Below are 144,179 nucleotides of genomic sequence, written 5' to 3' on the forward strand. Positions count from 1 at the left end.
CAAGATGCCATACCACAAAAAATGGCTAACCTTATTGTTGTAATGTTGTCTTAAAAATTTACAAGAAAATCATTGAATAAAGTACCTAAAGACAAGGAGTTTGATGCTTATCCTAATGACTAATTTTTCTCCCTAAATATAAAATTTTCAGCCTTTAATATCCCCTTGTATTTCTCATTTCTTAGTATAGTAATTATTCACAAGAGGAGCATTTAAAATTCTGCATGAACAAAGATCAAATGTTTTTTCATCTCAAATCATAGTTTCAAAAGTACAGAATGTAAAATAGGCAGAGTTACAGGCAATACCAGGGGAGCCAGGTTTTGCTCCAATTCTACCCTTTGCATTCAAGGCCGAAAAAAAAATCCAGAAGTAGTGCAGCACCGCCCACCATGCGCACCCACCAAAAAATTAATATTGATATTAATAAGGGTTGACTAAAAAAAAAACCCCTCAACTTTCAGGGTTTTGCAAATACACCCCCGGTGATGCAACTAACCCCCTCAACTATTGAAAGTTTCAACTTATCCCCAACCTGTAAAAGTGCCGTCATACATCTAACCATTTTGCCCCTCAAGAAGAAAAAAAATTAAAAGTTGTACATTGGTTGTAAAATGACAAAAGTACACTTAATGACACAAAATTAGGGCTATATTACGGGTCGATTTATGGATCTAAAAATTATCCAAGGTCATTTTGATCAATAAAAAAGGGTATTATAGAGATTTCAGGTCCAAAAATGTCAATTTACAGTCACTATTGTAAACGGCACGGGAATATCTGCATATTTTAAAAATAGTATAAGGTTTTTTTTTTTTTTTACTAAATCATGAAAAGTTTTTTCCAGTTTACCCTAACAATAATAATAATTCAGGGGAAAAATATAACACCTACACTCCAACCTTATAGACACTTCTTGCTTCGTCTTCCAAACATATATAGCTGCATAAAGCGGCTGAACAACAATGCTGTTACTATTCAAATATTCATAAATCAATTTATTTTACTTCCCAGTTTGGTTTGTAGCCTTGTAGGTCAATTTCCCCAAGAGAATTTTATGGATATAAGATGCACTATTATTTTAATGTGCACATTCAACATCTACATATTATACATAAATGTATACATATGTAACAATTGCTTTCTGCATACTAACAAAACATGAGTTTAAGCTACAGTCACCCCCCCACCCCAAATGGAAATCGCCATTGGTGAGCCTCTATATAAGCTTCTTAAAGTGAACCACACCTTGCCTTACACTGCCTGAGGGCAGGACTCAATTTCCAACAGCTGATTCAGTGTTAAGCTTGACATCATAAATACAGGCCTGCCCAGCCTCACTAGCTCACCTATACAATTAACTCAGTCATGCCTTCTCCACATGATATCCATTCAAGTTATTCTTTAAGTTTTGTTTTGTATTATTCCAATTTTATAAAATGTCACTGAATAAAATTACTTTTTGCACTAGATTGAATTCTCCCCATATAGTTGGGAAATTTCTATCAAGGATAGTGTTACGCCTCAGTGAAACTTATAATTAGTCAAAGATAAGCTCGGGCCAATCTTTACCAACATGATCCAAGGCTGCAAAATTTTAGAATCAATAAGGGACTAAACAATCATAGACTAAACAATCATAGTACTTGGGAAAGGGAGAAAGTCACAACATTGATACCATATCATATTGCTGACATGGTGTAATCAACCAATTCAATCATGTCATATAAGCATGTGGAGTCCACACAATACAACTAATTGATTACATGGCAGTTAATGGAGTCACATGTATGCATATATTTGGTGAGCCCCATAACTGCATGTCAATACTTAATTCATTAGTAATACTAATACCATGTCATCGAAATGACATGGTATCACTGTTCTATGGAAGTTTTTATTTTTATTTGAGAGAGAGAGAGAGAGAGAGAGAGAGAGAGAGAGAGAGCCTCCATGTACATATATTCCTCTTTTACCAATTCAAGAATATTCCTGACACTACTATAAAATTTCCACAAATCCTTTGCACAATCCATTTGCACTTCCATAATTCAATGATTTATTTGCTTCCTCCCCAAACTTAAGCTTTCACTTGGAAAACATTTCTGCAGAGGAAAATACCATAGACATGCTTCCAAAATCCAAATAGAAGAGAACTTAATTTTCTTTTTTCCTGGTGTACTTTCAATGTGGCAAAAAACAGAATACGTGTCTAATCATATTCTTAAAAGCTTCAGCTTTTAGCCATATCTTTGGTGGGGAAAACAAATATTGGGTCTCTAAAGGAAGTTTAGAACTCAGGTTCCAGTTCCACAAGCTCACATGGCATTTTAAACACAAGAAAAACAAAATTTGCAGGGCTTTCAAATTAGCATATTCAGCTCTTTCAGGGGGAGAAAAAAAAAAATATATATATATATATATATATATATATATATATATATATATCTACAACTCAATCCCAATGAGACCTCAATGTCACAAACCACCAAGGGATTCCTACTGTTTAGCTAATAAACTGTTTAATACATTTTTTCTTTTGTATATTTTTATTTCATTTCCTTTCTTTTATATGCTAAAATAAATCTCTTTTTCTTTTTCTTTTTCTTTTTTTATAGAAAACTAAACTTTAATACTATACGATAGGAGCATTCAAAAGGAGAACAAGGGCTGATACATACGTGATAACATTGCCTTCTTGATTTCTAAGATGCCCTTTATATGTTGGCATGATTACCTATCAAATAGCCACCAAGCTGAATTTAGGTACATCAACTGAAAACAGGTACCAATAGGTAATGTAGTTGATTTCAAATCCTAATCCAGCAATAGAGATACCTTTGAACTTTTAACTGGAAGTAGCACAGAGGGAAGACATGAGTGCACTTCATCCCAGACTTCTTCCAAAGAGGTATAAGTGTCTTATGAATTTCAAGCATTTCTTTCCAACCATGAATTCCAGAAAACAAGCAAGAAATGGATGAAATCATCAATAAGTTGATATCGACAAGTGAGGGGCAATGGATTAATAAATGATACAGCATCTCAGCCCTAGATTTGCAAAGCACTCAATATCTATTGAAGGGTTCGGAGTCTGCCCCTTTAGAGCATCTCATTAGTATGTTATCCTAAAAATCACTTCCTCCTCTATTCGCGCTTTGTTTCCTTTCTTGCTTTTCGTTTTGAATTGTCTTTTTCCTTCTTCTCTTGTATTCTACATCCTATAGGAAATCTCTTCCACTCCTATTGAGTTCTTCTCTTTCTTCGTTTCTTTAATAAAAATTTCCAACTCCCATCAAAAATCAAAAAAGAAAAGTGAAAAACAAAAAACATATATATATTGCATCTAAACAAATAAATATGCACAAATCTTTTGAAAATCTCCACCATAGAGATCATTCAGAGAAATTGAGAAATACTACTTTGTTTGCAGTCAACTGTATAAGAGAAAATTAAAATTTAATCCTGCGGAAACCTAGGCAAAAAGAGAAAAATTTGTGCATAAAAGAAAAGGACAAAAAAAAAAAATCATGGATAAATTTATATGAAAATAAAACTTCTATGAATGAGCCCTTAAACATCAAATGCCTCCAACTTCCACTAAAACTAGCCCTCTAGAAATCCTCTATTACATTCTTTCAGAACACATAAATAAACAAGCATATAGAGCTTTCAAGGAGAAACAGAATTCATTCCAGATGTTACACAGGATGTACCACGCCTCAACAGCATCGAGAGCAAGACTTGTCATTAGTTTGTCATTGTTCCCAGGCTCCCAGCTTAAATTAGCATATCCCAATTTATTCGTTTAACTACAAGTTAAAGGCTTTTAAGACTGATAAAATTTTATCATAAAGAAATTGGATCCATCATATATTATCATAAACTATTGAAGTTATATACATGCATTGCACAGTAATTTTCAGATATGAAATCAGAGAATGATTCTTTATTACTTAATCGCTCACAAATGCCAAACCATGTTTCCATATAGCACTATTGTGTAGCATCTCAATAACAGGAAAGTAAAAGAAAAAGTAGGAACTGTTTTTCCTCACTAATTTGAGTGTTTGGCTATCAAGAAAAAGAGTGGGCCTCACGAATAACTTTTTTCTCCTTCAAAAACAAATTGCCACACCAATTATTTTACACATAGCAGCCACTTTGCGCAAAATAATAGCACAATCTACGTCTGTATATGTGCCCCACTTATATTGGACTTATACCAAGTACTGCATTTTTTATCCTTTCCTACATTTTATACAGAATTATGCATTGTGGAAATGTTAAAATCTTACTTTCCACAAACTTTCCTTTAAACGAAATAGTTGTAGAGAAAAGCAGCTCTTTTTATCCTTTCCTTAACTTACTTTTCTCAACAACCAAAAGGATTCTACAAGTATACGCACACACACACACACACACACACACACACACATATATATACGACTGTTCACCTGCTCATTGGTGTGCAAGGAATTTATACACGAATTAAATCATCACCGTTGGATATAAAAACGTAAACTACCTTTTTAACTGCCAAATAGAATCTGACGGTTACTACTTCAAGTGTGCATGCATTTTCTTGCGAACAATTCTGTATATATATATATATATATATATATATATATATATATATATATTTTATCCTTAAGTAAAATATGTTTAACTACCTAGATGGAGATTAAATTTCATATAAAATGAGTAATAGCTCTCTATCAATGGCCAGTTCTCCAATATCATTAATAGAAATGTCATTTGACATCCAAGGAAAAACCAAATCAAGCCTAAATAATGGAAAATTCAACGAAAAATGCTAAATGTTAGTTCTTATTAAAAACCCCAGATTTTTCAACCACCTCAATGACCCAATTTCTCATCAGCGTTATTTCAGCAAGCTGTAAAATATATCATTTAACTTATTAATATTGTGTATTGTTTTGGAAAAATAATGGATAATGTTGAACATTGGAATAGCATTCATGAGTTCCATTGACGCCAACTTTGATTTACTTACGGAAACAATGCAATGATTATACTCTCAAGTCCCATGTCTAACCTAGCTTAAATTATGAAGTAACAAGTAGACAAAATACTAGAAGAAACTTCTTGCAGCGGCCACTTCTCTACTTCCAATTGACCGAAAGTTTCATATAACAAACAGTTTTAAATGTTCTATACAACTTTTGATAAAATGTTCAGATTTTTCGTACAAATTACTCCAAAATTTATTCCTCCAAATGTACCAACAACTTTCTTATGGTCAAAAAGGTCAATCACTCATAATAAATAATGCAGCATTGCAGCCTTTTTGTGCAATATAAGATATCTTTCCACCTTCATAGCCAACCTCCTCAAGTTAACTTCAATTCTGCATGACTCTAATGTTCAACAGGTAACATGGTATACAAATGACACTTAATGTGCAGTCCGTTGCATTCTTCCAAATTCTTGTAATACAACATTGCTTTTTATCTTGCTATCTCAAGAAGGTTTGATACAATCTCCACTCTAGAACTTCAAGTTTAACCCAATAATGTGTCAACGCACAATGTTGCTTTTGGGGAAGGATATTCCAATATAATTGCATCAGCTACTATTGAAGGCACTTGGTAAAACCTCCATGCATTAACCCCATGAATGTACTGCAGAAAAATTATATCTGAATATTAGCGTCTAAACGTACTTATATAGAGATACATGGAACTAAAGCACAACAATGGAACTCTTTACCCTATACCAAGCCTCTATATATAGCAATTAACCTAGGGAAATTTAATAAAGCCTAAAGAAAGAAACTAATATTTTCGCGTAACATGATTATATATTTGATGTCTAGTTTCTGTAAAGATTGTAGGTCTGCCAAATTGAAGGTTATAAATAGCGAAGAAATATAATACGTCGCCATAAAATATTGTATTGTGCACTTGACATCCCATGCAATGACATGCACTGAAGATAAGAATTAGTTTAACTTCTATCACATATCAGAATGTTACTACCACACGTAAAAGTGAAATCAAGTATGATCAGTAAAGCTAACAGGAAAATCAATATCGCTCATTAAATCATCAATAATAAACATATTTAGCATGATTCCCCTAACCTTCACATTCCACACTCAACATTACCCTATGTTCATCAAAGTACGTTGACCTCTCCAACATGTAACTACTCAAAAAGGCATTGAAGCAAGTGCCCTTTACATCACCAAACAACGATATTTCTTAATTAAATACTTAACATCTACAGATATCCAGAATCTGAATATAGCTAAACTACTTCTGAAAACCAACAAATATGATGAACTTCTCCTTGTGTACTTTTAACCAATACAAATTTCTCATATACATCCTTGACATTGGTCATGACTCATAGCAGGTGTATCTAGCTAGTAGCAGGTGTATCTAGCTAGTAGTCAGAAGTGAGAAACATAAATGTTCGAAATCTTCCTTATCTCATAGCAGATTGTACCACCAGTCACCACATTCAGATTTTAAAGTAAATCAGTTGAACCTTAAACTTGAAAGGGTTAAAATAAAAGATTGCTCATTATGAAGTCAAAACACTTAAAGAAGTCATAGCGAATGTACCAGGCAATGTATGGGAAATTCAACTGCCTACTGGATTGATTCAGCACTTGCACAACTCTATTGACCAAGAATGTGGAAAGCTGAAAAGACAAGAAGGATGGTCCGCAAGGAAGATTGCATCCTAGAGTTAGTTAGCATGTTCAAATTCTACACGGCAATTTAAGGTTCTACTAGTTTTTTTTTTTTTTTTTTTTCCTTAGTTGGTACTCTCACACACATGCCTCTACTGAGGCTTGAACCCCTGACCTTCCTTTGGGAAGTAGGAGCCTAATACCACTAGGCTACTGACCCATTGGTTCTACTAGTTTCTAACAGAGTTGTTTATTTTGCTTTCACTACATTGATGTTACATTTTCTCCCGCATGTAAATTTTCCTAATTGCACAATATTAACATAGGTGTACAATTGCAGACAGTAACAAACACTACACCTTGCAACAACTAGACTATCTATAGCAATATGAAGACCCAAGTTATTGTTTTTCAGAAAATAGCCAGATAAGAAAGTTAACCCTTCAACAAGATTGCAATTGGCATTACTGCAGTAAAGGACACCTTACCAGCATAATTAGCAGCAAATTCATTTTCCAGTAGCCTTATAGTCAGCCATATATAAAGAGTGAGCTACTTCAAAACCCATAAAATTGTTAATTACCACTAAGGGAAAAAAAAAAAAAAAAAAAAAAAAATGGACGAAGTGACACATAAAAATTAGGGCTTTCTTAAGAGGAAGCTCAAGTCGCACGCATCCACTGAAAGGAACCCAAGGAACGTAAAATCTATGAATCGTATAGATTCTTTGAATCTAGATAACCAATGAAACCCTAAAAGCCCCTATTTTGAAGTTCAGCAACAGCATTACCGTTTCGGTTTAGCAAAGGGTAAAAAAAAAACAAAGAGACCCCAAGTATTGAAACCCTAGAACCTTTAATTATAAAGACACATACATGTGTGTATTACAAGCAGCAAATATTATACAGAATCGAGTAAGAGAAAATCGAAAGATAACTCACGCGGAATCAAAGAGAAGTTGCCATGCAGTGTCAAAGAGAGAAACCCTAGAGTCTGGCTTCAACATGAGAACGAGTTAAGGAGTCCGCCATTGAGAGCCCTGGTCTGTTGAGAGAGAGAGAGAGAGGGAGAGAGAATAGATTCTTGCTTCGGTTGCATTCTGTCGATAAATTATCTATATACACGGAGTATTTTGGTAGAAACACTTTAGAAATCCTTTTTTCGTTAATTTATTTATTTATTTATTTTTGCATAATCAGGACAAAAATTATAAAAATTATAAAAAAGTTCAAAGAAATTACCACGTAGTAGCATTTACTAATTTAAAATTATATAATTTTAAAAGAGAAAATAAACCAAAATTCATGTGTTTTTCATAGGAATTGGACTTTTTTAAGAGCCTTTTCTTTTTTCATACCGTCTCTTTTTTCATATTGTGCTGTGTGGTGTGTTGAATAGTAATAGAAAACATTAATATCTATTTGTTGCAAAAAATTTAAAAACACAAAATATGTGTTAGTAAAAATAAAGAAAATAAACCAACAATATTTGTTTCGAAAACATGTAAAATATTAAATTGATGTTTGAATAAAATACTAAATTGGTGTTTCGACTTTTAATCACTATTCACTAAACCTTGTAAATAAAACAAAATATTTTTTATCAAACCCCACGAAATCTCAAGGACGTAACCTTGCCATTTTCAGTTTTTAAATTTTTTTTTCTAAAGCAGCAAAAAAATGTGTTTGATAAAAAAATAAAATAAAATATTATTTTATTATTTTTAATTATACTCAAATAAAAAATAAAATTAAAAAATATATTTTATTGTACACTAATAGTAAAATTAAAAATGTCATTTTATTATTTTATTAATTTTCAATTATATCCAAATAGTAAATAATATATTATTTCATTATTTTATTAATTTTTAATTATAATCCAATAGTAAATAAAATATTATTTTATTATTTTTCAATTATACTCATACAGTAAATAAAATTTTTTAAATATTTTATTACAGTGAATAGTAAAATTTAAAATGTTATTTTATTAATTTTTAATTATACTCAAATAGTAAATATATTATTTATTATTTTTAATTACACTTAATAATAAATTATATATATATATATATATGTATGTATTATTATACTCAAATAGTAAAATTAAAAGTGTTATTTTATTATTTTTCAATTATACTTGTAAATAAAAGAGTCAATTTAAAAAATAATAATAAAAATAAATAAATAAATATTACCAAACATATTTTCTCTTTTCTTTTTTCTCTTTCAAAAAATTCAACAGTAAATGTATGTTATCAAATATATTTAATTTTGACAAAAATGACTCCACAACTTTTCAAAACTTATCATTTTCACGTAAATGAAATCACAGCCAAAAATAAAAACAAGAACTTTACCAGAGAGGCGCATTTTGCATTTTACCTAAATTTTGTAAGATTATGACTTTTGCTTTTGAAAATCATTCTACAACTCTTGATGCCAGACTAATAAATTAAAAAAAAAAAGACATTAGAAATCATATATTCTGTTCCAACATTTTAATTTATCACTGAACTAGTGATTTACTTTGTAGGCTCTAAGTTAAAAATTAAATAAATAATAAGACGAATGAAATTTAAAAACAAAAGAATAAGTAGCATGTTTGAAAATTTATGATCATCTTTGTAATGATATCATATGTTGTACAAGTTGTTTCAAATGCGTTATATTCTTAGTATATTGACACTTAATGCTGAATTTGTAACGACTCAAAATTAGGACTATTACAAAATATGATTTGAAAATCTTTTGAATAAAATAATAAAAAAATCATTCAAAATGCAAATCGACAATCCATTCATGCTAGAAGAAAATCAGCCTAGTGGTTACCAAAAACATTTGTAGAAAATTCATTTCGATTTGCTCCCACTTATTTATTTATTTTTATTTTTAGTATTATATAGTAGTGATCCTCTTTTTTTATTTATTTATAGACCTATGAAATTTTAATATTCTACCCCCTCCCAAATTATAAAGAAAATTCCTTATTGCCCCCCTTACACAATTTTCCAAGTCCGTTCCGGATCATATGAATGAAGTTAGTCAAATATATATATTTTTTCTACAAGCTATCTTAACTCTTATATTTAATTTTTAAAATTATTTTTAATAACTTTATCTCATATTAATTTTGTTTGCCTTATTTTTCCCTTAATTTTTATTGAATCAATTATAATTTTCTTGTTGGTGCATCAGTGCACAGAACCCCTAAAGAGGAGGGGATCAGGATTCACATTCCTATACCTTTATTTATATGTTCATGCTATGTAAGTTTATTCGGTATGAATTGATTCTCCATTTCAATAATATATAATTTTATCTTATTTTATTTTATTGTCGATGTTCACCTATTGCTAACTCTTAGGAAAATAATTATTCTTCATGATGTCCATGAAAGAAGCAAAATAAATAAATAATTAATTAACTAATTCGGATCTTTCTAGTACAATTTTTTTTCCCAATACCTTGTTCTGTATTTACATTATTATACTTTGTTGTGCGTTTGCATTGAGGACATCACACCATTAAATAGAAAATACTTTTTTGTTATTGAATCTCTATATATTTTGTTGCATTGTTGTTATTGTCTCGAGTTCTCGATTTGAAAATGCACGATCACACTAGAGAGATCCATTATTAATCCTTTTAATTTTAGGCACCCAATTGTTATTACACATGAAGGAAAAAAAAAAACAAGAAAAAAAAAAACGAAAAGAAAAAGAAAAAGAAATTGTTATTACATTTTCTCTGCCCAATGGAACATTGAATTCCATGCAAAACTGCTCTGTTTTTTTCATAGATCTCATTTGATGATTTTATGCATATTAGTGTCTGAACCTCCCTCCCCTCCTCTTTGAGATGGAAAAAACCCAAAAATTATACTTTTGGTATGGTAAGTTTAAACTGCTGAAACTGCTGAAATTGTAATGGTAAGTTTAATTACTATAAAGTTTATGAGGTCATAAATAGTTACTCAGATCCAGGGAATGAAAAAAATAGTTACTGAGAATTATCAGCTTATTATATATATATATATATATATATGTAAAATAACTTAAAAATTTTATCGCTGCAAATCATTTCAGGCTCTTCTGCGGAAGAGAATAAAAAGAGGAGAGACACGCGGCCATAAGCTAAAAATAGGAGGTGGAGCGCTAAAAGCAAATTTGCGGAGTGCTACTAGCAACTCTGGCTCTCTCGATGTAATATGCCGACACATCAAAACAAATTTCCATTAAAAAGGACTTGTTGCAGATCTCTATTGGCTGCTTCCAAATACCAATTGAATATTTGTTGTGAGTCACGTGACCAAAGTACAACACTCCATAATGGATGAATCTGACCTATATCTAATTAAATGTCTGCAGATATACACACTAATACACATACTATAGATATACACGTATATATAATTCAGCATGGGAAGAGCTCCATTGTGTTTCCACCCCCAAAGGGCGCCCCCCTCTACACTGCAATTCCTCTTCGTGACAATGGGTAATTATCTTTCCTCTCTCTCCATGTTCTCTCTCTTCATATTTTTATCTCTCTCCTCCGCAGCCCACCTCCACCAACCCCGTCATCCCCAACGCCTCCACCAACCCCGTCATCCCCAACGTTTGTACCAACCCCGACATCCCGGCCGCCCCCACCACCAACGCCGCCCATCCCCAGCGCAACCCTCTGATATCTCAGCCAAACAAGCGATTAGCCTTGCATGCAAGGCCACACGAAACCCAGAAAAATGCGAGGCCCCATTGGTCAACTCCAACAACGTCCCTCCAAACCCGACTCCGATCCAAATCATCGAATTGGCGGTGCGGGTCGCATCCGAAAAAGTCAAAGCCGCCGAGTTAATGCTCCAGCCTATTGTGGACTCGTATGCAGGCGATCCCATCCGCCTGATCGCAGCCAAGAACTGTCTGGAGATCCACCGTCTCACCGAGTACCGTCTCTCACGGACGGCTGAGGTATTGCCACGTGGCGATATCAAGAACGCTCGGGCTTGGATGAGCGCTGTCGTGACGTACGCATATGATTGTTGGTCTGCATGGAAGAACGTGAGCGATAGTCAAACGGTCGCGTTCCTTGAGTCGTTGATCGAGTTGACAACCAACGCTCTGAGCATGATTGTGTCGTATGATAGGTTTGGGAATGAAATCGGGAAGTGGAAACCGCCCGGGACGGAGCGGGTCGGGGATTGGGAGGTTGTGGGTGGACCGGGTCCTGGGTTGGGGTATAAAGGTGGGTTTCCGTCTGGTTTGAAGCCGGACGTGACAGTGTGCAAAGGCGGTAGCGGATGTAACTTCGGGACAGTGCAGGAGGCCGTGAACGCCGCACCGAACAACCTCGAGGGGGTGCGGAGGTTTGTGATCCGGATTAAGGAGGGAGTGTTTGAGGAGACGGTTCGGGTCCCAATGGAAAAGAGGAATGTAGTGTTTTGGGGGGAGGGTATGGGCAAAACTGTCATTACAGGGTCCTTGAATGTGGGCCAGCCTGGGATGAATACCTACAATACAGCTACAGTAGGTAGGTGGATGGTTAAAACTTCAGTAAAATTTTGGTCATTGATTTGGTACCCGTGTTTTAAAAGATGCACTGCATTTGAACTCTCCTAAGGATGATGTCTCTTTATTTAAATTGATTCTTATATGAACAAATTAAAATTTTGAAAATGTGCAATCATGGAACAGAGTTTTTTTTTTTTTAATTAAATTATTTAAAGATGGTTCCATGAATTATATGTATTTATTGTGCTCCATTTAAGGCCATACTCACAGCACAAATTTGATTGTACTGACACAGGAGTGCTTGGTGATGGATTCATGGCACGTGGTCTAACTATCAAGAACACGGCAGGCTCAGCTGCCCAACAAGCAGTAGCTTTCCGATCAGATAGCGATCTATCAGTTATCGAGAACTGTGAATTCATTGGCAACCAAGACACTATATACTCTCACTCCCTTCGCCAATTCTACAAATCATGCCGAATCCAAGGCAATGTGGACTTCATAATGGGAAATTCAGCTGCAATCTTTCAAGACTGCCTCATCTTAATCAGCTCCCGAACCGGTGACAACAATGCCAATGCCGTGACAGCAGTCGCAGCACATGGCAGAATTGACCCTGCCCTATCAACCGGCTTTGTTTTTCAAAATTGCGTGGTCACTGGTACGGACGAGTACAATGCACTACGTCAAAGTAAGCCTAATGTACACCAGAATTTCTTGGGGAGGCCTTGGAAGGAGTTTTCGAGGACAGTTTTCATAAATTGTAAGCTGGAGGCTCTTATTACACCAGAAGGGTGGATGCCTTGGAGTGGTGATTTTGCATTGAAGACACTTTACTATGGCGAATTCGGCAATTCCGGTCCCGGAGCTGATTTGTCCAAAAGAGTACCGTGGAGTAGCCAAATTCCGGCTGACCGTATTAACATGTATTCAGTGCAGAATTTCATTCAAGGTGATAAATGGATTCCATCATCTTAATTATTGGGTTACAATGATTGTTGTAATGGGGTCTGCTTTTCCAAAATTTGGTGTATGTTTGAGTTACTCTGTAAGTGTAATATATTGCTGGTAAAGTTGCATGGATTAATTTTCTTTTTTATTGTGAGTACCATGTCTCAAGCCGATCGCTGGATTTGTGAAAAAAAAAAAATAATAATTCAATTAACTTAATGTACGAGACGCTCGTCATTGTATTAGCGGACTTCGGAAAAAATTTGAACCATCAATGTGGTAGAAACGAAGGAAGTTGTTATAGCAAATGGAACAATTTTACCAATTGTTGCTACGCACGAAGGATACGAGAAAAGTGGTTGCACTCTCCTCAAGTAAAAATAATTTTTGTATATATCCTCGGTTTTTATTTTTATTTTTGCATAATTGGTATGTATTGAAAATGAGAAGAGAAAGCTTATGTATATGTACTATAAGAAATATTGCCTTTACCGGCGCTTTTAAAGTGTCTACCGTTGTTACTTACCCAATACCGAAAGTGCCACTGTTAAGTAATTTTACTGGCGGTCTGTAATAAACCGCCGTTAAATATTTTGTTTTTACGGCGATTTTTATCAAACTGTCATAAAATATTGGTTTTCCGGCGGTTGATATTAAACCGCAGGAATATATTAAGGTAGTTATGGCGGTAATTTTAGGTTTTCCCAGAAGTCAATATTTAGTGCCGTTGAAATTACTTTCTCCAGCGTTGTTTCCCACCGCCAGTCATGAACTGTGATATATATATATATATATTATTTTCTCCCTTCTGGCTCTTTAGTTTAAACTACCAAAAATATTACGTCATATATTAGCTTTAAGTTTAGATTTTCAATAATTAATTAAATAAACGATATAGTTTTGGGCTTAGGTTTTTCTTACCTTTTCAAAACGTGTTTGGGGTTAGGTATTATTCAGAAGACAAAGGCCTCCATTTTTCAAAGACCTATCTTCCACATATATACTCATGTTTTCATGATAACAGTGGTACTGGTGTGATTAGTGGTGCGTTTGGTGGTGGGGGACGCTGATCTCGGTAAAGGCGGTGGTGGTCAAGGTGGGCGGCAAATATCTGAGTTGTGGTGAGCTCTCTTTTTACGATTCATGTTGCCATGGTGTTGAAGCAAATGTATGTAGGGCAATTTGAAGCAAGACGAGAGGTGAAGTTGAACCATTAATTGTCAAGACCTTCGCATAGTCTCACTCATATTCTCAATGAAATGTTGATGTTTTATTTTGAATGATTTCCTTTTGAAGCTTTATTAGATTTTGGTGTTTTCTTTTGAACCTTTTATTAGCACTTGACATTTTGAAACAAAACTTATATTTTATGGATGTTATTGAATTTTAATGCAACTTTGTTATATGTAATATATCAAATTTAAGTTGTTGGATGTTTTGTGATTGGTAAATTATCTTTGATTTCATTGAATAGGGAACAAAATAAAATATTTACTAATATGTAAATTAAACTAGAAAATAATATATATATATATATATTTTTAAAAAATTAACACATTATCGGCGGTTTTAAACACCCCTAAAAGTAAAAAAGTAAACATTACCAGCGCTTCAAAGTGCAGGAGTATACTGGTAAATGACAGTTTACTTACAATACACCGGCAGTTTCAAACGCCCCTAAAAATAAAAAGTCTACATTACCGGCGCTTCAAAGTGCCGCTACTTAATCTTTCACCGGCGGCCATAACCGCTGCTATTTAATCTATCATCGGCGGTTGTATGCATCCGTCGGTACTTATTTCAAACCCGGCGGGTACATAAAAACCGCCGGTGAAACCTAGCGGCGGTGTCTATACCGGCGGTTTTACAAAACCGCCGATAAAGGTTTTTCCGGCGTTTTTGATCCCTTACAGCGGCGGTTTAGACCGCCGCTGAAACCCTTATTTGTTGTAGTACAGTTCACAAAAGGGTACAACTAAAGATCAAAAAATTATACATTGTGGACATCCAAAACTTCAAATGGCATTTTCCTAGCAAAATCAGCAGGAGATTGACAAAGAGATCCATGAAGTCTAGAGTTCATCTCTTCCCAAATTCCCCACAAACCAGCAACAAACCATTCTGGGTTTTAATTACTTACTGGTTGCTCTTGCATATGTGTCCAACCTTGAATAGTTTGATTTTGTTAGGCATGATCAGTTATATTTATTTAGTAAAATTATGAACTATGAAAACTTCATTATCATAAAAGGATAGAAGGTATAGACTTTGTACAAGTTGGATGGAAAAACATGTGAGATTGGGCTAAATTATCAGCATTTAACATATCAAGAAAATGTGTTTATGGGGTTTGTAGCTAGATTATATACATTTGGGTGTTTGGAAAGCGAAGTTAATTTTTAGTAGCGTGCGGTAACGCATTTGGAAAGACAACTCAATTTTTCATAAAGCAAGATGGACGAGGATAATTGTAGGATTGCATGCAGGGGTGAGATAGGATTGCAAAATGGATTGGGCTAAAAAGAAGAGTAGGATTGTATATGAACCGGACTAAGATAAAGAGTAGTATTGTATATGAACAGGGTTGTGAACTAATGCACAATAATATCAAATTTTTTTTGGACCTGGGTTATAGCCCCAAGTTAGCTCTTTAATAGCTTCGCCCCTGATTGCATGAGGATTTCTGGGTCGAGGCCAGAAGAATTTGAAGAAACATGGTTTGTTCATCATTAGTATTTATGTGTCGACTTGTTTACGATCCAAACTTATTTAAAGTCAGCTCAAACTTACTTATCTTGTGCCGAATCATATTAGTGGATCGTGTTGAACTTTGCTGCGCCTAATTTGGGACAAATTATTCGTAGCAACAATAACTTGGTGCAACAAAATGGGAAAGACTCTAGTAAAGACTTTGATCCAATGGTATGAGTTTAATCTCTCCTTTGGTCTCACCAGTGACATATTGTGAATAATGAGTGTATATTATTCAATGTACATTTACTGTAACTTAAAAAGGACAAAAGAAAAAGTCACAATGTATAGTGATCGATGAGGTCTATTTGCTGAATGACAGGAGGTAACATGTGACATACGTACCACTACATGCTGATGAATAATCAAAACACGGGAGTGGAGCTAGAATTGCAAAAATCACCAATGAAGACAGCAGTTATGGTGTGAGATATCTATCAGATAAGAGTGACAAAAGTACAAGTAATGGCCTTACTGGATTGCATCAGGATGGGAGAAATGTGCTCACCAAAGGACATGATTTTAAAGATACGGTTTCTTTTCCTTGGGAGGTCGGTAATGGAGGGATACGACCTTCCACTAATAAGTAGAAATGATTAAAGATAACCGGATAAAACTATATTGGAAGGAAATGAATTTTTATATTCGAACAAGTCTTAGTTGTTGAAATTTAAAAAATAAAAAATAAAGTATGAATTGCGATTGGGTTGGCAATCAAGTGATAGTTAATCAGAAAAATGATTTTGAGTAGAATGAATCTAAAAAGATTATTGTGTGACGGTAATTATAAAGATTTTGGGTAATTATAGAATTGAATAAAGACTCCCGTTATTATTTAAATAAAATGAGTAATTTTTTTTTTTCTTTTTGAATATTTATCTCAACCATTGATTATCATATTAGTTACAAATCCGGATGCTCAAGGTTTTTATTTTTATCAAACGGATCCTGAAATTTATTATTTTCCTTTTACTCAATGTATAGAGTATAGAGAGAAAATGTAAGTGCTTTGAAGCGACGCAAGTAGAGTATGGCACCTAAAAAGTAAAAACCAAAAACTGAACAAGACATGTGAGCCCTAACAGCTGTGGGCCCGCACCCCCTTGGGTTGTGTTTTGTCATCTCCGGAGAGCAAATTATCACTCTAATGTCACTGTAGTGCAGAAGAATTATACAAAAAGATACCCTAAGCCTCTCTATGTTTGATGGTTGGTTAATTGATAAGTTAATATTCTGGGTATTAGGGACCCATACCTTTAGCATCTCGGCAACATCGTTACAATATTAGTAAAGATGAATTTTACAATATAAAAGTGCTTATGCCATACCCTTATTTATTTAAATTTTTATTTTTATAGCAATTGTGACATGCCTATTGGCTACTTCAATATACTAATACCATTTAATGGAGAAAAACTTAAAACCAACCCACCAAATGTATCTGCAGATTCTGCACAATACCAAATAGTGCCTTCTCTCGTCTTCTCACTCTTGTTAGTGGCCACGCCCGTTACATTTGATAACAACAACCAGATCAGCAATCACACACCCGTGACTCCAAACTACTATTCCCAAATCAATCCTTCTCGCAATCAGACATATCACTACATTCCAAATCTTTTCCGATTAACCCCATCATCATCATCGTCTACACACACATATATATATATATACACAAACATGTATACAATGCAGCATAAAAAGTCTGTGAAACTCCCTCTATTGTCCTTCCACCCCAAACCCTCCACTTTGAAATTTCTCACAATTTCAATGGCTTCCGTCTTCATTCTCGCTCTACTCTCTCTCCTCATCTTTTTCTCTCTCTCCTCCGCAACCCACCACCAGCACCCTACATCCCCGCCGCGCTTCACCAGACCCAGATCAAAGCCACCCTCTCCCAAGCCCTCTGTGGTGGGCTCAATCCCGCCTGAGATCCACCTCGCATGCAAGGCCACGCGATACCCACAAACGTGTGAGGCTTCATTGGCCAATTCCAATCACGTCCCTCCAATCCCTAACCCGATTCAAATCATCCAATCAGCTATGCGGGTCTCCGCCCAAAACCTCAATACCGCCCAGTCCATGGTCCAGGCTATCCTGGACTCGTCCGCCCACAATATCAACCGCTCCTCCGCCGCGAAGAACTGTTTAGAGGTGCTCCGTGACTCCGAGTACCGTACCTCACAGACGGCTGACGCTCTGCCACGTGGCAGAATCAAGAATGCTCGGGCTTGGATGAGCGCGGGCCTATTGTACCAGTATGATTGTTGGTCCGCATTGAAGTATGCGAACGATAGTCAACTGGTCAACGAAACCATGGCGTTCTTAGATTCGTTGATCGGTTTGACCAGTAACGCTTTGAGTATGATGGTGTCGTATGATAGGTTTGGGAATGAGACCGCGAGGTGGGAACCGCCCATGACGGAGCGGGACGGGTTCTGGGAAGGTGTGGGTGGACCGGGTGATGGGTTCGGGTATAAGGGTGGGTTTCCGTCTGGCTTGAAGGCGGACGTGACGGTTTGCAAGGGTGGTGGCGGTGGGAAGTGCGACTACGGGACGGTGCAAGAGGCGGTGAACGCAGCGCCTGACAACGAGGGGTTGCGGAGGTTTGTCATTTGGATCAAGGAGGGAGTTTATGAGGAAACGGTTCGGGTCCCACTGGAAAAGAGGAATGTAGTGTTTTTGGGAGATGGAATGGGCAAAACCGTTATTACAGGGTCATTGAACGCGGGTCAGCCTGGGATTTCAACCTACAATACAGCAACAGTTGGTAAGCGGACGCTTAGACCTTTTGCCCCTAATTATATTTTATGCTTTTATATTCTTAGTTAATTGCTGTAACCTTGGAGTATATGTTTAGTTTTAAATTTTTTAAAAAGCCTTCTTTTATACTATTATTTAAATCCCTAAAGAATAATTGATGAAACAATAAATTAATTAACATAAATACTAATGGGTGGATTTGGTGGTCCTAAACACCACTTAAGTTAATTTTTTTATATTTGATGTGTGTATAGAAGATTGTGTCATCATCGTCATTATCATTGACTTAATCCCAGTGTTTAATTCTGTGAATCCATGCTTAATCATTGTTGAAGGTGCACTAAATATTTAAGATGTATATGATTGCTTTTATAACATGAAGATCATTGTGATTTAACACACCTTATGTTTGATGAGTCTTACACCTACCTCCAAAGGCACTTCAAATACAAATATATGAAAAGGGAATTGAATTAGCACCAAGTATTCTCCTACCTTGTGTTGGGACTTGGGAGGACCATGAATTAGACATGAGCAACATGGTTAGTAAATTCTTGGTTCTTGAGAACAGCTTAACTGTCACATTTTATTCACGTAATTTGTCACATAAATCTTCAATTATTGTTGTTACCATGAAATTTTATATAGTGTTTGTTTATAGTATGGAATAAGGAAATGAAAAAGAAAAGTTAGAATCACCAAAGAAGGAATTGAAGAGATCTCTTAATGAATTCTCTGTATTTGAGATGTTTCTAATATTTTCGGTCATTCTGCAGCTGTGCTTGGTGATGGATTCATGGCCAGTGGTCTCACTTTCCAGAACACGGCAGGCCCTAATGTCCACCAAGCAGTAGCCTTCCGATCAGATAGTGATCTATCAGTTATTGAAAACTGTGAATTCATTGGCAATCAAGACACTCTATATGCCCACTCCCTTCGCCAATTCTACAAATCTTGCCTCATCCAAGGCAATGTAGACTTCATTTTTGGAAATTCAGCTTCCATCTTCCAAGACTGCCTCATCTTAGTTCGTCCCCGGCAAGTCAAACCAGAAAAGGGTGAGAGTAATGCCGTGACAGCACATGGCAGAACTGACCCTGCTCAATCAACAGGATTTGTTTTCCAAAATTGTGTGCTCAATGGCACTGAAGAATACATGGCTCTATATCGTAGCAAGCCTAAAGTACACCGGAATTTCTTGGGGAGGCCATGGAAGGAGTATTCGAGGACAGTGTTCATACATTGTAACTTGGAGGCTCTTATAACACCAGCGGGATGGATGCCCTGGAGTGGTGATTTTGCATTGAAGACCCTTTATTACGGTGAATTCGAGAATTCTGGGACCGGAGCTGATTTGTCAGAGAGAGTAACGTGGAGTAGCCGAGTTCCGGCTGAGCATGTTTACTCATATTCAGTGCAGAATTTCATTCAAGGTGATGAATGGATTCCAACATCTTCTTCTTGATTAATAATGTGCTCTGCTTTTGCAGAATTTGTAGAAAATTAGTGTAAGGTAGAGAATTTTGGGTCTATTTGTAATTACCAATTATCAACGACCCCAAATATTATTCGAGTATGAAGTTTCAAAATTCTGATAACATATTGCTTGCAGAGATTGTTTGGATTCTTATCTTATTCAGTTTAGAAACTACATGTCCGATGGTGCTAGAAATGCAACAAAGTGGAAATAACGAATAAAAAAACAGAAAGGCATCCCGAGGAGGGTTCATATAAATACCATCATATATGTAATTAGTATAAAGTATGTACAATGCTATCCAAAGCATGGTTTGCCGGCTTATAACACTTTTTTTTTATGAGTTCGATCAATTTATATTAATATTTGTTTAAATTCGTTATAATGCAATTCATACCAAAATCAATAATGTAATTCATACCAAAATCAATAATGTAAATCATGATCCAAAGTGAATGTAAATCATGATCCAAAGTGAATAACAGTCACTAGTCAGACTATTCGACATACTTAGTGCTACCGTATGATGTCTTAAAGTGGGTCAACCCACTATAAATCATTTCGAAAAACGATTTGCAGTTCAATTCAGAGTAATCCTCCCGTCTCCAGTACGGTCAAAAACAATTTGCTTTATTTGTTGTGAATGTGAAAAGGGTTCCTTATTATTGTATACTCTCCATCATCCCTAGGATCAAAGTCCTCTTCAGTCGAGCCTTGTGGTTCCCATTCCGTGGATGGATATCACCTAACTCACATTATTATAATAATATAAAAGGTAACAAATTTTAAACAAGTGAAAATTCACATAATTTCACACAATTATAGTAACAATGAAATTTACCCAACCCAATTAACCGAGTTTCTCTCACTGTAAAAGATTTTCATCCGTTGCACTAGTTGTGGTAAAAAGCACTTCAACGATATGCATATAGAGTACATAACTCTTTATACGTTTTAAAAAATTTTTAACATATAATTTTTGAGCAAACAAGTACCTAAATGTTGAAAATACTAAGTGCCTCTCTATAACTAAATAAAAAAAGGATAAAAAAATAATTAAATGTGAAATGACTAAAGTGTCCTTTTTTAATTTTTAATTCTTCTTATATATAAGGACATTATTGAAAAAGATAAAAGTATTTTCATAATTTTATATCTTAAGTGCAATGCAAATGACTAAATTTGTTATGAAAAAAAGTGACTTCGAGCCCTTCTTTGATCATTTTTTCAAAATTAATGCGCTTATATAAACATTAGGGATGATATTTGCCAAAAATTTAAATATTAAGAGTGTTTTTTTCATTTTGCGTGCGTGTATATTTGGAGTTGTGATCTAACATTTTGATTAAAACATACACACAAAATAGGATAATGCTTGGGTCCCCCATCTGATGTGGTCCAATGTCATTGAAACATGTGTCTAAAAAATAAAAAATAAATTAAAGATGGACATTACTTATTCTTTACAGGTTAAACATTATTCTTTCCATTTTTTTTTTATTATTTTCTTCTTGAACACGATAAGATACAGGCGGACCGGAGTCTCCTTTGTCTTCCTTTCTCTCTTCACAGCAAAGTAATCATAGAAGAAATCTCAATTAACTAAATATAGACAAAAAACAAAAACTCAGAATTCGGTAGAAAATAGCAAATAAATAATCATTCATTGTCCAAACTTGCTTCATAAATAATTATTGATGTTTTAGTAAAGAGAAAAAAATATCAAAATTCTGTAGAAATCATAGAAGAAATATTTTTTTTTTTGGCCATTATCATGTTTTGCATGAATTCTATTAATTTCTTTTATTTTATTTATGGTTGGATTGCTTAGGTATACTGTCCTATGAATTGATAAAATTCCATAAGCAATCAAGTTGTAAGTTATGAAAATAAAGATAAAAAAATTAGAAAGGCCGGTTAACAAAACAATTAATAAACAAATTATACATTAGTTTTTGACCAAAACTTTTAGGTTTTTAAAAGTAAATAAATAAATATATATATATACATATATATAAAAATATATATATATATATATATATATATAGTTTTATATTATAGTGTTCCGTGTAAAATTAAAGATTTTACACTTATTGAAGACTATATAAAAAAAGTAATGTCCATCTTTAAATTTAAATTTTATTTTATTTTTTATACACATATTCTAATGACGTTAAACCATATCAGCTGAAGGATAAACTTCATCAAGAGGGCCCAAACATTGTCCCACAAAATAAACTTAATTTCATGATGGGGTCCATAAATGGAGAATCCTGACCCATATGTTTGGTGATGAGGATAGTAAATTAACATTCTAGGTATTAGGACCCACAACTTTCCATCCTGGGCACCATCACATTAAAGTGAAGATCAATTTTCCCATAAAATAATTAAATACTTATGCCAGACCTCAGAATTCTATCACTCATTTAATGCCACCAGATTTGAATTTACAAGCATTTCAATTTGCAAATACCACGGCGGACTCAAAATTTTTAATTGGGCCTGATATAAAGTTAAATTTAATAAATTTATAAAATAATTATAATCATTTTTTGTTCGAGTGCATTTTATTGTATATTTTTAAGAAAAAATTTATTAATGAAATTGTGAGTCCATTAATAAATAGAAAGAAAATTAATTAACAGTCCATTAATAAAATTGTCATTGTTCAATATTCTTTGTTTTTTTTTTTTTCTTCTTTTGTCTCTCTCTTTAAATCATAATAAATAATTTATATACTTATATATAAATTATTGACTAACAAAATAATAAACGCTTCTATTATTATTATTTGGACTAAACATTTCTATTATTAAATTTGAATTTTTAAAGACAAGACCAAAAGGTTTTAAAGAGTCATAAATAATATATGTCACAAACGATCTCTAATTTCCATAAATAAGTAACTATAAATGAGAATTTTATAAAATTTTGAAAGGTCAACTTTAATTTTCTTATACAAAATTATCATTAATAATTAGTGTTAATAGAATTCTGAAAAATATTTAGGGAGTCAAATTTAATATTCTATACAAATTTATCATTAATAAGTATACATTATTCCTATAAATAAACGGTATTTAACGGTATTTAACAAAATTATTCCCACTCTTGAGAGTTTAACGATAATCACGAACCCGTAACTCCAAAAACAACTTTTCCGAATCCTCCTCACAATCCAGACATTCCACTATCTTCCAAATCTTTGCATATTAACCACACATTTACACACACTATATATATATACATATAAAGCCAACACAGGAACCCATTAAAACTCCCTCTATTTTCCTTCCAATATTGAAATTCCTCCTCATTTCAATGGCTTCAGTCTTCTTTCTCGCTCTACTCTCTCTCCTCATCTTTTTCTCTCTCTCCTATGCAGCCCCCTACCACCACCGTCGTCCATCCTCACCGCGCTTCACCAGACCCATATCAAATCCACCCTCTCCCAAGCGTTCCGTGATGGTCTCAGTCCCACCTGAGATTCACCTCGCATGCAAGGCCACACGATTCCCAGACACGTGTGAATCCTCATTGGCCAATTCCAATCACGTCCCTCCAAACCCAAACCCGACCCAAATTATCGAATCAGCCATGTGGGTCTCCGACCAAAACCTCAAAACCGCCCAGTCCATGGTCCAGGATATCCTGGACTCCTCCGCAGGCAATTTCAACCGCTCGAACGCAGCCAAGAACTGTGTGGAGTTCCTCCGTAACTCCGAGTACCGTACCACACAGACCGCTGACGCTCTGCCACTTGGCAGGATCAAGGACGCCCGCGCCTGGATGAGCGCGGGACTATTGTACCAGTATGATTGTTGGTCCTCATTGAAGTACGCGAACGATAGTCAACAGGTCAACCAAACAATGGCGTTCTTAAATTCCTTGATTGGGTTGAGCAGTAACGCTTTGAGTATGATGCTGTCGTACGATAGATTTGGCAATGACACCGGGAAGTGGGTTCCGCCTATGACGGAGCGGGCCGGGTTCTGGGAGGGAGTGAGTGGCCCGTGTGATGGAGCCGGATTGGGGTACAAGGGTGGGATTCCGTCGGGTCTGAAGGCCGACGTGACGGTGTGCAAGGGCGGTGGTAGTGAGAAGTGTAACTACCAGAGCGTGCAGGCTGCGGTGGACGCTGCCCCGAACAATCAGGGGGTGCGGAGGTTTGTCATTTGGATCAAGGAAGGGGTGTATGAGGAAACGGTTCGGGTCCCACTAGAGAAAAAGAATGTAGTATTTTTGGGAGATGGCATGGGTAAAACGGTCATTACGGGGTCATTGAATGTGGGCCAGCCTGGGATCTCAACCTACAAATCAGCTACGGTTGGTAAGTGGACTTTTAAAACTTTTGCCCCTAATCCTATTAAATTGTTATTCTTTTACAGGGTAATGACATAAAATTTTATGTGAATAAAAGACATTTTAAAAATATTAATGACATCAGTCTCACTTTAATCCAAATAATTATTCTTTTTTCTATATTATATTGTATTTAGTGTCGGCATGTTTAGTTAAAATTTGAAAGAAATAAAAAATAAAAAATCAGTGACAATAGTGATGAACAATAAAATATATATATATATATATATATATATATATATATATATATATATATATATTTTTCATTGAAATTATATGATGCATAGTTTTAGTGGTTTCATATTTAATCAATGACCATAGCGAAAGGCACAGTTATTTTTGGACTTCCTACCTTTTGTTTGACACTGTGTAGCAATGCGAAACAAAGATGTAGACTGTCTACCGAAGAAGGCATAGAAAAGACCTGTTGATGAAATTTATGCAAGTTGGGATGTTTGTAATATTTCAATCATGTTGCAGGTGTATTTGGTGATGGATTCATGGCCAGTGGTCTCACTATCCAGAACACCGCGGGGCCTGATGCTCATCAAGCAGTAGCCTTCCTATCAGATAGTGACCTATCTATTATTGAAAACTGTGAATTCATCGGCAATCAAGACACTTTATATGCCCACTCCCTTCGCCAATTCTACAAATCCTGCCGCATCCATGGCAATGTAGACTTCATCTTTGGAAATTCAGCTTCCATCTTCCAAGACTGCCTCATCTTGGTTCGCCCCCGGCAAGTCAATCCAGAAAAGGGTGAGAAAAATGCTGTGACAGCACATGGCAGAACTGACCCTGCTCAATCAACAGGCTTTGTTTTCCAAAATTGTATGCTCAATGGCACTGAAGAATACATGGCACTATACCGTAGCAATCCTAAAGTACACCTGACTTATTTGGGGCGGCCGTGGAAGGAGTACTCGAGGACAGTGTTCATACATTGTAACTTGGAGGCTCTTATTACACCAGAAGGGTGGCTGCCTTGGGATGGCGAATTCGCCTTGAATACACTTTACTATGGGGAATTCGAGAATTCTGGTCCCGGAGCTGATTTATCAAAAAGAGTAACTTGGAGTAGCAAAATTCCGGCGGAGCATGTTTACTCATACTCAGCGCAGAATTTCATTCAAGGTGATCAATGGATTCCAACATCTTCTTGATTAATCCGATTATAATGATTATTATATTATGCTTTACTTTTTCAGAATTTCTAGAAATTAGTATATCAATAGGAAGTTTGAGGTCCCTTTGTAAATTAGTACTTACCAATTATCAATCTCAAATAATATTGGAGTAAGAAGTTTCAAAATTTTTATCAATAGCTCGTGTTTATATTTGTCTGATAACACTTGGAAGAAAGCGGAGATATCACTTGGGCTAACCCCTTTAGATACTACATTTGTTTCTTTATAGACACAATACTTTTATTTTTGTAACTATATATTCAAGACTGTTGTCTCAGTTTCACATTCAAAAGCACTAGTCATAGGAAGCTCATGACCACCGATAAGAGACATAATATGACCACCCGTTCGTAATACTATCCTTGCAACAAATGTGGTGATCTAAACCTTAGCAAACATATTTGTCTACACTTTCGATAAAGGAAGCACTATGACCACAACTATTTCGGTTGCCTTGACGGCAGTTTAATGCGACTTAGAAAATTTTCCATCGACTCAGCAGTCTGAACCTTGCACTTCTGTCAATGGAGTTTTCATTTGATAGGATTGCGTGTCCGGTCATACTCACGATTATTGCCTTCACGATACTTGTCACATGGAGTGTTCTCCTGCCATTAATGAGAGAATGACGTCTCACGACTTAAAGACACGATGGCAACATCGCAAGCCAAACACCGAAATTGCACATATCACTTTCAGCTCTTTGTCACTCACAATCAATTTCAGTAAATAAGTTTGTCACTTGAATTACAGAAATACCCTATGGTTTTCATGAAATGCTAAGGATGTCATTAAAGACCATCTCATTCGTCATTAGTCAACAATTGCATAAAAGGGAGCTAGGGGTGGTCACCAGAGTGAACTAATAATGAAGTTTGTCCCTTTACGCTAAGAAACAAGTGATCTAGTAAAGTAATGGAGGGTAGTTTTGGCTTTCCAAGCCAATTTTTTTTTGTCAAGAATGTACATAATTCCCAGAGTCACATGAGGCTGTGCAGGTAGGGTCCAAAAATACGATACCCATGTCTCTTCTATCACATGCTGCAGAAAATGTCAAAACATTTGGTTTTACATTGAATGTGAGCCTTGTAAGTTCACATGTGAACTAAGAATTGAGTTCAGGAGTGAACCTTGGTGCAAGGGGTCGGATGCTTCGCGGTTTAACTCAAAAGTTTAAGTTATTGAGGAGAGCTAACATCCAACCCATGTATACCTGTTTTCCTTCCCATCCGGATCCGATGTGGAGCACCTCTAACAACAGTCCAGGTCCAAAGGCCATGCAGGATTGGTACCTAGCTGCTGTTTTCTTTTTAAATTCAATTCAGCGTTTTTCTAAAAGTTTTTTTTTTTTTTTTAAAAAAAAAAAAATTTCCAATTCAGTGTTACCAACACAAAGAAAGGTTCCTTCATGAATTCTACCATATTGTCTCTATGTCACTCTGAAAAGCAAAATTAAGAACTTCCTCAAAAACTTTCTGCTAGAATTACACTCAACTATACCATCAGTGATTCAGTATCAATCATTGATTCTACTTTAGAAAGTCTTTTCAATTTATTTGAAGTTGGTTACATGAATCTTGTTTCGTCAAAAGTCTATAAACCTACAACGTAGTTAACCACATGATATTTCATCTTTCTTTACTGTTCCAATTCGTGTTGATTTTTAGTCTTCTCCTTCTCTTAGCATTATCCATAATGTGAACCACATCACCCTTTCTCACGGATTCAGTTCTACTCTCATTTTATGTCCAATCAATGAGACTTTTACCATGCATATGTTTAAAATTTCAACTTTTCTTTCCTTTCCACACATCTCTCTCAATATTCACATTTTGACTACGATCAATCTAAAAGTATATTAATTATTTCTTAACCGACTAGTCAACTACCGACCATCACTTGTGAAAAAGAACTAAAGAAAATAGCAAGCCAGTTTGGGCTCTTTATATACTTCCTCTCCAAAAAGTGAGACCTACCCAACAACCCACTATAAAATCCCCCCACAAGTGGAATTTCCACTATCAGTGGCAAATGCACATTGAACATCCATTTCAACTGTTTGCCATAATCCTCTTTTAAGCCCCGCAATGTTCACACACTGTTTTTTTTTTTTTTTTTTTCCTGATTGTTTTCTAAATACTTGGCTTAAAAGTGTTCCAATATCCACCACATATAACTTCCAAATTCTCCCATCAAAATAATCATATACATATACCTCTAAGCAATAATGAACACATCACCTACTATACTATCTACAAGCATTTCCTTACGTGCACAAGTTTTGTTAATTTAGACAGCCACTTGGTCTTGAACCACCTATTTTGCACATTACATTATGATACTCTTGTTGACACATAATAATCACATCAAAAGTTGGCAGTTATGTGGTTCCTTGCTATAGAAAATCGCCGATCTGCAAGTGGGTTGTACTAGCTAATCTCTAGTTTCAATATATTAGTAGGTAAATGACAATCTAATTGTCCAAGGGAGAGAGGAAAGTTTCTAATAGAATAAGAGTAAAGATATAAAGATTAGAAGAAAAGCAAATCAGATGCAAATTTGTTATAAATTAACTAATCAAGTGTCTAATGGTGCAACTAACCTGTGATTGAAACATGGGTTGATGTAGCTTGTTTGCATAAGGAACAAGCTAAAATGGGTAATCTGTTTTTTTGAACTTGTGTCGTGTACATAAAGAACTATGGGTAGAGGGAAATGCTGTGGATATTGCAGTTAGTGTCAGGGTGAAAACGTTTTCTAAAAAATTGCTATGTGATGAATCATTTTGTGCTGAACTGCTTCCAAAGATATGGGAACTGATGTCATACAATTAATAATTTTGTGCTAATTTGGATTGATTGAAGAGGAATTATTTATAAAATCCTCAACTAGGTCCTAATCAAGGATATTGCTGTTTTGTGTGGGTTGTATAGACATGTGATATAAGTTGGCAATATGCTGACTTTTGTGATTGCCATTCTTAGAGTTCCTGAATATTATGACTAGTTTTTGGCAAATGGTTTTGGAAATTTCCGTTTCTTGACACCTATGAGGTTTAAGGGGAAAATCACAACCACCAAGAATTTGCCATCGTTTTGTACAAATTGCTGATGGCCAATACGCAATAGAATATTAGTGCAGGTCATTTTCTTGTCCCATTTAGTCGGTTTTGGGAGATAGTTAAAAGTCCAAGTATTTTGGGTTCGAAGATGACAATACAATAAATTTCCTGGCAAGTAGATTTAGCTAGATTCTAGTTTCTGGCTCTGTTTCATCATAAACTTCACAAATATACTGGAGTTTGAGCATGAATGGGGCTGGATGACAATTTATAACTTTTTATAATCATGTTCTACGTGCCCTTTGGATATGGATCTTCTGCTCAAATTGTTCCTTTTTGCAAGGATCTAATAAGAATAAACCGAAATCAATTTCATTCTAATGTAGTAATCACTGTGAATTCTTGGTTATTGAGATTCATCACAATTCGGATTAATACTACCTTCCAATTGAAAACTACGGCTTCTGTACTTTCATGTGCTACAATATTTAGTTTGCTTGATTACTAGAAGAATGAGAGAAATCAGAGGGCGGGCGCCCTAACTTGTTTTCCATCTCTTTCAGGTAACCCTGATCTTAGACACATTTTACAAGTGCACATTTTTATCCAGTTAATCATTTCATTTCATTTCTTTACTGCTAAAACTTTCCATTCTGTCCCCTAACTGATAATAATGCTTTAACAGTGGACCACTGTCTGTTGTGTATGTGTAAACAATCACATATTTTTATTCCATATACATCATAATTTTGTGTATATAATTTTTTATTTTCTTAAAAAAAATTAATAATTAAACATCAATAAGAAGGTTTATGTTTCATCACAATAGGGTATAACCGCATATCACACAGACCTGTTGGTCCATAAAGCATAATACTTTGCGTTTATGAGAATTTGACACTACTTACAAAGTAGATTCTCTTTTAAGTTATATGTTCTTGTATCTGCTCACACAAACCACCCAACACAGCAGTATGTGGACCATCAGCATGCCAAGAAGGTTAGCTAATCATAATATATATAGTTTTCTTTTTCTCTCTTTTATTTATTCATTTATCTTTATGTTCTTGTCAAGTTTTCTTTTCTAAGTATAACATTTGGCCAAAACATTTGTAAGAGTAAGAAATACTGTAAGTTAATGATCGGTACAGGTAGATAAGGATCCATAAAGTGCATAAGATAGTTCTGTCTACTGGTTATATATTTATAAATACATTATGACTGTATAAACAATCTAGCAAACCAGCAATTATATATGTAGGATTCATTTGAATATTAAGGGTACTTATCAGGACACTACATTTCTAGAATAATTTATCACTTCATAGATAAATTTTCTGTACCTAAACAGATTCTATTTAGCAGATTTCCTTTGTAACTGGTAATGTAACCCAAACAAAACAGACAAAATATACATAATATGGAAAAAAGCAAGTGATTTTTCTCTTGTGAGATGATTGGAAATTCCAATCAAATCTGTTTATGAATCAGCCTCAGAATAATCAGAGGTAATAAAATCCACCGTACTCAAATTCCTAATTGTGTCTAAAACACCTTTATGCATAATAGAAAGAGTAAATGTGAACCAATTTCTGTAAGTCTGTACCATTTACTTAAAAATCTGAACATGGTGAAATAAAAATAGAAGTTGCTACTCACAATCCAGAAAGGGATGACATCGTAATGGCAGGTGGTGTCGGGGTAAAAGCTTCATCGTCTGTCCAATTTGTCTCACCCCAGTGGCGTAACATGCTCTTCCAGTTGCACAGATTGTCAATGCACTTCTTCAAACGCCTGTCCTGGACTTTAATTCTCCAATGCCCATCCGTGTAGTTTGCCTTTTCAGCTTCCCTCCGGTCCCATTCCAATTGTGCCTTCTGCTTTGATTGCAACATGCAAAACTGGTGCAATGGCTCTGGCATTGCATCATGCACTTTCCACCACTTCTTGTGAGCAACGTCGCTTGCAAACTCTTGAAAAATGTCCATATTCCAATTGCAATCATAGTCCCGGAAGCACAGCCATGGCTTCACTCCTAGATAGTGGAGCACATAAAGAACTGGTGGCTCAGCCCCAAAAAGCCAAGTTTTCTTTCGTTTTACTGCCTCCTCATCACCGATCCAAAAATGTTTCAAGAAATTTATGTGTTTTGGTATCCGATGCCACCATGTAAAGATTTCATTCAAGTACCCCTGGTCTCCGCCATTGTAAGACTCAATCTCATTGATATGATCCATCAAAAGCTGGAATGTACAATTTGATGGCTCAATTACCATTACACCAGAGTTGAAGAGTGTGCCATTGTTTCCCGTGGCTGAAATTTCTGGCATCCCAAATAAGAAATCTATGTTTCTAAGTATAAGCATGTCAGCATCAATGAAAATGATCTTGTCATAATCTGTCAGCTGCCATAATCGAAATTTGCTGTAATTCCATTCATTGTATGCATCTTTCTCAGCTTTTGGATTCCTTATCCTCTGGATTGTCCGAATTTTCCACCCTGCTGCCTCTAGTCCACTCCTGTGATATGTGCTGATCGTCGAATCAACAAGTATCACTAGGTCTCGGGTAGATCCTGCCATGCGGATGCTTTGGGCTGCAGCTATGGCTCCACAAACATATACATGAGCGGAATGCAGGATCGTTGCATATGCCTCTCGGTGAACATTTCCAGAGTAAGTTGGTTCTATTTTCAAGTGTTAATCAACAAAATTCCGTGAGCAAAACAAACCTTTACACAATTTGAGTAAAAAAAATGAAATATCTAAGAGGATCATGATAACAAAATGAAGAACAACCATATTGCTGAGTTTAATACTGAATTATAGATTGATAGATAGATAGAGAAAGAGAGAGAGAGGGGTGACATGGAGTATAAGCAACTGAAAGAAAACTGGTTTAGAGCTGACCTTCAGCTTTTAGTGGAAGAGCAAGTTCACATGATCCAACTGGGAGCTGGAGTTTTTCTCTCAACACATTCAAGTTTGGTTCGTATAACCATGCGTTGCCTTCACGTTTAACAAGCTCCTTGCAAGTAAAGAGGTTCGGTATTGGGAAGCACTTGGTAACGAATAGCAAATGCACAGGGTGAGAGCCTTTGGCAGAGGCTGCTAACTCAGCAGCTGCAAGCTGCAAGTGCAACCGAGCAACGTCTCTAGACCAGTTCCCCTCATTTCGACAAGGAAGTTTCACAGCAATGAGATCAAGCCGTTTTCTTGCCCCATCAAGCTTTGGCAGAGATGGGCAAATGGGGACATCTTCTTCTTGTTCTTCATCAATCCATTCCGGGTACAAGGAATCCCATGTCACATTTTGTTCGGCGTAGTCCAGGTGCAGAACAGTGTGATTGGCAATAGGGAGAACTTGTTTCCAGTGATTGTTTTCGATCTTATTGAAGTTCAGAAGACCAATTCCATGAATTTTATTCTTGTTCTCTATTTTATCAATGACTTTGGAGATTTCATCCCAATCAATGTCCAAATGTGGTATATATCGCAGATCAGTTGCTCCCCATATCAACCTGTTCACAAAATGTGGCCTGCATTAAATAGCTATGCATTAAATAGGGGCTAATCTTTTTTTTCATGAAACATTTTTTGTTTGATCACATTTGCCTCGTATGTGTTGCTAAAATGAATAAAACAGAAAATATATTCTATAATTCTGAAAACGAGTTCCTTAGTCAATAAATGACTCCCCCATTGCTCCAGAGCTCCATTCAAGACATTGTAAGATTCAAAAAAAAAAAAAAAAAAAAAAATCTAGAAAAGCAAATGAACATCGAATGATTCGTAAGCGTGTGAAAGTAATACAATAGAAGATACAGTTTGTTAAATGATATCAGAAGACCAGAGAGGTAGGTAAATGAGACGAATTGATGTGAGACCTCACAAACCAACAATTATCACTGCATCCCATTGAGACATTTTATCTACAGCATTCCATTTTATAATACATGTCTGGTGCACAAACCTAAGAGAGGAACAACTAATATATATATAATATATATATATATATTGGGAAGTGAAGTGATATGAATATGAGTAGTAACACATAGCAAAAGAGGAAGCAAAGTTACCTAGAAACAGAGTGCGCTATATGGTCGTGGTGACAAATCCATGGAGTTTGTAGAAATGTCACAAAAGTAGCGAATATAATGATGAGCAGGACAAGTTTGAGTGGATGAAACTTGCATTTCACACTCTTGTCTTGAATGGGGATGTGGAAGGGCTTCTCAATATCTTTAACTTTACTTCTTGGTAATCTTCTTTTGTTCATCTCTTCACTGATTCAAGAATGTGTGTATTAGTAGGTGAAACAAAGATCAGACAAAACAAGAAAAAAAAAAAAAAAAAAACAATAAATGGTCTAAAACTAAAAAACTTTTACTGCTATTATGAGAATTTTGGCATATAATATAACCAGTTGGTAGATTTTAATGGAAATAATGGTAGAAAAAAAATCAGAGAAACTCACATTGACACAGATGATCTTTGTCTAGCCTCCATGGGACTGAGCGAAGGGAACATATGATCTACAAAACATAACATCACAAATCACAAAACAAACCATATCATACAATATGTCCAGTGCGTGTGTAATATATATATATATATATATATATATATATATAAGTTCTTCCAACAATGGGAAAATACATATGAGCAATTTAATAACAAAAACAAATATATACTAACTATAACGGCAATAAATATAACTTCGCAATAACTAAAACAAAAACATCCCTTACAAGATTAATTAGAAAAAAAATCACTTTGAATAAAATGTTTGAACCAATATTTCTGAGATGAAAGAAGAAATCAAGGTAGTGATAGAAACATATATATATATATATTATAAATGGCTACAAAGAATCAACATACGTGAACTGCATATAAAATTTTGAATCATATTTGTATGAGTAAATCAACCAACCTTGAATGCAGAGAGAGAGAGGGCTTTGTTGCAGAAATTTTTGGAGCTTTGTGTTAATGGTGGAGAAGAAGGCGGATAGAGAGAAGCTGAGCATGGAAGGGTAGACAATATAGAGAAAGTAACGTCAGTTTGAATTCTCTTTGTTTTATTATCTTTTCACTGTATAAGCAGTTATTTTCTTTCCTATTTTGATGAATCAATTTAATATTTAATTTCGACTTTGAGTTTGTCTGTGTCACCAACCTTTTTTTATCCTTTTTCTCACAACATTTATTATTGGCATTTGTTCACCCATGTTTACTTAGTGTGCCTTTCAAGTGGTAGGATCTGAAAACTTGTTTGGACGGCATGAAATTGTGTGTGTGTATATATATATATATATAAACTTTATTCAATTCACTGAAATGGATCACCATGGTTGATATTAGTTTTTCTTTAAAAAGTACCATTTAAGTTTGCGATACTTTCAATATCGTTACAAAGGTAAAGTTTAGAAGTTCTGAATCGGAGCCGATTTAAAATTAGAAAAAAAATTAGTTAAATTTCAAAAGATGAAATTCACATATGGAGACATAATACCAAAGACAAATTTCTCTTCAATTTCATAATACCAATAATATATTTTAAAAATATAATAGTATGGTACAAAATGAAGTTTACATGAAACCAATAATGTCAATTACTCATCAACATTCAGACATATAGTGGCGTTGGCAGGAAATACGGGAGGTAAATGTTCGAGGTATCGCTTCCGAGTCGCATTTTTAACTTGAATGGTATATGTATTATGGGGACGACATACGTACTCTAAGGATTTTTTAAAAAAAAAAAAAAAAAATTACCCATCAATCGCATGGAGTCAATATAAATGTTTTGAAAGTAAGGTAATAATAAAATAAAAAACTATAATATAAAACTTTTTTAGGGATGTAAATTTTTTGGATGATTTTTCTTATAAAAACTTGTATGAACATCTATAAAAGCGAGTATGCACGAGAATGCCTCATCCTTTTCGCTCCATTTCAATGGTATAGTGATTGAACAAGTTAACAAGAACATTAGTACCACTGTACCACACCGTTTTCATGTTAACATACCTTGATATTTAAATGTGATGTGATTTATACTATAGTTAAATTTAATTTATTTTGTAGGAGTGTGATAGGGTCTAAATATTTCCACTGGGCATTTGTAACTATCAATCATTCATTTGTTTCATTGATTCTGTTAAAGAATTGTTAATTTGATTTAAACTTGTCGACAAATCACTTGGTTTTTTTTTTTTCCTATTCCGATAATCACTAGGTACTGATTTATAAGTTTATTAACAGATTTATCAATGGAGTGTTATAAAAAGCAAAATCCTAACGACTTATAGTTTGATTAGCTCTAGGACATTGGTTGAAAAGCCTATGAAAATTAAGTTAAAGTACAGTACCATGTACTCAAAAGCCTATATTGATTAGGCTTTTAAGAAAAGATAAATTATATATATAATTTATCTTTTATATATATATATAATATAACTTTATTCCTTTTTATGGAAAAGAGGATTTTATTTAAAATCAATAATACTAAGAGAGTATGATTAAATAATTCGAGAATCACCATGCATACAAAGTACAACCATTGTATAGAATTATTCACCTTTAACTCGTATGAAAATAATTTATTACGAATTAAATCATAACAATTAGATATCTGTTACTAGAAAATAAAATATGTTCTAAGCTATCTAATGAAATTTTACTATTATTCATGGTTCGCTGTATCAGCTTATACGCAACATATTGGTCGGATCATAATCTTTTTTCAAAGATCCGATATTATTATACACTTCCATTATGAACTGGTCGATTCAGCCAGTTTATACTGATATTTGTCGGAATCCATTACAATGTGACCTTGGAGCAATACCGTCGCGACCGATACCATGCTGTTTCAACTTGATATATATATATATATATATATATATATATATATATATATATATATATATCCTTTTGCTTTTGTCTTTATATATAACCGAAAAAAAAAAAAACAAAAGTTGAAAAAAAGTGTTGTTATTTGGAAAGTAGTTGCAAGATTAGGTTAATGATAATAATGGGTCGAGATGGTTGAAGAAAAAGAAAAGTGGGAATGTGGATTATAAGTCCCATCTTACTTACCCAATAGCTAGGGGGAAGCCAATCTCTTTTTGTTGGTGATATATATGCTACAAAAAAAAACCCTAAAAATAGAAGCTCATCTCTAATAAAACAACAATGATTCTAGTAATTAATTTCATCTTACCACTTAATTAAGAAACCTTCCATTTTCCTTGGTCCTTCTTGTTCTCTAGTTAAGTGGTCCACATTATCATGTTGTTGTAGTAATGCCTACTCAATTATCAAGTCAAAACCTAATTAACTCTCTCTCTCTCTCTATATATATATATATTATATAAACATATATAAAATAAAATAATAAGAGAGTAAGAGAAAAAGAATGGTCCAAACAACTACTCATATTCATATGAATATTCACATAATCACGTGCACCAAGGAAGATCCTCTTGTTTTATGTGTGTTTTTCATTCTTTTATGTATCTAATTTTCTTATTGTATAAGCAATATATATTTTTTGATTATGATAAAGGTTTAATGGTCCTTTCACAAACTATCTCAACAAACGTACATTAGCTGGGGATTATTTACAAATATATGGGACTCAAAAACAACATAGATTATTCTTTTGTTAAGAGAAAATATCAATTTCAATATGTACCCCCCTGTTTTTCATGCGTACCAAAACTTTGATATAACCATTTAGAGAGACCACCATTAATTCTTTTTATGCCATTGAATTTTGAGATCAAAAATAAGAAAATCATATAAACCAATATTAGACAAAAATATTATGCAAGTGTGACACATGAACCTTTTTGTTTCTTTTATTTTAACAAATAGCATACACACTCATTTTGATTTGAGTCCTCAAAGCTTCTAGTGTGAGAGTAGATATTACTAAATTACAATTCTGAATAAATATTTGGCATAATTTTTATTTTATTGAATATAAAAAGTTTTTATCGGGCATGACCAAATTTTCTTAATTTATTAAAAAAAGAAGAAGAAAGTAAGGGTGAAAATGCATGTCCCAATATAGCTTTTTTTCAAAAACATATGTATATATATATATATATCCATGATAGATTGATTTGTATCATCACTACTTCACAAGCAAGTAACATTTTGTTTCTTTTTTCCTTATCCCTTCTCTATATGCATCCAAGTTTTGAGATATATTTCAAAAAGTTAAAGGAAAAATTTTCCTAATAGAAAGTTATGAAAGCTAAAAGAGAGCATAATTATAGTAATGATGACAATAACAAGTAGTATATATTAACTTTTAATTAAGCTTCAAGTATCAACCACCAGTTAGCAGATCTAGTAGTCAAACCTGAAGCATCATCGATCACACGTACGTGTCAACATGAAAACTAGATGCTTTTTTCAGAGACAAAAGGTTGGGACATCTTTTTTTTTGAAGTATACCTTGCACCTATCGCTACGTATCTATCTGTTACTGCATTCCACCTTATATATGCATTTATATATATATATATATATATATACACACACATACATGCATATACAGAGAAGTATAATCTTTTCATACAATCTAAGCTACGTACCCAAAGTGGTATTTGAATATATGGAGATGTGAGATCGATAGTATGTACAATATTGTATTGAAAGCAAAGCAATCAAAAGAAGCTAGGCACTAGGCTTGATTTTTGGTTAGGCAATTGGGGTTATATATTATCTGTCACAACCAAACAAGGAACAGTTGACTCATGGCATGGTTGTCTATCTCATTTTGACCATTTGATGCCGGCTGCTCACCCTGAGAAGATCTTTAACGTAAAAGAGAGAGATTTAATCCCATGATCATTTTGAAACTATTCTAAGAACTGAAACTTTGTCTCAGAATATAAATTAAGAAAAATGATTTTAGAGACGAGTTGTAGTTTGGCAGAATTTCTAAATGTAATATTATTAATGACCAATTAAATGTTTTCGGTTCAAGTATTCTGTCTAATTCTTGGACCAAAATATAAACCATATCAACAAATATTTAGGTTCGTTTGACATGCGATAGGCGTTATGTTTTTTTTTTAATATTAAAACAATCGTTTTGTTGTTAAGAGTATTTAGTAACGAAAATTTGTTTTGTGAAAATTCGAAAATTTACTTTAGTTCTTCTCCTACAGTACTAAAATACATAATATCACCAATTTAGTTACATGAGTTTTGGTCAAATAAATCTGACGATTTTCAAAGATGTTATTCTAATAATTTTAATTAATATAAGAGAAAAGAGAAACTAAACAAAAGAGAAACAAGCACAAAGAAACGGGCCAAACCAACAGGCCCAAAGGGGTTTGTTATTGATTCAAATTGAAGGTCTTCCAAAATTAAAGTTGGAGATTCAAACCGAAAATACACATAGTAAGAGATAACTAATTCATTCAATGTAATATAACTTAATATTTGATAGTTATTTTAGATGGGCTAAGGATTTTTATTGATTTTTTCTTGTTTTTGATTCATCGATAATATATATATAAAGTTACCCGAAGTACAGCTGCACTATATTTTCGATTTTTTTTTTTTTTTTTTTTTTTTTCTTTCGAAAATTACTATATTTTAGATTTGTTGGTAAGTGATTACCAGATTGCCTCTTAACTCATTATAAGTTTAATTCCACTTGGTAATTTTTATTTATTTTTAATATACACATAATATAGTATTATTAATTAAATATTGTCACGTAATTATACGATTACTAACAATGATATATTTATTATTATGATAAAATATACGACATAATTAATTGGTGACAAAGTATTATTGATTTGGCGGTGCAAATGACAATCAACACCTTTTATCGAATATTACATGGCATGTTTAAGAATAGTTTCTAAAAAGACCTTTTATCGAATACTACATAGCATGTTTCAGAGTAGTTTCTAAAATTTTCTACAAGGGTGTAACTTGTAACTTGTAAGAAATTGTATGAAGTATTGAAGGATTCTTGAATCTTGAAGAGATGTGTATATCCTAAATATCGGTCATTTTGGTGGAAGATTTCAGCATCGTTAGGTGAATTGAATGACTAGCTATAAATAGAGGGATGACTCATTTGCTCCACAAGCACAAAGTGTGTCCAAATGTGAATGGTAGTGTTGTGTATATATATGTATAGTTAATATTCTTCCGCAATCAATGTTATATGTTCTCTTCCCAGCCCCGTTAGACAAATTAATAAATCTTGGAGATAATTTCATTGGATTCAAGTGGTGTAATTATGTAATTTCTAACGTTATAAAAGTTTTTCCATTCTAATAGAGGATGTTCCGAATTTTAAGTATTTTATGATAGTCTAATTTCAAGAATGATGTTGGTATTATTGGTATTGGTGTAATATAATTTCAATTTTAAGTAGGTATGCATCTATTTATCTATTTGTACTGATTTGTTATAATGATTTGTTTAAAATATAATTGCAATAATAAAAAAAAATATTGGTAAAATAATTCTGTATTTAGTATATTTTCACGGTAACCCATTTCAACAAATGGTATTTTTTATTTTTGCAAACCAAGGGCGCCTTGTCCCTGTAAAATTATGCAAGCGGCCACTAGGTGGCAAAAATAGTTTTAGAAAGTTATAGAACAACATCCTACACTAAACTATTAAGTTATATTGGTGTTGCCATCAGAAAGTTCTCTAGCCGTTTTTTTTTTTTTTGCTTTTTTTGTCAAATTATTTTCATCACCTGGATGACATCAAATAATGTAAAAATAAAATGTGATAGTGAGTCAAAATTTTCAAAATGAACAACTAATATGAAACGGAGGGAGTACATGAATAGTCTAATATATTCGTGACTGTTGACCACGCATAAAACTTGTGTTTCTATTCTCTTTATTTCTTCACTCAAATGTTCTTAAGAATCAAGTAGAAGGTAATTTTGGTTTTGTATCACTCCGACAATATGATGAATATGACCCTACAAGATCTGAATTATTAAGCTGCAAATCCTAAAATCAAATCAGAAGGAGATTAAATGGCAACAGAAAACTTTAAGTAGCAATAACAAAAATTGTTGCACCAATATTATTTTTGTCCTTCAATGTTTTTTCTGCTTCACAGTTCCTGTAATACTTGATTTAGGATTTGAGTGCTTCAACCTTTGACAAACTGGACAAATATTGCAGGACAGAAGACAATGAAAACAAAACATTCAAACCATAATTTAGTAGCCACTTATTCTAATTCTCAGGATCGGAGCTTTTTTCCTCTTTAGGCGGCGCAAACTGCCTGCTAAGCTGGGATTTTGTCCAGGGGTCCAAAGGTGCTCTCTGTGGTGGTTGAGGTGTTGGTGGTTTTGACTGTCTAAGCTCATTCTCTCTATCTATAAACCTGTTACAAGTGAAAACACATAATTAAATCATGCGAGATGATCCAGTTGATAACCTCGGGTAATAAAAACGAAGCTTTTGATTATCCAGGAAAACAACAAAACTCAAATGCCTCTATCAAATGCTTTCATTTTTCAGATCAAATGCCTCTTCCAAGAGAAATCACCCTCAAATAAAACACCAAAACTCAACTGAAGAAGAAACATTTCCAAAACCCACATACCAGCCCTCATAAGACACCCAGGCATCAAAGAAAACAAACCACTAGACCAGGAAGAAACCAGACCATCCCGAGTCCCAAAGATTACCCAGAAATGACAAGCATAACAGGGCACTCTTAGCTAACTGAACAGCACTTTGTCCTGATTCAGAGTGAAGAATCTGGTTTCTATTCCACCAGATCCTCCAAATGTAAATAGAGAAAAGCATTCTAGAGAGTTTTTTTTACACATTTAGAATGGTCCTTATAAATCCATTGTTCCATTGAAGCACCATAGCTAACCAGTTCCACATTTGTTGAGCAGAAGAGGGTATAAAGGAACCCATCAGATTGTGCAATAACAAAACAGATTTCTGTGGAAGCCAAGTTTATGAGTTCAAATGATTGCAATATAAAATGAATAAGAATCATACTCAATATAGGCCATTGGTGCAGCATCACCAACCCGAATTCGAGTTCGGAGCAGTCTTGTATAACCACCTGTTCTATCTCTGTCACACACAAATATCCATAAAGATTACAACACTACCAACAACAACAACAACAAAAATAATAATAATAATAATAATAATAAATAAATAAATAAATAAAATTGAGATTTACTTGTATCGATAAGCCAGTTCTGTAAATAACTTGTGAATGACATCATCCCCTCGCACAAAGGCAGCAGCACGCCTTGCAGCACAAAGAGTACCCTGGAATAGTTTTGGAAAGGTATTTTTTGGATATGAGAAACAATTAAGTGAACATAAAATTTCGATATATTTGTGCAATCCAGGAAAGTAATGCTTATTTAAGAAATAACAGTCAGCGAATTTTGAAAGGTTTTATCAAATAGTTTAGGGTGAATTACCCAGACCTCCCTTGAGGTTTGGACTTATCACCAGTAGATGAAACTTTTTTAATTATTACTCTGACACCCCCTTATCAGAGTTAGTCCACTTAACACCGTCAAAATTTATTATAACAAGTACAAAAGTACCCTCACCCACACTTAGTAATTTATATTTTAAGTACCTCAATGCTGACGTGCGCAAAAAATTACTAAAATTAAATAAAAATTAATATGAATAGTAATAATATAAAAACATATAAAGGTATATAACCCACTGCCATACTCCACAGTCCACAATAATCCACCGCTGCAACCACCATTCCACCATCATCACTACTAGCCACCTCTCTCTCTTCCTCCAAACGCAATCTCTTTCTTTCTCATACACACTCTACTTCACTTTCTCTCTCTCTCACACACACCATCAATCACACAGGCAACATTAATGGATTTCCAAATCTCAGCAACATCTACCATTTCTTCTCCAATTATGTCCATCCCTTCACCAAATTATCGCCCCAAACACAAGAAACCCTCCAATCCCATCAACCAAGACCATCGATCAACCCTCCGATCCCTCACCAGACAATCGATCCACCCTCCAATTCCTCCCCTTCCTTAACCACACCATACCGCTGCTCACCAAATGCCGAAACTCCCAAACTCAACCAAATTGGTTCACAAAATTTGACGTTACAGAGACACAAAGTGGTGGAACAGGACCCCTCCAAGACCTTCAAGGTCCCTCTTGGCTTCGACTATAAGCTCTACAATTGAGAGGACATTAAAAAGATTTTGGGTCCCAAAGCTTCTTGCATCTCCTCCAAGACTTCGCTTGTCGATGCTTTGTTTACATGGCCTCTAAGAATAAGCATATCCTCACAATCAAGAGGGACAAGTGGAGATGTTGGATGAGTGCGACGCGGGATGAATTGGTGGTGACAATGGTAGGTGGAGGTGGTGGAGAAGAGAGGAACAGTAAGAAGAGAGGATGGTGGTGGTGTGACTGTGTCACATACGCGTACATAGAGTCTGTAATAAACATAAATAATCTAATATGTATATTAATTATATAATTAGTGGGATAAAATAAACAAACAAATTACACACAAATTATTGAAGGGCATTTTTGGTATTTAAATAAAAATCTTTAGCAACACTAACAGTCCTTTAACAGAGTGGGGTTGACAGATACTTTCATCAAACCTTAGGGGAGGTTGACTCAAATTTTTTCAAAACTTTCATCGACTGGTAATAAGTCCAAACCTCAGGAGAGGTTGGGTAATTCACCCTGTAGTTTAATACGAATTTGGGTCTAAGCATACAACCATTTCGTTGCATTCAAAAATCAATAAAATCATCATTTAAAAGTTGTATTAGACAGCAATAATTTTTAACAAAAGTCTTCCCCAATCACTCATAAATGATCAACTCAGTGCTAACCGAAGGGAGTGGAAGAGTTGGTTAAGAACTCCACTTATATGCTAGAGGTCTTGAGCTCTATTCCCTTCCCTAGAGGCCAGCCTCACGGGATTCTTCCTGAATTGAAATTGACACGTGGTATTGGGGTCTGACTGTCTGAAAGGGATTAGTCCTACCCAAAGAATGGGGACATCCCTCTAGTCACCAAAAACAAAAACAAAAACTAAGGGGAAAAAAAAAAAAAAAACACATCAGTGCAGTAAATGACGTACGCCAAGTAGCTTGTTCAAGTTTGGATTACAAAACTAACAAGCTCCAAAATGAAGATCTTATTACATGAAAGAGCATCCATCCAGTCTATTTTGATCTCTGCTAAAGTATATTGCTTTTATTAGTCGCGGGACACTCATTAGCTCATCGAGCCAAACACAAGGAAAACAGAATAAAACTAATGAGCTTCAAAATACGATAAACTTGGCTCATTTATCTCATAAGCGATCTCAAGAGAGCCTCTAACCAGTCCAATAGCAACTCAAGGTCATGTAGCTTGGTTTATTTCATATCCCTAATTCTAACCTATAAACGGCATATTCTTACATTACTTAAAAAAAAAAAATAAATAAATAAATTCTTACAAAGGGTAAAAAACACATTTCAGATGCATTAAGCAACTTACTTTCAGAGCTTTGAAAAATTAAAAGAAAAGAAAAAAATCAGGTCAATGATACAGCATTGTTTCTTCTTCAATTGATTTGGAGCTTTTCTTTACAAAGTTCACACCTCAAGAAATATACAATTCTGCTCCAGTATTTCAGTTTTTTTTGTGCCTAAGATGAGAAAAAAGATTGTTTCTTCCACTAACAAAGACATAAATAGTATATAAAAGTAGCATTGAGTGTAATTAGTTGTCTCATAGTACTTTATTTATGTCTACATTTTGACAATACTTCTGTTATTATATTACCAATTAGATATGTACTTCTTAATTTAAGATTCTAAATGCATCCTAGTACATAGTCCCCCCCATCTGTTCCAACATTTCTTCATAGGTTCAGATTGTAACTTTCTGCATACCTAGTGATTGCGTTAATTCATACCCACTCTAACCTCCGAGTCCCATAAAGCCGGGACTGGGTAATGGTCTTTCTATGAGTAAGTATTTTTCCAAAAAATTGAGGAAATTTTCTTTTCAAAATTAATAAGGATAAGATCATCAGATTTTAGCCCAATGCCTTAGGAATTGGGTATTCCAAGAAGAAAGAAAAATTGGCCTGGTATAAATATACACCCTTTGCAAATGGCATCAAGTTTATACACACCTCTTTTCCAAGCTGTACCATGTTATCAGCAAGCCGCCGAACTTCTTTTGCCTACAAATTCATAAAAAGTAACAGAAAATACACATTGCTTCAATCACGCATCGAGCCAGATCCAAAGTTCACGCGGAAGCTTTGAAAAGAAAGCTATATCATCTCAATATCAACCAGGGGATGATAATACATGGAACAATACATACATAAATATATAGAAAATCCTAATTCAGAATATACTAAATGGAATTTGACACAATTCAAAATATTATGAATAGGCACCAAACACAATTTTGTTTATAAAAAAAAAAAACTTTTTCGCTCTTTTTGGGCAAAAATAAATCCAGTAAGCTGAAACTATGACTAATATCAATACATTTTTAAGTATAAATCAAAATCATTAATACGAGCTACATGATCTAAGAAAAACCCAGAAATAATAGGCTAAAATTGAATGAATTACCTTAGCAACAGTGGTTTCGATGCGCTCGTGCTTCACCAACTGCGACACCATTGTTCTGCATATACAAGCAAACATCGGAAAACCCATAATTTAAGATGCAAATACACACATAGGTACAGAACAGTAAGCTTCAAACCCTATGTTTAGAAATGGGTGACTTTAAACCTTAGCATAGCCATCCGATGACCGGTGGGACGATTGAGCTTCCTCAACTTCGTCATGGTTGATTTGTGTGTCCGTAGAGAGGGAGGGGGAGGAGTTAAACTGCAAATGATAAACCCTAGGTAAGGTCAGTGACCCAACATAAATGCTGAACAGTTCGGTGTTGGCAACTAGGCTGACGATGGATGCACCGTTGGGCGGGTTCAATACGATCCCGATTGACCCAAATTAGTCCATTACACCTTGTTGGGTTGGGCCTTGGAATAATAACAAGACTAGGGCTTTCAGAGAGCCCGATTGGTTTTTAAATTTAACGAGCGCAATGGCAATAGAGCAATATGTGATGCATGATAAATTGTTGATTTTTTTCATTTGCAATATATTTATTTATTTATTTATTTTCATTGGCAAGAGAAATCACCTATCCATATGTCCATGGGAGGACTCAAACCTCACCATTCCCTAATTTTGGTTGAAATAACAGATTCAGATTTTTAAAAAATTTGATAATTATCTTAGTTTAGTGAATTGTTTTTACAGTTTATATTTTTAGAATTTCTCTTTAGGATGATGATATTTAGACCTATTTATCTAGCCGACCACTCTAACCAATTAATTTTTTTATCCATATAAATTCTAATGTGATTCATATCCACTATATCAAAGATAGAACTTCTTGACCTATACAAATAAGTTTTGAAATTCAACTTAAAAATCATTTTCCTTCTGTCACTTGAAACATTGCCTTCGAGAAAATATACGACAACATTTTAAATTCATTTATTAATAATATTTTAGCTTTTTCTACAACATGTGTTTGCAAACTGCTTAATATAATTCTCAATTTAGCTTCCTCTTTATCAACATGAATTACCAAAAAAAAGTCTCATTTTTTTTTTTATTATATATATATATATATATTTATATATTTAAAGCAAGAATACACACCTATTATATTAATATATTCCAATGGATACTTGTATCCTCAATCTTTCATTTAAAAAATATGAACATCATGCATGCCCATTTTATCCATGTGAGGTTGTGTTCATAATACCGTAGAAGTTGAAAGGGCGATATCACAAAAATTTATGTATTTTTTAAAAATCTCTCCCTTTATCTTTTTCAAGTAAATATTGGGTGCATCGAACATACCAGGTCATTAGTATGCCCAACCAATGAGCATCAATATAATGGTTAGTTAAAAACAATTTTTAAAATAAGTGAGACCAATTTCATAAAATGTTGTATTTTTTATTGGCTAAGCATACCAATGATACAACATGTCTAGTGCACTGAATATCTTCTCCTCCCTCTCTCCCTCTCTCTCTCTCTCTTTCTTTTACTCTCCTTTTTTTCTCCGGGTTAAGTGCAATAAACCACCCTCCTGATATATAGGGTTTGTGCAGAATTAGTCCCTACTTTTTAAAAATGTGCATGTTAGTTCATAAAATTCAAAAAATGTGCAAATAAGCCCCTCCGATCACTTTTTAACAAAAATTAACTATTCAAACCCTATTTTACCCTTTTAATTCCCATTTTACCCCTCACCCATATGTGCATATAGCCCCCTACCCCCCCCTCTCTCTCTCTCTCTCTCTCTCTCTCTCTCTGGTTAGAAAATGGCGGCGGCGGTTGTCCAAAAGTGTGTGTATATTTGGGATGCCAGTACCAAAAAAGGGGAAAAAAAAAAAAAAGTTTAAAAAAATAGAGCTCAATTTCTAATCAGTGTTTTTAATTGATTTAGGTCAATGTGAAAGAAAGATAAAATAACCGGTGTATAAATGATGAACAATTGGGTGGTGTTTATAGAGAAAAAGAAAAAGAAAAGAAAAGAAAGAGTTTCATGCAAACTGGTATCAATAATGATGGGAATCAAAGAGAGGATAGTGATGCAAAGCTAGCTGGAGAGAGATAATCAAAGAGATGATAGTTTCATGTACTTTGGTGTTAATTTTTTTTTAAAAAAAAAAATTGACTTATCTGAATTTTATACAAATTGAGGTTTATTTTATTTTACAAAAATTGGACAAAAAGGTCATTTTACATGGCCTATATTTATAGTTATTAAATTATTCAACTGAAGTGAGGGTATTATCGCCATTTTATACCACACAAGGACCTATTTGCACCAAATTGATAGTATAAGGAGGTTTTATACCACATGGACCTTTTTGCACACTATCGACAGTAGATGGGAGTTTTTTTTGCACTTAACCCTTTTTTCTCCACACTTTCTATTGCAGCTGTACCATGTTACTTTCATATTCATCATCGGATATCCTCAATCACAGTTTAGGAGTGTAGGGTGAAATTGCTGGAAGTTCTGGTAGACAGAGAGCCTCGGATATGTCTCATCTCCAAAAAATTATATTCACTGTGAGTGATGACCGGGTTGTCGCAAATCGCACCATATCATGTACTGGATTTTGTGCAAGATCAATGTTGTGCTCGTAACTATTCCAGCTCATTCATGAGTTAGGTCTCACTGTAAGATACATCTGATTCTTCATCCAAAAAAATAAAAATTAAAACTCTGCAACAAAAATTAACGAATCAGATCATCATAAGATAAATTACATTAAAAAAAAAAAAAAAAAAAACCTCAACACATGCTAAATTAAATTATCCTAAGCATCTAGAATCCTGATATGTGCTGGGAGAAAGGGTTGTTTAGTAAGTTCAAAAAATCATGCTAAATTAAATTATCCATAATATGTATATAGATTCATGTGGGATATAATTAGTAAAGATAATTAGGAAAGGAGTGATTCATGCTGAAGGTGTTGCTAAATGGGAACTGAAAAGGTGTAATTTACAGTAAAATTTGGCATGCTAGACAGATCATTTAACATGAAGATGACTTTAAATTTATTTAGCCGACTATAACTGATAAGAGAAATGTTATTATTGAGTCTGATTAAACCTTATCGAGTTTGATTAAGCTTGAATAAGAGCAAATTATTTGTGTTTTAGGCTGCTTTTGTTTTGACGTAAAATATTTTTCAGAAAATATTTTCAATATTGAAAACACTTCCCGTTGTTTTGTAATTGTAGAATGTTCTGCACAATCTTTTGGGGAAACAAAAATAGTTTAGAAAACCGGAAAATGACATACAGGTTTTTATTTTTTATCTTTTTTTTTCTTTTCATAAGAGTCATTTTCTGAACTTACATGAAAAAACATATGCTCAAATGATAGTCGTGTATATTCATACACTCAGAGACACACACACCCATACAAGAACATAATACTTATATACAACTATACACACAAAGATACATATATACAAAATTATATATATGAATATATAAGTGCATATATAAACGTGTTTTCTGCACATACTCAAATACATACTTGCTTATATATCAACCCATATGTAAACTAGTATACGATATCACATCTAAATACATGCTTGTATAAATGTTTATTATGCATTTTTTAAGAATCGGTCACTTATTTTTGTGTCTAGTTAATACAATTCTAGATAAGATTTGAAAGTGAAAGTGCAAGCTACAATATCGTAAATATACTTGTTTATGTTTGTCTATGCTGCATTATTTTGATGGAAGAGAAGCACATACCTGCCATAGTTGTTTGTGTCTGCCATCAGAGTCATGGTGGTCACCTGTCACAAACATAAAAGGAGGAAGATGATTAAACTATTGTATAAGAGTTTCGAATGTATTAAAATGTAATCATGCTTAAAAGGAGGGTACATTGCATGATAATGTTGATCAAACTGGGGATTATAACTAAATACATGCCCCACATAGTTGATTCAAACTTCCAAGCAACCATTTAAAATATTTGTTAACAAAAAAAGTACACAGATCAACTAATAAAGAGAACTTACAAAAAACTTTACACTTTGGTTATGCCCAACATCATTGATTGAAACTTCTAAGCAATGATTTAAAACATTTGTTAACAAAAAAGTACACAAATCAACTAATGAGAACTTACAAAAAGCTTTACACTAGGTGCTTTTGCAATTAAACTTTTACTAATAAAACATCGGAGATACCAAAATATGATATTCACTGAATGATCTTCAACCGACAGAAAGATGACTCGATAAAAACCATTTATAGTGTTTCTGAACATTAGTTTGAGCCTGTAAGAAAGGGATTGATTGTATCATCTACTCTCCCTCGTTTTTTTGGTAGGTAAGATACACATACACCAGTGGGAACTTGAACCCTCAACCTCCCACGTGAGAGGACGAGGTACCAATTGAGCTTATAGCTCAGTTTGAACATCAATTATTAAGCCAAGCAAAGGAAACAAACAAGAGGCCAGAGCCTCAGGAAACTACACATACAGATACACAGAAACCTAACAATTTAGAAAAATGATTTTTTTTAATCAGAGAAGCCCTTTACCACCCACGTCTTCAATAAAGCCGATTAGTCTAAAGCAAGAATAAAGATCAAGAAAAACCCTCATCTGTTATGATCATCTCGATGCTAATTGCGATGTATATCATTCTTGCCTACTGTTGAAGTGAGAGCACATTTTAGAATTTGAATAACTAGTGTGTATAGCTTTCCATAGTTAAGATATATTTATATATATTTATGATTTATCAGAAAACAATTTACACCTTCCATGAATTTATGTCCTCTGCATTCACAGTTTATCTTAACCATGGAAAGCTATACACACTAGTTATTCAATTTCTAAAATGTGTATATATATATAAAAACATGCATACACAACTTGCAAATTACAAACTGATTATGCTTAACAAGTCAAGTTTAGAGAAGAGAGTAATAAATCAATGGCATCCATGGTACTCTTGAATCCAAATACAAACTGACATTGTTTCATACAATAAGAGGATTCTTAATTCCCCATCAATAATTTTGGAACATGATCGGTAAGATTGCCTTTGAAACTGTTATCAACTTATCCCATGCATCCACCTACCTATGATCTCAGCACATTAGACTATTAGTGCCTACGGGAGGCTTTTGTTCCAGAACTTCAGAGTATTGAAGACATTGACATTGCTTAGGAGCAGCATGCTACTTTAAGTGAAAAGGCAAAAAGGAAAAAAATAAAAAATAATAATAAAATATTGATCTGCATTAATCATCCTTGAATCATATATGGACAAACCCTGATATTGTTTATTTGTGCTATTTCAAATAAATTATGCACAAGGTTGCTATCTTTGGTTAATTAGGAAAGGAGGGATTGAAAACAATGTTGTTCACAAAATAGAATGGAACGGTTAAAGATAGAAATGAAATTAGAAGTGCTGAGTGGCCATTGCAAACTGAGCAGATTGAATCAAGATTTATCATCAGCTGTCTTGCTCATGTGCTACCTCCTTTTTTTCCTTGGGAGAAAGAAGCAGGGATTCAGAGTCCTAGTAGAGGGTCAGAGGTTGGGGCGCGGCAATAGGGAGTTGCACTGATTATGTGTAGGAAGTTTATTGTGTTAGCCCACATTTTTGACAAATAGGAAAGAAGGAGAAGAAAAAGATCGGATCGGATCATAGGTATAAGCAAGTGAACCTTTATGCTATAGAATGTTGGGAAAGACAATGATAAATATGAGCATATTTGAAATGAGGAAGTTGTGAGAATGATTAGAGGTGAGACAATTGCCAATCGAAATAGTCTAACATCAAGGGTCAGCATCGGGGCTCTAGATCTTACTTTAGTCGTGGATGAACATAATATAGATATATAAGAAGAGATATATGGTGTATGTTGTTTGTTGGTTATTGTTTTAGTAAATAAAACTGAAGTAGGATATCTTTTGGAGTTAGATCTATGAAAAGATGCCTTAAAATTGAAATGCTACAAGATTTTGAGTATGATATAGATTATAAAGGATGCAACTTTACTATAACTTGGTGTAGAAATTTAATAAATGGTAGCTATTGAAGGCGCTCTTGGTATGACTATACATGGAAAAAGAGAAGTAGAAGATGCTGCTACTAAATTAGAGCAAGATGGATGAAGTTGAAAAGTGCTTATAGAGAATCCAATCACTGAATACTTAATAAGTAATTTTTTTTTTTTTTTTTGGTGCAAGTGAAAAGTTACTATGTTTTAAAAATAACTTTTATTAGGTGGCAATGAGTTGGGTTATGCTTCACGAGGTCACGGTAAAGGGTGTTATTCAAGAAACAAATTCAAGGAAATGAGCATATAACTTAATTAAGGTGTTAAGATGGATTAGTGATAATATAGAAAGAAAGAACATGAATTGCATGCATTTGTAAGAAGTTGGCTTTAGTTAAATTCCCGATGATAAAATTAATCTAAGATGATTGGTTAATATGAAGGAGACAAATATTTCATGGATAAGGACTTATTACATTCAAGATGAAGGTACTACAAGCCTGGAAGCCTAACAGAAAGTGAATTGATAATATGAGAAGGAAAATCATATAGCCTTCTGCTGAATCGAAATGATAACCTAAGAGAGAATTGATTAGAGACAAAGGATTCTATCAGCAGATAGTGTTGGGATTTAAAGGTTGCCCGAGTTTGTGAAAATGAGGGTGTCATTGAAATGTAGCATCAAAATAAGAGATGGAATAAGAAATGAATGCAATCAAGAAAACAACCCGAGTAATCAACTTAAAGATGGTATAAACATATGCAACCAAGCATAATAACTATACTTTTAAAAAAATGCAATTTAATTTCAAATTGTAGTAAAAGAACAAGATTAAAAGGGAAAAAAAATTACATGGGCCCAAGTTGTGAAAAATAAACACATGACAATTCATGATTTTATAGAAGACAGTGGACTAAGTTGAGCTAAAAGAAGAGGAAAGAATTCTAATCCCAAGTACTTCCAACATAAGCTGTTGATAAGTTGAGTTTATCTATGATTCTTGTTGACAATGGATTGCACTGTTCATACCAAGCTCATCTGTAATGGTAGATGACGGAAATATAACGAACCTACTTGTGATCGTAGCCTGGCAACCCCTTTATAACTATTCATTCCTATCATGCTCTTCTTCATGTGGAATGGTTACTGCATTTCTTTCATTTGCACAGCAGCCTCATCCACCTCCAATAAATCAGTATCAGAAATCACGATTTACATTAACAAACCCCTATTATACGCTTTTGAAGATCCTATAACAACCAACAATTCCTACCAACTATTGTAACATAGTAGGAATAAGAACCCCTTCATGAAACCTTAAATTTTGCTCCAGCATAAGAGAAAAAATAAATAAAGAAATTAAAAATTAAAACTACTTAATGCTTAAATGTCCATATATAAAAAATTCAACAATCTCAAATGATATGACTACTGTTAAAATGCAAAAACTTCGGTAAAGAATACTCCAATGTGAGATGATACTTCAAGGTATAACAACCTTCTGAACTAAGCCTAAGAGCTATCTACTTGGTGGTCCTACATTAACTAATGACTAAAGTTTGGTAAGAATGGCGGGGTCTGCTATGCTGCTAAACTTCTTTACATTATCTAGTTTCCCTCTAACACCAAGTAAATGTATATATCTCAATTCCCATAATCAGTTTTGTGTGTCCACAACACATGAAGTGGCATTCTGATGTCTCAAGGGGAGGGTAACAGTTGCACACGTTTTATCTAATTCCTAGCCCTAACTCATTCTGTAATAGCACTAACAGCTCCTCTAAATTCTCATCTACTGACTCAAATTTCCAATATCAGAATGGTAACTACAAACCTTATCTTGATGCCACACAATAATATGGTTTCTCAGCCCATCCTCGAAAAAGCTGCTCAAGAACCATGACAACGATTCGGTTTTAGTAGGATAGTTTATGGAAAAAGATGCTTGATGAGCAGAGTAGGAATTAATGCAGATGAAAACCATAAGATGACCATAATTTGTGATATGTCATATGCTGCAATGCGGAGAAACGGTCACTACTATCAGTTTCAGCCATATATTGGCCTCAATTCAAAATAACTGAAGAATGAAATGAAATTGTTTCCACTTTATGAGTAAAAATATTGGGGGCAAATAGTTGGACTGAATTGACATGTAATTATATGCCTCGATTGGTCTAAATATAGAAAGGCTGAACATGTCCATTAAAGGGATTCTGTAAGCAACAGAATTTACTACCAATTTAGTTGAGAAAAATTATGGGATCACAAATGAATAGCTAATTTCGTACTGAAATATGGAGGAAAATGAAGAAAATGGGCAGGAGGAGAGGAATTTTTATTTATCTATTATTTGGTAGGTAGCAACTCACATACACTTTTTGTGCCAAGTGGGACTTGCCAACCCTTTGGGGAGATGGAGGAGATACCACTCAAGCCAAGGGTTTGGTGGTAGAAGGGGAGAATTTCTTTATGTTCAAAATGAAAAATATATGCCCTGTTTTTTTGCATCTTTCTTGGTGAAAAACAAGAAATGGCATGACAAGAGAACTTCTGGCAGCCAAATTAGGATGGTAACCCAAAACTAGGTGGTTTTTGAGTGTTGACTTACATGGAATATAGAAGCCCTAATCATTTCATTCTAGTAGAATCTGAACCTTTCATTCCTATAAAGTGTCAATAATTTTAACAAAACTTGGTAAGAATCAAGCAATTGTCATTAAAGGAATCAGTATGCATCATTTCTCAAATTCGGCTTCAAGCAAAACCAAAAAAAAATGGCTGGACTAGTTCTCTTTTCATTTGAAAGGGGAATATACCTTATTGAGAGTGATTAGGGAAGAACCTTTTCTTAAATGAGAGGAATAGGCTGGTTTGAAGAGCAAGCTTGAAAATAAATGGAAAGGTCATTCATTCATAGTAGAAAGAGTGCTCACTCACTCGTATCTGAAAACGCAGGCTTTGGCCTCTAAAGGGAGAAGGCAATAGACAAATATAAAGTAGAAATTTTTTGTTTCTAACAATGTTGACACTGTCCTCCAATATAAAATCACTTTTTAGCATCTAAGATAATTGGCACAAGATTCTCCCAATCATTCACTTCCATTGATAATTATCCACAAAGAATGTCAATTACAACTTCAATAATTGCTCCTTTTTTTTTTCTTTTTTTTTTTTTCTTTTTTTTTTTAATGTACATTCTTCCAAATACACAACCAATATTATCTGCAATCTTTACTTTCCAGCCATCAATTAAAAGTTTACATGCCCAGCAGCCTAATATCTTGCTCACAAGTCAATGGACTGGGACAAGAATTTAGATGCTCCTGTTTTGTCCCCAAAGCAATCACTTCATCTTATAGCTACAAACTCCACATCGCAACTCCATTAGGTTAGGCAGTTCAGTGCCTCCAAGGAAGTCGATTAATCTCAAAATTCATCAATCCTTGAGGAAGGAAGAACAGAGCTTCACTAAACCATCTTCCTGTTCATTAGCCCCAGAGCTTCATAGAGAAACCATACATCATAACATAAACTCCAAAAGCATCTTCAAACTTTCTCAATGCAGGGCCTAGGGCACTCTTTTTATCTACTAAATGCATCCGTGAGACTTTATTCTTCAGCAATGCTCTAACTTTCCTGTTATGCAGAAGGCAAGAGAATTTATTTCCCATGTTTCTGCAGTGCAATGAAAGAAAAAGTAGCATAGTTAAAATGTTACCTATGCTTCTGGGGCTGCATTGAGGTCTTAAGTTGAACTCTCTTACTGAAACAGGAAATTTGTCAGTTGGATATACTCTTATTCCACTCACGCAGTGTGTATCGTTAATCCCACTATAATCTAATCATTTTACAAAAACATGTATGTTCATGATTTGAAGCTAATGTTCAAGCTCATTTCTGCTAGCAAAAACAAAGGGTGAAAGTTTTTGTAACATTTGAAAGCCACATTAACTAAATGAAGTATAACCACAATTCCAGTGTTTTAAAAACATTTTCATAAGAATTATGGAGCATGAAAAAGATCAAAGAACTAAGAAGAAACTAGGTTTTGGTATACAGCCAATAAGGGTACTGCAAATGTGGAACTAACAAACTGCTAAATCAACTATCCCGCATGACATCTAAATAATTGACCTTTAGAATGATTATACCAAGCACCCAAACATGGTTCTGTTCTAAGTATAGGTGACATACTTCTCCTAAAATGCGGAACAACCACCCAAAACATTTAATGAACAAAACAAAAATCTGAATTAATTTGTAAGAAACACTATGTGCAACACAAGATCATGGTGTTCTTTTAGTAATGAAAAAACAAACCACCACAGAAACAGCAACAGCAGCAGAAGCAACAAAAACAACAACAACAACGATGAAAATAAAATGCAACAAAATATCATCGTAAATTAGGCGTTCACACATGGGAATGATTATACAATCATAAAATCTTCTTAAATTTTAAGCAAGACAGCAAAAGCAAATGAGCTGTGAAGGAATATCTATATCTGAGGAATGTTACTAGTAATTATGGGAACTTTCAGGAAAAATAGAAAGAAGAAAATCCTCCAAGGAACTTTTTGCTATTCACAATTAAAAGTAAACACAGAGAAAATGATTTTTCACCTTATAAGTTGTATGAGGATCCCAAAATTGTGAGTGTCGAGCATAGACTGACAATCATAGTACACTCCAAAAAGATCCCTGCAAAAGGCACTCCATCCAATTCTAAAAAAACGAAGGCATTGGAATGCTTTCAAATGTGAAGGGTCAAATGGCATCCTAAATATGGTGGAACAAATGCAGAAATACTTTTCCTTTTGTTAGGTAGGATTCAACAATATATATCAAGAAATATACAAATGGAGTGGCAAATGGAAAGGAACTCCTTGAGATCTTCTGAAACACTCGTGGGGTGGTTCAGTAGATCAAGAACAATAGTAATAGATCACTTTTCTAGCTTACAGAGGGGAGAAATGAAAATGTAAAATTAATAACACTAATTATAAATCAATAAAGCGAGGGAAATGAGTGTTTGAAGGAAAATTTCTTCCAACATCCTGTCAGAGTAAGTCATAATGGGAGCAATCCGGATGGTATCCACAGATAATATTAAAGTTTTTCATTGAAATTTGTAATACATAAAGATAATGTTTGTTGAACCAAATTTCTAAATATTTCGAGCCTTCACAAACTAAAATCCGAACAAAATTTCAATGCCGCCTCAATTTCTCTTATGGCCACATGCTTGGCCAGCGCTACGGGGAAAATTACAATTGATGGCCCATGCATACAATTAGAAAGAAAAAAAATGTGTTGACTCTCCAACACAATGTAAGCTTTGAAAAATAAATAAAAATTTCCAACAACAGATGAACCTAACAGAATCTAGAATCAGACGATAATTCCGCAGATTCGTCAGTAATATCTATGTAAAAAACTTAAACAAAATGATGGGTTGGATATTCATGTTCATATCCATTATAGTCATAGTATAGCCTCTCCCCCTTGGCAATATCACGAGTAGCAACCAAAAACACACGGCATTCACCATTTACATTGTACCTCACGCATTTAAGATTCTGCTTCCTCCTACCCTCCCTGCACAAAATTGGATAGGTTTCAAGAACAACAGGTCTACAGAATGTCAATTTTGAAAAATAACTTGACACGAAAAAAAACATGGAATCTTGTAATGTGAGTTTGAGTGGAGTCCAACCTTGATAACTAGAATTATGGAGTAAAGAAATCAAAGGCCATCGAATGGTAAAAAAATATAAGGAAAGGAAAAAGAGTTTTTGAGTCGCAATATGGATAACAAGAGATAGGGGGTACACGGGCTTACAAAGTATGATTGTTAATGCCATTGATAAAGCGAGCAATGTTTCCACGTTTATCAGGGCAGATAACAAGACTGTTAAATGGGTCTGTTGCTAAAAGAAGGGTCATCAAACTATCACAATCATCATGTTCCCGGTTCTTAATGTAATCCACATCGCCTGTGTACTCTGTGATAAATGTCATATCCTTTATAGGGCTATCAGCCTCTACTGTAAAACTGCACCAGGAACAAAAATACTATCACATTCAATATGCATTATTCATAGTGAATTACTAGCATTCCAGGAGTAGAACTTTAGAAGAAAAAAATATACCCTTCACATGAATCAAAAACAACTACAAGAGGAGGGCATTCGCCTCTTTTATACATGGTTCTGCACTGTTCCAAAGTTTCAGTATCTTCTTTGGAGAGAACCTTACAAGACCACATAACATAACCATCATGCAGTTACAGGGAAAAGAAATACCGATCAGCACCTCCAATGTAAACCAAAAAATTCCAGGAGGAAATTGAAATGAAGAAAGAAGTTTCAATTAAAACCTGCATGCCACCATCTTCAAACTTGGCCTGATTGGCAGATCGAGGAGCCATGACTGGCAAGTAAGTGAGATCACCACTAAATTCCATGTTCAATGCTGTTAAAGCAGAAGCAAGGGAGCGCATTTGTTCTAGCCTCCGGGCAGGATCTTCTGTTGGAATATACGACAATAGTCTTCTTCGCTTCTTCTTATACAACACTATTGTACCAGAATGCCTACGACGCTTTCTAGCATCTAAAAATTCAAGCAACATGAAAAAATTAAAGGCATCAAGGTAATCATGACCAATCAAATGCAAATAAATGAGTATCACTCAAATGATCCAGAGAGTTTAAAGGATTTCAACACAAAATATCCATTAGCTACTCAAATATGATGGTGCGGCCCCTATCAAATGAAATTTAGAATTCGATCAGATGATAGTCAAACAAGTACTTAATTAGGGTACAAGTAACGCAAAGTTAATGATGTTAAAATTTACAAGAAACAGCTCATTGATAGAACATTAGTTAGTGGTATTAGGCATACGCACAAGGAGATGAAAAAGAGAATTTAAGAGTCAAGCATCTTAATGAGGTGGTGTAAGAGGAAAGGAGATTTAGTAACAGTGTTCCCAGATAACATGACATTAGAATGAATAAACTTACAGAAACCATATTTCTGCTCTTGACAGGCAAACGTTTAACCAAAGGTTTACAGGGCTAAATTACTCCAGAAACTCCAAAAATGGGCCAAATGAAACATAAACAAGAAGAGGTCCAAACAGGAATAATGAGGAATCAAAAGAACAACAGCGAAGCCACCTGTTAAATTATCTTGTTATTTCCACTTTCTTACCTTGCATATTGCAGCTCAGCTGAAGAGATCGAGCACCAAATAATTCATAAGCCAAAGAACAACCGACAATGCAACCAAAAAAAAAAAAAAAAAGAAAGAAAGAAAGAAAGAAAGAAAAAGGGTCCATAAACCCCTCACAGCTGCACAACGAAGGAGGGTAGAATCTCCAAAAACCTTGCAAACAGAACAACAACTACGTATAATAACCTCCTGCAAATCAAATGACTTACAGTTACTTGAGCAATTATTCCCAAGAAAGCCAATTTCAAGGAGCACAAGTTCAAACTTCCTTAGCAAGGAACACATAATCCTTCGCATCTTCATTTGATGGTAAATAACTTCAAGTAGAACATACCACTATATCTTTTCTTCGAAATCAACTAATTCTCCACCCCCTTATGGTTCTTCATTTGATACATCTACTCAAATAAAAACATAAAGGCCTCAAGTACTAAATCATGAAAGCAATTTATGATGAATGCTATTCTTGATTATAGTCGAAGTAGCAAAAGAGGCCCTTAGAAATTCTAAGAAGAATCAGTAGTCAATATATATGTAATATGTACGTGTGAATTTATTATATGAATCTTAATGGTGGAATAGGGCATAAAGAACAGTATTAAGTGCATTATATCTAAGAATAACACAAATTTTAACCAAGGACTTCAGAGATTACTGAAATGAAATAGAGATTATGACTAGGTGGACTAATTATGTTAATATACTGTCTAATGAAACCACGGAAGAATTCATCTTAGAAAAGCGGGATTAAAGTGTCTAAAGAAAAGAAAAAAACAAGAGAAAAGAGAAGTACACCAAAAGCAATTACTGAACCGATAAAAGGACTGATGGAAGGAAGCTATAGGACTTGATGCTTTTCTCACTGAGATCCAAAATTAATGACGCTGTAGTCCGGTTAGTTATCTTGTCACATAGGATTGCACTAAAAAAATACAAAATGAAGGGAAGTCTTAGATGAAGTGGCACCAATTTTATTTTGGTGTCAAATGTCATGGTTGGCACTATAGGAACCTCTGAAGACATTGAAGAGAGTGAATGAGGATACAACAAAAGGCTAAGACATGATTGAGGTATCATAAATCAACTCATTTGAATGATTAAATCCTAGAAGATCAAGCATGGAAGTAAGTCTTACCTTAGCAGTTACATAAGAGGTCTAGAGAATTAAAAAAATTTAAAAAAAATTTAAAAAAAAAAGCACCTGCAAATGATATCATCAATTTAGAAAAGCATATTTAAGATGTCTAGGTATCAACTGATTATATTGAGATCAAGAACGTGTATGATGCTCAGTTTCAACAAGAGAGAGAATTAAGAATCTAATAGTTCTACTTAACCTAGACTAAGGCACAAGAGATGGCATATAAGTTTACTGAAACTGCGTCTACTATATGTTACTTGAACGTACCTGTGTCAACATGACACAACATGCGTATTGATATGGGATATGTGTCTGACACGGATGCCCAAATTGCACACCGAGGTCCTCTAATAATTGGTTTTTAATAATATCCCTGATTGGGTAGGATGACCAAGACAGAAACCATAGAAATTAAGTTTAATCCTTTCCCAGGAGGGAGAACCTGTGAGAGAGAAGGCTCTGACTTGGGAATACTGTTTGAACAAACAAAAATCCAATATGAGAAAGAAATGCTAAGAGGAACTCTAGGGAACTCCCCATTTACAATGGCCCAATAAGAAATCAAAAGAGATGACTCTGTCTGGAAAAGTTCCTCTTCTAGTTGTTTCTTCCCAAATATCTCCTTTACCCCTATAAACCATAGAATGAATATTATGCATCCCCCACAGTGCCTCTAGTCTCTACCTCCATTATAAAGAACTACAAAGGAAACCCCCAAGAAACACTACAGATAAGCTCACAAGATGCCGCTTGACACCCACAAAAGTAAAAATAAATAAAAAAGAGAAGAAAAAAGCTCATGGAGGGCAAGCATGGGTATGGATATAGAATATTGACACAACATAACACAGACACATTCAACGTGTTAGACCTCAAATATATATATATATATATATATATATATATATAGGATATTGACATGCCGAGGGTATCTCTTGCGATCCACCCCACCCCAAACGAGAAAGGAAAAAAGATCATATGAGACTAAGAAGCATGAATACAAGATACAAACATGCCATGAGACACACAGACACAACATCCTTTAAAAAGTACAACACAAACACATTGAGGCCACGACAATAGTTTATATTTTTTATATAAAAAAATATATTATATACAACATTTAAATATTCCATGACTATAACATTATATTTGTAACTGATAAATCATGTAACCATAATTACTTATCAAAAATAAATAAATCATGTAACCATAATTACTCAGGTTGTGAAGTTAAAGACACAGCAAGGATACAACAAAAATCTGTATGTATGCAGTATGCTTCTATGTGCATAAATTGACATGGATATTTATATGTACACACATAATTTGACTCCTCTCCTACTACCATGATCATTCCGTTAATAAATCCATTCTATATATATATATATATATAGTTTTATATATTTTGTTTCTTAAAATGGTAAAACACTCAAACTTTATATTAATTTTATAAAAACATTTAATATGACATTTCTTGCAATTATACTCATTAGCACATGTCTAAGTGTTGATCATGTGTCCAAAATCAAGAATTTTACTTTTAAAACCGATTTGCTCATTACTTGAAATAATTGTTTCCTCAATTGTTCATCGTTGAAACTGATTCTCTCTCTGTCTCTGTCTCTCTCACACACACACACCTATGATAAACATCTCACACGTGTATAGAGTGTGCGATTCTCAATAACCAATACTGAAAGTACAATAATTGCTTTTAAATGAGCTTAGTTATAATAGAAGATTTTTGTTAGATGTGATCATGGCCAATTACTTTAGATTTGTTAAGTAGCTATGCCATACGGAAAATTTAAAATAAATATACTAAGAATCTCCTTGCAAAATCCGCACATAGCATTTTCATCTCATACAACCCATCCCTTCTATGCAATTTGAGAATAATGCGGTATAGAACACGTGCAAAACATGGAATAGCAACAATCCTGTATCCCCGGAGTTCATTTCTTAATTCAGTTATGCTATCTACGGAACATTAACTAGATTCAATATGAGTGTGAACTATATCTACATTCAACTGAAATTTCTGAATGAATCACATCAGTGGACCTCATAAACATCGTCTAACACATACGCACAGACACATATATACGTACGTATATGATGTGATCCAAAAGATACATTGCTATTAAATCTATCGCATCCCATAAATTCAAACTTGATGCAAAATATATATTTTTTTAATTGTCATCTCATCAAATCCCTTTTTAGGAGTTCAAAATCCAACAGTGCTTAAAAAAAGAAACAACGATGTAATGTGAAGAATCTGTTTTATGGGAGAAAAAGGGTGCACTCTGTAAAAGTCATAAAGATTCTTTACGAATAAATAACCCAACTAAAATAAAAAAGTTTTATTCTTCTAAATTTCACACCACTATAATTCCCAGGATAACATCATTGGTTTAAGACAAATAAGAAAAGTAACATTTCAAATAAAATGTGAAATTATATATCAATTGTCTAAACCAGAATAAAAAAAACAACAATAACGATAATATGCAGTAAACACAGATTTAATTATTAATATGGTACATAAAATAACAAATTACCTTGGGGGGAGGCACATTTCTTAGCTGCATCAGTACATTTCTGAATCCGGAAAAAATCTTTAATCTTAGTCTTCGGGAAACCTGAGAAAACAGAACATACATTGTCCAGCACCTCATTTTATATACACATGCAATCATAAATATACACACATATATATATATATGTATTCAATACAAAAACAATTTCATACTTTTTACGGGTCGATGATCGGAGCAGCTAGGGCAATACCACGATCCAATGGGGACACGAACGACGATTGGCCGGAGACAAAGCATGTGATAGCCTCGGTCGCATTTGTCACAGAGGAGCAGCTCGTCGGCTTGCTGGCCGGAGCCGCATTGGTCGCAGGACACGTGGCTGTAGTCGGCGCGATCGATCACGGCGTGCTTGGCCGTCTTCATGATATCCACCATCGACCGGTACTTCCTCGGCGGCGGAGACGATGGAGGCGACAGGGCCTCCCGGCGGCGGATAGGGAAGAGCTTCTGAGCCGCCCGCGCCGCCGAGCTGGACGGAGCCATCTGTTGCGGCCAAAATGGGAAAATGAAAGATTGTCCGGGGGCAGATTTGGAACTCTGTGAAATTTTTACAGTGGATTAGTTGCAGAGATTGTAAGAAAGAAGGGGAAATGGAGAGAGAAAATGTAGAGAGAGAGAAATGGGAAGGAGGGCGGGTGGCTACGTTACGCTGAGGTGGCGAGAGAATGATTGGTCGCTAACGTGCGCGTACTGTGCTCACAAACTACAATGTGCGCACACTTCTAAAATGAGCTTGTTTCCTACTTTTAGCCGTTTGGAAATTGGTAAGACTTAAAATGGACCTTGCGGTCCTTGCCAGGAGGCCGAAACTATGGTTTTGGTTGGGATTTTAGTAATTTTACTGTGGCAAATTTTCAAACCGGAATTCAGTACGAAAAGTTTTTTTTTTTTTTTTTTTTTGCTAAATAAAGTTTATTACAGTATTATTATTTTTTTTTCCTTTGAGTAAAAAAAAAAATTTGTGCTGTCTCCAAAAGATATCATAGAATTTTTTTTTTTTCCTTAAACAGTAGTAAAAGATTTATTTCAAATTCACTTTTAGTATTGATGGACAAGGATCACCGTGAGTAATACTAATTAATAACCATTTTATTCTAGATAATGTCATTTCTTATGCATGTTGTTATATAATATTGGGTGTATTTAAGTGTCTAAACATGTCTAAGGCAATATTTAACTATCATGAACATGTCATGTGCTCGCTTTTGTTTGGATTTAGTTGCGCATGCAAGCATAAATGGTAGATAATTACACCATCATGAACATGTTGGTTGAATGATGTTTTAGAGGTACTTGAAAAAAAATAAAAAAAATATTAATGATGGAGATTTAAATCCTTTTAACTTTCAAATGCGGTTTTGCCCATAAGGTTAAAACTGTCACTAAAATATATATATATATATATGATAAAGATTCAAATTCTTAATTACATATCATAATACAGAACGAGATTTTCTATTTTTGTGTGGATGATGTTATAGAAATCCTTTAATTATGGGATAGCGTTTACATAAAAATTTGTGACTATAGACTTGGTCTCCATTCTCATTCAACTAGTTGTAATTTCTTTATAATATATATACTGACTAAATGAATATGTATCATACAGTTCATACTAATGATTTTTTGCAAGGTCAAGTATGAGGCAGAATTGAATCCTTGCCATTACACGGTTTTTGCTATGCATCAAATTAAATATTGTCATTTCTTAGAATGTGATACTCATTACTTCCAAAATATAGCAACGTTACTTTAAAAATCATGAATGACCATAAGATTGTTTGTTTCTCTTAATTCTAGTAGTCTATATGTTATGTTAGTATTTGAAGATTGATTTGGACACAGTTTGGCCACTTTTCTTCTCCAATTACCTTTTACATGAAGTCCTCTCTAGTAATAGAGTCGTGGAGTGAAGAGTGTAAGTAGAATACTAGCTAGAAACATATCTGGTTTATGAAGGAAGAGAAAGGACATCACCAATCACAATGGTTTCTAAAAAAACATGTGAACATACTAAACAACAGTTAAGTAGGCAGGGTTGGAATTATTTTGAGCTGTGCGAGATAAAGACAATGATACTAGGACTCCATTTGTTTGGATGTAAATTTTTTTTTTTTAATTTTTTTTTTATGTTTTGGTGTTTGGTTATTGTAAAATATTTATGAAGTAAAAAAAAAATTAAAATTTAACAAAAATAACTTGCTCATCAATTTTCGACAAATTATTTTACAAGCCCCAATCGATGGATTTGACCTCAACCTCGAATCAGGTCTTCGCCAAATACCGAAAAATTAAAATAAAAAAATATATTTTACCTGAAAAAGAAAACCGAAAAAAATATTTTACGTCCAAACAAATAGAACAAAGAGTGCATAAAGAAGAAAGTATATGTATATATATATATATATATGTAGTATATATACACATTAACCTGTAGCAGAAGAACTTTTGTGTAGCCCAGCCATAGGATGAAAAGATAAGGACAAAAAAAGGGGTTAGGAGGGAAGAGAATAGAGAGTGAGACATGAAAAAGTCAAGAAAGCATTATGATGCAAACATAGTGGTGCTTGTGGTCCTCATTACAGAGGCAGTTGAAAACATAATGTTAACATTGAGAGCTCCTAAGTGGATAAGAGTTCAAGGACTCTAACCAGATAAAAAGGAAGAAAGCAGAATAGAAAATCATACAAAATACAGAAGAAAAAAAAAAAAAGGACATTATATAGCTCAAATTCATTTTAAATACATATGTTCATTCTTTGAATTTAATACACTCATAGTCATTTGGGAAATAGATCAATTACATTAAACACCAACGCTTCTTTGGCCTATCAAAAATGCCAGGTCCATATGTTGAGACTAAAATCTGGAAAATGAGTGGAACTTGTGGAAATACAAAGATCATAACTGGAATGCTGGCTAACAAAACGATAGGAATGGAAATCCAGGATAATCGGTTATGAAGCACTATAAAAATGGCAGTGCCAAAGGAGAGCATCATGGTTGCTATAGAGAAGAAAAGGCTGAAAACACCTATTATCAATTTTCTAGGCAAGGAGACGAGGAATTCCTCTTCATTGTACCGCGATTTGAGGATGCCTAGAAATGTTAACGCTGAAGTGGAGGAAGCAAACAAAGATACGGCATCTGATAGTATGAAAATCATGAAGGATTTCTGAAGCAAGTGAAGGGGATCACCCGTTGTCTGATTGTAACCGCCAGGCGCGGTGAAGGCTGCTGTGAACATAACAGTGGCCACAAGAGCAGCCACGACAGTGCAAGATGTTGCCGTCTCCTTCATCCATTTCTCCCCTTCTTTTCTGAGTTTTTTGTGCTCTGAAGTAAACAGAGAGCGAGCCGTTTCACCTTCTGCATTTTGGATTTCCCTAAACATTGGTTGGACAGTTTGTTCCACTTCCTAATATGATGATTCCAAATAAGTAGGCAAACGAAGAAAGCAAATGAGATGCTACTCTAAGCAGTTGCAATAAAAAGTGAGTGAATGACACCTTAAACCATTGTAGCTCCCTCTGCATCTGCAAAGTTGCACCAGAAATGTGATCAAAGCTAGAAGAAGGAGCAAGAAACCCCGCATGATGTAACATGGTGTTACCATCCTTGTCCATGCTAGCTGCTATCAAGTTCTTCCTTGGCCCCAATTTATGTAAAAGGCTGAAAATCATTTGTTGTCGTTGCTTAATTGCATATAGAAATATGTTACGATCATCACCATCAAGAAACCATACGATATCTGGGTAAGCTGTAAGCATCTCATCCACAAACTCAACCACCCCATGCCTAACAGCACTGAAAATTGCTTGATGTAATGGAATACTTTTTATCTGTTCGTGGTCCATGACGGATACTTGTTGGCAAACATGGCTTAACAATTCAAGTACTTGGAAATGTTTCAACTTTGTATCAGACATGTACTTCATATAAGGCACTGCAGACAAAACAAAGTGATGACCCCAACAAGATTAAAAAAAAAAAGGGTTTGCAGTAAACAAACTCTTCTTACCCATGAGTTTTAGGACATTCCATACTAGTCCATACAATTTACAGAATGCTGCAAGTATACAAAGCAGAAACTTAAGACGGATTCTAAGAGTGTAAAACTTATTCTCAAGTATCTAGAATATTTCTGATGTATTAAAATGTACATATACATTATATATGTACCTTGTTTGATGATGTTATCTTGATTAGCCGATCCTTCATAATGTGCTTCAATGTCTCTACGGTTGTTGGTGACACGGAGTGAATGCACGGGAATACCTTCAAGATATGACACTGCTAGCTTTTAATGTCAAAATCAAAGGGACTAACCAATAACTCAAATTTCTAACTAAAGATGAGTAGCATGAATGCTGAATTCAAATTTAAGTGAGATGAGTTGATAAAACCTGTGAAGCACTTGCCAACATAAGATGTCAACAGAAATGTTACAAAAATATAATTAGTATACACAATCTCAATCTAGAATGATGTGTTGATAAAATTATTTTCTAGTTTGTAATTTTAGCATGAAAATTTGAAAAAGTACTTACATGAGTAGATCCACTGCTGCCAAAATACAAGCCCGCTTCCACTAGGGAATGCCAAATGTCTAGTAGCCAAAGTATTCAGTATTGATTTAGTTTCACTTGAAGAGTCCTTATATTCAGCAATAGCCAATTCTGGGTAACGTAGGACCAGATCCAAAGCAATATCTATGGCAAATATATTAAAATTTAAAACTAACAGTAAGAGAGTATGAAGTAACAACCTCCTTGAGTTTGTATATTTTAGAGTATGTTTCTTTTACCATAGATTTGAGCTACAATACAAGCATTGAGAAGCTTGGCGCCTTGGTCGCTGTTTCGATTTTCTGGGTCTAGATCTTCTTCTTGAGTCATATAATAAAGAAAATTTACCATATCAACATGGCCAAATTGAGCTGCCACAACAACAGGAATGAGCTGATAATCATTTTGCTTGCTAAGCAATGTAGGATTCTTCCTCACCAATGCCCTAGCAACCTTGGTGGTTCCTCCTGCAGCAGCAAGAGAAAGTGCCGTTTCTCCGCTTTTGTTGGTAAGTTTCAATTTTTCTTCAGGTGTCCGATACACCAACTCTTCAACAAGCTTTACATGTCCGGCCAGAGCTGCAATGTGCAGAATTGTGTCCCCATATTCTGAAATTGGAGCCGTCAATGCATTAGGGTCCAACTCAAGGAAGTACTTGGTAGATTCCCAGTCACCCTTATGCACAGCCTTGTATAGAGTCATCATATAAATTTTGTCCACAGTACCTGCAAAGTTTTTTTATAAAAAACAAACTATTATGTTTGTGTTTCTTGTTGCACTTAATATTATTCATATGCACACTTCAGTTACAATAGAGTCAAATATTTCGCCAATTATATAAATAATTGAGACCCACTCTAACCATTTAAGCTTTTAAAATAGCAGGTTTTTAACAAATGGATCAATGTTTAGAAGTCAGGTAACTCAGCAGCAAATTGAAGTTATTGAGTAAAAATCACCAAACTTTGTGAGATAAAACCGAACCAAATTTATTGAAACGATTATAACGTCCTTCATTTCAAAAATAATTTTTATCATTTTGAATTTTTTTTATAAAAATTCAAGTGACTATCAACACCCTAATGTTGAGTTTGTGTGCAAGAATGAAATGGAATAGAATGCCCATTCCAACCATTCATTTGTTTGGTATGCAATTTAAAGTGGGAATGGCCATTCCATTGGAATGAAAATTCATTATTGGGAATGAAAATCCATTCCACAACTAAACTTATGGAATGGTCATTCCATTCCCAAGTAAATTTTTTTTAAAAATCAACTTTCCAAAAAGGTCTCATATTCCAAGTCCAAAAACCACCATTATCTTCCACAACAACCACTTCCACCTTTCACCACCACCGCCACCGACTTTGACCTACGCCCACCGCTTTCCGCTGCCGCCGCCTTTCACCACAAACACCGCCTTCCTCTGCCGCAACCACCACTACTGCCTTCCACCTCCACCACCTTCCACCACCATCGCCTCTCACCACCACCACCGCTACAGCCTTCCACCGCCATCGCCTTTCACCACCGCCACCACCTTCCGCCACCGCCATCGCCTTTCACCACATCCACCGTCTTCCACCACCACCTTTCACCACCACCGTTGCCTTCCACTGCCACAGCCACCACTGCCGCCACCATCTTACACCGCCGCCGCCACCACTGCCTTCCACCACCTTTCACCACCACCATTATCGTCACCACCTTCCACCACCACTATCTCCTTCCACCATCATCACCACAATACTGCCACCACCACTACCGCCGTTGCCTTCCACGATTGCCACCGCCGTTGGCTTCCAACACCACCACCTACACCACTACCGCTTTCCACCTCCACCACAGCCATTGCCACCATTTGTTTTAAAAAAATTATAGAAAATTTTCATTTTGTTAATTTAATTTATTTGTTACTAAGAGGGATATTTTGGAGAACTCAATTTGAAATGTATTCTATTCTAAATTTAAAATTGGTCCAAGCAAGCACTAGAATGGTTAATATCATTCTATTCCTACATATTTTATATTTACAACCAAACAATAGAATGAGAATGGCCATTCCATTCCATTCCCATTCTCATTCCATTCCATTCCATTCACGCACACCAAACGCAGCATAAGTGTGCGATTAATTATCCAATTGTTCATCAAGCTGAAGTTTTTTCTTAATGCAGCTTGAATGAATCTTCAACTAAAACACGGAGAAGACTTTAGAGTTTAGATGCAAATTCAACATGTGCTTCAACTGGAACATAAACAAGACTTCAACACATCCTCAACTCAAACAAGAACAAGACTTTAGAAGCACATTTAAATTGAAAATTATTCGATTAGGTCTTTGACACCGAAATTGACAACACAATGAGTCAATGATATTAAGTCCTAACAATCTCCGCCCTTTATTGATTTCATGACAAAACCAAGTCTTAACTACATGAATGTGACCTAATTCAGTGCAGTTAAAATTAAATTACATCAAGCATGTTATAAGACTTGGAAGACCTAAAACTTTGTTCAAAGACTTTGAAGCTTTGTTGGTGACCAATTTCCAGTACTAACAAGAGTAGATTAATAGAACAGAGAGTGCCAAAACATAACAAGAAAGCACAAACACAAATATACTTCAAAATCATATTTTTTTATGTCAAACACATTTTCACATTGTCTTCCCCTAAAGACAAGAAATCGTTCTTTCATTCTTTTCTCACATAATTTTTCCATTAAAAAAATTTCTCTCAAAAAAGTAAGGAAGGAAAAAGTTAAAACAAAAACTGGGTTCTAACAATTAAATCACTAAAAACCAATTATAATTTTTTTTTATGATGAAAAGGAACTTTTGTCTTAACTAGGTTCAGCCTTGCCCAAGAAAAGTCATAAAATTGGACTAACATCATCTGGGTTAAGAATAATGGGTGAACCATATAAAAAGGAGGAGAAAGAAAATATAGGGGTCATCTAACTAGTTAGCATTTTAGAGGCTTTATTTCCTTACCTTTGGTTTGGAGGAGGAAAAACAAATATAAGCATCATTTAGTTGTCATTTCAGAGATTTTATTTCTTACTTTTGGTTCATGTAAGAATAGATTTCAAGAACAGTGAATATACAAAAGAGTTTTCGGGGAAATATAAAAGTCTTCTTTGTGCAATTGTATTGGAGCAGAGCCCTTTTTTTTGTTCTCTGCCTCCTTTAACTCTCTATCAACTTCTAGAAAATTCAACTCAAACAATTTTCAAATTGTTTACTTTTCTGTTAAATGAAAACAATGAACTATTTTCTGGAAAATAAATAAATAGGTCCAAAATTGTTGGGAATTTGGCAACAAAGAAACTAACTTCAAAACTATGGACAGAAATACCACATTTTTCATTTGTAAAAATCAACTGTTGACTGATTTATTTATTTATTTGGATCAATGCCTCACCTCAAATTTGTTCAAGTAACCTTACACCATACCAGAAAAATGATTATTTTCTTACCTATCCATCCCATCATTGTCAATCCTTGCAAGTCTGTTTGAGTTTGGAGTCTATTTGTACTTCATCCCTTTGGACTGGTATCTTAATCAACAAAGAGCATTTTATTTCTCAAGTATTGCAAAGAATGTGATTTGTATTAAATCAAAGTTTAATTGATGCCAATTTTCATGTTTTCTTTTAGTATATAACCTCCATAGTTTTTTTTTCATAATTCTATAACCTCCATAGTTTTTTTTTTCATAATTCTATAACCTCCATAGTTCAATTACCTATTCCTGTAATAAGTATATTCCTGTAATAAGTATATTCCTGTAATAAGTATAAACTTTGGGAAAAAAATAAAAAAACTAGACCATTATATTAAAAATATAAATATTAGTGTGTATTGAATAGAGCTCTTTAATTCTTACCTTCTTCAGTGCTCTGACTTCCTTGTGATTCCTGGCTTATTTGGTCATCATTGTTGTCTGAATTGATGCTCAAATTATGCGGTACTTCCTTACTTTGTTTCCCATGGTTATGGTTCGAATCATCAGAAGCATCCATTTTTTTCCTTCCTAAGATCAGAGAGAGGGAAAATAGTGTCAGACAAATGCACATATAATGATAATGGTAAAGCATATAATTAAGAATATAGTCCAGCTTCACCTTTTTCTTGATAGAAATTCATCCACACACTATATTTTTTACTTCTTACTTTTAAATTTTCACCTTATGATAATAATCCACCCCTAATCACACATACACTTTGCAATGTCATGTTAACACTTACATTGCTGATGTAATTAAATAAATAAATAAAATTGACCATGAATGCTGCAAGGAAGATGGATAGAGACTAATGATGAACATATATTTTCTTATTATCATGAGTTATTATGATATTCGTTTCCCAAATGTTCCACATTTCCCGAATAACTACGAAATAAATTGTGTAGTTCCCACCACATAGTTGTAGAGCACTTACCCTATTAACATATTTTTAACTAGATATATGTTAAAAAATGTACAGGAAATAAATATATAAATGGAAGAAAATATTGAAATGATCATTGTAATTGCTTAACAAACACAAACAAGCAAACCACAGTTTCTGACTTCATTGAAGCTAAACCAAAACCTAAGATTTGACATCTAAGTTGGCTAAAAGAAATTTCAGTTAACATAGCAAATCTGCTACTTACCGGGGCAGTTTCGCTGCTTTTACCTGTGAAGTTTACCCTATTGATGTGGCAATTGACAGGTAAAGAATTTACAGGAAACTAGCAACTACAATTTTAAAAAAAAACAACCAAAGAAAAAGCTAATATTCCTTTCTCTCTTCTTTGTCACTTGGGATTTGCTATTAGTGTAATAAACAAGAACAAGAAGAGCTAACAATTTACAATGTTACTGACTATCAAAAGGATTTGATTTAGGGAGACAAAACCTGATCTCCTGAAGGATAGTGTTATATGGGTAGTGTCGTATTGTTGATTGTACAAATGTGGTACTTTTTCTTTTTGCTTTTTTAGTTTTCTTCTTGGCCTTGATGCTTGCTTCTTACTCTTTACCTTTTCATTTGCTTCACCATAAAAGCTATAAAGTGAGTATTCTCTCGTGGTTTTCATGACTGTGTATCATCAGTGTATGTGTGTTTGATTGTGTGTGTATATACTCTATACCAATATTTCATAGTGTACAAGTAAAATGATGAGTTTTTTATCACTGGACCATTAGTCCAGCTTCTCCGACTTGCTTGCCTACTCACCCTGAGTATGTGATTTTTTTTTTTTTTTTTTTTTTGATTTAGAATAAAATTAATCACCCTTATTTATCATTTTACAACTATGTGTACATTTATGTGTTTCAGATCAGTTCAGGGGTTAGTAGTCAAGTCGTGTTGTTCACATTTATAAATTTTTATCTAATAAAAAATAAATAAATAAATAACTAAATAATTTGCAGTATAAAAAAAAACTATCAGGAGAAACTTCCTCCTTATAGGTGATGTGGCCCTTAATTGGGGTCTCAAGTGAAAACCCATTTGGATCTCTCTCAGTACCTCTTCCATTCGACCGCCGCCGCCGCACCTTTCGCCGTCGGCGGCCCACCCCTATGAGGAGACATCCGATTCTCTGTCAAAGGCTAGGTATTTCTCTTAATTCGGTAACTCCCATTCCCGGATGTCCGGCACCACCTCTACGGCTGGGGATTGAGAAGTTGCAGGAAAGGTAGGGAGGTTGAGGGTGCGTGGGAGAGAGCGACATTTTTTTCATATGGAATTCCCCCCGCTGTCTCCCCACCGTCTGCGGCGGAACCCTACTATGACGCATTCGTGAAACCAAGAACTTCTTCGATTAAAACACCAAGTCAGATTCTAAGCTTAGCAAACAAAAACAAAGGTTGGTTAGTCGGTCTCAATAAGAAGGAAAATCCATGAAAACCCAAAACTGCAATTCAAACAACACAACACCAACGCTCCTATTTGCAGGCCAAATTAGTTCTCGTGGCTGTCGTCACCGACATGGACGGCCCTGCAGCCTGAAACCGGTTCATTTCATTCTTAGATTTTTTTAATAATATTTTAAATTTGGACAGATGTCAATATTTGCATGCGCCACGTCATCTAATAATATGAGTTCTTATCTTTGTTTTTTTTTTTTTTCCCTCAAAAAGAGGAAAGTATTTCTAATTGGGTTTGATTTTGCAACTAATCATAACTACTAGTGTCGAGAGCCACTAGCAATCCTCTTGAGCCTAAAGTTGGTTATATATTATACTGTGGGAAAAAATGGTAGAATGAGCAAAGATTTAATGTCCAAAAATCAAAATAAAATTATGGTCACAAGACAAACTAATTTGTTCATATATATATATATGGCAAAGTACAGTACCACCCCTCGACTTGTAGCCATTTTTAGTAAATAGTTTTGTCTATTTTTTTTACCAATCCCTCTTCACTTGTAACATTTTTTTCAATAAATCCGTCTTATCTAATTTTTTACCAAAGAACTCCCCTAATTATCTGATCAATTATCTTAGGGAGGTAAAATAGTTAATATTTGGACCAAAATGCCTTTTTATTTTAATCTTAATTCTCCCGATCTTTAAAAATTCATATCTCACAAATCATAGATTTAAAAATTATAAATAATATATGCATGAAAATTTTATGAAATAAGGATTTCAGAAATATAAAATTTGTGCAACAAAACTTATTAACTAGAGAGAAATAGGCAATCTAAAAATCTACTCCAACAATCTTATTTTATTTTTTAAAATAAAATACTCGAGATATTTGCAAGAAATTTTTTAGAATTATTCATATTCATATGGAGCAAAATATATATATAAAAAAAAAAAATTAAACCCAGTAGAGATCGATTTCATGATATATCATATTTTGCGTCAAAGTATTTTCATTCTTTTATAGTCTCACCATTTTAAAAAAAAAAAAAAAATCAAAATGAATATTCACTCTCTATTGGAGCTAATTTTTTTTATATGTTATGCTCCGTATGAAAATGAACAATTCTAGAAATTTTCTTGCAAATAACCTAAGTATTTTTTTTAAATAAAATAAACTAAGAGTGTTGCAGTAGATATTTCGATTGACTATTTCTGGTTATGAAGTTTTGTTAAACAAATCTTATATTTCTGAAATCCTTATTTTATAAGCTTTCTGTGCATATATTATTTGCAATATTTGGATGTACGATTTGTGAGACATAAATTTTTGAAGTTCGAAAAAATTTAGATTTAAATAAAAGGTATTTTTTCCAAATATCAACTCTTACACACCTTCAGATAGTTGAGGGTGGCTCTTTTGTAAAAAATTAGACAAGAAGATTTATTTTTAAATGTTACAAGTCGGGGGAGTTCTTTGGTAAAAAAAATTAGACGAGGGGGTTTACTGAAAAATACTACAAGTTGAGGAGGGTTTTATGTAATTTGCCCCATATATATATATATATATATATATATATATATATTATTTATTTTAAGAAATGATAATTAACCTAAATTGTTTATTAACCCTAAGTCCCTAACCCGCAAATTTAAAGATGCGACTTGGAGCGGACGACGTGAATTGGAGTATAAAACCTTCAATCCAATTTTCGACCTAATGAGCTTACTTGAGCACAAGACATTTTAATCTCAGGTTAAGCACTTAAAAAAGAATAAGTAATATTCTAAGTTTAAACTATTAACGGACATTGTAACAGTTTAAATGCAACTAAACACTTGAAAACAATTGTCTTATATGTAGTTATTATTAAAGTAAATTGGACTCAGATTAGACTTGGATTACTGGTTACCATTTGTTCAAATCTTAATTATAATTGACATGAGTTAAAAATTATCAGCCCAAACATAAAGGCCCAAAATATTAGTTTACAATGGGTTAAACCTCAATTGATATTGTAGTCCTATTCCTATAAGAAAGTTACATAATTTTTCTTAATCTTAAGTTAAAATTTTGAATCCAGATTTTGGTTACAAAATTATTTCAGATGATATTATTTCTCATAGACAAGGATCATCTGCAATTGATGGTTGTACTTATAGATACATATTATTATTTTATATCTATGATGTTTTAGCGTTTCTGATGCATATTTATTTATCAATTCTTCAGATCCTTATGTTTTAATCAAAACCTAGTAAGAGCTAGTCGGCACAGTTTCGCTATTTCGCTATTCAAGGAGGATATAAGATTAAAAGGAAAAAAAATTACAAAAAATTTATAAAAAAAAACATGTTGACCACAACAATTTAACACCAAGGCTTTGCATTCCACAAGTCAACTACAAAACCATCAGTTGCTTACATTTGAAGAACGAAACTGTACAAAGTCATTGGAGAATTAGACCGTCTTTCCAAAAGCCAATGAACCCTCTCCTCCATTACACCAAAGGCTAAACTTCATTTCAGCAAATCTCCTCCACTACACCAAATGCTAAACTTCATTTCAGCAAATCCAAGTTTCATATTGTGCAGTGATGGTTAACACATACGAGGATGTTGAGTAGCCGTGGGACCGTGACTGGGACTAAACGCATCCAACTTCAGCTCAAAATTTACTGCTGCTTCCTGCTTAGCCGTGGGACTGTGACTGGTACTAAACGCATCCAACTTCAGCTCAAAATTTACTGCTGCTTCCTGCTTTATCCCCCACATCCAACGAAAATGGTCCCAAACCAATTTCAGCCTTTATCAAACCTCAAAAGATAGTGCAAAATTACCTTAGGTTACGATAAGTTTCAAGTCCAATGCTTCCATTCTCTCCCTATTTTCTCCTTTTCTGTGCTGCATTTTCAAGTGCCATAGTTCATCATATCCTTGCTCTGTCTTGTGAACCCTACTGAGTTTGGAGGCGCAAGAAGATAGAGAATCAGTAGAGGAACTTTTAGATCGGGCAAGGAAAATTGAATGAGAAGGGTTATTATATACATGGCTACCACCGGTGCTTAGAGGACTGTGGTGACTTGGAGTTGCCATCGTTCTAGCAAGACCCTTTGCACCTTGCCTCACAGCTTGAATTGTGTGCTTGGGAAGTGCGACACATTGAGAACTGCGGCTTTGCATAGCAGGATGTATAGTTGGTACAGGGGCTGGGGAATACTTCTTAGGCCTAAACACACCCCACAAATAGTACTTCCTACGAAATCCTGCAAATCAATTGGTTCGAAATATTACTACTACATCCAATAAACCTTTTTTTCAAACCACTTGCAACACAAACAAAAAGGATCAAAAGTTTATTTTGACTTACTCCAGTGTTCTTGTGGCAACTCAAGAGACGAGAAAACCAAGAGCTCCACATCATTAATCACAGCCTTTAGAGCAAGCTTGTGCTCTATTATCTCATCCAGCAGATTGTCGAAAACTTTTTCATCCCTTCAATAGTATATATAAATGATCAAATAAGGCATCCAGGGAAAAGAGTAATATTAAGCGGAACATGTTAAAATCAATGGGTACCACCTTTCAAACTTCGGAAATATATAGAGAGCAATATTATCATCGGTGGGAGGCAATGTCTTGAAACTCTTTGGCCATGCATCACACCTAGGCAGAATTTCAACATCAAGTTCCTGAGGCAGCAAAGTTGCAGCATTTGACACTTTATCGCAAGCTTTACTAGATAAATGGGCCACGAGTCCAACATGGGTTTTGTTCTTTTCATTGGTAATATTAAGGGATCCCCTAAACATATGGAACTCAGCAAAAGTGAGACATAGCAGCAAATAAATGGTTAACACAAGCGTTAAAGACTGGTTGTGCGTAGCCCATATGTGATTAACCATTAAAGACTAAAGATAAAGCATTACCTCCAAATTGGATCAATAACTGGTTGTGCATGGACATAGTTATCAGATTCCCAAGATGGCCGACTGTATGACACGTTCAATGGACCATAATGGCCATAAGAGGCTTCAGCTGTAACTGTTTCCAATTCTTCTTCTGGACTATCCCTGTCTTTAAGCAATAATATTCTTTCCTGTTTCCTAAGCTCTTGGTTTTCAAAGTGAGCATGGTTATCAGATTCCAAATATGGCCGACTGTATGATACGTTTGATGGACCACAATGGTCATAAGAAGCTAACAAAGAGGCTTCAGCTTTAGCTGGTTCAAAATCTTCTTCTGAACTATCTCCATCAAGCAATAACCTTCTTCTTTTTCTAAGCACTTGATTTCCAAAAGTCTCATCAACTGAGTACAGGTCCTTCATCTCCTCACCTGGGAGAAAACGATCACTTGTTGGCTTAGGTGTTTCAGCCTGTCCGTCCTTCATAAAAACTGTTCTATTGCCTATTAAGGAACTGCACTCCTTCTTTAGGTTGTTCTTCCGATTCATTCGAAATTCAACAGCTTGATTGCCAAAAGTCTCATCAACTGAGTGCAGGTCCTTCATCTCCTCACATGGGAGTGTTTCAGCCAGCCTGTCCTTCATAAAAACTGTTCTGTTGCCTGTTAAGGAACTGCACTCCTTCTTTAGGTTGTTCTTCCGATTCATTCGAACTTCAACAGCTTGGTCTTCCAATTCTTCTTCTGGACTATCCCTGTCTTTAAGCAATAATATTCTTTCCTGTTTCCTAAGCTCTTGGTTTTCAAAGTGGACATGGTTATCAGATTCCAAATATGGCTGACTGTATGATACGTTTGATTGACCACAATGGTCATAAGAAGCTAACAAAGAGGCTTCAACTTTAACTGGTTCAAAATCTTCTTCTGAACTATCTCCATCAAGCAATAGCCTTCTTTTTTTTCTAAGCACTTGATTTCCAAAAGTCTCATCAACTGAGTGCAAGTCCTTCATCTCCTCACATGGGAGAGAACAATCACTTGTTGGCTTAGGTGTTTCAGCCAGTCTGTCCTTCATAAAAACTGTTCTATTGCCTGTTAAGGAACTGCGCTCCTTCTTTAGGTTGTTCTTCCGATTCATTCGAACTTCAACAGCTTGATTTCCAAAAGTCTCATCAACTGAGTGCAGGTCCTTCATCTCCTCACATGGGAGAGAACAATCACTTGTTGGCTTAGGTGTTTCAGCCAGTCTGTCCTTCATAAAAACTGTTCCATTGCCTGTTACGGAACTGCACTCCTTCTTTAGGTTGTTCTTCCGATTCATTCGAACATCAACAGCTTGGTCATTTTTCAAAGTTGTTCGTTCACTTTTTCTAAACATAGAAAACTTTCTTACCTTTGGCTCGCATTCCTCACACATCCAGGTGATATTATCATCACTGGGGGAAAAATTGTCAAGACAATAGCTAACCAAGTACAACAATAAAGTATAGGTTAGTAAAGCACAATAAAAATGTATAAGAAAGATGACATTAAGTTTTAATAACTCCAGGATAAATGCACAAGTTTTTTCATGTACATAGACCACCACAAAAATTTTAATGCCACAAATTGAAAAATAAAAATAAAAGACGCTGAAACTCCAAAACAACTATGTTCAACAAAAATGTTCTGAGAAAGAAATAATTCTGTTCATAATGCGAGAGAAATAAATCAAAGTCCAAAGACCACTGGGAAAAAAAAAAAAAAATTGTCATGAGCAATGGCAGAGCCAGGATACAGCTCAAGGAAGGGTGTGGGGGCATCAACTCTGAACAAACTCTCTTCAAACAAACTAAAGCTTAACTACTATTAGTATGAAACCTAAACTTTAATATGACTTTTCTCACTAAATGGACAAGTTCATAAAATAATACATCGTATTAATTAATTACAGTCAATTACTAAGAAGCACGGAAACGGATATGGGACACGGATACGACACGAATACGGCAACACGGCAATTCCTAAAAAAATAGGACACGGACACGGCGGGGACACAGCAAATAAGAAATATATTTTCTATATATATATATGATGTTGTACTTTAAGAATTTAGAGTAATATTATTTTTTACAATTTCATAGTGACAAAAATGCATTTTGCCGGAAAAAAAGAAAGAATGATAAATAAATAAAAAGAGACAACAAGGATTAGGGTTTTGTTAGAAAAAGAATTAGGCCTTAGTTAAAAATAAAGGTAATCCATAGAAGAGAAAAAAATTCATGGGGAATAGAGAAAAAAGGAAAAAGAAGCAAAAAGAAATTTATTGTGAAAAGAAAAAATAAGTATTTAGGGTTTGCGAAGAACAAGAAGAAGAAAGAAAAGAGGACGGAGAATAGGAGAGAACGAGGAGAGAGAGATATAGAGACCATTCACCGATAGCGAAGCTTGGTTGGTGGGACAACAAGAGAGTCAAAGATGATCGTGCAAGGGTTCGAACCTTTGAACTAAAATATATAATAATAAATATCTAATTGTTTGAATATAAAATTGTTTATGAAACAACAAATTTTTAAGTAATTATGTAATTAATCAAATCTTAATATTTACACTTCAACTCAACATTGTTTCTAAAAGCTTCTTACAAATCCCCAAAGAGTGGGACACGCATGTCTGACATGTATCCATGGCGTGTCGGAAGCGTGTCTACAGCGTGTCCGGATATTCGAAAAAATATAAAATATTCGTAAGTGTCCAACACGTGTCGGGGCGTGTCCGTGCTTCCTATAGGTCAATAAACTCAACAAATATAACATTCTGTCACTAAAAAAGACAACTTCATAAAATAATATTAATGAATTATCGTCAATAAATTCAATAATATGTAGTTAAATTGTGAAGGTTCCTTTTTAATAAAAGTATTGTTTCAAGTTTCATGGAAAAATATGTAGTTAAATATTCATTAATAATATGAATATCAAACATATGTTAATAAATCTATGGCAGAGAGATGGAAGACAGAGACACTTCCTGTCTTTGTTATGAATAAATCTCTTGTAACCACCTCCAAGTAATAATTAAAAAGGAAAAATATGATTATTAAACATCAATGATATGTAAACAAACATCTAAACAAATTATAGGATCAAACATACTGATGCACGGCAGAATCCCTACAGTTCACACAGTAGATTAGAAGGCGCATTTCCCCTTTGTCGCCACAAGTCAGACAAACAGTCGCCTGAAACAACAATGTCAAAGTTATTTTTACAGTTGATACTATATTTGTTGTAGAATTGAAGAACAATAAAAGCCAATCTAGGTCTGAGAACATTATAAGCAAATGTAGGACAACAATCTCATAATAATGATAATACATATGTAATCAACAAAGATTCAGCAATAATTTATAAGCCTGTGACATTATGGCATTCATATGGCCTATTCTGGATACTTGGAAGAAGGGGGAAAAAAAGTGACAAGAGTGAAAGAAAAAAATCCATGATTGCTATAAAAACTGCTCTTTGTTAAACTACTAATTACTCCAAAAACTTGAGCCCTTTGAGAATGGGTCGAGCAATGTATTGTGAATGTCAAGTTCCAACACCCTCATGAGCAACCTTGTTGTTGTACAGTATTGTATGAGTTGTCAAGTCGTTGAAGATCTCAGGCTCCAAGCTATTCCATAACCAAGTCATAATCTAAGCATTTCTTTCTCCCAAGCCTCAATAATCTTTTCATCACTGGTGGATTTGGTTGATTAAAGATATGACAATTTTCCTCGAGCCCGTAAGAACACCTCTATGGTTCGAGACCATTGAAGGTAGTTTGAGCCTTTCAGTTTGGTGCTGGTGATTGACCCAAGTAGATGAGATTCCTTAGTACCCATCACAAGAGCTGCTGAACAAATGAGATATAGTAGCGAGAGGGAACCGAGATACGAGAACCAAGATCTAGCCGAGATGAACCTGAGAGAAATTATCGAGGAGAGAGCCGCGGAGGGATCCAAGAGAGATTGCCGAGATGAGAACTGAGATCATTGAGGAGTGATCGCTGAGAAGAGATTGCTGAGAGAAAGACGAGGAGGGATCCGAAAGAGATTGCCGAGACGAGAACTGAGATCACCGAGGAGAAATCGCCGAGAAGCGATTACTGAGAGAAAGTCGAGATGGAATCAAGATCGGAGTTTGAATAAGACTAAAAAATTTTAAACTCTGATACCATTTTCGTATATCTTATTAAGTAATACAATAATACAATGGTGTTTATATAGGAGAAGCTACATGAGTAGGTGAGTGGAGAACAAGTAAACCCTGTACATGGTAAATCTATATATGGTAACGAGGGGTAAGTGACAACTCATACAATACTATACAACAATTATCAACGGATATAAAAACCTGCTATGTTCGAAACCCGATTCATTCTGTTTTTCCAACAATTTTCCCATCAATCAAACAGAAAATACACTAAGAAAAGCAAAATTTCCAAAAGCAAAGGTCGAAATTAATCCCAAAAAAATCATTACAGTGAAAAAAAACATATCCAATGCACGGGGGGTTTGGCCTTACCCCGCATGCAAAAAGGTTGCTACATTGAAACAAATTAAGGATTACAGAAAGGGAAATGTTACAAAACCTAATTACCGGATAAAATTTGTTATAGAACACAAGAATATATATATTAACTCATAAATGTGAAGATTAAAACGAAATAAAAGTATAATTGAAATGAATGAACTAATGTTAATCTAGTAATAGAACACTTACTTCTGTTATTAATCCTACTAATAAAACTCCAAAATCTCCAACAGTTTCTTACTTCTGTGATTTAATACATATACGAATATACATCGATTTACAAATCCACAAACAAATTTAGGTTCACAATAAAGATGGTGATCAACAGAAATAGAAATGCAAGATATATTACCGCCATTAACCCGGACTCGAACTCGCACGAAGACGTAAAGGCACACAGAGTTCGTATATATATGTGTACTGTATGTGTGTGTCTGTGCGGACAGAGGAGAGAGCAGAGAGCAGAAACTGAACGGACTCACGGTCTCACATTCACTCAGGATTGGGACTGTGAAATTGTATTTTACAGTCAACAAATTTAGGTTCACAATAAAGATGGTGTTCTACAGAAATAGAAATGCAAGACATATTACCGCCATTAACCCGGACTCGAACTCGCACGAAGACGTACAGGCACAGAGTTTGTATATATATGTGTACTATATGTGTGTCTGTGTGGAGAGAGGAGAGAGGAGAGAACAGAGAGCAGAAACTGAACGGACTCAGACTCTCGGACTCACTCGGTTTGTGGCTGTGAAATTGTATTTTAGGCACATGACAGTACACGTGTCGATTTTTCCTTTGACAGCTGTAAGCTACTTCAACGTTAAACGGACCCTACCTCAAAACGGACTCTTAATTATATTTAGAGTAAATTACATTGAGAGCTCCACGAAGTTTGGACAAATTTCATAGAGCGTTTCAGTTTATTATTTTGACCTCCTTTTAGCTTTGGGTGCATGCTTAACAACCCACCTCTCTATCCCTCCATCAAAACTTGTAAAAAAGAAAATTCATAAAATGATCAAGTTGCCCTTCACTTATTCTTTATTTATTTACAATACTTTTTTTAGGATAGGATAACGGTGGTGGAGAGGAGAGAGAAGTAATAAGAGAGATGAGATACAAAAGTTTTTTTTTTTTTTTTTTTGATTTTATAATATATTTTGTATTATAAAAATATATTACATATAAGAATATAATTGACCTTTTATAGTCTTAAAGAGATTAGAGTAATAAACCTTAAATGCTCCATCCATGTAAGATTTACCAAAATCTCAGTGGATAATAAGTGTCTTAGGGATGTAAAATACTGCTTAAAAGTTTGGCCAAAATCACATATATTTCTATCCTTTTCAATTTTAAATGTTGGATAAGGTTATCAAACAAGACCTAAGTGTTATTTAATGATGTAAAATTTTAAGGTAATTTACACTCATAAGTTCTGAGGTTTGGGTTAATGCCACTAAGCGGATGGTCAATGCACTAGTTTATATGGATACTCTTAAGGTTTCAAAAGTTTACATACACACCCCTCTACCTGAAAAAATGACCATTTTAACCTTTGATTTAGTAGAAGTGTAAATTACTATTATAATCCTGTAAACTAAATTTTAAAGGACTAAAATCCCCTTCATTTTACATTCTCCCTCTAACCCACCATACCCTCTCTGTCTCTTACATACACCACCTGATACCCAACATATCCTCTCATCTCTATCTCTATCCTTCTATACCTTACCTTTCCTGTCTTAACACCACCCACCATCATCGCCCCCCCTTCATGAGAGACCTACTATACCACCACCATCGCCACCAACAATCAGAAAAACCCACCACCATTGCCGTCGATTAAAAGCGACGAGATCAGAGGCAAAAACCATCATCGGTCGCGAATTAGAGAAACCCACCGCCGCCGTCACCACTAACAATCAGAACCACCACCATCAATATCGCTAGCGAAATAGAGGCAAAAGCCTTCTGTAAAAAGCGACGAGACCGATTGTTTTCTTTAACCCACATCAACAGGACATACATCTTATGAATCCCTCCGTTCTAATCTTTCGTTCTCTCTCTAAACAGTTCATTTTCCTTCATTTTCTCTATCTAGAAAGGGATCCCTCTATTCTGTCTTCAATTCTGCTCTTTAGTAAGAGAAGAAAATCAAAACAATGGAAGAGAAGTCCTTCGCCTTCGAATCGAACCATGACGAAATGACCGAGATCGCATTCACGGATGACAAAAGGTCACGTACACCAAGCGGCAAAGAAAAGGTGGAGCAAAACCGTCAGATGTCGGCAATATCTTTCCCAACGGATCCGCTGCAGCCGGCGGTGACAAGGTTTTCCGGTCACTCGAGAAGCAGTAGGAGGAGCGTTGCCACAGTATAGAATCTCAAAGAACAGCAGCTTCTGCCTCGTATGCGGAACCGATCAGATCGAAGATTCGATCCGATGACAAAGAGGACGATAGCAATGCCGAATTAGCCGGTGGTGTTGTCGAGAACGGGAAAACGGAGGAGAAGAAGTTAAAGCTGAAGAAGCCGAAAGTTAGTATTGTCGAAGTCGCGTGTAGGTGTGGCGGTGGTGGGTAAGGGGATTACAGAATATTGAGTGGGATTATTTTTCTCAATTAACAGGTAAATATGACTTTTGAAATTTTTAGGGTGTCAATGTAAACCAGTGGATTGACCGCTGCATTGAGTGTCATTGACCCAATCTCAAGAGATGTGAGTATAATTTATCCAAAATTTTATGTAGGTGGTACTTCACTTTTCACTGGCACTTTAAAATTCAAAAACCACAACACCTTACTTTATTTTATTCACCAAGTTTTGAAACATACCAAACATGTCTCATTGAATTTTCAAAGTAGTTTTTATTTTAAAAAAGGAAGTTAGAAATTTTGCTTAATTTAAAGATTGTTTCCAAACAACAAATAAATAAAATGAATTTATAGGATAACATTTTTACCCTTGACATCTCTATAGCAACAACAACTAAGCCTTTTTCCATTGAGCCTTAACAAATGTACAATAACAACAACTAAGCCTTTTTCCAGCGACATTATGCTATATTCAAGCTCAAAACCTCAGTTATTCCTCATGCTATCATATCTTTCTTTATTAACGCGTTGACTTTGGTCTTCCTTTGCCCCTAGTATTATCCTCAATGTGGACTATGTCATTTTTTTTTACCAGCGCACTCAAAGGCATTCTTTACACATGTCCAAACCATCTTATCTCTATTTTTCTCATCTTATTTCCAATTGCTATTAGTCCAACCATCTCTTAAATGTAATCATTTCTGAATCTATTCTTTCTAGTCTTACTGCACATCCATATCAACATTCACATTTCTGTCACATTCAACCTTAGTATCTGTATAAAGACATGTTCTCATTGACTAAACAAAAATGACATGATTATCCTTATTGTTAATATGTTGATTAAACGAACCACGGTAGCAAATAACAATGGTGGTTTTTTTTTGTGAACTCGTTATTTGCCGAAAAGTTTTTCACTTAGTCAGAATTAAGAAAAAAAATTGGTAGATTTATTTATTAATGTTAATTATAAAACATCACAAATACTGGGAAAATTTTAAAAATGTGGTTGTAGCTAAAATTCTCATATTACAGTAGCCGTCATCAGGGCCAAAAAACATTCACTGACACTAATCTGTTATGGTCAACGTTTGTTAACGGGAGGATAATGCTGTTCAAGCCTCTGTGCTTGTGGCAGAGGCTGACGCCACTTATCACATCTTATCTCTACTAACCAACTTGTTAGAACTTATTCAACACTGGCAGGTATTATTTGCTTTGCACCCTTTAATGCTTGCAATTAGGGTTGGCAATTTGTGCTCACAGGTCATAATCGTGTCGTGTCGATGTAAGGATATTCTACTAGGTAAGTCAGTACCCGACCCGTTTAATAATCGTTTATTTATAATTATAAATAAATAAATAAATATATATATATATATATATATATATATATATATATATATATTGTAAGTCTCAATCCAACCAAATTACTAAACGGGTATTAATAAGTTACATGAGTTAAACCCCTCAACCCTAACACGACACGATTAATTAATCGAGTTAATTGTGTCAACCCGTTTATGACCTAAATCCGATTGAGGTTAACCCAAACCTGCCTCCTAATAAGTGTTAGTAATCAATTTCTTCCCTCGTGGCAATAAGGGACGTCACAATCATCATTTTTTACGCCCAGCATCTTTACTGATCTAACTTACATGGGCTTGTGCATGCCTAGGGGTGGCAAAAATTCCCAATCCGGTGGGCAACCGCCCCGCCACCGCCCCGTTTAAAACGGGTTCAAAGAACCGTTTACTTAAATGGGTGGGGATGGGGGTTTAAAAAAAAAACCCCTACCGGTTTCAAGGCGGGGGCAGGGGACTCAGGTCCCCGCCCCGAATCCGCCCCAAAACCGGCCCCGATTAATAAATGAAAATATTTTATTATAATTTTATAAACACTATACTGCTTTCACTTTCAAACTTTTTATATTCCTAAAGATTTCTTTCGGACTTTCTATATTTCTAATGATTTTTTTTAGACTTTCTATATTTCTATACAGCTTTCTAATGATTTCTTTCAAACTTTCTATATTCCTAATGATTTCTTTCAGACTTTCTATATTCCCAATGATAGTAAGGCGGCATATTATATATTCCCAACGGCACGGAGATTTTATAAAGCAATTAGCAGGTATTCCTACAGGCTACAGTCTTACCGTTCTACACTCCTTCCTGCCTCCTTCACCGACCATCTTGATTCACTGCCTGAGCCCACTTTCGCCTGAGCCGACGCCCCCTATTTTTGCAGATATTTTTTCTCAATCACAGGTTAGTTCAAACAATAAGATCCATCAATTGATACTATTTTAAGCCAAAAAAAATTTCTTGCAATTTTTTGGTTCGGATTTGAAGTTTTTCTTGCAATAGGGTGTCATATCCATGTTTTTTTACTTATTTTTTTTTCAAATTCTAAATAGAGTGCAAATTTTGGTATCATATATATCAAATGGGAAAATTCATTACTGTCACGAATCATTAATATATTTTGATGTTATGTGAGATGTTATATATATATATATATATATATATATATATATATATAATGATTGTGATATTGTCTTTTTTGCATAAAGGTCAAATAAATGGTAGTAGAAGTTTGTTGAAAATGATAATGGCCCCAAATAGTCTTGACGTTTTCATTTTGGCAATGCAATTATATAATATAATATATTAATATATTATAATACAATTAACATAGATACATATATGTGTGCGTCAGTGTGTGTATATATATATATATAATTTTGTATTGTTTATTTATTTGTATGTATGTCTGTGGAATTTTTATATCTTTCTACTAATTTTATATTTTGGTCTGCATTTTTTTATATCTAAAAACAACAAGTTGAAAGATGTTGGAGTCGGAGTTGGAGGGAAAATTTGTGACTTCTCAACCTCAAAATATAGTTACAGAACTACAGAGCCTTCAACAATGCTAATTTAACTCCAGTTGTCTTCTCATTTGTTGATGTCCCTGATGAAGATGTAGCAGATGATACAAGTAGGAAGAGAAAATTGCCGTCAATTGTTTGGAATGACTTTTCTAGGGAAACAATTGATGGTATACAATATGGTGTTTGCAATCATGGTAAAAAAAAAGTTGAAAGCACCACCTAGTTATGGAACAAGTAGCTTGCGTGATCATTTAAAAAGGTGTATGGGACATAAAAAAAAATGGTGACTTGAGACAATATGTTTTGCAAGGCAATCTTAAAAAGATTGAAGGTCAAGTGAATCAAGTGGAATATCGTAATTTTGTGTTTGATCAAAATATCTCCCGACATGAGGTTGCTTGCATGATCATAGTACATGAGTATTCCCTTGCCATGGTTAACCATTGTCGCTTTCGAAATTTTGTTAATAGCTTTCAACCTATGTTTAACATGGCTTCTCAAAACACAATCAAGAGTGACATCTTAAATATCTACAATTCCGAGAAGGCTAAAACATTAACATTTATGGAGAGTCTTAATTGTAGGGTTGCAATCACTTCTGATATGTGGACTTGCAACCATTCAAAGAAAGGTTTCATGGCAGTAACAGCTCACTTTATCGATGACTCATGGAGATTGCAATGAAGAATTTTGAGGTAATTTTAATTTAATTTTTAATATGTTTATTTTTTTTTCATAATTTTAATATGTTTATTGTTTATTTCATATAATGCAATATATATGTTTATTGTTTATTTCATATAATGCAATTTTTTGTTTCACTTCATATATGCTTATTAATTATGCATATTTTCATTTTATTATGTTTTAGATTTACCTATGTGCCTGCTCCACACAATAAGAAAGTTCTTTCTCAGTTACTTATTGATACCATGTTAGATTGGAATTTTGATAAAAATTTGTCCACCATTACCTTAGATAATTACACCACAAATGATGCCATCATTGGTTCTATCTTAGACAAGGTTGATTCAAGTACATTTTTACTTGATGGGAAGATTCTTCATATGAGATGTTGTGCACACATCTTGAACTTGATTGTGAAAGATGGGTTAGAAGTAATGGGGGATGGAATTAAAAGGATACGTGATAGTGTGTATTTTTGCACAGCAACACCAAGTAGACTTGAAAAGTTTGAATAGGCAGCTCGCCAATTGAAGATTCCATATAAGAAAAAGTTAGCTATGGATTGTAAAACCCGTTGGAACTCTACATATCTTATACTTCAAGTCGTTTTAATATATAAAGATGTGTTTCCACGGGTAAAGCAACGCGATAGGCTTTACACTAAAGTTCCAACTAATGAAGATTGGGAAAGGGGGAAAGAAATTTGTGCGAAGTTGAAATTATTCCACACTACTACAGAGTTGTTTTCTTGGTTTTCTTATCCTACTTCAAATTGTTATTTCCAAAGAGTTTGTGAAATCAGAGTTGCATTGTCTACTTGGCTTGAAGGCCCACTTGAGATCATTAGAGTGATGGCATCAAAAATGTTGGTTAAATTTGAGAAATATTGGAATGTTTGTCATGAGGTGATAACGGTGGTGGTGGTTTTAGATTCACGATACAAGATGAAGCTAGTTGAATATTATTTTAATAAAATTTATGGACAAGAAGCATTGGTTGAAGTTCAAAGAGTTCAACAAATTTGTATTGATTTACTTTTCGAGTACCAAAACAAGTCAAGCTCAAATAAAAGTAGCGTGGGTGGTTCATCTTCCAATATTACTTCTCTTACTGAACAAGTGGAAGTTGTGGAGGAGGATGATTTGTTAAAGTTTGACTGATTTGTAGACTCGAGTTCATATGAAGTGCAAACAATGACTGAGCTGGACTTTTACTTGGAAGAAAAAGTGTTACCTAGAGAAATTGATTTTGATGTCTTGGGTTGGTGGAAAACTCGTGGAATTAAGTATCCTCTTTTGAAAAGGATTGCTCGGGATATCTTAGTTATCCCGGTGTCTACAGTTGCATCGGAGTCTGCTTTTAGCACCGGTGGTAGATTGGTCAGTCCTCATCGTAGTGACTTCATCCAACTACTTTGGAGGCTTTGATGTGTGCTCAAAGTTGGCTCTTGAGTGAAGAGAATGGACCGAATGGTAATTAAATCTGATTTTTTTGGTTAAATAAATTCTCTTTAATGTAATGACTATTTAAAATGTTTTGTTTTGTTTTTAGGAGCTCATTCAGACAAAAAGACTCATCCAATGGCAATATATTTTGTGATTGTGATGAAAATGATTCTCCAAATTATGAAGTTTTGGACTAAGGTATTACATTAGTTTTTTTATTATTATACCTTGTTATTTTTTCTTAACTTAATGTTGTTTTTTTAAAAAAATTATTGTTTTTATTCTATTTCAGATTAGGTTGGTGACAATTGGTGGTTTTGAAGAGATTACAGAGAATGACTTCAGATTCAGGCTGTTTAGGCTTAGATTATGGCCTACTGTTTTGAATAGTTTTATTCCTCTTAATTAAGGCTATTGTTGGAAACTCTTATGTTTGTTTTTTGGCTATTTTTTTGGAATTTCTTTTTTCTTGGAAAAATGTTATTTTTGGTTGATTAATGATGATGTTGGATGATGTTGCTTGAAATATCAAATTTATGTGGATCTATTAGGGATTTTAAGATTTATGTGGTTTTGTTACAGAACTTTTGTTGAATAAAAAGATTTGGAATTTTCAAAATTGATCGGCTATTGGGGGGGGGGGGGGGGGGGGGGGGGCAAGCGGGGATGGGGCGGGGGTGGTCATGGGGCGGTTTTGAAGGTGCCAAATTTAAACGGGGATAGAGATAGGGAATGATAAACCCACCCCAACCCGCCCCATTGCCATCCCTATGCATGCCACCTATTTTACGGTTAGGAATTGTCTCTAATACCATCTATCAGAACCCTTACATGATATAAATATTATCCACTTTGCACCCTCTCGACACTTATGGCCTCTTTACACTTGTAGTTTTCAAAATGCGTCTATGAGATATCACTCCTTATAAGTGTTAGCAACCAATTTCTCCCCAAGTAACACGCTACTAGGAGAGATTCTGAGGGTAGAGGACACATACCCTTAGGCATGAAATGGCTTCGCCCCTGCCCAACGTCCTTAGTTGCCTCACATAGGCTTGTGCACCATCTTGGTGCTTATGACTTTTAAAACACGTCTAAACATATGGCTTGACTCACATATGGCTTGACTCACATAGGCTTTTGTACCCTTTTGGCGTTCAGAACTTTCAAATTACATCTAAATAATGAAGAGACATCCCCTTATAAATGCCACCAATTTATCCCTAAGTAACACGTTGTGCAAATATTGATATTGTTTTCTTTGCACCCTCATGACAACCATGGTTTTCAAAATGGTCTACACAAGCACGAGACATCACTTCTTACAAGTGTCGATGACTAATTTTTCCCCTATCGTTTTTTTTTTTTTTTTTTTTCCAAACAATGTGGGACGTCACAATCACCTTTTATTGAAACCCAACGTTCTTAGTGGCCTACCCTCTTGGCGCTCATGCTTTTCTAAATACGTCTAAACAGGTATGAGACATCCCCATGTAAGTGCTATCAATTTTTTCACTATGTAAATATTGTCCGCTAATAGTGTTGTTCGTTTTTCTTGTTTAAGAATGTTAAAAAAAATTCGGCTTAGAAAAATAAAAACCAAACCGAATTGAAATATATAGTTTACAAGTCCATTAGGATAAATAAAAAAAATTATTTTTGAAATATGAACCGAAAACAAAAACCAAAATAGTTCAATTCAACTTGAACCGATTTCAACAATTGTCTTTAGACGCTCACATCTCAATGTGATTGGATTATCATTCTTAATAGATTGTGAATATTACATCCACCAATAATAATAATAAATAAATAAATAAATATTATTTCGTAGTTAATGAAAATCATAAAACACATCAAATCAATCAACTAAACAACTTGAAAACAAAAACCAACAATAAAAAGCTAGTATTACATTGGTATCCATGTGAAAAAAGTATAGAGAAACATACCTTTCGCCCCATGTCTTCTTCTTCTTCCATCTTTTCACTAATTAAAAAGAAACCGCTCTATAATAAAAAAAGAAACAACAGAAGAGAAAAGGCACACCATTGTTACTACTAAACCTACACAACCACCCTTTTATATAGGAGTAAATAAACCATCATAGAATTGGTTTCCTATTGTAATTTAGATTCTTTTATAAGTTTCCTATTGTAATTTGGATTCTTCTAGTCGTGACTATTATGGTAACACAGGTATTATAAGGCAAGGACAATACTAATAATTAGAGTAACTCGATACTTATATTTTTAAATAAAAAACAAATAAATCATCAAACGCAAATTTTGGTTAAATTAACTAAATTTAATGAAATGGGCGATCAAACTTAATGTTAATACTCGATCCAACATTGATGACGTAAACACCACCCTCAAAGATAAGCTTTGGCAGTTAATTTTTAAAATTATACTTAAGTCGGTCTCTTTCAAGTTTATCAATTTTGTTGAACAATTTAAAGATTTCATCCTACTGACCGCTAAATACTATTTATCTTTGTAAAACACAAATAAGTTTTGTAATTTTCATAGGACCAATAAGTTTTACTTTTCAAATTGTTTTTCATTTAAATTCTAAACAACCCAATAAAATTACCAAAACAATCAATTTTTTATTCTTGGTTTCTAATACACCAAGTTCTTTGAGCTCTCTTCTTTCAGTCGAAACAGGATTCTATGGTTCCCAGTTGCGATATCGGTTGCGATCGTAGTGTAACAAACCGTAATCATGAATTTTTTTAAACTCGCACATGATAATCGATACGTGACTTTTTTTACATAATTTGATAAAGATGAATTTTTTAAATTAATTTTGATGAATTTTAATGAATTTTTAACATCATTTAACTCAACTAATAACATATTAATGAGTTTGAGTTTATTTATTTTTATTAAAAAGACTTAGTAATTATACTTATTACAAAATTAATGAATAAAAATAAAGTCAATTATAAAAAAGATGAAATTTTATATCATATACAACATATGAGAAGGAAAAGATCAAAAATAAAATTAAAAATTACACTATGTACAAGTCCAGTTACATAGATGGTTTTTTATTTATTTATTTGGTTACTAGAAGTTTTGATAGAGAAAGCAAACTAATGATGTGAACAAGTTTATAGATAAAAGAAGCTTGTGAAGGCTAACTCTGTACAAGTCACTGTCCCACATCGGAAATTTTAATGGAAGATGTGAATAACTCTGCTTAGAAAATCAATGCCTAATTAGTTAAAGTTTAGGTGGGTCATTATTTAAGTTTTAAGAGTTGGATGGGCTAACAATTTAAAGGCCCATCTTTAAAGTTTTAAAAGTTGGCTGGGCTCCTAATTTAAAGGCCCATATATGAAATTTTATATTATATTTGCAAGTCAGTTTAAGTAGTCTTTTTATTTAGGTTTTTTTTATTATTATTTTTTTTATACTGGGTTTAAATGAATTTTACTTGTTCCAAAATCAATCATAAAAGCTATACTTAATACATTTTTATGACTAAATTATCCTTATAAATTATTATATCTTTGTTCTCTTTTTTGACTTCATAAAAAATATATAAGATGATAAATACGTTCACTAAATTATCTTTATCAATTATGAGTCGTTGGACGAATATGTGGCACGAAAAGACCATCCTACTAGCATGTCCATTAAAACAACATGAATTTTCAAAGACAAAATTACCCTTATATCATCCTCCTTAAGAGATCATCCCCCTCCTATATATTTGATGCCTTCTCCTACAAAGAAACTCATAATACCAACCCCATTCGTAATTTCATCAATTATCCGTCTATCAAAAAAATGAATTAATTTAGCCAATCCTCTTATACCTCCAGTTAAAAATGCTGCATAAAAAGCATCTATGTAACCACGATTATATGACCAATCATATATCCCATTTATTATTTTGTCCCTAAGAGTTCTCTTAGGCCCCGTTTTAACAAATGAATTAATTAAGATCAAATTTTGCGAAGATGAATAAACGGGTTTATATAAAAAAGATGCTATAAAAATTCCGAAATAAGCTATACTACACGAAACCAACAATAGACTGAATGGGCTCGTCGATCGAGTGACGGATATAGAGAACCGGATTCATCAACTTAAAGAGGAGAGAAAGAGAATGCCACCATAGAAGAAGACGGAGTTATCTCTCAGGGCGACCTGATGGCAACGACAACGGTGGTGACACCGAAGATAACGGGGAAGAAAACCTATAAAGTGATATATTTGTGTATTATGGTTATGATCGAGAATCAATGATGGCAATAGAGAAAATGGTTTGACTATGGTATAGAGATAGAGATTAATGATGGAAGATATTAATAGTAATTGAGATTCTTTGTTAATTAGGATTTTATAAGGATAGTTTTGTCTTTAAAATTTTATCTTTCTAAAGTATAATACGACTGTAATGACACATCACCATCGGTTTCACGAAAAAATATATATATATATATCAAAAAAAAAATTATATCACAAGAGTAATGATATTTGCACCGCAGTGAATTACCTAACCGAATGTTTGTGATTAGTTATTTATGCACATGTAAGTGGATAGACCCACTTTTTTATTTATGCGATTTGTTATAGTGAATTGACAGACTTATTTCTTTTAATTGATCCATTTAGACATAAATAAAGAAGTGGGGCCTTCCACGTGCATGTATTGTGCATAAATAACCAATCAACAACATTCAGTTAGCTACCAAAGGACCAAATGGCCCAGCTGTATCACCCCTTTCTTTTCAAAGGGGAGGTCGAACCTCGGCGGAGGTAAGGTGTGTGTGTATTTGTTTTAACTTTCAAAAAAATATTTGGTTAGGTAATTCATTGTAACAAATCAGTGCAAGTACCATTACTCTATCACAAATGATAAATTTTTTTTTAGGCTAGTTTCTCTGTCTCAATATTCTATTTCTAAAATTATAATAATCCATAATCTTCTTTTACCATAATCATCACAACGCCAACACTGAAGCCATCAAAATAGTCCTCCTCTGCATAATCAATCATAAAAACTGTAATTAATACATTTTTATGACTAAATTATCTTATAAATTATTACATCTTTCTTCTCTTTTCTGACTTCGCAAAAAAATATATATATATATATATCACAAATGGTAAATAGACTAAATTATCCTTATAAATTATTATATATTTCTTCTCTTTTCTGACTTCACGAAAAGAAAAAAAAATAAGATTATAACACAAATGGTAAATAGTTTTTCTTTTTTAGGCTAGTTTCTCTGTGTCAATGTTCTATTTCTAAAATTATAAAGATCCATAATCTTTTTCTACCATAATCATCACGCCAACATTGAAGCCATCAAAACAGTCCTCCTCTACTGCTCTACATGTGCATCAAACAATTCTCATGACTAATTTCATTTATAAGTGCCTTAATTTTTTATTTATTTTTATTTATTTATTTTTGTCATAATCCCAAGTCCTATGCAAAAGAGACACAAACATAATCCTAAATTTTTGAGTTATAGTTTCAAACCAACACATAAGAATTATTTACATATCTTTTAATTATCTCCATGGTTAATTATACATAGCTTCTATACACACACACACCACACACCACACACACTGTGTTTAACCAAAATTCTAGAACTATTACCGCTGGCAACTTTCGAAAGAAAATTTAGGTGAGAGTTTCTTTCTCTTGCTCGTATAAGGAAAGTTAATAATGTCACGTTTCATTAGTGACAAAATCATGAAAAACACTTCATAATGTCTATCGTTGTCCTTTCCCTTTTTGGTCAATTCAATTATTTTGGAGAAGGGGGGAAAAAAAAATACATTTTCTTTCTTTTCCTTTTTAAATTTTTTTCCTTTTCTTATATATATATGTGTGTGTGTCTGACGAATATATTAGAAATTCTCCTCATCCCTCTTTCACCATTTCAAACATTAATTAAAACTCAAATTCCACAATTTTACACCAACTAAGATTCAATCCCATAATATTACTTCAATTAAAATTTAAAATGATAAAAATCCAATAAAGAATCAATCACGATATGTATGCTCTCATTGAATTTTAAGTTTATATGAGAGAATTCCTAATCCATTCGTCACACACACACACACACACATATATAAGAAAAGGAAAAAAATTTAAAAAGGAAAGAAAGAATTTTTTTTTTTAAAAGGTAATTTAGTTCTAAAAGTATAAGTTTCAAAGTTTTATAAAAATAGGAAACATATATTAATTATGAGAAATTATTACAAGGTCAATTAAATTTAGACATCCAATAACTTTATCATTAATAGTCTTAAAGGTCTAAATTAATTGAAAACTCTATTTTTTTTTTTTTTTTTATACATACATTACTATTAATTAATTCTCTAAGACAATTTAAGTATCTAAATTATAATATGATATTTTTCTATATTTTTCTTGAATAAATTTTCATTCTATTCAAATAGATACTAAAAAATCACTTTTCTTTTCATTTTTATTTTATATTTCTGCACCATTTTGAATGTCAAATTCAAATAAACCGTAACATTCGCTCTTTAGGCCATCAGAATCAACACGCACAAACCTCTCTCTCTCTCTCTCTCTCACACACACACACACACACATGAAGTTTATGATAAGATTAATGAGAAATAGCAAAATTATCACCAAATTAAAGCAGCAGACGAACAAAGCAGAATACTCCGTACTAAATAAAGCACTGCAATAGGAATGAATTAAACACAATCTCTAAAAGCAGTACATTAATACAGGACAGTGGACAAAATTTCAAGGCAAAGTCGTCAATTTTTTTTTTGTTTTTTTTATTATTATTATTTTTTTTCTATTCTTATGCTATCAACTGAATTTGGTATTTCACAAAAAAGAAAAAACAAAACTGGAAAAAAATCGTCACGTACAAAAGAGAAACAAAAAGATATAGCTAAAATATCAACGACTACACAATATGAACACCAGCACATCTTCATCCAGCTTCACATTATCCATTTCCGGGTCCCAATTGTAGAAACACAGTATGGACCTGGATTGTGTGAACATTATCTCTGAATTTGTGCAACTATGGAGTGATGTATGTGAACTGTTAAATCCTGACAGGCAACCCATAATTCTGGAATGTCCTGATCATTCCATCCCAACCTGCTGTTACAATGACAAGACCCCACGTTGCTGATAAAACTGCGCGATTGGGGCTGTTATTCTGATGCTGATGATGGTCATCACTGTCACGAGATCTATAATCATGCTCTGCAACTGTTACATCCCACAGAGGAAGTTTCTCCTCCGGCCACGTTGCAGAGCTCCTACATGAGCCATCCATGGATAACCAATTAGCTAACGAAAAACGTTTTGAATCCCTGATCCAGGAAGAAGCCTCTTCTTGTTCATGTCTTGGTGAGCAACACTGGAGGCTACTGCAATCTAGATCATTTTGTTCCGTTCCCATTCCGGACCAAGGAATTGCAACTGATACACCGTCAAAGAAGAAGTGCTCGCAGGAACGTACAGATTTTGTTTGTTTCGATGAAGAAACACACAAGTCGTCATAGTTCCAGATGTAAACACGAGAATCCTCCCCAACCGATATTAGGTGCCTTCCAGTTGAAGTAAATGAAGCCGACATCTGACTTCTCGACTTTGTAAACCCTGAAGCAATCAATACAATTCATTTATTTAGGAATACAATACCACAATAAATTCTATGTATAAATATAGCAGTATAGGCTGTATGCACATGAAACTATGAAAGTATTGTAATAATATCTCTATAAGGTTACGATTCGTACTGAGTTAAATGTATTTAGTTCTTACAATGTATATTATTAAATTGGTAAAATGATAAATTAGAGACTATATAACTGAGAACAGAAATCCATGCATAAAGGAGAATACCAACAATTTGAAGCATGCATACAGCTGTTAGGCTGGCAGCTTCTTGACTTGTTCAATTAGTTTAGATACAATGTACAGGTTAGGTATTACTATATAAGTGAATTGGGTACATCTTTTCATGGTTGATGGAAATATATATAAAAGTTAATCTGGCTATCAGCTTCAGAAATAATGTTTTAACAATCAATACATGCGCTTGCATGCACCTACACACGCTGCAGATGCCACATACTATAGAATGTCCATTGGGCCTTTAGAAAAATGTAAATGATATTCTAATAATTTTACCTACACATAGCCTGAGTCCCTGAGAAAAGGTTGCCTGTATATCTTAACTCTTCAAAATTCAACGATATTAGAGAAAGTCATATTTATATTTATTCTATTTTTATCTTATCATTTCAATGAACAAGCAGCCCACTAACATAAAATTAAAAAAAGAAGAAAGGTGTCAGGGGGTGGCACCAAATTTGTTGCAACTTTGGAGGTCCTTCATAATTTTTTGTAAAAATAAGGATTCAATTGCATAGTTGTTAACATAAAAGCTTTTTCAAAAAGATAAAAGAAATTTTCTAAGACAGTATGGCTTGACAAAGCTCAAGAATAAATGCAATTGGAAAATGGAACTTTAGATCAGGACTGGAAAGTATAGCATCACATGAACTGATTAATAAAACCCTATCAGTTACCTAGTAGCATAATAGGTTATCTAGTTGGATTTACTGAAGAATTACAAAAGCCAGAAATCTGCAGAGAAGCTATAAGTGTAGCTTAGTTTCGAAGGTCAGTCCATGAACTAATAAAAAGTACTAATTCTGATTTTTTCCAGGTAAAGGGGAAGGTCCATAATTAGGTACAGCGCATACAACACATCGATCCAATTCTGTATATACAACGCAACTGGATCACCAGAGCATTTGAAAGAGTAAACTGAGTTAAATAATAGGTATACAAATCTGATGTTCTAAGTATAAAAATAATGACCAGAAGCAAGAAAAAAATCGAGGAAATTCAAGAACATTTCTTTAGCTCCTTTTAGGAAAATAAAAGATTGCATTGAGAGTACAGATGACTCAAAATATCAGTGCCACACAAGAAAGATTGACTGTTTCAGGTTTTACATCCGCTAGTTATTCCACACTAGAGATACTTAAACTAACAACACAAAGATTTCAAATTGAATGATCAGTTGAACATTTCAGCCTTAAAACTACATTATATGTGGTACAAACATTTTCTTTACAAGCTTAAATGATTAGAATATTTAGGGAGAGCATATTAAGCTTGCTCAAGTAGTTAAGGCAGATAAAGCTCTACAAGTATGTTGGAAAACTAGCGTGTAAAGAAACAGAAATTCCCACAGAATCATTCAAGAAGTAAATCATTCTTATACCTTTGTATTTATGGACAACATCAATCCCGTCAAGTATACGAAGTTTGGAATCCTCTGATGTTATCATAACTCTCTGAGATTCTTCCGGTGAAAACTGAGGAAGAGGTGGCAGTTCATGTCAATACATAACTCAGATTGAAGCAAGCATAATATCGTAGCAACAAGACCCGGAAGAGTAAAAACCTGAATGCCAGTAATTTTGTTGCCGGAGGATTTTCTTCTACCCTGGATATGTATCTGTGCATTTAACTGAAGATTGCTACCTATATATCCACAAAGCTAATTCAGGGACTCCACAAGAAAAGACAATAATATGACATGAACTGGAAACAATATCCAACATAGGGTGAGTATGCACCTGATGTTTCATAGAAGCGGCAGTTGCCAATAATGGAACCGACTACAAACCCCTGGCTTCCACAAAAAGGATATGAAAAGATCATGAACATATCATGATGGAATGAACTTTGGAAGACAATAATATTAGTAGCAATAGTACGATAAATTCGTAACAATATCGTATTCTGAATCATACTTCTCCATTTGGTCGGTAACATATAGCAGTCACAATATCTCTGATATCAGCCCAATCAACAACGCGCCTCTCAGACACTCCCCAAATTCGAACTTTTCCATCTATGGATCCACTAATGAAATAATTTTCATCAACAGGATTGAACTGAATGCATGTCACTGATCACATCCAGAAAAAAAATATATTAAATTAAAATTTTGAATATTCAACATATATTGGATCTAGGGGACACATCTCGTTGAGAAAATATCAATTTTCTCCAATGTTAAACAAGCAAGTACAAACATGAAAAACATGACAAGGTAAAGAATACAAATTTCTAATACTCACCATAATTATTGTGATGGAAAACACTAAGACATTCATCACAGCCCACTTGCCATAGACGAGCAGTTTTATCCTCTGATGATGAAAGAAGACGCTGCAACCAACAAAATGATTTAGCTTTGCACGAGCCACAAACAAAAGGGAATAAATTCCACATATCCAAAGACGAAAGGGAATGAAATTTACATATGACTATAGCTAAGTAATTAAAAATTGTTACTATCTGCTGCAATGACTCACATTGGATTTGGACCAAGCCAAGTCCAAGATATTACTGGTATGGCCCTGAAACTCTTGCAGTGGCGACTCTTCTATCCAAAAACCCTTATCAGGAATAACAATAGAGGCGTGACATGACTTTTTTCTTCCAGAACTGGACTTGCCTTCTTTCCCTTGGCTACTGAAATTGCCTTCAGCACATATATTCTTGTGAGAGGCATCTGTCAATGTAACACGCCAAATTCGAACAACCCCATCTTCACCACCACTTGCGAGAAACTGGCCATCAGGACTAAACTTCATCACCCGAATGGAGCCTTCATGAGCATGTATTTCTTGCCCAACATAGACAGCAGTGAACTCCATACATTTTTTCTGGTTCTGACGCACTTTCATTCTATTTACCTTTAGTGATTCAGAAATCTCCTTGGATACCTTAGATACATCCATACCTTTATCTCCCCTTCTCTTGCTTGTGAAACTTTTCCACCAACTCCAGAATTTCTTTTTATCTATATCAATACTCTTACATTCTTCAGCATGACCCTGAGCCTCCCTCTGTCCAAATTGTTGAACAGAAGGGAAAATGTAACCGGGCACTCCTTCCGGCTTAAGGGCCACGTTCAATTTGTCAAACTGATCTTGATCGAATTCATCAATCATACAGTTGGCTTCACCATTTAATTTATTGCTATTACATACCAACTCTTCTGCTGCACAATTTACAGATGAACCACAAGAACTAGAGACAGCTCCACTGCATTCTACAATTCTTTCCAATCCCATCATCTCTGGTTTCTCAGCAAGGACAACACCATACGAAGGGGTGAATTCAACCAACCCCACTTCACTTAGCAATTTTTCCCGTCTTTCCTTAACACTCCGTAGCTCACTCATCCAAATCTCATACCCCAAACTGCTACACACCAAATCTTCTTTGGCAACAATGGGCTCCTCAGACAAAATGTATTCCGCAGTGTCAAAGAAGACCTCTTCTTCCTCATCAAAGTTCAGCATGTCTTAGTAGTTTCAATACTAAACTTCCACATCAAACCCCACTCCTTTATCACTTCCTCCAGGCAATTATAATAACTAGACAACCATTAAATACTCACCAAGGGCCCGAATCACGGACCGCATATCACTAACTATGCAAGACAAACATTGAATTGAACCCACAGTATGTAATTCCACTAAGAAATAAATATTTAAATCAACATGTCCCGGTAAGAGGTACCAATTACTAATCCCACAGGACCAGCAATCACAGATGTCGTCCACACATGCTAAATCTACAATTGATATCCCAGCACAACCGGGAGTTGTAGAATAATCAAATGAATAAAACAGAAACCAAAGCTTCGAGGTTCAAAGACTGTACCTTGGAAACAATGTGAAGCAACAGCGTAATTCAACAATATCACCGACCCTCCTATGATTGTGGCTTATGCATTACCCTCTAAGGTCAATGGTACATAGATAAACATATACAGCACACCAAAACTATTTCAAGTCCTCTGAATTGAGCCAGTAAAATTTGAGGGGTTGGCATTGTATAGCGAAAGAATGGCGGATAAAGGAAAGGTAGAGATGGTGTGAACTGTGAATTAATTTAATCACCACAACCGCCAAAGTCACACACAAAACCCCAAAGGCCAAGGTAAATAAGTGAATAGGGGCCTCGAGATTTGTGGGTTTCCAAGATAAAGCAGTGCACGAGCAACAAACAGGAACGGCGTAGCACGAGAAACAAAGAAGCCTAACAGTAGTATATGCTACTAGCATATGCTATACGAGTACGTGTTTTTCTGCTTCTCTGCGAAGTCTCTCTTTTATTAAATCTCAACACTTTCCTGCAAATCCAAGACATACAAACAAAAGTCAATGAATACAAATTTATTATACTTTCAAATAAAAATCCCTTTTTAAAATACCCAATTGAGCAAATTCAAGTTTAAGCCTAAATTTCACAGACCCAATTGAGAAGATCCATTACAAGAACCAAAAAAACAAATTACACACCCAAATAAGAAAATTCAAATAAAAATGTGGAGCAAATAAAATAAAAATCCAAGTGACTATTTTGAATTATAAATCGAAAACTCAGAAAATTCAAGTACAATATTAAATTAGAAAACACATTGAGCAATTTAAAACAGAAATTACCTGAAAAAAAAAAAAAAAAACAAACAAACAAACAGAAATCAGTCCACAAAAGCAAATACTACAATATAGTCATGCATCCCTACTTGATCAACTCAAAATCGAAGTTTAAAAGGCTAAAAATCTCACAAGCCTTATTTTGTAAGATTCTTATGGGTTAGACCTCCAACTATAATCATTTTTAATACTAAAAAACTTACAGTTTTCTCATAAACTAATATGATACTTACCCTGAATTGAAATATAATAAATGAAGTAGGAATGTGTGGGCATTTTCAATACCATAAATGAATTAGGAAGCGCGTACAAGCTGAAAACAAAGGCAGAGAGTGTATCGTGGCAATAGGTATACCGTAGCTGTTGGGTGAGAAAGGGGCTCTAAAAATCGAGAAGGGTCCAAAACCAACACCTAGGTCTTCGCGTTCCCCAGTTGTTTTCCAGCCATTTAAACTGCTTAAACAATCTCTCTTTCTCTCTCTAAAAATCTCTCTATATAGACCATAGATATTTACAATTTCGTACTCTGTTTCTCCTCTGTTCTACACCTTCAAAACAGGTTTCCGAATTTTGGGTTCTTCTTAGCGTATAATCCAAATATAAAAACACAAATCTAGAGAGAGAAAGTGAGACGCTTCGCTCTCAACATTGGATTCTCGATTTTGGACCAGTACAGACAGTGATGATAGTATAATTAAAGAGATACGCAAATCCATATATTGTATTCGCATTTATGAACATATATCTTAATATATATATATATATATATATATATATATAGTAGTGAATAATATGAAATTTCCAGTAAAGTAATATGAATTGTGAACACTGTATCATTAAATTGAAGAACCAAAACTCACGTGATTTACTGCATCAGAAATTCGCAATCTAGATCTTCATACCATCTAATACCAATTATCCAAACAAGATCTCATATATTTATATGATGTATAATACAGCATGATTTTGGGAAAGAGAAAGTACGGACTGGACAGCGAGAGAGGGAGAGAGCAATGTTAAGAGAGACGATAAGATGGATCATAGTCCAAACAGTGATGCATTGTTTTTTAATTGACGGTGACATATAGTGATGTGTTGGATAATAAGGGACAGCCAACGATGTCCACTTTTTCTTTTTCTTTTTTTCTTTTTTTTTTCTTTTTCTCCAAAAGCTTCCAAAACCTTTTATATCATGAATTCCAAAAGTCCATCATGATGGCCATTAGTGATGACGGTTTAGTGCCCATGGTCCTCCAAATATGTGGCTCCCAATTAAAATAACATTACTCTTATTCAGTAATTGAATGATACAGTTTATTTTTTTTTTAAATTAAATAATTAGTTCATATATAGTTGTCACACACTACTATTATTATTGTAACATTCCCCATTTTTGTATGTATAGTTGTATATATATTTACGTGGTTTAGTGGTTAAAGTGTCCATCTATCATATTAAATAGTTACTTGGTGTTATATTATGGTTGTCTATTTACGTGGAGTTATATTATATTTGTTTTAATACGAGTGTTTAGGGATTTAAATTTTAAATGTTGATTAGGATATGCGATACGCGTTGCATCACGTTACGGAGGGAGTTTCCTATTCCTCTAACCAAAATTTATTACTTAGATTTAAAACCAAATTTAATAGGGAATGGAAAAGTGTTTTTCCGAATTACAAATGATAATTGTAGAGACGAATTTATAAGGTTTTATGGTCAGACAGAATTACGAGGAAATTTACAAAGCAAAATTGAAAGAGTGATTATGTTGGATAAGGAACAATTGTCACATGAATAAAGCAAGTTTAATCTTTACCTTCTTCTATATATATATATATATATATAAGATTGAGAGCGTATATTTGGTATATTTGGTGATTCTATTTTTTTAGATTGAGAATAGTTAAGTTCTTGTATTAGTGTGAATAATTAAATATTTGGTGATTCTGTATTATAAATTATTATTAACGTGTTTAGAATTATTTGTTTTTACAATTGGTTATTGTGGATGAATGATTAGTAATTGAGATATACCTGTTATATATGGATCTATAGGTTGATAGACCCATGAAATTGAGGCCTAAACTAGATTTGGAAGGACTTGGAAACATTGTTGTAGATCAGTTTAGTACTAAAATTTAAGTAAATTATTGTGTTGATTTTTAGGCAAGTGAGTTTGTCGCACATAGTTTGGTTGAGTTCCTTTTCATACAAAGGTTGGATATATTTTTTTTCTTTTTGTTCGGATAAAAGAGAAAGATAAGTTTATTAAATAATATTTATAATATTATAATATAATTGTTTTAATTATTTTTACTATTTATATTTAATAATATTTATAATATTATAATTTATAGAGGATAATATTATAATTAAAATTTTGTATAATTTAAGATAATATTTAATTTAAAACTTCTATATAATAGACTTAATAATTGACTTGTTACCGATAAAAATTTGTAAATGAGGAAGGATGGATCATCCTTTTTATTTTTATTATTTTCCTTCTATCATTTCTACCGAATAAAAGAAATTGGTTCCTTCCAATCTTATTTTCTTTCCACCCCTCTTTATTCTTTCCTACTGAACATTGCATAAGGAAACTAACATAATCGGAGGCTAGAATGACAAGAGGTCAAGTTTGGGATAGAATTGGCTAAACCCAATTCCGCCCGTTAGAAAATTATGCATACCAATTCCGTCCTTACACCGGGATTGATTTAGTACAATAATTAAATGAAGGTGAGTGACATTTATGAAAATGAAATAGAGATGAGTAGAAAATAAAAATCAATACCTCATTGAAAGATGCAAAGATATAAAACAATAAATAAATAAACACCTTTAACATTAAAAATTAAATAAATAAATAAATAAAATAAAATTTATATATATAATTGAGTTCAAGGCCGGGTTAAACACTAAATTCGCTCTCACTCTGAGATGAATTTTATTTATTTATTTATTTTTAATTCTATTCGCGGCCTATCAAATTCGTCCCATTAAGTTCAGAGCCGGATGAAATGGAGGGGAAATTGCCTCTGTCGGAGAAGCTGGTGAGTGCTCTACAGTCTGCCCAACAATCTAGCAAGACTAGCATATTAAAGTTTATAAAATACGGAGCAATATGTAACCACGGTACAATTTTTTTTTTGTTTTTTTATTTTTGGTAAGACACTGTATAAGTTTAGAGACTGAGAGGACAATGACATTGACGTTCCAAGAATAAGAATGAGAGACTTGACTTGCTTTCCAATCGTATCATATAATGCATTGAGATGTAATATTGGAAAGTATGTAAACACAGTACAATTTTATATTTTTATTTATTTATTTGGCAAGACAATGTATAGTTTAAGAGAATGAGAGGACAATAATGACATTGACATTCCAAAAACAAGAATGAGACGCTTGACTGGTTTTTTTCCAATCATATCATAAAGATGGAATGTCTATTTTCTAATCCATAAACTTCCAAATAATTATTATTGTGAAATGAAAGGCAAACACTGTTGTCATTTGTGATGTTGGTTCAAATGCAAATTTCATAATTAAGTCGGATCAAATTAATGTTTAAACTCAATTATTTAATTAAAGCTGTCACATCTACTATTTCACTTTTTATAACACCATTAAATAGTTTAATATAAAACCACAAGATCTTAAGCAAGAAGATAAAATGACTAGAAAAAATTAATATATGAATAAATGATGAAGATTCCTTCTAGGAAAAAGAAAAAAAGAAAGAAAAAAACCTTAATAAATAGTGGTACTTTCAAATTTTAAAAGAACAAGTATATCTAGTTTTTTTACAGTAAAAATACAGAAATATAATATACTAATTTTCTTCAATGAGTCATTTTCTCAATGTCTAAGGGGAAGTGAGGGTTCAAATAGTTTGTGAGCAATTTATGTAATATATGTGTGAGTAACTGACTAACTAAAACTATTATATATATATTATTTTTGGCAAATTTTATTGTAACTCTTCTTAGATGTGAACAATTTTTTGAAGGGGAATTAGCAAAAAAAAAAAAATATTTATTTTTACGTTTTCGGGATAAGAGGATGAGAGAGTAATAGAACTTGGAGGAGAATCAGTTGGAGTTGTGGTTGGATATTACATAGCAATTAATAAAGTAATTTTGTTGTCTTTAATTTGATTAGTCGTTAAATACTATATAAAGACAGTCATGTTAAAAAATATTTATAATAGAAGTTTGCTGTTTCCAATGGACCAACGCCAACTAATCAGACCAAAACTAGTGCAACAAAAAGTAGAATAAAAGCGAAAGGAAATAGTTTATTAACAGTTACTAAATTATTGTAGTATCATATCAGGATTTTAAATTATTGTAATGCACAAATCTGATACCCACTTCGTGGGTTATTTATCTCATTGCACATTGCTCAAGTGTATTCCTGTACAGAGGAAAAGTTCTACAATAATATCTACTAGTATTTTGAGTCACACCCTCATTGAATTATTGATCAGGATTCACTAGACTTAATAGGATAGGTTACAATATCAATTACGATTACCATATAATAAATTTAGATAAAATTAGTGTAAACTCGTCGATACGAATTACGTATCGAACGATACGACACGTATCATATCATGAATGGATGAGATAATAAGAAATTATATATATATATATAAAGTGAGGGTTATGAGGAACTGGATAAGAAAGATGAGAAGAAAAGTTTTGATACAGAATCAAACGGTTATAATTAACCCCACTCATCAAGCAAATTGGTGGTGGCATTTCATTCCCAAATTGTAAAGCATGGATTGGTCCAGCATAAAGTCATTGGTCATCATCAAATTTCAATTATTTGGCATTGCTATCATCTTTTATCATTTCATTTTCTTAATAGTCACATCTTCACATTTACTTGTCTCTATTGTTTTCAAATTTTCCCTTTGTCTACATTAAAAAGATAAAAGAAAAACAAAGTGAAGAAATTCATGCGCAGCATCAAATGATTGAATGAATTTGGAAAATATCAAATGAAAACCACAAATGGCAAATCAATGTTTTTGTTTTTTCTTTTCGAGAGAAAGATTGGTCACTTCACAGATACATCACTTACGACAAGCGTGCTTATCGCCATGATAAAATGTTCTTTAGAATATTAATCAACACTTCTTAAGATTTTATTAGTATAGATACTTCTCGTTGTTTGAAATTAAAGAACAGTACAAAGGCAATGTAAATGAATAAAGCATTATTGTAATAAAAGAAATACTAATACATACCTATTTTTCGTAGGAGTACCGTTGGCAAATACTTGAATCGATCTATTGAGAAGCAAATTAAAGGGTTGTAGAGGAATTAGTAAAGCCTCTTCTAAAAACTTGTTTAAATAGCTAAGTGGTACCACCAAAGCTTAGAAACAATGTGTGTGGGTGGGTGGGGGGTGGAGCAATTCCAAAAGTTTGGTTGGGTTTATTTATTATATATTCATATGAATGAGGTGCAACTTTTTAAACCACATTTTGATATTGTGAGCAGCAAATCTCTACTTGATCCTCTTGATTTCCTCTATTCTAATTCCAAAAGTTACACTTTGATTTTTTTAATTAAAACCCCCCATTGCTTTTGCTCAACAAAACCAATTTTAAAAGGCATGTTACATTGGTGCCCCTAATGTCTCTCTCTCCAGCCATGTGTCCCATTGACCATTATATATCGTTTGAATTTTGTTATTTTTTTTTAAGAGATACTATGGTCAAAGTGAAATGAGTATAAATAAATTAGGTGTTATCCCTACCTAATAATTTAAGTTTTTTGGTCGGTCATGAAGTACTCAATCCGTTACAATTGATATTATAGTCAGACTAAGTTCTTGATTGAGTGTCAGGTTAAGTGTTCGGTCCGAAAGCATCTGGACGTTGCGAGTTCAGGAGGAGGGGAATCTTCTTTCATATCATATCCGAATAAGAAATGAAATACATATTAATAGGTGAGTTAGATGTTAACTCTAACTAATAGCTTAAACTTTTATGTTGGATTACAAATCATTTGATCCATTATGCTTACCACCTGAAATTTTTAAAAAATTAGTTTTCACCATTCACATTTTTTATAATTACCCCCTTCATTTGTATATAAAAAACTTTGGTTTAATCCTATATAATTGCCAAAATCTAGGGCTGCAGGCTATATATTTGGTTGAACTCTAAAGTCGAACCCCACTCACATGCTCTTTTTTTTAATACTCACCTAACTTGCTCATTTGACTCGGAATGCACATTGTTCCAAATCTCGACCATTTAATTGCCTCATTGCCTGCCTTTTTGGTCATTGACAACACTTTCTGAACCCTCTTCTAATATTTCTTTACTTCAATAGCTGCACTGGCATTCAGTCTCTTGGCCAAGATCTCACATTTATACTATGAGATTACTCTAATTAATCCACCATTATAAACTGATCATCATTATAATTAATTTACTTATGGTTTTCAGATTACACCCAGATCATAGGTCCATGTGATCATATATTTGCCTTACCTACTTTATGATTTTCCATTGATTTTGCTACCCTAATTCGCCCCCAAAAACTAAAAACAAATTTTTTAAAACAAATAAAATAAAAAATAAAAGAAGAAGAAGAAGGAGGATAACCATTAGAAAATATGATGCATAATTTAAACGAGGAGAAGGAAATCTCTCTCTCACACAAGATTGAAAACCCTACCACCAGCAAAAGTCGTTATATATCACTATCCAAACACAGCTTTTGCGAACAAGGGTTATTTCCGAGCACTGAATTTGTATCCACCAATTTGGTTTCTGTGATCAATTTCTTTCAGGCTACATAATGTGAGACAAAGACGTCACAAGAAATAAGGTGATTTTGTACCAAAAATTAAATTAATGGGATGTTGACTCTTTCTCTTTCTTCTTGGGTGGTCTACTAATGATTGTACTGCTGCACTGCATGTGAGATTGGCCTAGGAAGCACGACTTCTATACGAATGATGTTCTCCATAGCGTCCAAATATTTTCCAAACATATTTATAATTTTGATATATTTCTTTTATCACTTGTCCTACGTAAACTATACTTCTCAATTACTTCAAAACACATTTTAACAAATTTTAAATATTAAAATGTAACATTTATTATTAATAATACTATAGTATAATTAGAAAAGTTCAAAAATAAATAAATAAATAAATAAATAAAAGAAGTGTTGAGATACATATTGTAATTCATTTTAAAAAATAAGTATATTTTTTTTATTGGTAAAAAACACACTCACATACCCACTTTATCCTCTTTTGAGAACTTGAATCTATTTTGAATACTTTGGAGGGTGAGAAAATATTTATTTATTTATTTAGAACATATTAAAGATTACATTTAGATTCATAATATTATAAAAACTAACAAAAAAATTATATTGTATATAATTATTGTTGTATATGTATATAATTATTGTTGTATATGTAAATATATATTTATATTTTATACGTAGTATTACATATATATATATATATATATACATATATTTTATTATCGTATCCTTGTTGTATTTGTCATATCACTGTACCCATATCGTGTTATATTATTTCCTAGGTATTGACATTAAGCACATATACTATATAAGGGTGTCGTGGTATAATTGGACATTTAGACACTTCTGAGATATGTGGATACAGGCTCAGACAAATGTCAGATACAAAAGTATCCTGAAAGTTAAATATTTTATTTTCTGATTAGACACGGCTACAACAAAGTATACGTTTTGGACCCTTTCAGTATATGATGGAGTGATTTTATATATGTTTTTTTGAAAAATGTGATTCAATTCAATTTTAAATATATTAAAAAAATAATATAAATTTTTTAAAAAACAAAAATAACAAACACCACGTCCTAAGTTAGTTGATTTAATCGTGATTATATGGATAAAATGATAAAAATATATATATATCTTCCAAGCAAAAAGATAGTAAATTAAGAATATTAAAAAAAGTAGTATATTGAATTTGAATTGGGACAATTATTTTGGCACAACTAAAAATAGAAATATGCATATTTTTTATGGGAAGAATGGAGTGATTTATTATTATTATTATTTTTTTTTTGACCCTTATCATGTCATACTCGTGTGTTCGCATCTGTGCTTTCGATCATTAGCTTTATAGGTTTTATTTGGTTTCAGTTTTTAGCAATCAATTAATAATACCATAAAAAAAAAAAAATGTAGCATTACAAGTCAGTCCAATTTGGTAATTAAACCAACAAATAAAATTATGTAATCCAAACCATGAGCAGTGTTCATCTTTCTTTTCAATAATTCAATGAGTAATTCTTTATTTTTATTTTTTAAATGCAACAAGAAAAAATTAGGATTTGAAATAAGTAGGATAAAAAATAAAACAATTTATAAAGAAATATACTCTTTTTTGTTTTTTCTTGAATAAAAAAATATGATTAAATTGAAAACCCTATAACCAATAAATGCCTTTATATATGCCTGTCCAAACACAACCTTGCGAATTAGTCTTAGTCTCCAAACACTGAAATTTCTTTAGGATTTTGGTTTCTGTGATCAATTTCATAAAGGATTTAATATGTCAGATATGGAGACAAAGACATCACAATAAAGAAGGTGAATTTGTACCAAAATTGAAATTAATGGGATGTTGACTTTTTCTTCCTCTTCTTCTTCGGTGGTTTACTAATGATTGTACTGCTGCACTTTGCACTACAGGAGTGATGGATACCTCCGATACGCGTCAAATATGTATAAATATTTTTAAAATATATTTTACTTTTCAAATATTTTTACAATATATACAACATTTCTTACTTACTTCAAAACAAATTTTGAATAGATTTTGAATATTAAAATGTAATCATAATATAATTGTTAATAAAATTTTAGTTAAAAACAAGCGTTCAGATACATATTTTAATTCATTTACAAAATATGTAATTACATATATTTAAAATTGCATTTAGAATCACAACATTATAAAAACAGACAAAAAAAATTAGTTTATTATATATATAAAAGTATATTTTTTATTTTTTATTGTCGTATACTTGTTGCACCTATATCCTATTTTTTTAAAAGATTTATCGTATTATCGTAATTATCTCATGTCGTTTATATAATATTATGTATCCGTATCCACGCTTTAGAGGTATTAGACATTAAGCACAAATACTTCTCTGGGGTGTACTTCTCGGATATGTGGATATAGCCTTGGATACATGTCGAATATGGTTAGAAGTATCCTTAAAATTGTAAAAAAAAAAATTGTGGTTAGACATGGCTGGAAACACGGCATGGGTGATTTTGTAATTTTTTTTTAAATGGGATTAAATTAAAATAAAAACAAAAATAAAAAGTGATTAGACATGGCTGAAACACGACATAGACACAAGGATATACATATGTTTTGGAGATTCTCACGACACGATAGGAAGATTTTAATTTTTTTTTTAAAAGAATGGGATTAAATATAATTTAAAATATATTATGAGTTAATTAAAAAAAATAATATAAAATATAAAAAAACAATCATCCAGCTCTAAATAACATATTAGTGATTTTATTCAATATTATATGAATAAAATGAGTAAAAAATATATTTATATATATAATACATACTCCTATTTCGCCAAACACAAAAGAATTGAAATATAACGGACTAAATTGTTGTGTATATTTTTTTGTGCAAATCTGATGTGTCATGATGAATTTACACAAAAATTTTGAATTATTTAATTTTAACTCCAACGGTTGTTTTATACTTTTTATATAAAAATATATCTCCCAATAATAATCAACCATGTATCATGTCAGGATTTCACATAACTTTTACAAACCTACTTAATATATAATTAATTTTTTAATGGAATGAGGAAGAGAGATGAGAAAGGAAATATGTTGATTTGGTAGTGTAAAAATGTTGTGTAAAATACACAACTCTTTTACACATTGGTGATATGGCAATGTATGTTAACAGACTACTGGAGATGGAAAAAAATTTACACATCATAGGTGGCAGTGTATATTTTACACAAAAGGAGATTTTAATAAACCGTTGGAGATGCTCTAAATACAATAACTGACGGTATACGTGGATGGCCACGTTTGCAAACATCAAGGTCAAGAACGTCAAACCTTGGCATTTTCTCACAGAATCAATGACGCCAGTGTCCATGCTGTACAGAGAAAATTTCTTTGTCAGGTAACACACAACAAATTCATTGAATATTATCAGATGATAAAACCAGATATACATCATCTTATCGTCTTCAATGGAATATGAGTTTTATATATATATACATATATATATATATATTATACACTAAAATTTTTATGGACTTTTATTTTGACAAATTGACCCATTAAATCTGGGTCTCATATTAATTAAATTATTTAATTGACCCAAACTTGGACCAAACTTGATCCACTTAAATTATTTAATTAGCCCCAGCGCAGATGATTAAATAAAAAGATAATTATTCCTAATAAAATATATTTAAAATAATTATTTTTATAGATAATTATCATAATACAACCGGTCCAATCCAATTATAATTATGTCCTTATCAAGAAAAGACACGTGTTATTATCTTATTAATTCAAGAAGCCTATAAATAGAGGCATAGAGGAATGAGGAAGGGAAACATAAATTGAGAATTCTATAAATTTAGAATTTGAGAGAGAAATACAGAAATTCTGTCGATATTCATCCTCAACACTCAAACCTAAAGGCGAAGAACAAAAGGCACGAAAGTCGTGCGTTCTTTCACAAATTCAACAAATTCTCTAAAGAGGAAGAACAACAAGCACATCCAATTCAAAGCCTTGTCGTTCTTCCTCAAATTCGCAAAGAACAATAAGCACGTCAAAATTGTGTCGTTCTTTCTCTGTAATTCAACAAGTTTGAAGAATCACCAAACAATACTGTTCGAGATCAATCTTCGTCAGCCCCTGATCAGAAATCATTGGCGGTTCTCCTCAACTACAAATACTTGAATAAAATTGTCAACAGCCCGATTTAAGATCAAGCTCCAATAACCCTTGAATCTAACCAACAAAGGAGATCGAATCAGTGGATATTTTCTTTTTTTTGTAAAGAATACCTCAAAAGATTATACTTGAATTTTCATAAATCAATAAATTATTATTTGCCTCATATTTTGTTATTTAATTGTAGATATGAAATTTGTATGTATAAATTTTTGGCACGCCCAGTGGGACATCCTCTGCCTCTGGGCGTGCCAAAAATTTGTATACACAAATTTCGTATCTCCAAATTAAAGAACGAAATAGGGAGCAAATAATAATTTGTTAATTTATGAAAATTTGAGTACAATCCTCTAATATATTCTTTACAAAATAAAGAAAATATCATCTGATTCGATTTCCTTTATTAGTTGGATCCAAGAGCTGTTATAGCTTGATCTTGAATCGGGTTGTTGACAATCTTCTTCAAGTATTTATAACTACTTGAAATTGAGGAAGACCGCCAATAATTTTTTATCGAGGGTTGACGAAGTTTGATCTCAAACAATATTATGCGGTAATTCGCCAAACTTGTTGAATCACGGAGAAAAAACGACACGATTTTCTTATTGTTCTTTATTGAATTTGAAGAAGAAAGACACGGCTTTAGATGTGCTTGTTGTTCTTAATCTTCAGAGAAAATTTGGTGAAGATACATATGTTATAACGTTCTGTACCAATAAAATTATTTAAAATTAAAAACACTCCCATCAATTTTCACTGTGCAAATCACTAAAAAAACGATTTCCTCTAGGGAAAACCCTACATTCAAATCCCCAATCTCATATTTGATCTGTTTATTTATTCTCTTCTATTTTTTATACGTCATCTCTTCTCCTTCTCACTCCATCCCAATTTATACCTTTCAAAACCTAAGATCTCATTATCGCCTCTACGGTGTTTCTCATTGTTGCCTCCATGGTGTTTAAGTTGGAGCTTTTTTACTGATTTATGTGATGACCCAGTGGGTGGGTACGAGATACTAACAGGCTACCACACTGGCGAGCTGCGGGTGCACAATCCCACAACGCCTAGGAAAGGGAAAGGTGAAGTGCTTATATGTAAGTGTGTCATTCCAATTGGTATGAGGCTTTTTGGGGTAAAGTCTAAGAGCAAAACCGTGCAGGCTTAGGCCTAAAGTGGATAATATCATACCATGTGGTGAAGTGGGTCGTAACAATTTATTTTTAAAAAGGTAAGTTGGTTTGGAATTTTATGATTATGTGTATAACCAAATTGGTCTTCCATATAAGTTGATTAGGGCCTTTTGTAATATGTCCTCAATTATATTACTTTTATAGATTAATCCACTTCGGATATGCCAGCGGTTTACTCGCTGGACTTTAGAACTTAGCAAGTCCAAGGTCTAGGGTTCGAGTCTCACTATGTGCTCTTTGTGGCTAGCCTCCGTTACCCTTGTAGTGACTTACCCAGCCCGGGTGGGGAGGTGCCCTTTAAGGTCCTCGGGGATTAGTAAGGTTGTTGAGGAGCTCTAAAGGTTTGTGTCATCCCGGACACCCCGGGTTAATAAAATATATATATATATATATATATATATATATATATTACTTTTATAGATTATATTATTATTTTATGTCGTATTTATATCGGACTCGTGTTTTTAGATTTATCATGTCATACTCAGGTCCCGTGTTTAGATTCGGGCTTTCTGTCATTAATTTTATGAATTCTGTTTGGTTTTAGTTTTTAGCATTCAATTAGTACGACCATCTCCAATGCTAAAAGCTATTTTCGCATGTCAAATCTATATTTTGACAGTTGTTATAGTATCAAAATGCTACATTTTAGTAATTCTGCTCCAATAGTGCATTTCATACAAAATGCTATTTTTTTACGCAACCACCATTCTTTTTCAACTACCATTCCTACCATTCATATTTGGAGAGGTAGATGATGCATCCTATGGGAAGAGAAAATACAGACCCAATTCATTAACAGAGCAACATTAACAACACAACCAAAGGGGAAACAATAAATTAGTCATGTGTGTGTATAGAGACAGAAACAGATAGAGGTATACATCTCAGGAATGAGTGAGAGACTAAGAACCAAAATTAAACTACTAATTTGACTAGGTATTGAAATGAAATAAATAACTATCACAAAATTATATGGGAAACAAACACATACATAATTATATACACAAAATATAGAGGGTTTTATAGCTTTGTGAGGTTTGATCTGAAGATTTTAAGCCCCCCCCCCCAGGGGGAAAAAAAAAAAACCCACCACATTTACACTGAATGGAGGAAATATTGACTTAAGTTTTAAACATAGATAAAATGGGGGAAAAAAGAAGAAGAAGAAGAAAAGAATTAGAGGAGTTTAAGAGAACTACTAATCTTTGATACCCCTCGATTCTAGAGCCACGGGGGATCAAATCTGAGCACAGATCCGAGGGATATCAGACAATCAATATGTAAACAAGTATGAATAAAAACTGAATTAAGAATAAATTAATAACACGCTGAAAGAAATCTAATATAAAAATTCTCAAACTTTAAATAATAAATTAATATCATTTACATCCTTCAAATCCGTACAACTCGGGAACCCATCTAATGGACCCTTAAAAATTCCAACTGGTAAAACGTTTACAAAATTAAAATCCAAAACTAAAATAAGAAAGAAAATCCTTTGTAGTCGGAAGAGTGAGTGTCTGTATCTACATCAACACGATCAAGCTCTAAGCCTGGTACTGACGAACACCTGAAAAATAAGAGTGGGTCAGGCCCACATGCAAATTCCAATCTACTACAATCCGTACATAAACCCGATACGCAGATACATCCTAGATAACTCGACAATATCTAATAATAGTCCATATATATATATACACACACTGTATAATCATCACACCTGAATAGAAGGTAACATGCAAAACGCCGTAGCGTCGTCATGCACACCCAGACCTACCAAGGAATGTCATTAGGTCCAGTTATCCATCCATGCGATATACGCACCCTAACCGTGATCAGGAGACTCAAGCTCGTACCACAGTACCATAAATATATATATAAATTCCTTCCTAGTGCAGAAAAATAAATTAGTTATCCATTATGTCATTCAACTGTTTTAGTTGACAAGACATGCATCAATGTACGATTTAACTATTTTAGTTAATCCATTCCGTAAGTATGAATGGGTAGGGATTAGCATTTTGATCTAATCCGTCCCTCCGTATGCCACTGTCTCATATCGGTGCATATCATGCAAATAATCCGTAAATGATGCAACACTTTAAGCAGTTCATCAAATAATGTCTACATACCCAAGTAGTTGATAAATGCAAAATTTAAACAGTTCATCAACTACAAATCCAGAATCCGTTCACATAACTTAACGAGACAAAATTTAATAGTTTATCAAGTTAAAGTCCAGCATCCATCCAGATAATTGACAGAAAATATATAACGAATTCTGCAATTAATTCTAGGCCAACATCCAATTAGATTGACAGAACTTAAGTATTAGTTCAGCAATTTAAGTCCAAACAAAATCCAATAATTTCAGGGTAGTGCTTAATATTACAGCAATTATAACCCAAGCTTACATCCATGCATTATAGAAAAGAATTTAGTCTTTTAACAATTAACATCCAAGATATGCATAGATCAAACTTGTTAATTAAATGATCCTAGCATGCAACCAAAATAAGATTTATAAATATATACATATTCCGTTAAATTGCTAAAATTAAATTAGGCAATTAAACTCCTTCCATCTGTTAACTGCATATACCGTTGTATACTTTCCTACGGTTAAATCCATGGGTATTAAGACCTTAATTTATTATGTGTGACTCTAATATAGCATGGTAATATTATTTGGAATCCATATTCCAACCCTTTTTAATTTTTAGACACAGTTTGCACAATTAAATCCTTCCGGTCCGTTAAGTCCGTAAACAGCCTGTGACTTGCTTTAGATTTTCCTACGGTTTAAAACATTAGCGTATAAATAAATTAATGCATCATAGGGCTTTAATAATCCATGAATTAATATTTAAAACCATCACAATAACCCAACCATAGTGGAAAAAAAACCCAGTTTAAACCAAACAAGGCGTAATTAAGCTACTGTAATCCACAAAACCACAGAGCCTTCTCTAAAAAAAACTGGAAAAGGCTTTAAACTACCTAGAGCCAGCTCTCCCACAAAGGGAGCCTGCTCTCCTTGCCTAGAGCCGGCTCTCTCCCTTTTGAGAGTCTTCTCTGCTCCAGACCTCTTTTCTGCTTCGTCTGGTTACCTTCTGTGTTTCCGACGAAATCCAGTGTCCTATTGCAAACCTTTTTAGGATTATTAGGGTTCAATTAAAGTTCTTAAATCCCTAGAGACTCCTCCTATTCCAGTGTGAACCGATTGACAAAAAAACTAAAACAACACCCAACAGTTTATGTAAGAAAAACCAACTTCAGTTTAACTAAGCATACGAGCAGTTTAAAGTCTAAAACATGTATCAACATTTTGTTTTAAAGTTTTCAGTGTTAAATTATAGTCCAAACCATCCTAGAAACTCCTTGGATTCCCTTACAAATTAATTTACAAAAGTTTAAAACCATAATCAACACTGTTTTATGCAGGAACCAATTTCAGTGATTTAAACCATAAACAGATTTCAGTCTAATACATTATGCGTCAACCATTAATTTTAAAAGTTGAATTAGTCCCTGAAGACTATCAAGAATGCACAGAACACAAGTTTACAGGAAGGAGAGAATGAAACTTGCCTTAAGATTCTGGTTTGAAACCTTTATCGCCGTTGCTAAATTATCCGACGAACTGCAGACTGCCTGCAACTCTCCTACTGTTCCAGTTCTATTCCACCATCAACCTCTTCCTTCCTCTATGGTACACCTTCAGTCTATAGCTGGAAGCTGAATCGATTTTCCCAGTGTACTCCCAAAACCATTCCAGACCCTCTATTTTCCCCTCTCCAGATAATACGTGAATAGAGTTTTCTCTAAAACCCTTGCCACATATATCATTCTATATATATAGACTCCTCTGAAACCCTAATCCTAAGTCCAGCCCAACTACAAGTCGGCTACCCTAATCATACAGAACAAACAAACCCTACGACACAAATAACTCTATAAGCTACCAAATATAAGCTACCAAAAACGTCAATTAAATAATTAATATAAAAGCAAATAAAATTAAAATTAAAATAATATCAATTAACAATTAAACTAAAACAATTTCTAAATACAATTAAGTTAAATACACCCAAAAAGTCAATTAAGCAAATACACATGCAAAGTCACCATTCATCAATTAAGAGACCAATACACAAAATTCACATTATTTAAATAAAAATGCCATAAAATCAAAATTAAATTCCCATTGTATCCTTTTGAAAACTAGGGGCATTACGTAATCCAGACTAATCAGAGGATAGAACTCAACAAACAATTTAAAAAAAAAAAAAAATAGCAACAACAACAACAAATTGAGTTTTAAGATGATGTAATGGCAAGAGTTTCCTATTACCCGTATTCATAAAAAACTGTAATAAATCTCATTTGATATAAAAATAATCCCAAAAAAAAAAGTTAAAAAGAAGAAGAAATTAATATATATTCATATATGAGGCAACATGAACAGAAGAAGAGGACAAAAGAATACCCAAATTTGCCGTCCTGAAATTACTATTTTCTCAAATCAAAAGATCACATAATACATACCCAATTCCTCCATTTAATTGCAGAGACAAAATTGGCAACAAAATTACCTATCTGAGAAGATATATATATATACACACACACATATATGATGATGAGAGGGGAAGAGAAAATACATATCTGAAAAGAGAGAATTTACCGATCGTTTAAGTGCCGGTCGCCGTCGATAATTGCCGATCATTGCAGATGAGAGGAAAAGAAAGACGACAGGGCAACGAAAGGGACAGATAGAATACAACGAAAGGTATATGGAGGCTGATAGGATTGAGGGAGAGAGAGATGAAACTGCGTCGTATAGAGAAATGAGAGACTTGTCAAAAAAAATTGGCAGCTGTTACATTTGAGAGGAAATTTGATAATGTCAAAATTTGAGAGCCCAAATGAAAGCCCATTAGAGAGCCCTTTTTTCACCCCCTCTCATATTTTGAGTTTGAGAGTCCAAAATGAGAGAGTAAGAGTATCTCTAATGCTAAATGCCATTTCGGGCTGCCAAATCTATATTTTGAGAGGAACTACAGTGTCAAAATACTATATTTTAGCAGTTTTGCTCCAATGGTGCATTTTATCCAAAATGCTATATTTTAGCAATTTTCACCCTTTATTAAACCAAGTCCAACCCACTTCTAGCTTTTCAATCCTACTTTAACTTTGACCGTTGACTTCGAAATTACCTTCCCATCTTAAGCATTCATTGCATTATGTCTGACATAATATTTGTAGGGCAAATCATTTCAGCCTCCCCAATCGCCTCCATCTTTATTCTCGTTCTTGACTCTGAACTTCCAGATTGGTCCAAGATCTCCCACCAGATGAGCCTAGCCACCTCTATTGTTGACCTTGATAGACTTTCATGCCTTGTAGTTCTGTTGAGGGTAGAGAGAGAGAGAGAGAAGAGGCGATGTTTGTGGACTGGTGTTGGGGTAGACGCGAAGATGAGAAAGAGGGTAGGTGGGTGTGGGTCTTGAGGTGGAGCGTAGAGGGACTGAGAGGCTTATTACATACACAACACCTTCTTCTTGTTGATGTTTTTCTTTCCTTCTGCTGCTCTTTTTCTCACAGCCTTTTGTAGGTGATCTGAAAGCCTTCGTCACTTGACTCAACCCCCTCTCTCTCTCTGCAACTGCAAACTACAAAATCTACAAGAATAAAAAATTCAAAACCCATATATTTCAGTTTATCTATCTGTTTGTAAGAATCAAAAGTTCAAAACCCATATCGGCATATCATTTCAATTGTTCAAAAAATCTAAACCCATATCGGCATATCATTTCAGATTGTTCAAAAAATCAAAACCCATTTTGACACTGTAGCCGGATCTGTAAATGCCATCTTCGACCACGGAGAAATTGGAATCATTGAATTGAGAGACAGAGATTGAAGTCAGATTTTGTATTGAGAGTTAGATATACAAACATACATATATACATAGAGAGAGAGATTGAAGTCAAATTGGGGACAGGAAGGTATTGGACAGAGATGCCGTTCCAAACGGCGTAGTACAGAGAGAGAGAAGGCTTGCCAAAAAAATTGGCAGCTCCTATATTTGAGAAAAAAATTGGCATTCTCAAAATTTGAGAGCCCAAATGAAAGCTCATTGGAGAACCCACTTTTTACACCTCCCTCAAAATTTGAGTTTAGCAGCCCAAATGAAAAGTGCATTGGAGATGCTCCTACCCCAAAAAATTAGCAATCATCTTTCTTTCAAATAATCCAATGTCAATTTTTTTTTAAAAGTGAAACAAAAAAAAAAGATAACTTTTCAAATGTTATAATTATTACTAAATATCTAAAATTAGGATTAGAAATAAATAGGATAAAAAAGAAAAGAAAAAATAAAAAAATTTACATTTTAGAAATATTATATATAGATATATTTTAAATTAAATAACGTGAATGCTACTTGAAATTGATTATTATAAATTAAATTAAGAATAATTATATCATTTCAAATTAAAAATGAAACTCATTGTTAAAAAACCGTAACGTTATTTATCAACTCCCTAAACATTATTGCAATTGCGACACATTATAAAGTTACTAGCTTTAAGTTGAACAATTATTTGCTTCAAAACAAATCTTGAAAAGTATAATATAATAAAATAAAATATTAAAGGTCTGTTTTAATCTTTTGAGAATACTTTTTTATTTTTCAAAAAAAGAAAAAAAAGGCAAAAGTGCACCAAAACACTCCTTAAATATTAACTTATTGAAAAAATGCACCGCACCCAACTTTTAATTTTTGTAATTAAGTCTACGGTCACATCACAACCATTTATTGTTTCAGTTACGCTATATATAACATGTCATTTGCACTTAATTTATTAGAGTAATCTGAATATTTCTTACAATACCTAATTTATTTGAAAATTTCTTTTACACTATTTGATTATTATTATTTTTGCTAAATAACAAATACCTAAATAAAAAATTCAGTATGTGGGTTAACACGAAAGTTGTGAGGCAAAACTGTATTTTTTTTTTCTATAAAAAAAATTAGATTTTTTAAAATTCATCATTTTAGAAACATTGGGATTTATTTTGACCTTAAAACAAAGGTTTATTTATTTACTTTAGAAGCCAAGGAAATTCGTCTTTCAGTATTTATGTTTGTTTTTTATAGGATGGCACAAGATGATTGCGATTTTCTTATAATTTAACACACTTTTATTGTAGTGTAATGACCCAATGTGATGATTCTCTACCCAAGAAAAAACAGAAGATATGTTCTCATTTTTTTTTTCTTTTCTTTTCTCTACACTATTAATTAATAAATAAATCTCACACACTTAAAAAAAAATCACAGTCTAAAGTAACTGTGGAGTGTTGTACTAAGAGGTGAAATTCTAGAATATTGGTTTGATTGAAAGTTGCAGTGTGTAGTATTGTAGAAAGGGATGGAAAATTATAGAACATTATTGGAGTGTGTAAAAATTTGTTTATTGGAGAGATTTCTAAAAAATTATAGAGTTTGTAGAGTAGATATCAAAATAATTTACTTGAGAGATGTATCGGTAATATCATAGTCATTGTAATGTATGCTAAATTTCTAATCCTAGAGAATATCTATATATATATATATATATATAGAGGATGAGTAGGAGTCATACTAACAATCAAACACAATTTATATTCACGCATTCACAAGTTTGATTTTACTTATATATCAAATGTAACTAAATTTCTATTATTTTTTCCCAATTCTTTCTTTTTATCTCATATTTGGAAATGAAACTCAGTCAGTAGCCTAACATCCTAATACACCATTACAAGGAGTGAATCCAAAGATTAGATAAATATAGTTTATAATAAACCAAATGAAAGGCAAAGATTAGATAAATATAGTTTATAATAAACCAAATGAAATGCAGTCCAAATTACAGAAAATTTATAACATCAAATAATATACATGAAGGGTACACGTGTTTGTAAAAATATACTCAATTACGAGCATCAATATTGAAATTCTATTAGCACAATAAAAACCATTTAAATTCTAGAAGTACCCTTTTAAAAAATAATTATCTGTAGTGGTAAAAATTGACCAAAGGTATGTAGTGTACTTGGTTATATGTCAGAGTTAGCTAACCTATCATCTTGGTTGGGTTTGGCATTGTCCATATTATAGACATCAAGTGGATTTGCAAAGGGGTTTGAAAGTATGTTGACCCAATGAGAACCCAGCCCAACTCGATTTTAGAAAAGTGTTTTCAACCCATGAAAATATATACATATTATTGGCTAATGTTGTGTGTGTATTGCATGTGAATATGTGATGCCAATTTCACCAAATAGTCAAAAGGGTCGCGAGTGGAAAAAACTCATATGATATGTATATAGAGTGTATAATCCCTCTATACGTTCTAAGAAATCTCTAAAAATTCAATTTCTGAGCAAATAGAGTATTTCTTTATAATTGAATAAAAAATAAGTAAAAAACTAATTAAATGTGAAATGACTAAATTGTCCTCCCTTTTTTTTTTTTTTTTTTTTTTTTGCGGTTCTTCATCATCATCAATGTCGGTTTCGTTTATATATATATATATAGAAGGGTAATATATATATATAAGGGCATTATCAAAAGAGATAATGACGTCTTCGAAATTTTATATCGTAACAGTGATTTTAAGTCCTTTTTTGCTCATTTTTCAAACTTAACGGAATTATATACACAACATAAGGCCTTCTTTGCTCATTTTTTCAAAATTCATGGACTTATATACACAACATAAAAGATAGAGTAAAGTGCAAAAAACCTCCTTCAACTATTGACCATTTGCAATTAACCTCCCTGAACTACAATTTGCCTCATTGAACTATTGAATTTGGTGCAATTAACCCCCAATGTGATATATCCGGCCAATTGGTGTAAACGGAAATAGTAAAAGACAATTTTACCCCTTACATAAAACTACGTTAGATTTTCCGGTCACTTTTCTCTCTCTAAAACATATGTTCTCTTTTGTTCACAACCAATTAAGCTTTGATCTTTAATAAGTTCACTCTGAAATAGAGATTCAGGGGAGAAAGAAAGAAGAGATTTTTTTTTTTCTTATATATCATCTCCAGGACCACCGCCAATAAGTAAACCCAAGAGCGGCAAGAAAAGACATCACATGTGAGCAACACTTCTTAAAGCTAGTAATATGTGTAAACATGCAATGAAACCCATCACAGTCGCAGTTGATTTAGGTGAAAGGGGCGGCAAGGGAGGGAACTCAAGAGGAAGATTTGGAGCATTAGGGAGCATTGTGAAAAAGATTCTACAAAATAAGGGCTTTCAGTTCATAACCACCACCTGAAACACAATGAACCACCACCATCAACACCGCCACTGCTAAAACAAGTTGAGAGAGAAAATGGATAGAAATAACAAAAACCCAGATCTTCAAAGACTAAATTTCATCGTAATTTGAACAAATTCAGGAATCGATCTGTAAAATTGTGATTGCACAAATGGGTTTGTTGCGATTGTAACGGAGGATTCGATGCCCCGTATGGACTCAATTTCGCCGATTTTGCTCTGCAAATTAAAAATGTAACAACACTTCCTCTACTCTCTTCGTTTCAATTTTCTAGAGAGAGAAGCAATTTGGAGGCGGTGAAGGCTATTAGCTTGGGTTCATGTGTTGCGGCTAGAGATTTACGGCGGAGGACGGTGAGGAGGTTCTTGGATCTGTTAGCAGGGTTGGTGTGTTGGGTATCGTGTGGTGATGGTGTCTGTGTTCCTAACACCGTTGCAAGTCAGCGCCAAGCTTCGCCTCATCCGCCGACCTCCCCGGTTCCGAGCTTGCCGCCATTGAGATCAACACAATGACCCGGGTCCCCAAACTGGAACTCGCCCACTCGCTCCGGACTCACCAAGGCGCAGACAACCGGGCTTAGCTCGACGCGTTTCAAGAGGATGACGACAAGGGAGATACCATAATTTCATTCACAAAGGACCTGATTAGAGTCGCTGGGCAAAGCCGCCGTCAAAGGTGTAGTTGTGGGGACGGACCGGACGGTGGTGATGATATCTACCTGTTTTATTGACGATGAACAATATGTATTTAGCATAAGGGCGCGTTTGGGTGTAAAGATAAAGGGTTGTATGGTCATTTAAAGAAATTTGGGTTATCACGTGACCCATCATGTTCGCCTTCACCGTCAGACGGGGTTAATTGCACCAAATTGATTAGTTTAGGGGGGTTATATGCTAAATTAGTAGATCAAGAGGGTTTTCTGTCACATAGCCAATACTTCAAGGGAGTTTTTTGTACTTTACCTTAAAAGATATGAGTGTTATTTGTCTAAAATATAAATATTATGAGTGTTTTTTCCACTTTACCCTAATTAAAATACCCTTTTTTGAATCCCAAAAAATACCAATGAATTAAAAAAAATTAACGGGGACAAAAACAAATGAAGTTTAGAATTTGTTACACCCCATTAGCTTAGTAACGAATTAATTAAGAAAAATGGTACTCCGTACAATGCCAAATATGAATTGGTATAATTGGATTTGCGCGTACATTTTTGTTTGGATTTTTGGCCCCCAATCCAATCACTTTGTTGGATTTAATAGCAACTGCAATTTTTTGAACTTTCAATCTAATGTAATATATATATATATATCAACTTATTTTAACGGCTCATATTAGATCATTGTTGACCTTTAGGCTCAAAATCACAGGGCCTAAAGTTCAGATGCCAATCCAAGTTAGTTTAGGATGACATGTCAATGGGCTCATACTTTCTAACTGGACCAGTTCAAGACTAGAGCACATGAAATGCATGAGAAATCAAAACCAAAATATATAATAAATGGGTTACCGGATATATAATAAATGGGTTACCTGAAGGAGATTCTCATTTGCAGATGTCTGGCTTTCTGTAAATCTTGGAGTGCTAAGTTTCACTCTCTATGTTTACTGATTTAACATTTCTTACTTTAAATAAAATAAATAAATAAATAAAATAAAATAAAATAAAATGTGCTAGCATGTTCAATGGTTGGATGACATATCAGTCTCTTAATCCGACAGTAGAGGGTACAAATTTACAATGAGAATGTCATAAACAAGGAAATATACATGAACAATATTTAGGTTCTCATTACTAAGCATTTACATTATATTCGCTGTTGACGTAAACCAATAATAAATAGTAATCAAATCACCATATTTGATTTGGTAAGTGGGTATTTACCTCACCATATTTGATTTAATAATTAAAGATGATCAACAGTAAGTATATTATAGATCCTCGTATTTAACAACAAACCTGTAAACTATTTGTATATTAGATGGTTGAGATCACTCTACACGAAGTGTGTACTCCATGTCAACAATACAAAGAGAATAGTGGAGATCACTCGGGTAGTATTTTTTTCATTCCTAGTTCAAATAACGTAAAATTCTTAAAAAATTATTAGATGGTATGGAGTGATTTTAGCCGATCACTAACTGACATGCAATTAGCTTGACCGCATGGTCCAGACCAACCAATAATTTCCGAAATATTGAATGCCACGCTATACCGTCCAGTGCAAAAGTTAAAACCCTAATTCCGTGTGCTATAATTGGCATGGGTCCATCAAATCACTGTGTTAACCAAATTAGTTTAGCCAAGAAAACAAGAACAAATGGAAATGGTGGACCACAGAGTGACAAATAGATCATACTCTGCACACTAGACAATTGTGGTTATGTGTGTGTGTAAATATATGACTAAACTACAGCAGCTAGCTCCATGTATTTGAGGGAATCCAGGAGGTACTGGGACTATACCCCATCCATGTGAGGACTGAGGGGGAGTCCTCCATACAGTGGGCTTCTCAAGGTGATGAAGACAGAGAGGCTGGCTTGTTAGGTCATCCTCAATTGTCACAATCTGAAAGCAATTGATAAGCAGAGACTACTAGTACCTGGTCCTCTGACATCATAAAGTTTTCTGAAGAAGAAGCCACTATCAATTGTCTTTGTCTTATCAGATGATGTTATCAGATCTACTTGGATGATGAAATCCCTCTTTATAGTGCCAAATTACGGATCTCCCCCTCCCCTACCCTCCCCATGTAGCATTATCAAAGTTGGGTGGGCTAAATTAAGCTTCAGGTGTGAGAATTCTTTTTCTTTTTTCTTTTTTTCTTTTTCTTTTTTTTTTTTAATTGTACCAAAAGCACTTCCTAAAGCATTTCCCAATTAACATTTGAATAAATAAATTCCACCCACAAAACAAAAGAAAATTCAGTCATGGAAGACTAGTTTTTGAATAATTGTTGAATGAAAATTTTTTTTTCCTTATTATTTTTAGTATGAGTATTTTTTCTTGCTTAATGACAACATAACCTTGGTCCATAATGTTTGATATAGGAGGATTAGGATGTAGGTCTTAAGTAATAATTTTTTTTTCAATCGACATTGTTATTAGGTTTCGCGCGTGTTCTAACTTCCGTTCTCATTTTGTGCAACTTAAATTCTGTTATTTTTACACTCTCTTTCTGAAATTTGCTCCCATATCTTTAATTGATCATACTTTTTACAAAGAAATTAAATAAAAGTAGAAAGCAAACAAAAAAAAAATGGTGAGGATACTAACACAAGTGAGAGAAGATAATTTTTATTATTATTAGAGTAAGATTTGAGAAAAAGCTTGATCCAAGAGAGAAAAAGAAAAGAATTTTTGTCCAATGTCCAATGGTATGATTGGGTTGATGGCAATCAGAGGTTCCCAAATAAAAAGTTCACATGAGATGTCCAACTTGACCCAACATGAGTGCCCCTTAGAATAATGACACGTCCCACTAAAATCCAACACACAATTTGCACCCATATAAAACCATATTCCCATTGAAATTTACACCAAGGACCACTATTCACACAAGATCCAATAAACACACGCACACACACAGACACCACAAAATATTTTTATTTGAAAAAAAAAAGAGGGCCTTCCACTTCCTAGTGCTTGGGGAACCATTATTTCAACTTTTTGATTGCCAACCCATTACCATGTTTTTTATATATATAAATTATTTTTTTAAAAACAACTTTTATCACTAAAGTCAATGCCAAAATAACCAACCAATAACTATTAGATGCGTGAATCCAAAAAATTAGGAGTAGTATAATTCAAGACCCTAATCTAATTGAATTTTTATTGTGGAGTTTTCTAATAAAATCATCTACACTTTGATGAATTTTCTTTTTAAAATTAAAAATAATCTATAACACGAAATCAGTTTTACTTGTAATCCACTGTGACTGCCTCTTTTCAATATCTTCATTTTCTTATTTATTGATAATTAATTGTATGACACATCTCTCTCTCTCTCTCTCTATATATATATATATATATATATATAAAGGTTACGGGTGCATTGTCTAGGGCCTATACTTATAGTTTTTGTATGTGTTCCATGGTTTGGAGTGGTCAAATCTTTAATATCTTAGCGTTCAAAGAGATTTCTTTTGGGGATTGTGATTCCAATCACTTTCAATGTTTCTCTAATCAAATAATCTTAATTTGATTGAAAGAAAAAAGTTTGATAAAGAAATCATACTTCAGCAATTGCGGCACCTTGTCTCTTTCCTAATGCCCCGTTTAGGTGCGCAATTGGCCCTCCATCCTTATTCAAATCACTACGATACACAAATGAAACGGAACTTGTCAATCACTGTTATATATATATATATATGTATGTATGTAATCTATTCACACGCACATACATATTATATATACAACCAAATATCTAAAGCACATTTTAACCAAAGTTGGTGCTATGCCCACAGTTGGTAATAATAGAACAAGGCTAATTATGTGGTATTATAACCATTTATTCCGCCAATGTCATAATATATAATTATGAAAAACGCAGTGTGCAATCGTGCTTTTCAATGTCAGTGAGTGACTCGCACGAACTAAGCTGTGCCATTCATGCTACTGCTATTCATCATTTCTCTCATTATCTTTAAATTCCAAAATATTTTACTTTTCAATGAAGTACCTCATCACTGAATATATACATTACATATATATATATGTGTGTGTGTCTGTCATTTTATGGATATCTTTCTTATTCTGTTGACTTTGAACTTGAATTTCCACAATTTAACAATCAAATTAAATGCATAACATTACTTGAAATGGTTGAATTGAATCAGAAGAATTGAAGGAAAAAATTTCCTTTGTAATACTCCAATAAATAAAAACTCCTCATTTCCCTGGATAAAAAGAAATAATTTTTTTTTTAATTTTTATTAAGGCACATAAAACGGAAACAATAACAAAATTTGAGAGCCTGAACGCGCGAGAGTGACAAAATTAATTCATAAATAGTAAAAATTTAAGTTAGAATACGCGCAGAACAAAAAAACACTCGAAACGTGAGAGTAAGAAAGATTATGTAATGTACTTCTGTACTATAGTCTCGATACCAATATTTTCTTGGCATTGTAGATGTGGATTTTTTTTTAGGATATATATATATAATTAATAGCACATTTTGAGTCTTTGTTTTGGACTAAAAAATATTGGGTATAGTAATTTGTAGAAAATAAATAATACAGAGTATAGTAATTTGTAGCATTTGTATAACATTAAAATTTGGTACACGATATAAAGAAAATCAAATGAATTTCTCTCTTATATCTGTTGAAAAAATTGGTGATACAATTTACAGTGATCATCAGAAAGGCATAATATGAGTTGTCTTGGTATCATAACTTGATGAGACACAACACTTGGAGTTCACCCTAAACATCTTCAACAAATCTCCGGCCAAATGCCGGACCGCCGGCGAGCACTCACTCTGCATCAGCAACAGTATCTTCGTCGGGCCACCGCTCTTCGCCACCGCCTCCAACGCCTTCCGATCGCGAAACAGGCAACACAAACCCCACAGTATCGTCACCGCGTGCTCCGTCGCACCACTCGACACCTTCAACACCTTCTTCGCAATAGCCGGAACGCACGTCTCGTCCTCGCACATCTCCGCTCTCCCTTCTCTACTCGACGACAAAATTTCAAGAATCTTCAGAATCTTTTCGATGGCCGAAACGCTCAGGTTCGATTCCGATAACAATTTTCCGAATCTCTTCACAGCTCCGAGCCGGACGATTCTGATTCTGATCCGTTTCGGCGAAGATACACAGATCAAGGTAGACAAACCGGCGTCGATAGCTTCCGGATCTGACTCGGAACTCGCTAGAGTGATTAATTCCGAGAGAACATCGTTGTGTTCGGCGATGTATAACTTGGAATCTGCGTCGGTCGAAATGGCCTCCAAAACCCTAGCCGTCGCAATTCTCGAGCTCAGGCTTCCTCTTTGCAGTAAAACCAGCATTGAACTCATACAGTCTTTACTAATCATCAACTTCGTTAATTTTTCTCTATCTTTGTATTTGTCTATGATAATGTCAAGAATTCTAACTGCTTCTTCAGCGAACTTGACGTGTTTAGGCACACTGCCGCAGAGAATTTCGATGAGGAGGTGCACGAAGCCGTCGTTCGCCGCCAGAAAGCGGCGGTTCTCGTCGGAGACGGCGGCGAAGGAGGTGAGTTTGGATATATATTCATTTTGGTTCTGATGGTTGTGTATTTGTTTGATGAGATCTCGAGCTTGGTCTTGGGTGAGTGAAGGGAGCGAGTCTGACTCGGACCTGGTCGGAATCGAGTTGGACCAGATCTGAATGAGACGTTGGAGGGTGTGGTTAGGGACGAAGTCGGTGGTTTTGAGAACCTGCATCGTGGCCGGACACGTGTTGTTGCCGCCGTCGAGCCACCGTTGGATGCTCGACCGGTCGTATGTGACACCGGTACAGAGACTCACCGGGGATTTCATCACGTCGAGAGAAATCGGGCACCTGAAGAAGCTCGGGACAGTGATGTACAGGTCATCTCTCAACATTTTTAGAGAGAGAGATTGCGGACGGAGCGATATAGAGAGAGAAAGAGAATAGTTTTAGAGAGAGAGAGAGAGAGAGTGAGGGTTGAAGCTGAAGGTGGAGGTGGGATGGGACAGCGAGAGGATGGTTTATGGAGAGGAGAGGGAGAGTCAAAGGGGATCGGTGATGTCAGCAAAGGAGACACATTTGTGAAATTTTTTTATTCTTTTCAGTTTGGTCTTTGGTCAATGAGTTTGCAAAAATATTCGGTGGACACAACTGGTAACTGGACCACCACTTGTCTTTAGTTTTAGTCCTTTCACTTTTTAATATTTTATATTGCTACTATATTTGTAAAAACATTTTAACAAAAGTCCCTAAAATAAGAAAATGGCTTGCGAGAAGTCATAGTACAGAGCATATATAACCCTATATAGTACAGAGCATATATAACCCTCTATATATTGTCAAAACACCCCTATAGAGTATAGTATAGAGCATATATAACCCCCTAAAATAGTAAAATGGCATGGTAGTTTCAATTATCAAAAAGAACTTGTTGTCAGTGGAGGGATGAAAAGATTAAACGGCCCTTATGTAATTGAAAAAAAAAAAAAAGTAAAAAATTAACGAAGGATCATTGTGGGAAGTGATTTTACAGTGACTTCCCAAAAGTCATTTTCCTATCTATTATAGACATTAAGTCCTTTTTTGTTATATTTTTTCGAGTTTAATGTTTTTATATATACAAAATAAACTATAGATAAGGGTGTTATTAGAACAAAATAAAAACTTTTAAGGGTATTTTTTATGCTTTACAAAATAAAAAATCATGTATAGTTATAGTTGCATCATGCAAAAAATTCAAATACGTTCCTCAAGGCATATATGTGTCATATGAAAACATCATTGAATACTGTAATTGACTAGACCATATTGCACATTAAGTATGAATTTCTAATTATTCTAAAAAATTCAAATACGTTGGGCTTAGGGTTTTAAATATATTTGAGCTTAGTGGAGTGCACAAGATAATGACAATAATAAAGACAAAATAAGTCCGGAAATCTTTGAGAGGTAATAATTTTTTTAGAATTTTTAATATATATGAGTTTAAATCCTTTGGGCATCAGCAAGAAACACTCCAAGTCTGCTGATCATAGTCATAATTTAGGTGTAAAATAGGCAATTATAAATTGGAAAAAAAAAAAGAATAACAATTATATTCATCCCATCATAGGTGGCCAAACAAATTTCTTTCTCTCTAGCAAGAAATAAAATTTGATAATAAAACAACTTGAGTTTCTGAGTGATGAACTAAAGGAGGAACGTTTATTATAGAATAGAGATGAATTGTATTGCAAATATATAATTGGTCTGTGTTTACTTAAACTTTTAGAAAATAAAAAATAAAAAATATTTTATAATAATAATAATACTAGTGAAAGCAACTTTTTGGAGAAAAGAAAAAGAAAAAAGGGTCATTAATGTGTGAAGTGTGTTCTACTGTGTGCAACTTCTGTTGTGGTGGAAGATGCACTTCAAAAAGGAGGTGGTGATCATATGGAGGCCAAGCAGAAATGCGAAGTTGCTGTAAGGTGTGTGGGTCCGGTGAGGGTTCAAATGGGTGATCGATCAGTCGATTACATCATTTGATACCAAGACAAACCACCACTGATTTGATTTATCATTTTTTAATTTATTTTTCTTCTTCTCATCCCTTCCTTCTTACAAAACTTTTGGCCTTTATTAGTTGAAAACATCATATATTCTCTTTTTTTTTTTTAAAAGTAGTGCTTGCTTTTGATGATCTAAAGATTCTAAATGACACAAATGTGCTCCCAAAGTCTCTCTGTAAACGGATGATTAGTCATTCACACACTTGGTTGTTGATATGTCATATTTTAACGTACAGTGTGTTACCAACATTCACTACTTCAATTTTCTTTTCAGATGGATCCACACAGTAAAATCCACGTAGGAGCAATCTTATCCCTGTTCAGATCATAATATCTCTACTATCCAAACAGTATTATTATGAACAATCATCCTCACCCTAATCAGCCCAACCACATGAGATTTTATTGAGTAATACTGTTCAGATTTCGTAAATTGACTAAATCACAGGAACACGCATGTGCAATTTATTTAATGGTTGTGATTTAGTTAGTTTGAAAAATCGAAATGCAAATTCATTTAAAATATATTTTAGATTCGAAATCCAAAATAATATTTTTGGAACAAAGGTAAGATATATGTGTCTTTTCTAATTGTGCATTAGTATTAAAAGGCCTTTGAAATTGGTCCTAGTCCAACTTCCTCAATCCAAATCCAACCAATTTCAATTTTTTTGTGCTTAAATTTTTAAAAAAAATGTCAGGCTAAAAATCAATTAGATATTTGGTTAGTCTGGTTAAGTTATAAAAAAAAATTCTAAAAAATGAATGCAATTATGGATATGCATATAAAAAAGTCAGGCTAAAAATCTATTAATATTTTGCTTATCCATTATGAATATGTATATATATACATACATATTGAGTGTTTACATTGATATAACGAAAAGGCGCCGAAAATATGAATTGCATGTAAAATTGATGTTTAGGTACCTTGACATTGTCACGCAACAAGTTTTCAAGGACAGGGACCTAACTAGGCTAACTGCAGTTGACTTTACCAAATCCCACCCTCACCAATCCATCACACGCATTGTGTGTGTGTGAGAGAGAGAGAGAGAGAGTTCAATTCAACAAAAAGTGTAATGCAGTAGATTAGAGGCAACAACTCTGAATTGAAGACTAAGAAATTAGAAATTGTTATACCACTTTTGTGGGTGGTTGGGTGTGGGGATGATGAAAGAGAATTTATTAATAAATTAGATTTTTTTGCAAAAAAAAAATAAATATAAATAAATTAGATTCTAACCATGTAAATAATTTAATAATGCACAATACGAACTTTACTTAATTTCATTTTATCACATGATCTATTTCAGGTAACAAAAATGAATTTATGTCACCGAAGTAAGAGTTATTAGTTAAAAGTGGGATACAAATTAAAATAGGGGAAGGAAAAAAAAAAAAAAGGTATGAAACCTACTAGTGATAAGATTAGGTGGTAGGGACACACATACAAAATATTTATAAGTGCATCGGCAATACGAAAAAAAAGTTAATTTGCGTAAAGGGTAGGAGGCGCAGAAAGCATTTGAAATTAATATGAGATGAAATCATTATAAATGATTTTAAAAACCTAAATATCATAGGAGATGTGGCTTGTATAGAATAGAATGAAAAACAGGATTTATGTAATCAATTCTATTCATAAGAATTAAAGTAAGAATAATTATAATTACATGATCTATATGGAGGAGAAAGAAAACCTCATCGAATTAATGTAATGATGCACCATATAATTCTATTTAATTTCATTTTATTACACGATCTATGTATGAAGGGAAAAGAGAACATAAATTTATATTCATAATGACAATAATGTAATGATGCACAAAACAAACTCCACTTAATATCATTTTATTATATGATCCATACGATGCGAAGGGGAAAGAGAACCTATTGGAAAATTATACTCATAATGAAAAGAATGTAATGATGCACTATACAAATTATTCCACTTAATATTATTTTATTACGTGATCTATACGAAGGGAAAGAGAATCTATTCGAAAACTGTATTTATTATGGAAATAATTTATGTGAGGGAAAAAATAACCTATTGAAAAATTAATTTTCATCATGAAAACAATGTAATGATGCACCATTAAAACTCCACTTAATTTCATTTTATTACATGATCTATATGAACTGGAAAGAGAACCTATTGAACATTATATTCATCATGAAAATACTGTAATGATACATAATAGAAACTCCACTTAATTTCAAATAAACTCTTGTTGTATATTTGTGATTTTTTAAAATTTAAGTTCTTGCGGGCCGGGTCTATTGGGCCATAATTGGGCCTTGTAAGCCCGCACTAACGAATTCCGTAGCAAGCCTAACTGAGTTTACATTAACCACTCAAATTTAAGAATGGTTGAGCATGGCTACAAAAATAGCATTCTTGGTGTTGTAGATGAAAAAAATTCTGTGTCATCTTTTATTAGAAAAAGTGGTCTACTTGGACAATGGACAAGACCATGCACAATGAGGCTCTCTCTCCCCTATCCCCATAATTGTGGGGTCCTTGGACTATCAGACCTGACCATTACCCTTGAACATTAATGAGCCCCTCACCTTGAGCAACAGTATACGAGATTTTTGGTCGTTGAATGTCACGATGAAATTCATTTGACAAATAATTTAACGATTAAGAAATTTTAAGATATTGTAAATTTTTTTCTTCTTTACTTATTTTTAAAATAAATAAATTTTTTAAAAAATTTAACTTTTTTAGAGAATAAATTTTAATATTTTCTTATTATATTAGTAGTGAATGAATTACAAAATTTATCTATCGTGACTTTGCAGAGATGTAATGATTTACTTTTTATACGTTAATATAAGAAGGTTAAATCGGTAATATTATAAAAAAATAGAGTAATATTTTGAATTTTGAAATGAGACAACAAAAGATAAAATTGAACATTTATTTTAGGACTCAAGGAGTAATATTTTTATATTATAATAATATATTTTATTGTATTTTATACAAGGTGGAACAAATTTATAATTTTATAAATTTTGAGCAACCGATTCGTAAAAAAAAAAAAATAATAATAATAATAAATAAATAAATCGCCTAATTCTACGAAAAAGATAGGGCAATTTATCCCTCTATATATATATATATCTATATATAGACACACGCACATAAACATGTATACAATGTATAGGACAATCCATCATTAATTCCTGCACGAAGGAACAGTAAGTGAACAAATCTCGTCCTTTTGTTTTACATAGTCAGTATCCGTACTATACTGAATCATCATCCCCATCACCTTCCACAGTGTCAGTATAGCTGCTACTATCTTCTTTTCACAAGAGAGAGAAACATGGAGAGACATGTATACAAGCAAAATCAAAATATAGGGTAGGTCATGCGATTGGTCATAAGAAAAGGTAACCTCTTTTTTTAATTTTAATTCTAATAGATAACACTTACACTTTATCCAAACACTGCAGAGTTATAAAAATTTAACAGAAACTCTGCGTGTAGACAATTTTTAAGAACTTTATTAAAAAAAAATCAGTTAAAAGAATACATGTTTTCATATAATTATTTTTTTATAATTATTTAAAAACAAATTTAAATTTTTTAATTGACAAACCAAAAAAACCCTGAATTTTACTGGAGCTTGCTAAATTATCCTTAGTGTTCTATCATTCATAAGTTGAACCCCACAAATGTCAGGCTTTGTTTTACCCTAAAATTGGGATGTATTTTTTACCCCAATAGATTCAAACTTTCAAACACCACACATACCAAGAAAATAAAAGAACTGTACAAGGGGAATGTGTTTTTTTACCCAGACCAATAGATTCACACACTACACATACCAAGAAAAAAAAAAAAAAAAAAACTGTAGAAGGGAACAAGTTTTTGGGGTTATGGCGGTCCAAAAGAACGGTCCCAAACCCACCCTTAGTTGGCTATGAATATGAAGTGGGACCAAAAAACTCACCTAACCATGAGAGATGACACAATCAAATAACTTTTTTTTTTCTTTTCTTTTCACCCTTCATTTTATTTCTCTTCTTGGCAATTGACAAGAGAGAGGAGAGAAACGCCTTTACTTTTCCTCCCATCACTTTTCCCTCTGTCATATCATTCTATTAATCCATATGACTTGCCATTCTATATGACCCATTCAAACAAAGACTTCTCAACCTTTTCAACTTTTTGCTTCTTCTACTTGTAGAAGCATTTCAATTCTTTAAGCACTCTCCCTCTCTCTCTCTCTCTCTCTCTCTCTATCTCTCACACACACACAAGCACACACTATCTCACACAGTCACACTCCCAACTGCTCAATCTAATACTCATAATTCTGAATTCAATTGCCCATGCTTCCTTCTCAACTCCACTTTTCTCAGCAAACCCCTCAAAAACAGATTAACAAAACCAACTGCTGCACCAACTCTCTCTCTCTCTCTCTCTACAATAGTTTTTTGCAGAATGGGTCGGTGTGAAAGACCTGTAATTCAACTTGTGTGGTTGGTTTTGGTGTTCATGTTTATTGTTGGTCAGTGTCATGGCTCAAGAACCGCCACCCAAGTATTCAAATTCAAACCAAAGTGGTCTGAGAATTCATCAGGCGGCCTCTTCAGGGAGTCCAAGCCCAGAAGGATACCGATACCGGCCTCCGGTCCTTCGCGGAAACACAACAGCTTGGGCTTACAAAGCTCAACTTCTCCTTGAAGTTGATAAATTTTTTTGAACACAGAAGAAGGTGACATATGTATGCATATACATATATGTGAGTCCTTTTTACTTGTTATTATACGTACACAAACAAAGGGTTGTAATTGGCTAGTGTAAATGGACTTCTTCGATCAATTTTTTTGGGGTTTGATGACAAAGTTTGTGTTAGGTTTATGATATAGCCTATAGGTATGTGTTGCTTTTAACCTCCATATATAGTACTGATGGAGTAGCACTGGTTTTAATCCAAATTATTTTGGATGTGCATGAATCAAATGTTAAGCTTGAATTGGCTGCTTTTACTTCTATTTAGTGGTCTTTTTTATTGTTAATTTGGTGTAATACTTGTATATATGTAAAGAAGATAATTTATACATGCAAAAGTTACATTTGTGTATTGCAAGTTTGCAACTCCTGTTTTGAAATATATATATATATCTATATCCACACACACATACACATGTATGTGTATGTTATGTATGTGTTTATATCATTATAAAACAATCCTTTTGATGGGAAGATAAAATCATTTGATTTGAATGTGGATTGATCATGATATATATATATATATATATATATTTACCATTCTTTCGGTAATCCAATGATGTTACCATGCGGTGATAATTTCCATCAATCAACTGTGCCTTGTCATTAATTTCTGGCGAGATGATTTCAATTCATGTGTTGAGTTGGTATTTGCTTGATTTGATACTCACAATGTACAATCATACGATTTACCCAAGTCCATGGTTATAAGGATTTATTATTATTATTATTTTGTTATCAATTATTAAAAGAAGAAGAAAGGACGTTTTTTTTAATCAGAAACAGAAATAGATGTACTTTTTTCCCCCTTTTGTATTGAAGAATTGTCCAATATTATAAATTTATATTTAATAGATTAATATGTTGGTAATCCCGTTTTCATCACCATGACTCTCGCTATATACAAGGGAAGATGGTTATGGGCCGCCGGCCATGGTCTATTAATTAATATTAATATCATTATTTTTATATTAGTACTTTTTCTTTATTAATTGTTGACCTTAACATTTGATACGAGTTTGTTACACCATCACACGATTTAGAAAGTCAACATTAAATTATAATTTTAATGTAGAAAAATAAGTACATAGAATCGCATGGGAGTATATAGACGAAAATGAAATATCATGGCTTTCAAATCAAAAGTTTCTTTCAATCTTATAACTACTAAGAAGAATTGGGCCATTAGTTCAATTAGTATAATTAGGTCGAATACCATATTGAAATTTGTGATGAGTGTGAGTGTTTACCTAATCTGAAAAATAATAATATTATAAGAATGAGATTTCTACAAATCAGGTGACGTGGCACATATATATATATATTTTGTGTGTGCAAGCATGTTTACAAGAAAGGCTAATTATAAATAAAGCGTTCCACTTCTTATTTCGTTTTAAGTTTTCGATCAGAATATCACCGCCCTTAAAATAAATAAAAAAAAAAGATTTTCCATTCATCCAAACATATAATGATGTGGTAACATCTGCAAAGAGCCTCGGAGCAATTATTAAATATGGAGCCACCCTTTTCTTTAGGCTCAGAGATGAGGAAGGAATCCAAGGTTGGCTATGAAGAGAAATTTTCTTTAAAAAGTTAAATTTTAGGGCAACTTCAAAGCAATTGAAAATGACATTTCAACAAAGATGAGGGTATCTATGTCTTTACACTGTTTTCCTAATATTAAATGAACTTAATTGTGATACATGTGATATTTTTTTTTATAAAAAAAAATCCCTTGAAATAATTTCATTTTTTTTTGCCAGTTTCCTTCATTTGGGAAGATTATGACACTATGATATCAATATGAACTTGACCTATCTTGTGTATTGATATTAGTTTGGTAAGAAAAGTCAATATTAAAAAGGGATTTCTTGTTAGCTTGGAGAGGAGAACATAATTTAATGTGTTTTAGTCAAATTCAGGGGGCAAAAAGTCTCCATGCAAATTGAATATGGATGTATAGGAACCGTCCTTTGAAATTTAGGGTGCTCTGCATTAAAAATTGTTTGTTTGAAATGTAGAGGGGTTGTTTGGTTGTCGGTGGAGAACGAAGAAATTAATAATAATAATATTATTATTAATTTTCTCAATAATATAATAATAATACAAACAAAAAGTCAATATAAAATTAATTTTGAAAATCATGTGAGAATCTTAATTTCTTCATTCAATCTGGTTTAAATAAAATTGAAAAGGGTTCTAGATTGAAATTTTGTTAAGTAGTTTATTGATTGAAGACATTATAATATCAGGTGTGACAATTATTGTCCGAGTGATAAAGTGCCCCGACCCTGTAAATCCTGAGTTCGATTCTTACTCCTTCGCCAACTATTAACCATTACTAAAGTAAAAATAAATAAATAAATAAAATAGGTGAAAAAGAAGACGCTACAATACATACTCAATTTGTTCCCCATTATAAACCTAAAAAGTTATATAACAAAGAATCAATCAGATAAAGATTTTGAAATACAATGATTACAATGCACTAGGGATGCTGGGCTCAACATTTGTCTCATGGACAGCGAATGTGGATCAGATAAGCCCAAGAAATAATGTTTCTTTAATCATGTAATATTTTGATACCCTAAAACCCTCCTCGTGGTTACACTTTTTTTTTTTTTTTTTTTTTTTTTTTCTCCTTTGGTTTTTTCTCCTCTTCACAACAAATAATTTTTGTGTTTGGTTCAATCTTTTGAAGGCTGGTTTTAAGATTGAAAATTATTATTTGAAAAGGGAGTTAAGAAAAAAGCCAATTTATATAATAAAAGAATAATGACTTTTGAGCTGAAGACTTAGCCGGACCACAATGCATCCTAGTGGGTCCTACTACAAATACATTGTGCTGGACTTTGGTTATTGGTTGAAAACTCCGGCCCAAATACCATAGCATATAAGGTAAATTATATTGATATTCTTTGAAATTTAGGTAAATTATACACGGTAAATCATTTAGTGTTTATTATTTTGATATTTTCTAAATTTATTTGGTAGTGACGGTGATACTTAGTGTTTATTACTTTGACATTTCCTAAATTTATTTGTTAGTGACGGTGATACAGAGTATAAAAAGCCAAAAACGGTCATTATATTATAACAATATATTACATTGTAATACATAATACTATTATTGTTATTTCATACAAGAGAAGGGTAAAATAATTATTTTATAAAATTTGGTTTATAGGTATGTCTGAAAGAAATTTTTAAAGACATCATTGAACACATGTACCAAATTTTATCAAAGTAACAAACATTAAACGGTCTATTAATTTGTAATTTTCTCAAACTTTAAAAAGAAGGCCAATATAATTTATTTTGGAGAAGAACACTTACTATCAATCTCATTAGATAACTTTAAAGAATAGTGAAATAATATATTTTATGGAGGATGAGTCATTAACTTCGACAGCGTGACAATTAAGCATCTACCCATGAAATGGCAGTAATGTAGTGTCATCCATTCAATAAAAATGGACCTTTTATTTATTTATTAATTTTTATTTTTCAATCATAGAATAACACTAATGAAGAAGATATTCATTGTTTTTATAATGCGAATAATAATTGGGTTCATGTGCTACGATAATGTTAAAACATACCTTTCATGTATTAGCCGTAAATTCAGGGGATAGTGAAATACTCAATCCCACTAACTTTGTTAATCCATTGCTCATATCAACTACCTACTTATTAAAATGGCACTAATGAATGAAGGGTCATATGATTTTTTTAAATGTATCAAATAATTATATATCATTACTTAGAAGGTGGAGGAGTATAATTGTTTTTACAGGCGTGTATTCAATTCTTAATCTACAAATTTTTTTTTTTTAGGTTGATTACAATACTTTTTTACTTGTAATGTAAAGGTTCTTTTTCTCTACATCAATGCCCTATGTACCTTATACAAAAAGCAATAGTGAATTTTCACATGTTTGCTATGGGATATATATATAAATATATATATGTGTGTGTGTGTGTGTGTGTATATGTATGTATGTGTGTGTGTGTGTATATGTATGTATGTGTGTGTGTATATGTATGTATGTGTGTGTATGTATGTATTTTTGTGTGTGTCATGACATCTAACAATAGGAAACATGTCCCTTGATGGTTCCTTAGGTCAACAGTCCTATATCATACGAATGAGCTGACAGCACCGTGTGTCTTTATTTGTGTGTCTTTAGGTTTGGGGAATAAAAGGCTCCAAATCCTCAGATCACTCACTCTGTCAAAAACTTGTATCCTTTCTAATAAATAGTAGCAGCAAATTTCTTTTACAGTTTAAACCACTCGGATTTATTTTGATGATTTCATCAAATTAATAAACCCTAAGTAATTACAAAATTCTTTAAGTTTGAATTAGCTGGGGAACGATTTTTGTTCAACATGTTTTTCTTACTCGATATAGTTCAAAATCTCATATTTTAAAAGCTTTTAAAATTTACAAATTTCTTTCAAATTATTAGCTACATTTTTCTATATAACCCTTGAATTATAAATTACTCAATCTCATAGTTTGCATTCGTGATATCGGTCACGATATCGTTCGAAGTTCGAAGTCGCGGAGTAACAGACCAAAACGAATATCAGTAAAAACTGACTGAACTAACCAGTTCATGGAAATGTGTAACGATATCGGACCCTTGAAAAAATATTACGAATTGACTAATGCGACCAACCATGCTCCATCTATAAATCATACACACGTAATGCTAATCACAAACTAAAGCAAAATTTTGTCTAGCACTGATTACATTATTGTTAAAACATTACAAGCAGGTAATAATGGTATTTACAAAAATAAAAGTCCATACCCCAACCAGACTTTTACCCTAAAGCACCCACATTAGTATAACACCAGTAGTTGCAATCACAGAGCATGGTCATTTGCTACAAAATTGTTTGTTCATAGTAATTCATGAGAAACAAAAATGAAAAATTCAAATAATTACAAGCTCAATTCCTTCGGCAGCAGGGTTTCACTCCACAGCACTTGTTTCCCTGCACTGACAAGTGGATTGTCTGCTCATGAATGTGCACCTGAGCTATACCGTCTCTTGAACTTGATGACCAAGCAGTAGATAATTTTTCTGCGATTTGTGTCGAGAAACCGTTGTCACTGAGGTCCAGCATTTGTAACTGCGTCGCCATGCTAATGGCAGATGAAAGCTCTTGAATAAATTGGAACTCCAAATTTGAAGGACTCCTTTGACATGAGCTTGTGCAGCCATCATCAAAACCGGCTAAGGCAGGCTCTCCCATTGGCTCGTCTTCACTGTCAGCAACTTCTAGTTCATTGCATTCTGTGTTTACAGCACATATTCCTTGTTGGGCAGCCTCAACTTCCTCAGATACAGATATCATTAATGAAGTTTCAGAAGAATGTTGTTTTGTCACCAGGGAGTTTAAGCTCTGTTTAGCTGTTAAGTCATATTGTGAAGTAGGATCTTTGTCCGGTTTGGTATTTCCGGCAAGATAGAGCTCTTCTAGAGTGCTATTATCTGATAATGCTTGAAGTATACGAAGAACTCCGACAAGTCCAAGGCAGCACTTGCTTAGTACCAAAACTTTTAAACAACACTGGGGATTCATGAGTAGTGATGCCAATGCAATGCCACCCTGTGTTCATGCCAAGTCAGCTTTATTAAGCAAAAATAAAAATAAAAATAAAAATAATAATAATTTGAGTATCACAGAAGAACCTAGTTAGTTAGATCTCAGAACGAGAACTCTTTATATAATCAAGATGAATATTAAACAAACAACGAATATTAATGATGAATGAAACTTGACCGCCATAAGCAGCACCTTCATGAGTTGAACAAATAAGAACTCGTTTGATTATTAGAGAGTATAGCAACTAAAGGGGCATATATCGAGAAGGTTAAAAAGCTATGCACTCTCCCTGTGAGCTTACACCACCATTGGATCAAGAGGCTCATCCTCACAGCCTCTGCCTAATGATTGAGGTCACAAGCTCACGGTGAGAGTTCGCTCACGATAAACTGTAAATCAAGAATTACATTATTCACTTTGCAATCGGGCACCATAAAAAAATTACTTGACAAAGAGAACAACCAGAAGAACATATGTAATGAATGTATGAATAGGCAAATATCTTAAGTACCATATCTGTCCAATTAATTAAGACAAACAAACCTCTTCCGTCAGGGGATTTCCTCCAAGGTTCAATTCAAGAATACCACCAATCAACGAAATTTCAGCATTGAGTCTGCCAATGTATTCTGATGTTAGTCCACAATATGACAGGTCAAGTTTCACCAATTCCTGATTCCCACTGAACAATGAGTCGGTTAATTTTAATGCTCCATCCTGACAAAAACATTACAGTTGAAATAGGAAGGTTAAAAAAATAAATAAATAAAAAGAGGCTAGCACAACACTAGTGAATGAGATGATATAGGTCTTAAAACAACCACATACGGTTCCAATGCTGGTATCCACAAGCATCAATCCTGACAGGCATGAGGTTCTTGCAAGTTGGCAAAGGCTATCGACTGCAGGCTTGCTTAGCTTTAAACCATTCAGATTTAGTTCTGAAAATCTATACACAACCAAAACTTAAAAACTTTATGTCTATCCAATGAAAGCATCTTGTTAAACAAACATAAGGAAAAGCACAAATAAAATTTAAAATCGCTGTTGACCTCTTTAAACCGGTGAGCTTGGCTAATAGATTTATTATGGCATTTCCAGATATAGGGTGGTTATATCCTGTTGAAAAGGGCAAGAAACTGTCAGATAACAAATAAGGAATAGTCTCTATCGTCAATTTATTTACCGAGTATACCTAGACAAATTTGTGCAAGTACAGATTCGGAATTCAGTGCATCGGCAATCTTATGAATTGTTCTTGAGGTGACAGAACAGCGCTCTATATTTAAGCTATAAAGGGCTACAAAACAAAGAGCAGCAGTAAGCAGAAGAAATAAATAGATATCTGGCAAGGTCCATGAGCAAAAATAATTAAGCTCAACTAGTAACATGAAACTAAATCAATATTAGATACACAATGCATCAAATGAAGGGGGGAATTGAGTTCAATTGTTTTATTATAAATCATATTTTTGCAGGGATACTGAAACTGACAAAATTTCAAATGTAGAAGCAGGAAAAGGAGTTTGCCTCTGCAATTTTCGAGAATAGTTGAAAGGTAAGATCCACATGCATCAGTCAAACGGTTCCCAGAGATATTGAGCACTTCCAATCGAGCAAATAGCACAGGGCATTCACAAATCTGTTAATAAGGAAGGCAGGAAAATAAATAAATGAAGCGGATTGAAAACAATGTCAAGTTGTTGCGATTGTGAAAATAAATTTAACTGTAATGCAAGAATAAGAAAATTCTGTGCCCTCCCCTAAGCATTAGTTTATAGGAGTTGATTTAGCATGCTAACACAGGTTTAAATTTAAATAATTCCGACTCATGAGATAGTATTGCCTGTATCTAGATATATCCAAGTATTGTAATGGACTTGTATTCCAGTCTGTCTGCACCTCACCCAAGGAGGACTATAACGCGGTCACATCCAAGTGGTGAACCTTCTGCTAGAATCATAAAAATGCCGACATATATACATGTTTGTATATTTATAAAGATGGATCAGTTCCTAAATGAGATGGACATTTTTATTGGAAAGAAGTTTTCTATCATACGCCAAATGGGCTCAAAGATTTTGTTGTTCTTTGTTTCTCCAAATATATATGTAAACAGGTTCAAACAAGATGTTCTGAGCATACGAAAGTGAAAAGTGTTACAAACCTGGAATAAAGCAGTTGGACCAAAGCGGTTGCAGTGCAAATCCAAAGCCAAACCACCATATCTTTGACACGAAGATGTAAAAACTTGTTTAAGTTTCTCCATGGTTCTATTTCCTGGGAGATAGTGAACAAGTGGATAATTAATGCAGCTTAAATAAATTGCGGCACAACTCAGCGTTTTAGAGAAATGCAAGAATACTAAAGGAAGCTAATAAGATAACTGAAATTTAATTGAAAACGGCGACCCGTGAATTACTAAGCATTCTACTGCTGGATGTAAAATAGAATAATTGGGTTGTCTTTTTTATCCAGAGCCAACGCAAGAGAATCAAAATAAATATGAGCCAGAAATCTGATATCAATACCTAACAAATTGTGAGAAATGTCTAATAGGGCGACTGTCTTGTGAGCATGCAACGCATTCAATAGTGGTGTTACTGATATATCTTGCAATTCACACTCAGACACAACAACTTCATCTTCTGAAACCTGGTAAATAATTAATAAAAGACAAGTAAATAAAACATCTTAACTCCCGTATAAGATTATATCTATTTGTCAGAGGTTGTATAAACTCTGACAACCCTGCCTGAAAAAGGTCAAAAAATAGATAACAGAAGTATCTGCAACACTAGACACCCGCAAATCTTCCATTCTTACCTCTAAATTGTACAACTTTTTAAGCAATTTCAGGTCCGGTGACTCAAATAATTCCTTACAGCAGTCAATATACAATTTCATCAAAGGCTTTTGCACCCATCCTGAAAAGATAACCAGAAAGATTGAATGCATCATCAGAAGGAAGAAACTTATAAGAAAAAATCAAAATGAAGAAAAACTAAAGCCAAACTATCATACTGAGCCTGCAGGTTCTTGCTCCTATATAAGGTACATATGCAGTCTAGAGATCTTCAGTATGCTCTATAATTTAAGCAGACTACTCAACAGCTTGGAACATCAATTCAAGTCTATGGGCTCAAATAAAATGGGTTTCCTGCTATCTAATATCTTCTTAAAGGCTTTCAGAAAATTAGTTCCCTGGAGCAAGCGGCTTGACTTATTATTGTAATTAATCAACACCAGTGAATAAAGAACTGCAAATACAATTTTTTAAACAAATCTTCAGCTTAATTGATGCTAACAACTTTAAGCCACTAGACAAGAAGAATACGCTAATCCTTCTCAAACCACAACAAAAAGGGACTTCTCCTTATCTTGAATAATACTTTCACTCTATTAATCAAAAAGAAAACCAGCATCTGCCAAAGATGCTGGAAAAAATCTGTTTAAAAAATGCTTTAAACAAGGCCACAGATTCAATAAGTTGGTGTATCATTGCTGCTTTGTGAATACTGAATAGTACAGAACTGGAAACTTTTCTTCTATA

At 33.7% G+C, this 144,179-nt stretch overlaps 13 protein-coding genes and 1 long non-coding RNA gene across 26 annotated transcripts in view; 4 read left to right on the forward strand and 10 right to left on the reverse strand.

Moving 5' to 3' along the window:
- Window positions 1-7,795, reverse strand: part of LOC132286903 (zinc finger CCCH domain-containing protein 38-like) — a 14,795-nt gene extending 7,000 nt beyond the window's left edge. Inside the window, exons 1-3 of one of the 5 annotated variants that reach the window (XR_009472888.1) lie at window positions 7,606-7,741; window positions 6,594-6,673; window positions 1,916-5,645 (exon numbers count right to left, since the gene is read on the reverse strand). Coding sequence is in view for 2 of the 5 variants with exons in the window: in XM_059789326.1 (XP_059645309.1) it covers window positions 7,606-7,670 (65 nt within the window). In the remaining 3 variants the exon portion in view is untranslated. Of the gene's footprint in view, window positions 1-1,915; window positions 5,646-6,593; window positions 6,674-7,605 lie in introns of those variants that run through there. The other 4 variants (XM_059789328.1, XR_009472887.1, XM_059789326.1 and 1 more) reach the window with 4 other exon arrangements.
- A 3,292-nt stretch (window positions 7,796-11,087) lies between these two features.
- Window positions 11,088-13,225, forward strand: LOC132281964 (probable pectinesterase/pectinesterase inhibitor 51). Its single transcript, XM_059783611.1, has 2 exons — window positions 11,088-12,195; window positions 12,472-13,225. The coding sequence occupies exons 1-2, from the start codon at window positions 11,088-11,090 to the stop codon at window positions 13,152-13,154; spliced, it is 1,791 nt and encodes a 596-aa protein (XP_059639594.1). The 3' UTR covers window positions 13,155-13,225.
- A 4,012-nt stretch (window positions 13,226-17,237) lies between these two features.
- Window positions 17,238-20,289, forward strand: LOC132284850 (probable pectinesterase/pectinesterase inhibitor 51). Its single transcript, XM_059786985.1, has 2 exons — window positions 17,238-18,648; window positions 19,418-20,289. Exons 1-2 carry the CDS (start codon window positions 17,247-17,249, stop codon window positions 20,104-20,106), a joined length of 2,091 nt encoding a protein of 696 aa, XP_059642968.1. The 5' UTR covers window positions 17,238-17,246; the 3' UTR covers window positions 20,107-20,289.
- Window positions 20,290-23,380: 3,091 nt separating this feature from the next.
- Window positions 23,381-25,808, forward strand: LOC132282854 (probable pectinesterase/pectinesterase inhibitor 51). Its single transcript, XM_059784666.1, has 2 exons — window positions 23,381-24,451; window positions 24,964-25,808. The coding sequence occupies exons 1-2, from the start codon at window positions 23,443-23,445 to the stop codon at window positions 25,647-25,649; spliced, it is 1,695 nt and encodes a 564-aa protein (XP_059640649.1). The 5' UTR covers window positions 23,381-23,442; the 3' UTR covers window positions 25,650-25,808.
- A 4,124-nt stretch (window positions 25,809-29,932) lies between these two features.
- LOC132282853 (UDP-glucuronate:xylan alpha-glucuronosyltransferase 1-like) lies at window positions 29,933-33,898 on the reverse strand. 2 transcript variants are annotated; one of them, XM_059784665.1, is made up of 5 exons: window positions 33,670-33,898; window positions 33,211-33,268; window positions 32,813-33,019; window positions 31,644-32,254; window positions 29,933-31,420 (listed from the first exon to the last, which is right to left on the reverse strand). In XM_059784665.1, the coding sequence occupies exons 1-5, from the start codon at window positions 33,761-33,763 to the stop codon at window positions 30,390-30,392; spliced, it is 2,001 nt and encodes a 666-aa protein (XP_059640648.1). In that variant the 5' UTR covers window positions 33,764-33,898; the 3' UTR covers window positions 29,933-30,389. The 2 variants fall into 2 exon arrangements, with proteins under 2 accessions (XP_059640648.1, XP_059640647.1); XM_059784664.1 differs by having other exon boundaries at window positions 31,644-32,272.
- A 5,900-nt stretch (window positions 33,899-39,798) lies between these two features.
- Window positions 39,799-44,756, reverse strand: LOC132284971 (uncharacterized). Its single transcript, XM_059787117.1, has 6 exons — window positions 44,554-44,756; window positions 44,389-44,443; window positions 43,935-43,985; window positions 40,962-41,053; window positions 40,772-40,849; window positions 39,799-40,139 (listed from the first exon to the last, which is right to left on the reverse strand). Exons 1-6 carry the CDS (start codon window positions 44,607-44,609, stop codon window positions 39,989-39,991), a joined length of 483 nt encoding a protein of 160 aa, XP_059643100.1. The 5' UTR covers window positions 44,610-44,756; the 3' UTR covers window positions 39,799-39,988.
- Window positions 44,757-53,496: 8,740 nt separating this feature from the next.
- LOC132285045 (uncharacterized) lies at window positions 53,497-55,391 on the reverse strand. The gene is made up of 3 exons (XM_059787208.1): window positions 55,040-55,391; window positions 54,135-54,179; window positions 53,497-54,052 (listed from the first exon to the last, which is right to left on the reverse strand). Exons 1-3 carry the CDS (start codon window positions 55,192-55,194, stop codon window positions 53,905-53,907), a joined length of 348 nt encoding a protein of 115 aa, XP_059643191.1. The 5' UTR covers window positions 55,195-55,391; the 3' UTR covers window positions 53,497-53,904.
- A 121-nt stretch (window positions 55,392-55,512) lies between these two features.
- LOC132285044 (probable Histone-lysine N-methyltransferase ATXR5) lies at window positions 55,513-62,117 on the reverse strand. The gene is made up of 6 exons (XM_059787207.1): window positions 61,552-62,117; window positions 61,361-61,441; window positions 56,796-57,028; window positions 56,569-56,669; window positions 56,259-56,471; window positions 55,513-56,014 (listed from the first exon to the last, which is right to left on the reverse strand). Exons 1-6 carry the CDS (start codon window positions 61,880-61,882, stop codon window positions 55,855-55,857), a joined length of 1,119 nt encoding a protein of 372 aa, XP_059643190.1. The 5' UTR covers window positions 61,883-62,117; the 3' UTR covers window positions 55,513-55,854.
- A 1,893-nt stretch (window positions 62,118-64,010) lies between these two features.
- On the reverse strand, window positions 64,011-72,218 carry LOC132285903 (protein ACCELERATED CELL DEATH 6-like). Of its 4 annotated transcripts, none has more exons than XM_059788135.1 (8): window positions 71,492-72,218; window positions 69,858-70,004; window positions 66,207-66,692; window positions 65,950-66,111; window positions 65,582-65,692; window positions 65,421-65,468; window positions 64,909-65,345; window positions 64,011-64,817 (listed from the first exon to the last, which is right to left on the reverse strand). In XM_059788135.1, the coding sequence occupies exons 2-8, from the start codon at window positions 69,991-69,993 to the stop codon at window positions 64,200-64,202; spliced, it is 1,998 nt and encodes a 665-aa protein (XP_059644118.1). In that variant the 5' UTR covers window positions 69,994-70,004; window positions 71,492-72,218; the 3' UTR covers window positions 64,011-64,199. The 4 variants fall into 4 exon arrangements, with proteins under 4 accessions (XP_059644118.1, XP_059644117.1, XP_059644114.1 ...); XM_059788134.1 differs by having other exon boundaries at window positions 70,632-72,218; XM_059788131.1 differs by lacking the exon at window positions 71,492-72,218 and having other exon boundaries at window positions 69,858-70,614.
- Window positions 72,219-74,127: 1,909 nt separating this feature from the next.
- LOC132283776 (ASI1-immunoprecipitated protein 2-like) lies at window positions 74,128-81,026 on the reverse strand. 4 transcript variants are annotated; one of them, XM_059785789.1, is made up of 7 exons: window positions 80,653-81,026; window positions 79,264-79,872; window positions 78,876-78,961; window positions 75,765-77,204; window positions 75,418-75,639; window positions 75,206-75,330; window positions 74,128-75,101 (listed from the first exon to the last, which is right to left on the reverse strand). In XM_059785789.1, exons 3-7 carry the CDS (start codon window positions 78,923-78,925, stop codon window positions 74,677-74,679), a joined length of 2,262 nt encoding a protein of 753 aa, XP_059641772.1. In that variant the 5' UTR covers window positions 78,926-78,961; window positions 79,264-79,872; window positions 80,653-81,026; the 3' UTR covers window positions 74,128-74,676. The 4 variants fall into 4 exon arrangements, with proteins under 4 accessions (XP_059641772.1, XP_059641773.1, XP_059641771.1 ...); XM_059785791.1 differs by lacking the exon at window positions 79,264-79,872 and having other exon boundaries at window positions 74,683-74,794; window positions 74,884-75,101; XM_059785790.1 differs by lacking the exon at window positions 79,264-79,872 and having other exon boundaries at window positions 75,418-75,501.
- Window positions 81,027-81,942: 916 nt separating this feature from the next.
- Window positions 81,943-88,517, forward strand: LOC132283826 (uncharacterized). The gene is made up of 3 exons (XR_009472148.1): window positions 81,943-87,959; window positions 88,039-88,130; window positions 88,225-88,517. It is a non-coding gene; the product is annotated as an uncharacterized LOC132283826 (long non-coding RNA).
- A 6,049-nt stretch (window positions 88,518-94,566) lies between these two features.
- Window positions 94,567-101,702, reverse strand: LOC132284823 (uncharacterized). 2 transcript variants are annotated; one of them, XM_059786956.1, is made up of 8 exons: window positions 101,314-101,702; window positions 98,315-100,146; window positions 98,078-98,168; window positions 97,748-97,905; window positions 97,571-97,622; window positions 97,396-97,475; window positions 97,213-97,306; window positions 94,567-95,573 (listed from the first exon to the last, which is right to left on the reverse strand). In XM_059786956.1, the coding sequence occupies exons 2-8, from the start codon at window positions 99,308-99,310 to the stop codon at window positions 95,011-95,013; spliced, it is 2,034 nt and encodes a 677-aa protein (XP_059642939.1). In that variant the 5' UTR covers window positions 99,311-100,146; window positions 101,314-101,702; the 3' UTR covers window positions 94,567-95,010. The 2 variants fall into 2 exon arrangements, with proteins under 2 accessions (XP_059642939.1, XP_059642940.1); XM_059786957.1 differs by lacking the exon at window positions 101,314-101,702 and adding an exon at window positions 100,687-101,125.
- A 25,603-nt stretch (window positions 101,703-127,305) lies between these two features.
- On the reverse strand, window positions 127,306-128,766 carry LOC132285940 (U-box domain-containing protein 27-like). The gene has a single exon (XM_059788178.1). It carries the CDS (start codon window positions 128,593-128,595, stop codon window positions 127,375-127,377), a length of 1,221 nt encoding a protein of 406 aa, XP_059644161.1. The 5' UTR covers window positions 128,596-128,766; the 3' UTR covers window positions 127,306-127,374.
- Window positions 128,767-139,734: 10,968 nt separating this feature from the next.
- LOC132286548 (protein TONSOKU) overlaps window positions 139,735-144,179 on the reverse strand; it is a 13,771-nt gene continuing 9,326 nt past the window's right edge. Inside the window, exons 11-19 of the mRNA XM_059788897.1 lie at window positions 143,453-143,553; window positions 143,158-143,281; window positions 142,794-142,906; window positions 142,157-142,268; window positions 141,822-141,926; window positions 141,679-141,745; window positions 141,455-141,575; window positions 141,170-141,343; window positions 139,735-140,629 (exon numbers count right to left, since the gene is read on the reverse strand). Of these exons, the coding sequence (XP_059644880.1) occupies window positions 139,967-140,629; window positions 141,170-141,343; window positions 141,455-141,575; window positions 141,679-141,745; window positions 141,822-141,926; window positions 142,157-142,268; window positions 142,794-142,906; window positions 143,158-143,281; window positions 143,453-143,553 (1,580 nt within the window). The 3' untranslated portion in view covers window positions 139,735-139,966. The remainder of the gene's footprint in view (window positions 140,630-141,169; window positions 141,344-141,454; window positions 141,576-141,678; window positions 141,746-141,821; window positions 141,927-142,156; window positions 142,269-142,793; window positions 142,907-143,157; window positions 143,282-143,452; window positions 143,554-144,179) is intronic.

This window comes from Cornus florida, unplaced genomic scaffold (genome assembly GCF_030987335.1).
Source record: "Cornus florida cultivar Cherokee Brave unplaced genomic scaffold, ASM3098733v1 CherokeeBrave_3.0.0_Hap2_Chr11, whole genome shotgun sequence".
Taxonomy (NCBI): Eukaryota; Viridiplantae; Streptophyta; class Magnoliopsida; order Cornales; family Cornaceae; genus Cornus; species Cornus florida.

Excerpts from the sequence above, each read along its gene's own strand:
- LOC132285044 (XM_059787207.1), bottom strand. The coding sequence starts at position 61,882 with ATGGCTCCGTCCAGCTCGGCGGCGCGGGCGGCTCAGAAGCTCTTCCCT. Across the intron at positions 56,670-56,795 it reads TTGAAGATGGTGGCATGCAG|GTTCTCTCCAAAGAAGATAC; the intron begins GTTTTAATTGAA and ends TGGTCTTGTAAG. Across the intron at positions 56,472-56,568 it reads GTTTTTGATTCATGTGAAGG|TTTTACAGTAGAGGCTGATA; the intron begins GTATATTTTTTT and ends TTCCTGGTGCAG.
- LOC132282853 (XM_059784664.1), bottom strand. The coding sequence starts at position 33,763 with ATGCTCAGCTTCTCTCTATCCGCCTTCTTCTCCACCATTAACACAAAG. Across the intron at positions 33,020-33,210 it reads CAAAGATCATCTGTGTCAAT|TGAAGAGATGAACAAAAGAA; the intron begins GTGAGTTTCTCT and ends TTCTTGAATCAG. Across the intron at positions 31,421-31,643 it reads TCTTCCACTAAAAGCTGAAG|AACCAACTTACTCTGGAAAT; the intron begins GTCAGCTCTAAA and ends ACTTGAAAATAG.
- LOC132283776 (XM_059785788.1), bottom strand. Across the intron at positions 77,205-78,875 it reads AGGGATTCTGCCGTGCATCA|CTATTGTCTTGACAATTTTT; the intron begins GTATGTTTGATC and ends GTACTTGGTTAG. Across the intron at positions 75,331-75,417 it reads ATATTTCCGAAGTTTGAAAG|GGATGAAAAAGTTTTCGACA; the intron begins GTGGTACCCATT and ends ATACTATTGAAG.
- LOC132285903 (XM_059788131.1), bottom strand. The coding sequence starts at position 70,068 with ATGCTTTACCATTATCATTATATGTGCATTTGTCTGACACTATTTTCC. Across the intron at positions 66,112-66,206 it reads TATTGTAGCTCAAATCTATG|ATATTGCTTTGGATCTGGTC; the intron begins GTAAAAGAAACA and ends TATTTGCCATAG. Across the intron at positions 65,346-65,420 it reads GAATGTCCTAAAACTCATGG|TGCCTTATATGAAGTACATG; the intron begins GTAAGAAGAGTT and ends TTTTGTCTGCAG.
- LOC132284823 (XM_059786956.1), bottom strand. The coding sequence starts at position 99,310 with ATGCTGAACTTTGATGAGGAAGAAGAGGTCTTCTTTGACACTGCGGAA. Across the intron at positions 98,169-98,314 it reads TGGCTTGGTCCAAATCCAAT|CGTCTTCTTTCATCATCAGA; the intron begins GTGAGTCATTGC and ends TGTTGGTTGCAG. Across the intron at positions 97,623-97,747 it reads GTTACCGACCAAATGGAGAA|GGGTTTGTAGTCGGTTCCAT; the intron begins GTATGATTCAGA and ends TGTGGAAGCCAG.
- LOC132285940 (XM_059788178.1), bottom strand. The coding sequence starts at position 128,595 with ATGTTGAGAGATGACCTGTACATCACTGTCCCGAGCTTCTTCAGGTGC.
- LOC132282854 (XM_059784666.1), top strand. The coding sequence starts at position 23,443 with ATGGCTTCAGTCTTCTTTCTCGCTCTACTCTCTCTCCTCATCTTTTTC. Across the intron at positions 24,452-24,963 it reads CTACAAATCAGCTACGGTTG|GTGTATTTGGTGATGGATTC; the intron begins GTAAGTGGACTT and ends ATCATGTTGCAG.
- LOC132281964 (XM_059783611.1), top strand. The coding sequence starts at position 11,088 with ATGGGAAGAGCTCCATTGTGTTTCCACCCCCAAAGGGCGCCCCCCTCT. Across the intron at positions 12,196-12,471 it reads CTACAATACAGCTACAGTAG|GAGTGCTTGGTGATGGATTC; the intron begins GTAGGTGGATGG and ends GTACTGACACAG.
- LOC132284850 (XM_059786985.1), top strand. The coding sequence starts at position 17,247 with ATGCCTATTGGCTACTTCAATATACTAATACCATTTAATGGAGAAAAA. Across the intron at positions 18,649-19,417 it reads CTACAATACAGCAACAGTTG|CTGTGCTTGGTGATGGATTC; the intron begins GTAAGCGGACGC and ends GTCATTCTGCAG.
- LOC132284971 (XM_059787117.1), bottom strand. The coding sequence starts at position 44,609 with ATGACGAAGTTGAGGAAGCTCAATCGTCCCACCGGTCATCGGATGGCT. Across the intron at positions 43,986-44,388 it reads TCGAAACCACTGTTGCTAAG|GCAAAAGAAGTTCGGCGGCT; the intron begins GTAATTCATTCA and ends ATGAATTTGTAG. Across the intron at positions 40,140-40,771 it reads GCACCAATGGCCTATATTGA|GTTTATAGATAGAGAGAATG; the intron begins GTATGATTCTTA and ends CACTTGTAACAG.
- LOC132285045 (XM_059787208.1), bottom strand. The coding sequence starts at position 55,194 with ATGCCATTTGACCCTTCACATTTGAAAGCATTCCAATGCCTTCGTTTT. Across the intron at positions 54,180-55,039 it reads ATCCTCATACAACTTATAAG|TAAGAGAGTTCAACTTAAGA; the intron begins GTGAAAAATCAT and ends TTCCTGTTTCAG. Across the intron at positions 54,053-54,134 it reads ATGCAGCCCCAGAAGCATAG|GAAAGTTAGAGCATTGCTGA; the intron begins GTAACATTTTAA and ends TCTGCATAACAG.